The sequence below is a fragment of the Buteo buteo genome, chromosome 26 (assembly GCF_964188355.1).
Source record: "Buteo buteo chromosome 26, bButBut1.hap1.1, whole genome shotgun sequence".
Taxonomy (NCBI): domain Eukaryota; kingdom Metazoa; phylum Chordata; class Aves; order Accipitriformes; family Accipitridae; genus Buteo; species Buteo buteo.
Genome location: NC_134196.1, coordinates 14907650 through 15048543, shown reverse-complemented (window position 1 = coordinate 15048543; position 140894 = coordinate 14907650). Strand labels below are relative to the sequence as shown.

Genomic DNA, 140894 nt, shown 5'->3' with positions numbered 1-140894 from the left:
GGTACACTTGTATGTCCTTGTTCAGTGATGGGCAATATTTAAATGTCTTAGCAAAAAGTGGCACTAATTAAATCTGTCAGATGAGGTTTTGTAAATTTACCTAAAAACAAATTATTGGAGTTCACAGTGAAAGTTGACTTCAAATTTAAGAATTTGTTTTAAATTTCATTAAGCGTGAAATGCAAGTGACTAGAAAGTTCATGTAAGTTGCAAAAACTTAGTTTCTGGCAGCCTTGCACAAAGGCTCACTTTTAGTCTATTGTAAATCCTTATGTAACGGATTTATTCTTGGAGTTTTTGCTTATTCAAATAGCTGCACTTAATGTTTTAAGTTAAGTTTCAAGACCTCAGATGGCTTTAAGAGGCAACTCTTAGACAACTCTTGATTTCTTTTTTTACTGATTTTGAAGATTTTACAGCCGACCTAAAATGTTACCCTGTTCAGGAAAGCACTTAAATCCATTTGGTTTTCCAGAGCATTTAAAGCATGTGCTTACATTCCATAGATTTCAAGGAATGTAAACATACACTTTATGTACCTTATCTGCATACGTAAGTGATTTTTATGCTTTACTGAGTTGGGACCAGTAGCCTGTGCAACTGCAAAAGTTTTGCATAAGTCTGAAATGCTCTAATATTTTTGTCACCTACCACTCAGCCAGGTTTCCTGCAGCCAGGTTGATGCTTGTTGGACTTGGCTACAGCTTCAGGCACTTCCCCCCTGCCCCTTTTTTTTTTTTCCTTAAATTGTGTACCTCAGTTCCTCATGCATGGGATCACTGGTGTTTATTGAACTTTGCTACTGAGAAGATATTTGACATGTTTGTTTAATCCTGTTTGAAAATGAAAACTGCCTTTTAAAATTTTTGTAAAACTGAAAGTTGTATCAAACAAGTCATGACTCATTTCCTGCTTTTTGTGAATAGGTGTTGGTTACAAACAGAACTGTTGTAATTTTTTTTTCTTTACTTAAAAACATTGTTTACTGCTGTGTGTAATAAGTTTAAGGAAGAAATAACCTGCCTGTAGCTGTTACATGGGGAATAGCTAATACTGGAGAGGCAGCAGGTAAGTAATGTTCCATTGCATAGATATATTAAATCTTAAAATAAAAAAGTAAATTTACAAGCATTTTATGCAGGAACTGATATTTTACTCCACATTGAAATAGATTTGAGGAGACTGTTGCTCTTTTTACACAGAGTGTAATTTCTCACTCGCATATAGATTTCCATTGCAGGCAATGGAAATGGCAGGGAGGGAACAGCAGGGGGAAAATAACATAAGTTAAACTGAGCAATCATTGTGACTCGAGAGATGAGATCCCTGTATGTAGCCCCTTTTTTCTGCCTGTTCTCTGAATCCTTAGTTTTAACTGATAAATGTGCTGTGTTGCAATTTAGATAATACTCTCTGGTTATTGTAAGTTTCATTTGTTAGGGTGGTTTTTTTTAATGAAACAAAAAAATGTACAGAAAAAAAAATCCAAAGACCCTGATAGACACCAAAAAGGAATATGCCTAATGCACATCATGTATAACTGGATCTGTGGTAGAATTTTTACCAGGTTTTGGTTTATTAAACATTACTGGCAATTTCCTGTGCACACTCAGGAAGTAGCAGTTTGGTAACTTACAGACTGGTCATGATGCCATGATGGCTATTGCTGTGCTCTTTGATATTCATCCAATTGTATTTCATCTCCTTTTGCTGATGAAAGGACAAAATAGTCTGTGAGGAAATACTTTATTTCTTTCAAATACTGATTTTATAAGTAATGTTGAAAATAATTATCTTAAGGCTGTGTCCTTTATCTTGAAAGATAAAACAAACAAGTAGTGACTTAGGGGGGGTGGTGCTTTAGCAACAGAAGTTGTTTTATTGGAGGTTTGTTTTCTAGAAGTAGAGGTTTTGGTTTTTTTTTAAGTAAAATTTCTACTGGACTATACGTTTTGACCGGTCAAAAATACTTCTTCAGAAGAACATAGCATTTTGGAAACTGTACAGTCTTTTTTTTTTCCTCATTCCCTTTTTGCTTTCTGTGCCAATAATTTCAGTTCTGATTGCATTTTGAAAAATGTTTGTCAGAACTTCTTCGAGTTTTTATTTACAGTGTGGCTTATAATCTTGAATAGCTGTTGGGTTTGTGTTAAACAGGATATCTTATTAAATTTAGCCATTAGTTTATTTTGGGGGGGTTTTGTTGTTTTGTTTTGTTTTTTTTTAAGGAGTGAGTGCTTTCTGGTTTTGTTCCTTTGAAATTGGTGAGGCTTAGTTTTTTAACTGTATTTTTTTACCTGATTGTTTAGTTGCGTACCCAAACCCTTGTATATTTTTTCCTAGTTGTATGTGGATAATCGGAGATTTAAATGTTGTATATACTTGTCATCTGTGTTTCTAGTAAAAATACATGGTATTCTTTATAGAAATACTTAATTCCTGATTTCCTTTTCTTATCCACTTGCTCTCTGTGTACAGGTTAAACAGACTTTGCTCCTATTTTTATTTATAGAATTTTATACATAGCCTCTTAAAGTTATCGTTGGTTCTTGTGTAAACTGAGATACAGCCTTAAATTTCTTAACATAATGCTCATTAATATACTGTTAGTCATGTAGATTCAAATATAAAACATGCATGTTTAAGACTGGTACTCTTCAGAGATCCAAGACACTGAATTGCTTCTGCATTGCAGTATAAACCCTTCAAGATATTAGAGAAGGAAAGTGCAGGTCAGTGTGCATATACTTGAAGAAAATTGAATTCTTTCCAAAATAAGTATTTGACATGGGAAAGAAGCAACACGGTTTTGTTTAGGATTTAAATTATTTTGGTAATTGACTGCACAGGTCTTAAACATAATGGTTGCAGCTTGCTAATTAGTCATGATGTTTATGCAGAAATACTGTCTCTTGTTCACTCAACTGTTCACTATGATGCCTTGCAATTAATATTGCAGACAGGCTTGGGGTGGGTGGGGGTGTTGAGGTGGCTTTCTGTTGTTTCCCTCACCTACCCCACCCCCCTTAAGATCTGACATGCTGTGTACTTTCAGATTCATTTTAGCTTTAGAGGATGAATTACTAAGGAGCAGTTTGGAGCATAGAAGTTCCTCATTTTGATGTTCTCGTGGGATTTTTTTTCCCCCCATGTTGGACAAAATATGATAAAGCGTCTCATTCTATTTGTATATTATGCACTTGTTAGTTCTTGAATCCTTTCTATAGCCCCAGTTATTGCAGTGGGTTCTAGGTTCTGGTATGACCTATGCCTGTGCTTAAATCTTTTAAAGCTTCTTTGGAAATACACTAGTTTTACTGAAGTCTTTTGAAAATAGTAAACAGTATACCTTTGATCCCAATGAAATGGAGCATTTAAGTTGTAAAAATTCCCATCTATTCATACCATGTAATGTGATTTTTACATGATTTCAGTGCTAACACTTTGGAGTGTATTCAAGTGATAGACTTTGGCCTCACCCTCTTGTATACTGTATTTTGTAATAGAAAATATTTTAAACTGTGCATATTATTATTGCATTATGAAACAGACATTCCCTTGATCTTCAAATGTAAGAAAATGAGGAATGTGTGCGCTTTTATAAATACAAGTGATTGCAAATTCAGTTTCCTTACTACTGCAGGTGTCCTTTTTTAAAATATTTTAAAAAAAGGAAAAAAAAAAAAAACCCAAGCGTTTTAAAGGTGAAACACATTCCTATTTGCTAAACCTTAACGTTTTTATGACGATTACCAGCACTGCTGACTTTCTAAACAAAAGGCTGTATTGTCTTCCTGTACCATTCTGTTTCCTGATTCCCATTTTGCACAAGGATGTATGAGTAAACTATTCAAGAAATGGTTTTGAAATACAGGAGGGGGGCTTGTCTAAGTTGGAATGCAGAATTGCAATGCAAAATGTAAGGAAATGGATGCCTGTCAGAATGCCTGACTCCAAAGGATTTTATATATATGTAGTAAACAGTTTCCTGATACTGGCAGGCCAAAGAGTCTGTTGAATACTTGAGTTTCTGGAGACCTATATTTCTCAACAAGGTAAGATGGTATCCTAGCAAATGTGGATTTTAATACATTTTCAGCAGAGGTACTTAGTTAATCTATAAGTTTAGGGATCATTTCATCTTCTTTAGATGTTATACTTGAAATATTGCGTAACTTTTAGCTTTCATGGGTTTCTTTTTTTTCAGCCTTTAGGAGACTGTTAAGCAATTTGCTGTCCAACTTTTGTGTTGGTCTTAAACTGCAATAGTAGTTTGCCTTGTATTGAAGAAATAAAGACCATTTTTGTATTAAAAAATACTTTTGTCTGTCTTCATTTCAGCTTGTCTAATATCTTTGCAGTGCTCATTATTGTCAGTCTTTTCAAATTTTCAGACATTAAAACAGTGTGGTCATTCTAATGTTATTATAGCTAGATTCTGTGCTGTAATTATTTCTGAATCTAGAAACAGTTTTGTTCATACTAGCTCTTGTCCTCAACTGATCTTTAAAGACTTTTTGCAGTTTAAAATTAGTGAGAAATGCAGACATTTTCTTATTTTAAGCCAACTTTTTTTTTTTTTTTGGTCAGGCATTTTTCTGTAAAATGCAGCGATCCATGTGTAATACATCAACTGAAGGAAAAAAGCAAAAGCATGCTGCAATTTCAGTCTCTTAAAATTACATTTTCACAATCAAACATCAGTGTACTAATGTTTGGGAGCTGTGGGCTTGCTAGATAGGAGGCATTAAACCAGTGATGATAAAACTTTAATCTGGCTTCTTGAGTTGACTAAATCTGGCAAATGTTAATCATTACAAAGCCTGTGTGTGTTAAACACAGCGGTGGTAAAACAGCTGTACGGCAGGCTGAACTGTTGTCAGCTCATCTCATGCAGACAGTTGGTCTAGTACCAATGACAGTATCCTTCCTGCAACGATGTAAAACTACTTTTGGCACTGGCGTTTCATCAGCAAATGTTTTACTGTGCTGCTAAATCGGAACATTGTATTACATAAACCACACATCTGTATGTGATATACAAAGTTATTAGTGTTGCCATACTCTGCCATGCTAGTGGTGAACTTCCCATCATTCGTAGTATTCGTTGAAGTTCATTTACTGTAGCACAAAATGAGCTCTATCCGTTGTACCATCTTAGATTGCTGGTACCGTTTTGCAGTGTTGTCGGCTCCAATGTTGGTCTGTGACGAGCCTCCAGCATTTGGCAACGGTAAGATTATGTGAGAATGCTGGCTTTCATTTGGGAAAAAAAAAAAAATTCTAATATTTATAGCTTCAAAAAGAAGACTGAAATGCAATCTGATTGGCTTGGAAAATCACAACATTCATGATTTCATTTAAACCCAATTTTTGAATGAACGAAGGTGGGCAATTGTACAGGTCTGTGTAGAGGAAACAAAACGCTCATTAGAAAATGAACCCGAATTTCTCTGGCTAGTGCTCTAAACCTGTAGTAATGAAAATAACATTCACTTATTCTAAAGGGCTCAGGCATTAATTGTTCAAAATAGCAAGCAATAGGATAGCAAAACTAACTTGGCTGCTGATTATGTACTGCACTGTGTCTGAATTTTGCAGTTAACCCAAGTTTTTAACGTGTTTGTTGTAGCCTGGCTTCATTGACCAAGTGAAGGTTTGGACAGAGGTGGAAGGAGTGTTGGGCTGTGGCTGGTGGGGTTCGGGGGACTCCAGGCTTCCTTCTGGGTGGAGAGCACAGGGGAAAATCATTGCTAACTCTTGATTTTTAAAGTATCCTGTTGCAATTTTCCTCCAGGTTAGGGTGTTCAGCAGTTCCCATTGCTGAATGGGAGAGAATTGTAAAGCATCCTGTCCCCGAAAACATAGGATGTATACTCTAAGATAAACACAGCGAGGATTCAGTAGTACATGGATGAATTCATTGTCTAAGTGTTTGAGCATAGGCCAACTAACCAGGATGCCAGATCACTGAGGTATGATTTGAAACGGTATCAGAAGAATGAGGAAGGTAAGCACTCTGAGTATGGGGTTTTTTCCTTCCACATAAACTCTCTGGGGAAAATACCATCCCTTGAGTTGGAGTCAAGGAAATAATTTGATAATGCTTATTAGGAAGACTGTTTCTTGCGCAATTCTACTTGCAAGAACCTTGCCTCCAACCTTTTTCGGTTGCCTTCTCTGTAGCTGCTGCAGATGGGAAGGCCCAGAGCTTGAGGTGAGCTGGAGGGGAGAGATGTTGCTGGAATCCAGGCTTCAGCAGAAGATTATTATCCTTGCTTGTTCCTCCCTCCAGTGCCTAGCAATGTGGAAACTGGTGTAGAAGCCTCCTCTCTGCCACCTCTTGCTGCAGGCTGACTGGCCTCCCATCTACCTTATCCAAAACCCCAAATGACCCACATCAGGATTAAACCTGTTCCCCTGAGCACAGCTGTACTTGGCTGAGTAACATTCCTGTGTGGCCCTTAATATTGACTGGCAGGTTTTGGGGAGGAGAGGGAGGTGGAAGGCCTTTGTGGGGTTTAGCAGGGGAGCCCAAAATAGTCACTTCTGTGAGCCACGTGTTCTTGCACCAGCTGGAATTGCAGGGAGATTTCTGGGCTGCAGGAACTTGCTGTGAGGTAGCTCCCAAGTTCTTGTGCAGATGTTCTGCTGTGGGTTTCGCAGCCCAGGCAGGGGGACCGCGATGTCCCCAGGATGTCTTTATGCGAAGAGAAAGTCTTCCTTTCTGCTCTTGCACCCGTTCTGACCCAGCCTCCCTGAAGGCACTGCTGAACTTTCTCCTCTTGCAAAGCTCTCACCTTGCTTCATTTCCTGTTATTAAAGGAGTGTTCCTGGTCAGGGGGAGGTTTATAGTTCTTAAAATTTGTCTCGATGGAAATGAAAGATGTCTAAGCACCTGCTGGGAAGCAGACATTGAGTAAGCAGTTGGGAGCGTCCTTTTTGACCCCTGTTACGTTTGGGGTGGGAAGAGATGCTCGGGTTCAGAGTATTAACGCTGTTCTCTACCTTTTTATTCTCCCCTGGTTCGTCTTTCAAACCGTTTCCTAATATTGCAGCTGGTCCAGGGGAGATGGTAAGGTGCAAGAGAGAGGAGGAGCAGAAAGCAAATCGAACGCCAGAATCAGCAAGGCAAAGTCTGTATGAAGCCGTGGAAGGTAAGTTTGTCCGGTGCAGGCTGAGAGGAAGGCAGAGGTATATGTGTACCTTATGCTCACGAAGATACCTTTTTTAGAAACATTGCTACAGGAAAATCAGATCTAGGCACCTGAGTGTCTTTATGCCCAACTTACCCTGAAATGCTAGACTATAACAAATCATGACATGCCAGGCAAGGAAACACTGATTGAATAATTATGGGGCCAGAACCTCTGTTTTGCGTTGGGAATTACCTGAGTCCTCTTGAAGGCCTGTAGCATCACACTTGGAAACAGTCAACTGAGAAGAGATGTTTGCCAGATTAACCTCTGCGTTTTCCCAAAGATAACCACCCAGTAGCATAGCTGTTAGAGGCATGTAGTCTGCACACTCAATGCCTCTGACAGTGGGTTTGGCATATCCTGAAGTAGTTAAAGCATGACACTACTTGATTTTCTGAATGCATCTTGGCTAACAACAGAGATCACTCCAAACATAGTGAAGAATTCAATTTTAAAGAGTTGATGCTCATTCATGTCTGATAAAGGTGAGACCACTGCTGCTCAGGACAGTTTGTTGTGTAAGAGATGGACAGATTAACTGGGACTGCAAGAGGAAGAAAATGTATCAGTCACATTGCATTTTTATCTATTTTACCTCTTCGAAGATAAAGAGGGAAGTGATTGCTTCTGAAAAATGTGAGTAAATGGCTGCAAACGGGGAAGTGGTAAGCCTGCTCCCCATCCAAGAGAAGTAACTTGTTGGGAGATGTCCAAGAGCCTTTAGAGAGGCAACAGGCCAGAGTGAGAGTGAGGTGGGAATACATTTCCTTCCTTAGACTGGAGATGAAACGAGTGGTTTGTGAAAGGTGCAGAAGCAGTTTGATGGAGTGGCAGCTACGGCAGGGCAGCACGTTTGTTTTCAAGGATGTTGCAAGCTGAGCGGTGCGGTGCTGTCCCTGGGCTGAGGGAGGGAGGAGGGCTGGTGCTAAATGAAACAGGTTAAGGTTTTTTGTGCTGGGCAGATTTTTGCTGGTTAAGTTTGAGCTGGAAGTGAGCCAGAGAAGAAACTCTTTTCTTGATGTAACATAATGCATAATATTACAGAAAAAGGTGAGATGTTGGTCAGTTCATGCTCTTAGTGCTGAGACACAAAGTATGTGGTATTCAAGGAGCTGATCAAAAGTTTTCTACCTTTCTTACTCTGCTCTTTTTCTGCTCCTGGAGAGATGGTGTGAAAAACAATTGCAGACCATTTTTATTTGTAGAAATACAGGTCTTTTTGCTGTAGGTAGAAGATTGCTATCCCTTTTAATTATCTGTTTATCCATCTCTTCTGAATGACTTGCAGAAAATTGTTAGCACTCTGCTTCCCATCAGACTGCAGCCACTGTAAGTCTTGTATACCTTGTGGCCTTTGTGTAAGTGGGAAATAGTTAATTGCTTGTCAAACAGTGTTTCCCAATTTTACAGAAATGACCCAGTGTAAACAGGTGGTTTTTAAAAAATAAATAAATTAATTAAAAAATTTGCTGAACATTTTTTCCAAAACACTTTAGTCTACTCAGCACTGGCACTCACTGAGTAGATTTTCTCTTCTTATCCTGCATATTAATGGTGAAATTTGGCCCCTAGGTGTTCTGTCACACACACAAGGAAGGATACGTTCAAAATGGTGCAGATGTGTACAAGTGGTGGAAAAGGGTCTCCTCATGCCATCTAGCGGCGTGAAAAAAACCTCTCCGCTTCACTCATCATCTCATGAATTCTGATATCTGCGACCCTTCTTTGTCTAATTACTGTGATATCCACACATTGGTCATTTATCCCACATACCCACCTCCTTATGAATTCTGAGCTTTGTCAGCAGAACTAGATGTGATAATTTGCAACTGCCCTAAATTTAAGAAGATGGCAGTTGCTTCTTCCCCTTTTTCCACAAAATAACAAGCTGTTTTGGGGTTTTTTGTCTTTGCCTTGACACCTCATGAAAAAGCCCATGTTTCTTGCCTTATTTTCTGCATATTATCTTGAATGCCTTTTGAGTGCACTGCTCTTTAAATTCCTGTGCGTGTTTTCCTATATAATGCACTCAGAGTGAAAGAAATACTTTAATGCTCAGAAGCCTTTCTTTGACGCTGAAAACAGTGGAAGATACGGTCCACACTGGCAAAGAAAATGTTGGCTGTCGTTGAAGGCATCTCCCAAACCCAGCAGAAGACGGGTGGGTTCCTGTGTGGAACAGGCAGCATTTGGCTCTGAAGGACCAGGGAGCTTGACAGAGTTACTGTATTTCAGAATGGTTAAGCTGATGCTTAAAACTGGTTTCTAGAGCTCGCTGGTATCCCATTTTCCTGTTTAGACCTCTCCTTCTTTTTGACAGGCAGGCAGCTACCCTCACCACCTTTTACAATCTGCAGGCTGTGCTTCACTTCAAAAATCTGTGGCTCTGCCTGGATGTGTTACAGCTCTGCACTGGTGGGAGGGGATGAAAACAGTGACCATTCATCCCAAACAGAATCCTCATTCATGGGTCAAGCTGTAAGGGACTTGGGCTCCCACCTCAAAAAGTTAATTGGAGCCTATACATAATTAAAACTGCAGTTCTCACTTTCCTAAATCATTCAGCCTGGAATCTTTGCAAGATGTAGGTCCACAGCCCCCATTTTCTCAAAGACCTGTAGCGTAAAGGTAACTAAAATGTTGAACGGCATAGAATAGGCAACAGAGCCCTGCAGAAGAAACTGTTGGAAATCGTATCTAAATTGTGTGGTGGGTTCTTTTGTTAATACATAAAGTACTTTGAATGAAAAGGGTCAGAGAAGGCCAAAGTTTTATTAGCGGCTGTAAAAACAGATGAGAGTGATTAGCCTTTTTCTCTACAAGCAAAGCTGTATTTTGAACTTCTCTGTGTAAGTATAAATTCTCCATGATGATTAAAGCTATCTGCTGGCTAGCTTCCATCTCAGCTGGAGTCCAGGAAAATTTTCTCAGTGTTTCTTTCACAGTGGTAACAGTATAATACTTCAGAAAAGTAACTTTTTTTTCTGTCATGTGGGATCCCTACTGTGCCCTCCTAATTTTAAGTTATCCCTTGACTGTTCCATTCAGTTATTTATAATATTAAAAAAAGTAATTTTATGCCTTTTACTCAAAATGAATTTAGAAATAAAACTCTTAACCTCTACGTTATAACCTCCTTCAGCATTTTTTTTGTTATAATTACAGCAATAACTAGCTCAGATTTTTAACTGAGGGGCTTGGGTGCATTACTGAAGCAGAAGGGAAAGTTTCTGAAAATTCAAGTCTTTATTTAGAAAACTGGCAAGTTGCCAAAACCAAAAAAGCGTTACCACCAAATTAAGTTAATAGTCTGTTAAAACCATCAGGGCTAGCAAGAGAGGTGGTGGTATAGCATTCATTGCTGGAACCAGGTTTGTGCTGCCTCCAGCTGTGCCTGATCCTTGGAGCAGGCGGCCTCTTCCCCCACTCAGGTTTGTCCTTTCCAGGACTGGAAGAAGTTTGAGGAAAGTCTTACATGACACTTCTGCAAGGTCGAGTCCTGTGAGATTGTATGTAATACCCTTACAAAGAATAAAAATGTTCCCACCTCTTTTTAACGTGAAAAAAATTGGCAAATTTAAAACCACAGTTCTGGAATTAAATCTTGGATTGAGCTAACCTGGGTAAGGATGTTGAGGCACCTGGTAATTTTGCTGAGGGTTGGAAGTTGTTCTTTATTTATCGACTCTGCCGGTATCCATGTGCTGTCTGAAGGAGCTGTGAAATGTAAAGGCGGCTGGCAGGTGGAGGACTCAGCCCAGTGAGGAGCAGCCAGCTTGCCTGTGCACGGCTCACTTCTTTCACAACGGTGGTGTATGGTAAAGCTGCAGCTAAACTGCACGCTTGGGCAGAGGCTGAGCTCGGCAGTTACGTCGTGGTGGCAGAATCAGGTGCAGCAGCCCCTGAAATAGGTTGGTAGAAGCAGGTTCAGCACCTGTGTGCTTCAGGGCACTGCCAGCCCTTTGCTATAGACAGGAACCTGGGTAACACGGTCTAGTTCAAACAATCCCGTCCATTTCCAGCCCTTCCCATGTCATTTTGTTACGCAGATTTTTTTCATTCCACTTGTTACCTAGAAAGGTTTTCTGCCGTAGCTGGCCCTGTGCCACAACCTACTTGTGACTCTGAAAGTGACTGCTTTGAAGACTGCTCCATTTGAGGTGATTTCCTTTATTTCAGTAGGCATAGAGCACGCATCCAGTACCAGTTTCTCTACTTCTGCCACTTTTCTTTCTTTTCTTTTTTTAAATGTGCTTCCATGCTGGTAACAATGCTCAAGCCTGTGAATATTCAGATAGTGAACCCATTAAGTATTCTCTTGGTGATCCAATCTTTGTATGAGGTTTTTAAAAAAATTGACGTTATTTTTTCATTCTCCCATAGCAGTCTTCTCTATGACAAGTCATGCCCAACATGGCAAAGTAAAGGTAAAAGGGGCTGGGAGTGGGGTGGGTGTCTTTTAGCTTTGCATACATCATTGCAAGGCCATAGGAGAAAGCAAAGTGGCAATACAGACTGGAAAATACCACCTAGGATATGAAGTTCAGTCCCGTCCTGGTGCAGTCAACCGTGTCTTACAACCCCTTCTGAGATTTATCTTACAACCTGATAGGATGTAAATTACTACCTGAAGTTCTTCTTGGCTGGATTATATTAATTTGATCTTGTGCTGATACTGTTCTTTCTCTCTAGTTATTTCCCTTCCTGTTGTACTTAACCCCTTAAGGCATTAACAACAACTAGTTAATACTTCCTTTGCCTTTATTTTGGTAAATTTTTTTAAGGAGGCTCTTGCCTTCTTCAGGACAGTGTCGTGGTTTAACCCCAGCCAGCAACTAAGCACCACACAGCCACTCACTCACTCACTCCCCCCCACCCAGTGGGATGGCGGAGAAAATCGGGAACAGAAGCAAAACTTGTGGGTTGAGATAAGAACGGTTTAATAGAACGGAAAAGAAGAAACTAATAATGATAATGATAACACTAATAAAATGACAACAGTAACAATAAAAGGATTGGAATGTACAAATGATGCACAATGCAATTGCTCACCACCCTCTGATCAACGCCCAGTTAGTCCCTGAGCAGTGATCCCCCCACCCCCACTCCCCCCAATTTATATACTGGGTGTGAAGTCACATGGTATGGAATACCCCGTTGGCCAGTTTGGGTCAGGTGCCCTGGTTGTGTCCTGTGCCAACTTCTTGTGCCCCTCCAGCTTTCTTGCTGGCTGGGCATGAGAAGCTGAAAAATCCTTGACTTTAGACTAAATATTACTTGGTGACAACTGAAAACATCAGTGTGTTATCAATGTTCTTCTTATACCTAACTCAAAATCATAGCACTGTACCAGCTACTAGGAAGACAATTAACTCTATCCCAGCTGAAACCAGGACAGACAGACTGTATTACACCCACTTGCCCCATTCTTGCATACTTGCCTTTCAGCTCATTTTTCCTATAATAGGAGAGAATATATATTCCTTTCACAGAAACACGCATGCTTTTCCAGATGGGGTCTTAACAGGGTGTGTATGGTGGCGTTAGCTTTTAGTCCATTGACTGCAATCATCTTCCCTGCTGCAGCCTCCTGGGGATCCTGTCATCAGCTGGGGTACATAGTCTTGTCAGATATTTTCAATAGAGAAGTTTTTGGTGCTCCTAAATCCTCTCCTGTTCCTGCTACGCCATTTTCTAGATCATTCAGTTGTTCCTGTTCCTCGTTGTCCTCTATTAATTCTAAGTTTGTATTTTTAACAAATACTAGCCTATTTTCATCTTGTCTTTAGTGGCCATTTAGTTCTTCGATCTCTTTTCTTCCCATTCTGTTGATACCACTGGAACTGGAGTTGCCACAATTTGGCAGTGAAAGCTGTCTGGCTGAAATCCTCACTCCTCTCGCTGTTCCTGCCGGTCCGTCTTACTGTTTGGAGTCATTCCTTAAACACTAGAGAGGAGCATCCTTGTCACTGAATTTGCATTTTATTGCTCCTGCTATGTAGTTACTTTAAAATAGCCCATAGACACTCTAGTCAATTTTGCTGGTGTTTCCAGCACATCTTTGTCCTTCACAAAGCTTGTTTAAAGTATCATACTTTTTTTTATAATCTTGGCAAACTGTTCAGCTGACCATCACAAACCGAACAGGAACGTTAGGGGCAGGCTGACATCAAGTGTGAGGCAGATGAAGTGGTTATCGAGCCCAACAGAACTAAGAAATAACAAAGCTGCAGCGAACAGTGTTGCGGGATTTGTATAGGCACACCCTAAGCAGTTTGCCAAAGCCACTCCACAGCACTTCACTTATAAGTCATAGTTAACCTTCCCCATGAATGGCGTGCAGAATTGTCACGGCATTTCCTGCTGCTTTACTACGGTGAAATGATAAAATAAGAGATGGCAGAGTAACACTTGTTGCTGTAGGTGCTCTGCCATCCGAGCAGTGCTTGCACTTGCATCTGCACACTTGGAATGAGGGATGCTCTCTGCGGATTGGTAGCACGGGCGGTGATGTTTGGTTACTGTCCTGCCCATTCATTAATGTCACCTAGGAGGGCATCAGCCCATCCAAAGAACATGGCCAAGCTGGAGCAAAGCTGCTTATTTTCTGTACATCATCAAGCTTTTGCTACTGATCTGACTGTTGTCTCCCAGGTACTTACGTGTGGCTCATTAGATCTTTATTTCTCTAGGATTTGGAGTCAGAACTTCCAGATTATAAGGGAACATGTAGTGGGGAATTTATCCAGTAGCTCCAGAACTTCCTTTAATGATGATGCTTCTTGTGAACTTTTCTGTGTGTGTGAACGTAGAATTGCCTTCGCTGTTTTCTCTCTTTCATGCACTCAGGAATGTTTTCAATACCAGAGGAAAAGAGGAGCGATCTTCTCAGCACAGGGGGAGTTGTCACACCTGCAAAATAAAGGATGATAATAGTATCATATAAATAATAAATGAAGGTTCACAGCCTCCAGGTCTGAAAGACAGCCAGAAACTGTTTATTAGGCTTCTTTAAATGCAACCTTTGAAAAAAATGAAGGTGTTCCTGGCCAAGATACTACTAGTTAGTATTCTCATGGTAGGAGAGTGTTATACTGACTGGGTGAGTGACAATTGATGAAGGCAGTTTCTTCTCTTATGCTTTGCTTCCTGCACCCCAAAGAAATGAAGGAGAAAGGGGTGTCTTCCACCCATCATGGAGACTAAGGCTGGAAAATACTCTGCGACTCCAACAGCAGGAGTGCCTCGAGGCATCTGTGGGCTGTGAATGCTGTCACTTAGCCGTGACAAAAGCAAATCCTGAATAACATGTTTCAGGTTTATAGAATCAACCTGAACTGAAAGTAACAGTAACGCTTTCAAGTTTTACTTCCTTTGGGATGTGTGGGTGTTATTTCCCATCTCAAAATGTAAAGTGGAACAACTATACAGAAGACCTAGAAAATTGGTTAGTACCCAGATGACTGTAGTTGGAGATAATTTGGGGAAGATTTGCCCATAAATATTATAATTTTCAGACAATGCTCTGGTGAATAATTTTCCTTCAGCTTTCTGAGCTTTCCTTGGAAGCCAGACAAAACCTCCCTTTGTATCCCCCTCAGAAACTGTAGCTTCCTGAGGAATAAGAATATCCTAAAACAATCAAAGCAGTATTGTTTTCCAGAATTGCCCCACAGCCTGAAAGAACAGATCTGAGGGGCGCAAATGGGATGTTGAATGCCAAAGTTTTAACGTGATGTTTAAAATGTTAGTATTGCTAATTACTTTAAATGCTCATGATTTCAGTGAAGTTTGCAGCCAGTGTGCTTGCCCTGCATTCTCACACTGTGCATATTTATTGAAAATGCCTATAGCTACCCAGACATTCAGTTCTTCCCCTGGCAACTCTTAGGGCAGTTGTGATGAGTAGGACAGGACCTTGCTTAGAGGTAACCTTTCTTAGAGGTAACCTTTCACAAAGGAAAATTTTACTTTCGTTAAATAGAGAAAAAATGGAGAGAATAGATGTATTTCATTTTCCCCAATAGCAAAGCTAATTGCATTAAAAAGTGGTTATAGGAATAGCAAGGAATAAATAGCTGGGTTCATTTCTACAGGAAGAGAGCCTAGGAGCTCTAAATCTATACGGACATGCCATTTTTAAAACAACTCTACAAGTGCTGTTCCTCTCCTCAAAAATACAGCAACCTGTGGCTGGTGTGAGGTGGCTGATGGCCACTTGTGCAGCTGCTGTACTTAAAGCCTTTTTCCACTGCAATGACAACTCTCCCCAGGGGTTGTTGCTCTGGGGGAGCATATCGCTGCAGATGTGCCACCACCAGTCCCTCCTCGCCCGTTCCCTCGTCAGCAGCTGGAGCGTTCCTGCTGGTGCCTTGGGTGGGTGTCCTGAAAAACTCTTCCCAGCCCAGCTCAGAGCAGGGAGGAATGGTCCTGGAGAGGGAACGTGGAGCCCTGCTTCCCACCACTGGTGCTCACTGACCCACCTCCGAGCGTCTCCAGCTGCGGGAGACCCCCGCTCCCTCTCCTGGCTGCAGGCAGAGGCTGAGGGATGTCCAGCTGTGTGAAGAAGCAAGGGGAACGCCGTTCCCCACAAAATACCAACAAAGAAGGGATCAGCAGACAGGCTAGAGGACAAGACCTGCAAGGCTACTCCCTTCCACTGCAGTGCTGTGGGCAACAGCAGGGTAAGACCATGCAGTTGTTTGCAAGTTGGAGGTAGAAGGGTACGAGGCCACGGGCCGTGGAGAAGGTGCGGGTGGTGGTGATAGGCTGGCATGGAGGGAGGGGGGTGAAGGAGGTTTGGGATTTTGTTTCCTTTTAATTTAAGCAGGTGTGGGCAGGGTGATTGGAGGGCATCACCCTTAAGAACACGCTTCATGGGCACCTTGCAAAAATTCCTGCCACGCATCGCTGACAGACAGACTTCATAGGAATTTGCAGCATCGGTTCAAACAGGAGTCAAATTCCTGCTGTGGCTGTGCTTATTCACCTTCGTAACGGGCAAGGTGTTTCCCCCGGTCGTGCTGCAGGCTGTGATTTAAAGGCCTTCATTCCTGTGCACGGCCATAGCTGGAGAGGAGTGAAGCAATCTCTGATTACACAGCTTTGCAGGTTGACAGGACGTGAGGCCGTGGGCACAAACTGAAACGCAGGAGGTTCCCTCTGAACATCAGGAAACACTTTTTCACCGTGAGGGTGACCGAGCACTGGCACAGGTTGCCCAGGGAGGTTGTAGAGTTTCTCTCCACCCTTGAGAGATATTCAAAAGCCATCTGGACATGGTCCTGGGCAGCCCGATCCTGGTGACCCTGCTTGGGCAGGGGGTTGGAGCAGATGACTTCCAGAGGTCCCTCCCCGCCTCAGCCATCCTGTGACACCCTGAAGTTCAACGCGTGGCTTCAAGCACCCCATTTGTTACTCAGCAGTAAAACAGGCAGGTCAGCCGGGTTGGTTCATCTGCGGCTGGCAGGGGAAGGAGGCGGTAACGGTGAATATTTCTGCTCAACCAACGGAAAGCTACGCGTTTCTGCATTGGTATCTAGAAATACTAATTGTGGAGCGCGGGACAGGAGCGTCTCTTCAGATTTTATTTTTTTTTCCCCCTCCCTGTTGGTGACAGCGCAGTTCTGGTTGTGAGAGGACAGAGGATGCGACCCCCTTAGACGAGGATAAGAGTAGCGAGGAAACCGGAGGGGAAGGCTTTGCCCGCCTTTTTCCAGTCAGTCAGTCAGGCGGGGCGGTTCCCGCCCTGCCGCCGGCGCGCGGCCGGAAGCCGGGGGGCGGGGCCTCCCCTCGGGCCTAGCGGCGGGGCCGGGCCGGGCCTGGCGGGGCCTGGCGGCCGCGGCGCCGGAGCGGAGGGCGGGCGGCGCGGCTGCGGCTGCGGGCGGCGGCGGCCCCCCCCCCGCCTCCGTGCGGGGCAATATGTTCAAGAGAATGGCTGAGTTCGGGCCTGACTCCGGGGGCAGGGTGAAGGTGCGGGGCCGGAGGGCGGGAGCCTTCGATTCGGGCTGCGGGCGGCTGAGCCTAGCCGGGCGGCTCTCGAAACGTGACGGTTTGGGGGGTTTTCTTTCTGTTTTGTGTGGTGTTTTTTGGTTTTGAAGGGCGTTACCATCGTGAAGCCGATCGTGTACGGGAACGTGGCGCGGTATTTCGGGAAGAAGAGGGAAGAGGATGGTCACACGCACCAGTGGACGGTTTACGTCAAGCCTTACAGAAACGAGGTGGGACCTTCACCCGCCGGCGGCTTTAAAAACAAAGCCGGGATTTGAGGGAAAGGTGTTGGGGTGGAAGCGGGGGGAAAACGCGCAGGCTGGTGGGGTTCTGAGAAGGAGAAAGAGAGGGAAAGGCGCTTTTCCTGTGAGGTTTTTCCGAGTGATCTTGCAGGCCGGGGAAAACTGGCGAGCGATCGTGGGGACAAAATACTGACAGACCCCCGCGCCGGCGCCAGCTCTGCTATTTACCGCCTTGCTTTCCTGCTGTTTTTAAAGGTAGCTCTGTCAGAAGAAACGCTAGTCACATAGGACGGATGAATAAACGGTGGTTTGGTGTGCTGTGTAAGTAATCAGAAATAACGACGTTTCTATTTTAGGATATGTCTGCCTACGTGAAAAAAATTCAGTTCAAGTTGCACGAAAGCTACGGTAATCCTTTAAGAGGTGGGTTTTGCATTCGGGCATTTGCTCCTAGAATGGGCTTTTTGATTAGTTCCACTGAGGCTTTATCGTCCGTATTAACACCTCTGTTTCCTACTGCAGTTGTTACCAAACCACCGTATGAAATCACCGAAACAGGCTGGGGTGAATTTGAAATAATCATTAAGATATTCTTCATTGATCCAAATGAAAGACCTGTAAGTACATTGAACTTTTAGCAACGCTTAATTAATTATGGCGGCCTAAAGCTGTGCTATAGGGTATTGCTGGTCAAAATAAGGCCCAAGCCAAGGCAGTAATAAAGCTTGTTCTTGTAGGAAATGTGTTTTAATGGTTGGCCACGTTTTCCTGTTCCTGTGCTTTACTGCTGGCTGGGGCGTTCATAATGGCTTTTCCTGCACTTGGCTTCTCGGATGTTTACTAATACGTGACCACGTGTTGTGCTTTACCTGGGCTGAACACGTGCTGAGGATTTCTCTTCTGTGTGGCTTCCTAGTTGTAGAATATTTTAATAGTCTTTTTTTTTTTTTTTTTTTTTTTGTCTATCAGCTTTGCTCAAAATCAGTTAAAAAGCAGCAAAGGTACTATGCTAGCGTTAGTCTCTTTCCCAAGAAAAGCAGGCTAAGACCCTTCTCTAGTTCTATAAAGCACTAGAATGAATTTCTTACCATCCTGTGTTTTAGACATGTCTTGCAGGTTTGTTTATACAGGTTTAGGTAGGAAACTCAATTACCATATTTTAGGGGAAAGGGATGTTTTTTTTCTGGAAGAACTGAGTTCCTTCTGTCGCATGAACTACAGCAGTCCTTTTGCTTTAGCCGGTTTTTTTGCCAAATGAGGGGAAAACTGAATTTTATGTTTTTCTTGAATATGTGAAAATCGATACTAGACTAGAAAAAAGGGCTTCCTGTGCTGCTGTGCTCGGTAGCATCCTGACTTCTATTAGTTCCGTTAACGGCTTGTCCAAGCTGTTGCAAAGTTGGCTGGGTGTTTTTTCTGTACTGCTGTTCTTGGGAGGCCGTTTCGGTGCCTGTCGTGTTCTTCCTTTCCAGGAAGTACCAACCGGAGTAAGGTATCGCGCTCTTCCACCACCCTTGGCGGGTCTGTTTGTGGCAGGGAGGAACTGTGGGCTGTGTGTCCTCTTGCCAGGTCGTGGTCCAAGTGGTCAGTGGTTCCTCAGGGCTGGACAGAGGGCTTCCATCCCTCTCTAGCTCCTGCCGTTTGCAGCGCAGGAGTAACTCCTCAGAGAGAAATTTCAGTGAAAAGCGACTCACAGCCCCCCCCCCTCCCCCCCCCCCCGGTGTTTTTCTTTCACACGAAGGGATGATAAAGGCACAGAAAGCACTTTCTAACTGATCAATTGGCTAAGTCAGCTTGGAACTAAATCATCTGTTTGGAAATGTTTATGAGAAGGTCTTTGTAGTAGTTTTTATACACTAATCCTAAACCACTTGCCCAGATGTTCTTAAAGTATCAAAGAAGCCTTTGGGTAGTTGGTGTGTTTAACACTGAACATTAAAGTTAAGTGATTCTGCTGAAGTTATAAGACGTTTATTTGTGTATTCCTAAAAGATTTTTAAATCACGTGCAATTGTTTGGTAAGAACAAATACTGCTTGTCGATATCTAGAAGAAGGTTTGTATTTCCCTACAGTTGTCAAGCTAATAAAATTCTGTCTTTGTATAGGTAACCTTGTATCACTTGCTGAAGCTTTTCCAGTCCGATACCAATGCCATCCTGGGAAAGAAAACTGTAGTTTCTGAATTCTATGACGAAATGGTATGAAAATTTTTAATGTAATCCTCACTTTATTTTGAAGAGTGTTAGTGATACCATTTATTTTTCTCCTTTGTTAGATATTTCAAGATCCTACTGCAATGATGCAGCAGCTGTTAACGACATCTCGTCAACTAACGCTAGGTGCTTATAAGCATGAAACAGAGTGTAAGTTGAAAATTAAAATATTTTAATTTTAGAAATAGACAATAGTTGGTTTTGCTTTTAGTGTTTTTTTCTGGGCTGTAACAGTTCAATGGATTTGGATGCTGCTAAAAAGTGGTATTTTTGCATTAAATTAGCTTCAACTTTTGCAAAGATATTAATACTTACTTGAAAATGTTTTAAGATTTTCTGATCTGTATGCCTGCTGAAAAAAATAATTATGAATTACTCAGTATGAAGAGTGATGGCATGATCTATGCCTTGTTTAACATCTTTGAAATGAGTTAAACCGGAGAATAAATTAAGGCCACTCTGTTTGTGGTACAGTTCTGTTCAGCTCATCGGGGTGTTAACTGCAAGCAAAGATGGCACGTTAAGCACTGAAGTAATGAGAAGTTAGTACTGTTAAGTCAAAGCAGCAACCCTTTGGCGATAGAGTTGTGCCTGAAAGCTCTTCTTGTCTTTTTCCCTTCTGTCTCAGTCTTTAACTGTAGGTCATTTCATAACATAACTTCTTCAGTATAGCTTAATGTGCTTTGCGTCCTTTTTATCTAATCTCTTTTCAAATATAAAACAGAATATTAAGGGAATTAAAGAAATGACATTAAAACACATTGATTTGTAAAACGTAATGCAGTTAGTGATGATTTCTGATCTTCTGGATTTCATCTCTTTTCTTCTACTCTCAAAAAGCAAATGTTGTATTTATTGAGCCCAAATCCTCCCTCTTTAGTTACCAACTCTAATGCCATCATAGTCCAGCTCACCTGGCCTTTGGCTTGTCTGCGTTTTCCCCTGCCAACAACTGTCAGGTATTTTTAGACGGTGAATACCTAGAGCTGAGAGTGGTTTTGAGTTTGCAGGCCTAAAAAGTTAGGGTTCCAATTTGCCTTACATCTGTTTGGGGGTGCAGACATGTGAGCTACTTGTATTTTCTACCTCAGTTTAGCTAGTCTTGAGGTGGATTTTAGTTATATTGCAAGTTGTTACGGTTTACGTGTAGAAAATGTTTAATAATTTGCATCATAAAAAAGCTGTGCCCAAATTTAAACTTTTCTTGCTTAAAGTTTCTGGATGTTTCTCCTGAGAGTAGAAAGAAACTTTTAGTGGGTCTTTTTTGTGTATATTTCCTTAAAATGTGCTACTGAAGCAGATAAAAATTAAGATTTTTTTTTCTTTAATTTTTTTTTTTGCCACTGCCCATGATTATGTAGGGTATGGGATATGGAGATATACCCATGGCCTCCACAGATTTATTGGCTCTACCAGCTTTGTCCAAAAACTTGTGCATGAACAAGTTAAAAAAAAAAAAATAAAAAAAAAAATTAGGACATCTCAATAAACCAGCTTGAGATGTCCTAATGTCAGATACTTATAAAAGCAAAGGCAGCACCACTACATCTTTTAGATACATGGAATTAAACTCCAGGGAGACAGAGAGTAGAAAGTGGTTACAGTACACAGAAAAGGAAGCACAGGATGGCTGAGGTTGGAAGGGACCTCTGGATGTCGTCTTGTCCAACCCCCTGCCCAAGCAGGGCCACCAGGATCAGGCTGCCCAGGACCGTGTCCAGACGGCTTTTGAATGTCTCCGAGGATGGAGACTCCACAACCTCTCTGGCAACCTGTGCCAGTGCTCGGTCACCCTCACGGTGAAAAAGTGTTTCCTCACGTTCAGAGGGAACCTCCCGTGTTTCAATTTGTGCCCATGGCCTCTGGTCCTGTCGCTGGGCACCACATATAAATTATTTGTAATTCTCTGTAATCTCCCATTTATTTGCTGTCACCATGTCAGGTTCCCCCGTCCCCCCCCCTCCCCCGCTGCCTTTAAAATCTCTGGAAAATTATTTGGTGAATTATGTAACTCCATCCACAAAACTGATGGGCTGAATGAGGCCACAAAACAAGCTTGGTTTTTCTTCTTTTATTTTTAATTTCAGGTTTTTATTTGGATACCATTTTGACTACAATCATTGAATCTCTAAGGCTAACAGTGATAGATTTTTTTCAGGACACACACCATCCAAATTACTGGTGCAATTTAAAAAAAATTGCATAATTACAAATTTCCATGCTACTTACAATATTTATTTTTTCTTTATCATCACCACAGTTGCAGATCTTGAAGTGAAAACCAGGGAAAAGCTGGAGGCTGCCAAAAAGAAAACTAGTTTTGAAATTGCTGAGCTTAAAGAAAGACTAAAAGCAAGTCGTGAAACAATCAACTGTTTAAAGAATGAAATCAGGAAACTTGAAGAAGATGATCAGTCTAAAGATATGTGACGAGTGTTGACTTGAAAAAGAGCCTATACTGAAAACAGAAGGACTTCCTTCAATCATGGAATTCTATGCGTTCAATTCTGTAACTGAGACTACGTGCATTTCACTTGCAAATGATTGACCTATGTGGCAATTGACTGCATAAATGGAAGAAAAAAGAAAGAATGTATCCTTGTTTTATAGTTAAAATCTGTGGGTACTTAATGATTTATTTCAAGTAGAAGCGGTCTTGGAGACCAGACTACTTTTTTTTTTTTTTAACTGCATTTGAGTGGTATATGGAAACTTTGTATTAAGTCTTGTATTAGTTCAATGTGATTTTACAAAATGCTGGTGTTTACTTTTTTTACTTGTTTTTTCTACTGATTGTTTAGACATGCATCTTTAAAGCTGAAAATAAAACATGCTTTTTTAATTTTAATATTTTTTGTCTCTGTCCAGTTGTGGGCTTCAAGAACAATTGTAAATAGCATACCCTGATTTAAGGCAGAGGTTGAAATATAATGGTACACAAGTTGCTTAAGTCTGGTTACAGTGATATATGCATGTCTGTCTGTTAATCAGCACAGTGAAAAAACTTCCTGAGAAAAAGATTTTAGATAACTTGTGGGGCTAGAAACTCTTATCTGTAGATATACATCTGCTTTAACACATATAAATGCGTCAGTTATACAAGTTATGCTCAGAAGTAGGAAATTATTCTGGTCCTGTTTTGTAGAAGTTTAATGTTAGTACTGTACTGTGGTCAGTTCATTGCACGTTGTCTCTGCTGCTCTTTCCTCCTCACTCTCTTCCCCTGCTCCAGTGTGCGGTCCCTCCCATGGGCTACAGTCCTTCAGGAGCAGACTGCTCCAGCGTGGGGGGTCCCAAGTCCTGCCAGCAAACCTGCTCCAGTGTGGGCTCCTCTCTCCACAGATCCACAGGTCCTGCCAGGAGCCTGCTCCAGCACGGGCTTCCCTCGGGGTCACAGCCTCCTTCGCACATCCCCCTCCTCTGGCGTGGGGTCCTCCCCGGGCTGCAGGTGGAGATCTGCTCCATTGTGGACCTCCCTGGGCTGCAGGGGGACAGCTTGCCTCACCATGGTCTTCATCACCACGGGCTGCAGGGGAATCTCTGCTCCGGTGCCTGGAGCACCTCCTCCCCCTCCTTCACTGACCTGGGGGTCTGCAGGGCTGGTTCTCTCACGTGTTCTCACTCCTCTCTCCAGCTGCAGGTGCACAGGGTTTTTTCCCCCCTCTTCTTAAATCCTTTCTCCCAGAGCCACTACCACTGTTGCTGATGGGCTCGGCCTTGGCCAGCGACGGGTCTGTCTTGGAGCTGGCTGGCATGGGCTTTGTCGGATACGGGGGAAGCTTCTAGCAGCTTCTCTCAGAAGCCACCCCTGTAGCCCCCCTGCTACCAAAACCTTGCTACGCAAACCCAATACGTATTCGTATGTAACTAGCAAGTGGTACCCCTGAAAAACCAGTATGTGATCTTTTGCCTGTAACGTGGTTTTTTTTTTTTCCTTTCCTAGAGGTAAAAGAGCCTGATAAAGATGGTGCTACCTCAGGTTTTGAAAAGGCTTGGGCATCTTTTCTACTGCTTCAAGATACTGTGTTGCAGTAAACTCTGCTATAGAGAATCAAACATCCCACTTACACTCTCCCATAGAAAACAGGATTATCGATGATTTGGGAACAAAGGACTCATTTCTTCATATTTGAAACAACTGATGATTGGGTTTTACCATGGCTTGGTAAAGATTTAGAACTGAAACAGTTTCAACACTCAAGACGAAGACTGAAGTTTTTCACTAAGAAAAATAACTGTTAAAACTTGGCATATTTAAGTTTATGTTTAAGTTTATGGTATTATATATACACACAGGTTGAGGAACAGCTTGTGCCAGTAGTGTCCACACAGATCCTTCCTAGCACTGCAGACTACCCCAGTTTTTCTGGCTACCTGTTTTGGTTTATGGATTCAGGAGCCAATTTCCTTTTAAGCAGTAGCTGAAGAAGAATGTGCTAGGCAATTTCAGTACAGTAGAACGTGCCATTTTTCAGAGCTGTGCACTGAAAATAAGGCTTGCATGGGCCACAGTATATTACACATTTTAAGGCTGAAAGAACACTTTTCATGGAAAAGTTAAAAAAATACTCATATAATTTTCTTTTATGATACCTAATTATGCAAAGTGTTTATTTGGTTGCTTCCTTGTCTTTGATATCAGTAGCAGATTTTTAAGGAAAAATATAGTAAGGTTAGCACAAAGCGAGGCCTTCCAAGTATATTCTCTTAGCTTCTTGCAGATTTGTTCCATTTCCTGAGAAGGTTTTTAAGGCACATTTTGTTTGCTGAAACAAAAATGGGAATGGAAAGCATGGTTTTGGTGACACTAGGTTGTATGCAACATTATTATCTTCATATTTGTCAGTTAAAATAATACTAAGGTAGAGTAACTCAGATGGAATATTAAGTAGGTTTTGCAAGAGCTGTGACTAACAAGAATAGGTCTGCTGCAACAGGCTTGAACAGACCAAAAAAGAATGGAACGGTACCTTTTGAATCTGATGTTTTTGTAGGAGCAGAAAGTATTCTTTTTGTTTACATTTTTAATAACATCCAATAAACAGCCTAGTATTCAACTTTATACAGAAGCAATGATCCTGGCTCTACTGTTAGCAGCCATCAACATGCTAGACCAGTGATGTAATTTTTGTTTGTGGTTAGCGTGTTTCTTTTTCCCCAGTTTTTTTTTCAGCTTTTTGTATTTTTTTTTTTCCTTTCCTTTGTGCTCTCTGTAAAGCTCATACAAGAGTCATTAGGTTCCCCCATCAATACTAAGGCAAGAAAATAGTCCTAACTTCTGTCTGTGCTGAGCAGTTACTGTTGACAGAAAGCAAGCAGTGTACCTTCTGCTTTACAAAGTTCCTTATTATGTTCTTCAGATGCTGAGAAAGCAATTGTGCCCTGTATTAGGCAGTAACTAAATTCTGGAAAAAGTTCATGAGAATTAAGCAGGATTTTGGATTGCGAATAAGTATGAAAAAAACCCCGCCTCCCTGCATTTGACAAGTAAACCTATAGCTACCTTCTCTACATGCAACTGCATGGTTCTCAGTTAATAGGTTATGTTTGGATCTTTGTGTTCTGCCGTTAAGAGTTGTTGATGCAAACACCTGAGATAACGTGTACACAGTAAATGTACAGTGTTGGCCTCCTAGTGCATATCATTTTCAAAGTTACTAGGACAAAAATAGAGTGGGGCACCTAAGGACATGGTTGCATTTGACCTCCATTGCCTTGAAGAAAAACCCAAATGCTACACTCCGCTTTATTTTTGGCAGCCCTACGAAGATGCGATTCCAGACAAATAGTTACAGTTTGTGCTTGCCAGGGGTGCTAACTTAAATGCTAGCTATTTACATTGCTGAGACTGACTTCAGACTGTGGTTTCACCCTGAGTTATAACTGTGAAACACAGATGTATTTAAATTAACTTTGCAAAGGTGGGAAAAAAATCCCTCGTGCTATAGGTACAGTTTGGTATCAGTGAATTGCACAGTAATCAGTCCAATTGCCTACACTGAAGCTTTAGGCTCCACTTGAAGTAACGCTTTGGTAGGTAAAGATTAGACGTGATTTATCTCAGTTTATACGCTTACTGTTACCAACTTTACCAATGAGGAATGTTTACTTCAGGCATCAAACATGCAAAAGTGGTAGTTACTGTCATCGCTGCTTCCACTACAAAAACTTGGGGGTTTTAAGTATTTTAGCTAAGACATATTAATAGTCATCACTGTAATTTCAGACACTGACTGCTGACTCACTTACTACCCAGTATTATCTACTGCTAGTCCTTTTTTTTACCTAGCTCCATCTCATATAACGTCCTTCTTTCCTTTGCCTTTGGGTTTGGCACACTGTAGTTCACAGTTAGACTGTGAAGTTGTATAAGGCTGTGCCCAGGGGGTTTCTCAGTAGAAGTGCCATTATCTGACAGGAGATGTGTAAATACATTTAATTCAAAGATTTACTTGAGAATTGTTGTGGTTAGTAGAGATGGCACTGGAAAGAACATTAAGTCACCCTGTTCTTTTTCTTTCTAGACAGATGCTGGTAATAACGCCGACCTAGACACTTCTGCTGCTTATCCATTTATTCCATATTAAATATGTCACTGTTTTTTTGCTTCTTAATGGGAATACAGATTTCAGAGCATTTCAGGTTGTTTTCAGACATAAGGTTGTTTTCCAAACACCAGGTGGCAGGTATGTCCAAAATATTCTCCAGTCTCGACAACATTTTAATTACTGGGATTTTGGCAGACCTGTGCTATTTTTGCTTGATCTCATTTGCTTTGAGACTTGATCACCTGATTAGAGAACTTGTATTTGTTTGACCAAATTATCTCTCGCATGTTATGAAACTGTTCAGCAGCCTTGTAAGCAAATCAAACGTGCTGTGCCACGAAGCAAAAAAAAAGTGTGAATATTTGTTTGCAATTTTTGTTCATTTGGCAAGGGAAGCAGCTTTCAAAACACAAATCTCTGGGGTTGTTTTTAGGGGTTTTTTTTTGCTTTTTCAGGCCGAGATTGTGTGACAATACGACTGAACAAAACATAATTTAGGTATGCTACTGGACTGCATACTTTGCTGGCACTCAATGGCTTGCACTCAATTGCAGGTGCAAAATGGCAGCATATTCCACAAGTAAAAGTAATTACTTTTTTAAACTTAATGTTGATAGAGTTAGTAAGCTGCTTTGACTACTTACTGCTTCATGAATACTATGAATGAACCTTTGGCTTCCAAATATGTTGAAATTTTCAATTTTCCTGAATACAGTAGGGAAGAACAGCTTAACTTAAGTAAAGGGAAAAAAAGAGAATTAGGATGGTAAAAAAGAATAGCAACAATGAGAAATTCTTGTTATATATACATTGTGATATAATTAGTTGGGATTTATTTTAACATTAATTTATGATACATTTATACTATTTCTATTTTTAAATGTTTTAAGCTAGAACATGAAATTATGTAAGCTTCCAGGGAAAGTCTTGCCTATGCAAATAGCTAATACACATCCAAAATTAACATTTACGTTTCAAATTTCATAGGAAAAACTTCTTGAATGCCTAGTGATTAGGCCATAAAAAGAACTCATTAGCAGTGAGGAATATGCTGTATTTGTCCTACTCCCTCCCTACAATATAATTACTATACTTTTTAAGGTGTTCATGTGTTAAATGAGTGCCTAGCACTCCTTAGTCCCACCATTGTGGAGGATTCTGTACCTTAAGACAGAAACAAGTGTCATCTGATCTACTGGCTTCTGCTTTGTGAATACTTTCACCTAAAGTGATCAAAAGCTTTTTTCTTCAATGTCTAATTCTTCAATGTCTGGCAAATCTCACAATTTTTCACAGTCTACAATTCAGCTTTATTTCAAATATTTTTTATTTAACCTCTGATCTCGAATGTTACTAAAATGCATCATTTTTATTTAAACGGGCTTCTAAGTTTCTCAGTGAAACATTCTGGTATCTTTATTCATAGGATCAAGGAATAAGACATATGGCTAAGAAAGGTCTTCTTCACCTGCTGAATTGATCAGACAAAACTGCACCTCAGTTTAATGACTCTGAACAAATGATTTGAAATCATTTCACAGTTAAATCATAGTTTCTAAGCTTGCATTTTTAAATGCTGGGTAAATACAGGTATTAAGAGTTGACAGAAACAACAAGGTTTATGCGTCTATGCATGTAACAAAGGTGCCAGCTTTTGGAATCAAAATTTGGAGAATGAATAGTGCTGCAGCACTTTGGTGTTCCATGCGCTGAGTCTGTTGAAGGTAGCAGGGCCAGCATGTGGCTCCTTTTTCCCATCTATGTTTATGAAAGCAATAATTAATCCAGGTCATTTTTGTTTTAATCACTGTCCACATTAGAGTGATAACTATGTCCCACCTAAAACTTTATTCAGGTCCTAAGCCACCTGAACTCTGACTAGGTAATATGGAGAATGTTGAAAAGTTAGGTTTTGAGGGGCTTGTGGTTAACTTGTGGTGTCATTTCATGGTTTCTGTATGGAAGTCTATGTAGCAGTCCAAGCATTTACTCTGTAAGCTTCCGTAAGGAAGACTGAATCTGCATCTCGCAGTATTAGAAGTTCATAACCATGAGGTCACGCTACTACTCTCCATCGCTGCTATTCACAGTGAGCTTTAGGCAGTCAGTTCTGCAAGACTTCTCTAGGACTGGACAGGGAACAGGCGAAGGAAAACCATAACCTCACCTAGGCATTAGGGCATTGGAGAAAACAAACAGTGCTTTTCTTCGAGCTGAATAAAGCCACCATCTCAGAAAAGGGTTAGATCCTTAGTAAATGAACATGTCTAAATTAGATGGAATTAATTTCCCATTACCTTCAGAAGTTACACACCTTTTTAGTGATTGTAGAAGAAATTTATATATTGGACAAATTAGAACTGATCTTTCCCTTCTTGCTAAAGGTTAGGTGTAGGGTTCGGCATTCGGAAGATCTTGCGATGTCACGGAAAGTTACAGGGTTAGTCGCAGCCTTGTGATGTACCTGTAATCCCGCCTCCCCTTGTTAATATAAAAGGAATTAACTACGCAATAAAAGGGGGAAGTTGGCGCTCACACTGTGTGTGTTATCTGTCTCTTTCCCTGGTCCGGGCCGACCAGTGATCTAAGTGTGGCACCTTGATATGTAGCGAACGCTACAGTTAGGCACATTTGTATGGTGAAGGCAAGACACAGGATAGGCACTTAAACTAGACAGACTGGACTCCACCACCCTCCTACATAGTGTTTGGAAATGATCGAAGCATCTGCTGCTTTGCAAAGCTTTGTGGTTGCTCTGAATCTTCCTTTTTTAGTCCTTACCAGCAACAGCCAGGAACTGCAGTGTTAGATGAACATGGGCATTGCCCTGAATCATGACAGAATGTCGTGGGCGATGTCAGAGGGTAAAACTGATTTGGTATGACTCAACTACCAGGCCTGCAAGTCAGCATGTGGCTGCTCCTCTTGGGTAGCAGCTTGTACTTTTTGAGCATCTCACCACTGATCAGTCTGCTAGTCCTGCTTCCTGCTAGATTCACTCTACAGTATTTAACAGTCATGAGTCTGCAATTGCAAACAGCTAACGCAGTCTAGCTGAATTTAAAATAAACTGTTTTGAGTTTTGCTTACTTTTTATTAATAAACAAGCAATGGGTCCTAGCTCTTCTGTGTTTGCTAAGAATAGAGAAGATACATTTCTAAGGCTGTGAATTCTTCCTAGGTTTTTTTTTTTCCCCTCTAGTATAAAAGGCAGAAACAAAGTCATTACTGTAAAGATGATTAATTTTTATGAGTTTCAGTGTTACTATCTTGGAACAGGCTGACACAGTATGTCTATTTTAAAATGCAAAAGCAGTAAAATGTTTCATGGTTTCATTGTCTGGAAAGTGAAATTTAATTAAAGTTTGTTCATAGTCTAATCTGACCCCGTATGGTACTAAATGCTTTCAAGTGCCCTGCCTCTGCATTTGGAGCTGGAAACACTTAGTGCTTCACTAAATAAACCTGACCTTCAATCCTTGTGAAGGCAGTGGGTTTCAATCAGACCTCTGGTGAATGAAGGTAATAAATCAGCAAATGAAGAAGCCACATTTTCCTAGGAGATGGGCCACTTGAGAAAAGGGCCACTTTAGTAATGTTTTCTATTTCATGATAGTTACACTTTACAGTACTCCTTTACAAGTATTAAGCTAAGGCTTTTGGAAGTCTGATAGATACCTACACATAAATTTAAACAAACTATTTTTTCAATTTGTCACCTAGCCATTACTACTTATGCCCTCCTGTTGATTTTGCAATTAAATTATTTTCTTGTAGCATATTTTGTACATTTGCCCAAAGATTTGCCCTTTATAAGTTCCATCTCTCTCCTCAGTTCTATGCTACAGCTCCTTCACCACTCAACTAAAGAGAAATGATCTGTAAGACAAAAAGGAAAGTATAATTATTTTTTTCTGCTGCTCTTGTTACTTCCAGAGCTTTATCTGACATGATGCTGCAGAGTGCTGGCTTCAGAGTCTTACCTGAACCTAGAGATAGTTTGTGTGACAGTCTGAATACATTTTGTAATCATCTAATAGCTGTCCACACACAAGCATGTTGAACTTGGTTAGCAGCCATTATACCTGTGTCACCTTTCCGTGGCCTTCTGTAAAAATACCCCCAAAAACCAAAACGCTGTGGCTGAACCTCTATTGTAGTGTCCCTGGTGCAAAAAATAAAATTTGCTGATCTACAGTATTTTAATAATAGTAACATTTTGTAAACTGCATCTAATGCTAAATCATTGATGCACTGTCAGATGTTTGTTATCATTACAGCTTTGGGTGGAATTTCTGCCTAAAAAAATCCTACCACCAAATAAATTGACTCAGTTACTTGGGTGCATTCTGATCTCTCTACTGCTCTGTAGTCATACCTGGTTTTTGAGGACTGACTGTGGTTTACTCCACTTGGACTAGAACTGCATCCAAACTAACTTCAGTAAAGACACTTTGTAATTGTGAAGCAGAACTGGATTTGAAATAACATTCTCATGATCAAAGATTCTAAGAAGCTTTTGTAGTAATTGGAGAATAACAACTATATAAAATGTGTTTGCTTCTCATATTTAAATTAAGCATAAAGATAAAATGCATGAGAGGCTTATTAAATGAACATAGAGATAATGCGTCTGATAAGATCAAAGCAATTGAGTGGGATTTTAATTTAGGCATTTGACTGACTTTGTCTAAAAAAAAATGTTTTTGAAGTAATGCTGGCCTTGTTCCATAATATCTGAGACGTTCACTCAGTTGTGGATTGCTCCACTGGGCTATTCCCTCCACTGCTGATATATTATTATTTATATCGTACCCTGAGAATACTGCACATGTAAAACACACAGGCAGAGTTCCAGGCCTGAAGGCCTTCAATCTAAATGGGCAATATAGGATGGGTGGTATAATAAATTGCAGTTCTTTACTTGAACTGTAAGCAATGTCTTTCAGCTCTAAAACTGTACCCTTCATCCACTTTGAACTGAAGAAGCATTTAGTACAGTTCTCATGCTGTGGCAACACAGCTCAGTCTGGCTACAGTGGATAAGTGAAGCGACTGCTGTCTATAGGTTTCAACATCTTTAACAAACTAGGCTTTTAAAAAATCAGTATTCCTGGAAGTCACTTGCATGAAAATTGTTCTTATGGTTTTAAAAAAGGAGAGATGGAAACAAGACTTGAGCCAAAATTCTCTGGAAATCTCCCATTTGTATCAAAAAGGCTTTGATTTGAGTGTTAGAGTGGGCATGCAGTTGTTTGGTACAGAACTAAGTAGCCTTGGGAAGAAAACTTAGGAACAAAATCTCTAAGCATCTCGCTTCATTACTTTGACAAAATAAGCCTGTACCCGCCAACTGTGAATGCAGAACAAAAATCCCGAATACTTCAGGCTGCTTCATAGAGGTTTGCACTGACAAGTGGGTCTTAAAGACTGGGATATGCAGCCTGCCCTGAGCTCTAGCACAAAGAGCAACTATTTGAAAATCTCAGGAAAGGCCAAGAGTATGACAGAGAGAGAAGGAAAAAAACATCAGAGATGATCTATGGCTTGCAGTTACCAGTTTCGTTCTTCTGTCACAGTGAAGCTCTCTTCTGCAGGGGGGCTGAAGCTTTCTTAGCAATGGAATGAACTTCCCCAAAAATCGAAGACTCATAGACTTCAACTTTTCTCACTTCATCTTGAAGATCTATTTCTTTGGGGTTCTTTAATGTAAACACAAGCTATTTTTTTAAATGCTTCATTAAAGCAAAAACTGTTCTGTCATCTTTCTCTCCTCCTGCTAAGAGGCAGTACAGAATAACAAACACAATCAGGACAAATATCTCTCTGTAGTAGAATCAGCTAGTCCCACCTGAATCAAACTGCTTTGGGAAAAATTCCATGAGCAGGATTTCCTTGGTCTCCATCCTTCAGACTCTTCCCCATACTTGTTTCCCCATGAGAGAATAATGTTGGTATATATTTTGATTCTGTCCCTGATTTGGCTTAAAATACATGCTATTATAAGTAATTGAAGGGAAATCTAATTATTTCTGCTTAAAATAATTGTTGCTTAAAATACCATTAAATTAACAAGTCTGCTTTTATTTCCCTTGTTTCAAGTAATTATGTAGTTTGCTTCTACCAGCTTTATGTGTGAATTTAGGCAGTCCTGAAAGTGAGAAATAATATGCTGGCTGCAAAATGAGGCACTGTAAAAGCACCTTTATATTCCATTACCAATAGTTCTGCTTTGCCTAACTTCATCTTTTCTTCTATGCCTCTTCTCAGGGAACATGCCCAAAGTTATCTCATAGACTTTTATGTTGGCTGTCTCAGCTCTAATTTTAAAAGTTATTTTTTCACGGGCTGGAGTGGTTCCTTACCTTGGATGGCCCATTACCCTCACTTAGTGGTTTCTGCCCACATGGTAAGAAGATTCTCGCTTTCCTGAAGAAGCCCACTACTTATATACTGGGGAGAAATAAAAAACCCCTGGCATTTATGTTTTTCTTCTCTTACAACGTTAGGCTATGATCAGTAGTTCAGCAGCAGCTCCACAAACTGAGCCCTCCCCCAAGTGGGGGTAAGACCCTTCAAGGGAAGGGCAGGTGATATCTTTCACAGTCCTCTGATTTTCACCTGTCTGTATAAATCACGATGCTCAGTTATCCATTCACATCTAGATGTGATTTTGGAGTACGTGGGACAAAGGCACATGAACGAAGGAGGGCGAAGCCTGCTGTACCAGTGTTCAGAACTGTTGATCTTGCACTTTCTTTGACCACTGCTTTCACTAACAAATTATGATTAAGAGGCAAGAAAGAAGATTAATCCTGCCACTGTGAGCTTGGGTTCCCTCTGCAGATTTACTGCTGAGCAGGCAGAGTTGTTCTGGAAGACAGAGGGTGTGTTTCACTGTTTTTCAGCATGACAATTTGACTTCTTCAGAGAAGCTTTTATTTCTTGCATAAAGTAATACGTCCACCCCAGAGAAACTGCACAAGGTCACTGTGGGTCCAATTTAGTTTACATCAAAGTTAATTTGAAGTAATGTATTTTACCTTTTCCACTCCAGATAGGAAAAAAACTGGATGAAAACAAACACCATTGTATCTGATTTTGCTAAGTCAACTCTATCACTGCTAGGGCAAAAAATCCAGGTTGCAACTTTAAATGTTCCTTTAAACGTTCTTCCTGAGCACACCAAAAGGCAATTTTCTTGAAAAAGCCACAGTATCTCTCTCATTGCATAGGACACAGTAACTTGTGCGTTAGAGAAAGGAGTTTCAGAAAGGCAGATACCTAACTCTGGTATGTGATGTAGATTAGAATTTGACATTACAGACCATTTCCCAAAGACAATCCAGTCATTCTGCCAACTACAATGTCCCTTAGTTATGCAAATGACCAAGTAGAGCAGCGATTATCTGCCTGTGCCAATGCAGATTTTTCCACCACTGCTAACAATGCATTTTTGCAAGAGCACCTGCTGCCCCTATAGGCATCAGGTCCCCTCAGAGTCATTTTAACAATCTCTGAGCATGAAAAAAAGTTTATTTAAATGTAGTCCCGGAAACTGGAATGATTAATCCATCCATTCATGAAAAGCATCAAAAGATACTCTGAAGGTTTTATAAAAAACATTCTGTAAATCATTCTGTAACCTGATGGCGAAATACATACTACAAAATACATAGCTCTTCTAGTAAAAGTTTACATCATTTTGCCAGTTTTCTTTTCTCACTGTCTCAGATCCTGTATGTTGCCATGCTATGGCCAGCCTTTCTGTTCTTGCAATGCTCTTCCAGACTGGAAACCGTGGCAGGATGTATTCTTGTAAGGATCCAGGCCCAAGGAGAAAGCAGTGTTATTTTTAACGTTTTCTCTCTACTAGTTACCATTCATAACTTACAACATATACTGTGAAAAGACTGAGAAAACCATTTATTGATTTAAATCTGCCCTAATTTTTTACCAAAGGCAAAAACTCCACACACTGATGCTTAATCATACTTTGCATCATGTACAAGCATGCAGTTTTCCATACAAATTCCATAAGGTGTTTAATCTGCTATTGCAAAAATACTTATTTGCATACAATCACACCCTGCTGTGGTTTTAAATGTTTTCTGAGAATACATTTTGAGCCTATTATCTTAACCTCACTGCCTTTCTACCCACATATAGACTAGCAGACATGCAAACCCTTTAATTTTTATTCAGGCCTGACTGTAATTAAGTTGAAGTGCATTTGTTCTTTAAAACTATAGGACTCAGCTTATTCCATAAGTATTGTTGATGAATACACTGTCGTTAAGTTGCTGAGCTGTAGCAGGGTCTGCAGCTTACAAATAGAAATTCTTATTACAGGTGAAAACACTGATGGGCAGTTTGGGGTATTTATGTAGTCTGAATTGTTTGTTCATGCCATGCATGCCAGCTGTTGAACAGAAGCAGTCAGTCTCAAGCAGCACTATCTTATCTTCCAAAAATCTTAACCCAAACACCAACTGACCCTAGTTAGAGAAATCAGGGTGAAGAACATCTTTTTACTGGTTTTCTTGTTGGAGACTTGTTTGATCCAGATGCAGAGAATAGAATATGCAATTACACAATCACATCGTGTGACATGGCAGCACATGCTACACTAGGTATACTCTTCCTCATCATTCAGTGTCTGACAAACTAATTATACATCATTTGTTTAAAGAAGACATTGGAAGTAAAAACCAAAAACTGTAAGCATGGACAACAGTATCATTTACTGACTCCTGCTACAGCTGTACCCTGACAAATGACTCCTCTTCTTAACATATTTTCACAAAGTATTTTAATGACTACTGTCAAGCCCCTAGACAGAAAGGTACTGTAGCTGACTCTTGCTTTCTTTATGGCAAATCCAAAGCGTCTTGTCTCCACTATGTTCCTGCACTGAGTTTTAATACATAGTAGTTAATCCAGACCAAATATATTCCACTTTTGTCAATTAATATACCATATGAAATAATGTATAGTTAGGGCACAAGCACATGGTGAGAATCTATCTTAAGACAGAACCACATAGGTAGCAATGGGCCTCAGGAGGCCACCTAGGACCACCTACTGCTCCAAGCAGGGCTAGTTAGAGCAGAGTGCTCAGGACCATGTCTAGTCAAGTTTTGAGTATCTCCCAAGAAGGAAGTCACACAACCTCTCTGGGCAACTTGTACCAGTATTTGACCACCTTCATGATATAAATGTATACATCTCTGTATCTAAGCAGAATTTCCCAGGTTTCAACATGCGTCCCTCTCGGCCTGTCACTGTGCAACCCTGAGAAGAATCTGGCTTGGTCCTACACACGGACAACAGCAGTAAGATCTTCCCTTTGCCACCTCCTTAAGGCTGCAAAGTATCAGTTCTCTCAGTCTTCTACAATATACCATTTTTCCAGTCTCCTGACCATCTTGGTGTCTCTCTCCTGTACTAGCTGCAAAATGGCCATACTGTATCAGACTATGCAGGTATGCCTAACTCACTTCTGAACTTAACGACCAGGACTAAACAGTCAGGAAGAGAGTATAAAGAACAGGTCAGGTATAGCACAATCCTTCTTGATATATATTCAGAGTTTTCAGTAAATCCTTGATTAGGGAAAACCTGAACCAAAGGCCACTGTATTCCCTTCCCTTTACTAGCTGCCAATGCACTCCTTCCCTTTTGAGTTTAGTCCCTTTTTGAAAGTAATGACAGTTTTAGCTTCCATATTTCTGGAAGCAGTGAGCTCCATACTTTAGTTCTGCAGCATCTGAGAAAAAGACTACCTTTTTGGTTGTTTTAAACCTGCTGTCCATTATTTTGCCTGTGTGCCCACTTACTAGAAAAAGTGAATGAGAGCTTCCTACCTTCTCTCCACAAGCCACCATTTTATATAATTCAGTCCTCTTCCCTCAGTTGCCCAGGTATTGTCACTTCTGTCTTTTTCAAACTGAATAAGTCCAAGTGTTGGTAGTCATGTTTTAAACAGAAACTATTCTCTTATGTTTGGTTGGGTTTTTTTTTCTACCTTTACCTTCTTTCAGACCTGGGAAACGAGAACTTCATTCTGTTCTCTAGATGTGGCCACACCACTGATCACACAAAGAAGTCACAACATTTTCCGCTCTATTCTGTCTTCCTTTTCTAATAATTCCTGGTATTTTTTACTTGGAACTGGAAATGAAGTTTCCAAAGAATTACCTACAGAGACTCTAAGAACTCCTTCTTCAGCAAAAACAGCATATGTAGAACTTAACAGTAAGCACAAATAATTAAGATTGGCTTTGTCTGTATGCATTACTTTACAGTTACTGAGACTGAATTTCAACTTTTAGTTTAACACCCATATTGTTCAGCAGAATGAGATCCTTTTGAAACTCCTTGCTGTCAGCTTCATACTTCACTACTGTAAAGTATTTTGCATCACCAGCAAACTCTGCTGCTTCCTTACTCACTCTCTAAGACCATTTCTGAGTATGCTAACTAGTGCAGGTCCCAGCATGAATCCCTGTGGGAGTCCAATCATAACTCGCCTGCAGTGTAAAAAATGACTATTTATTGCTACTCCATTAACCCTTCTCTTTCAGCTAGTTACTAATTCACAAGACAGGCTTCCTTCCTAACCTATGACAGCTAATGTTCTTTAGCAGCACTGGTGAGGAATTGTGCCAAAAGTTCTTTGAAATCACTACAATGAATGTATCGCCCTGGTTTATCAGTTTGTTGATTTTGTCAAAGAACTTCATAATTATGACGAAGGTTCTCTGTCTACAAAAACCCATGCTGATTTTTCCATAGTCTGGCATATTTACTGAAGCCTCATCCCAACTCTCTCACGGATTCGCTTGTGTGACCTGAGACAAGTCTTGGTGACTACACCATTAAGAGGACTCGGATGCTGAAAATGAACACTTACGATCCAAAATTACTGTCTTCAAAATTCTCATTTAGTTGCTTTCTAGTTATGGAGGTGCTTTCATTCCATAAATTCTTATTTCAGTGAGGTTCCCAAGACATCTCTGACTGCTTTAGCATATACTTGCCAGCAAGCTAATTCTACTCCTAAAGGTCCAGCCCAGACAGTCTAAACTATTTCAGTAGCTAGGATTAAGGAAGCTGTAATAACCATAGGATGGTTATAGCACACCCCAAGTGAAGAAAAATATTAATTTATATATTCACAGGCGGAGGATGAAACCAAACGCAGGTCCCTCACAAGCCGAGTTTCAGGATTTCTAATCACTGAACTATAGGAAAAGGACAGGATCATTTCTTCTATCCTTAAACATTCACATCCTGTATGAAGGGGCCCCCTTAGGCATCTAACATGATAGAGCTTACTGAAGTGAACTCGAAGTAGAGCAAGCAGCTCCTTCCAACTCAGTTTTGAGGATGTTAAGAGACACACTTGCAGCTGTGCTTGCCTGCTTGCTCTGCCTCTGCATTGAAACACCTCTCATGGAGCTGTGTTGGCAAAATGGACTATTTGTCTGTGTTCTGGTTATGAACTTGCAGTGTGGACCTAACTTAACAGTCCTGAACTAGCATTGTAGTGGCTGAGGCAAAGGCACATGGTCCATCTGCCAGTTTTCCAATAGCAGTCATAATACCTGCTTGTGGGACACAACAGACACAAGCCCAGCATCTTACAAGGTTCTTTAGCACTAAGCCCTGGTCACTGTGACTTCAGTCACATAAATGTCATTGGCCTTTCACAGTGAAAAGATTAGTCAGCTTCTTGTTCAGAGTGGATCCCCCGTGATTCCGTTCCTCCACTTCCTTCCGCCACGTACTGTAGCGTTCGCTACATATCAAGGTGCCACACTTAGATCACTGGTCGGCCCGGACCAGGGAAAGAGACAGATAACACACACAGTATGAGCGCCAACTTCCGCCTTTTATTGCGCAGTTAATTCCTTTTCTACTAACAAGGGGAAGCGGGATTACAGGTACATCACAAGGCTGCGACTAACCCTCTAACTTTCCGTGACATCGTGAGATCTTCCGAACGCCGAACCCTACAACGTACCATATAGGAAACCTGGATAGAGAACTAGTTGCAATTGATTTCACCCACTAGCAAGGTTCTTCAATGTTAGCTGCCACAAATCTGAGCAGTGCAGTACCGAGACCCTCTGTAGACCTAATCCACACTGCCTTGTAAGTAAAATGAAACTATACTTATTCTCTTGTAAAGGAAACACAGATATAATTCCACTAATGCTAATGAAGCATCAAGTAACACAATGGCAAATGCCCTAAGAATACCTAAGTGGTTATTCACTGATTGAATAAATAAATAAGACAAAGGGTACTTGCTGCACATAAAGATTTAAAATAACTAGCTGTTTTCTCCTACGAGAGGCATCTATTCTGTGTCCTGAATGAGGAAAGGGCAAAATAGAAACATGGTGTATGATAGGCTATTTAATTCTATCATACTTTGTGCCCACAAGGGAGTCAAAATTACAGTTGCACAAGTTGCCTAATTTTTAAAAGTCTGACATTGTAACAATGCTCTTTGAACGCTGTTTTGTACACAGTACATAGTCAACCATGCACAGTTCTGAGGCCCTGAAAGTCTGAAATACAAAGGGGTGAAGTAAGGACATATCAGCAATCTTCACTTGGAATTTCCTTGCTTTTGTCAGCTGAAGTCAGATCTTGAATGTTATTGCAACACAGTGTAGCTTTTTTGCATTTAATTAGGTTTACATCCCACTTGGTTATCACAGGCTAGTTGGAAACAGACGTGTACATTCTACAGTCAACACATTGATGCTCCTCCCGGGAAACAGCCAGCAAAAAGTTACAGGAACTGCATGTGGCAGCCTTTGTTAGGGGAATGGAAACAGTTCCATTTGGTTAAGCAGAACATTCATTTGTGAGGAGAACTGAATTTAGTATATGTACTTGAGAGGCCCAAAAGGCAGCTTCAGTTGCAATGATGTTTTTCAGGCTTTCAATATTCAAATGGTAGGGGACCAAATAGCTAGTATCTCAAGGAGTAAAATACGTAGCATCTCAGACAGCAAGCTCAGCCTAAAATAAGGTCAGCGAAAATACCTAAGTTTAAAATTATGTTTTTGCAGCTCATTGTATTATCTTTAAAAGCCTACCAACCAGCTGTCACAGCTACAATTATCCTGTCCTTCACAGTACATTACCTAGAGCTCATTGATCCTTTAACCATGTCAGTGGTATATTTGTACAAGAAGAAGACAATTTATACAACTGATGAAAAACAAATTACAATACAGCCACCTGAGGAATTCTGGAATGACCAGGTGTGCTCCACTTTTGCCTGGATACCACAGGAATAAGAGCAGAAGGTCCATCATATTCCAGCAGTCATTTCAGGAAAAGTTTCACTCTATGAATTAAAATGTCCAGCTGCAAGACACCTTTATTTACTATTGGATTTGAACTTTTTTTTTTCCCACTTTTAACTGAAATGATGACAACTTAACTAACGATGACAATACTCAATGAGGTAGTGAACTACTGATCTAAATTACTGGCTCAATGTTGTACTTCCTTGTGGAAAAAAAGAAAAGACTATTAACTTTACTGGGAAGGTGTTCTTTCTTAAGAAGTGCAGGATCAGGCCATAAGTGGCTGCTAAATAGCCCTCACTGTATGCAAGGGCTTTGTTCGATTGTGAAAACCAAAACTTCTTGATTTGATATACAAAGGGTAATTCTTGTCAGCGTGCCACACATGAGGGGAGGCAGAATGTGACATGACTGGCGTTACTCTGTTCAGCTAGCACACGAAGTCCAACTCTCTCTCTTTGTAAATCTGTTTTCCAGCTCCTGAAACGTTGTTACAGACTGCATGTGTGGGTTTTAAAAAAAAAAAAAAGTTTTTGTTACAGTGTCAAATGGATTTTGGAAAGGGGTCAGAATAAAATTACACTTTAGGTAGCCTTTTGCAGCAGAGAAAGAGAGCAAGCTTCTGTACCACATTTCAACCAGAAACATGCTTTCGCTGCTGACTCATAAACCCTGAAAGACAGTGTTTATAATAGAGCCCTCACCTATAGCTGGGTTACGTCGTGCCTTTAGCAATATAGAAGGCCTTCTTTATTACAAAACAAAGTGACTGCAAAGTTCTATGATCTGTCATGAGGCTGTTGCTATGGTTTTATTTTTAAAATGAACTGTTTACTCTCCTATGTTTACTTCAGGAGTAGAATTTATAGTTGAAACATTAAGGATCTGAATCAGCATCCATCTCCAAAAATACATCCAGGCTTCATGCTGTGGTGTACACATCTCATACTGATCAGAAAAGACTTCCCCGATGAGAAGACAAACTATACATGAAATGGGATATGTTCCGAAGTTCTTGGGAAGAAGAAATATAACTCCTTCACTTCATACCCCTGCGAGGTTTGTTGCCATGAATCTCTGAACAACATATGAAAGGAAACGGCAGAAACACAATGTAGAACTTGACATTCTATTCCCCAAGAGTCCCCTCTTTGTCAGGCCCAGGCATTAAGAAAGAATACAAGATAAATAAGGGAGCACTTTATTAATCAGATACATCTGCTGTTAAAATGTTGTATGCGACTGGACTGCTCTCTTGCTCACAGAATTGAATACTGCCTAAATCAACATAGGTCACAGGCAAAAGCACTTGACCTGCAGAGTCCAAATTGATAAAACCCACCACAAAATGTTGAATACCATCTTGTAAGAATTCAGGAACTAGAACAAGAGGGGACTATGAACCGACACTGAAATACATTAGGACAGTGAAATGAGAACTTCTGGAAATACAAGCTACAGTATATCTGACGCAGTTCAATTTTATTTCCTCTTCAAAGACTAAGAATCTTTCCAAAATATTTATATGACCTTCTAATTTTTAAATAAAAAGGCAGTGTTAACCTGAAATTTTTCATTTGAGGTGAAAGTTTCATTATTAATAAAGGTGTTAATTCTAAATAGTACTAAAATTTAACACCTTTAAAATGAACATTTAATTGCGTAAACCAGTTATGAATCAGAGAACGATGAAATGTTATGATTACGTTTGTTGCCTCAGAAAAGCCATGCATTTGGCACACCCAGTAGCCACTGTATAAGACCATGTAAGAAATGCCCAAGCAAACAAATGGAAATGTTTAGCTACTAAAATAATAATTTTGCAAATTTTAGCTATGAGCTAACCACTTATGGAAAAGCTTTAAAGGTGGTAGCAGCATCCAATTTTAAAAGGAGAGAATATGAGCTATAGTGAAATAACAGAGGAGGTCTCTGACTTCAAAGTTGATCTAAAGAAAGTTTAGGAAGATCTAACAGAACCGAAAATACCATTAGAGGACTTAAAGCAATGTAAATTCATAATTTGCAGAAGTCTGCAAGCAGCTATGCAATCTTTGAAAGACTAGTAATCGATACAGCATCTGGACAGAGCTGCAATGATCTCAGTTTGGGATGACAAAAATGATTGTAGCTATGACCAGCAACCAATATGTCATGGATCCAAAATATCTATGAAGTGAGAAAGAGAAGGAACAACAATGTGACCAATTTTAAATTCTCAGCAGGAATGAGACAGAGCAAGGTCTTAGGAAGCCAGAAAACCACCTGGAGAAAGATATATAACAGCCACGGAGCACAGCAAAGTTCCAGTATCTAAATACAGAATTGGTCTTTCAGTAAATCTGGGTGAGCTGGGTAAGATAACAACCAGGTAAACGGTGAAGATGACCAATTTCACAGGTGAACAAAAACAGCACTTCGCCTCTGATGAAGACATTGAACTTGACTGTCGAAGAGACACTATGCTATCCAAATTTAATACAAATCCTGACATACAGTTTAAATGCAGCCATTCACATGTGCCGGTGGAGGAATGGTGAGAGCTAGAGGGAGTAGAAAAAAGAAAGAAATGACCCAGCAGCAGAGATGTGTGGAGACTTTGTTCCTTGCTCATCCAGACACTGCCGAGGCAGCTATATAAAAATTGCAAGGTACAAATATTTAGTTGAATGTGGACTCACAGGTGGAGATCAACAACTGAAGCCAAGCAGACTTTATGGCAAGTCTCCATAACAGAGGACCTGAAGGTCACGAGGAATCCTGCAGATGTTTGTCTTAAGAGCAGCTCATTGCTTTGTAGCCCGTTGATATATTACATTTACGGGATATGGGCATATACTGTATGTTAGATGACAGTTTGCTACGTGCCTTCACATATTACGTGACTCAGCTACAGGAAAATCCCATTCTCTGCTTTATCCATCCAGCTCTCTGAGCACTGACTCACACACGCTGAAGCCAACAGCTGCAATGGTACAAATGTTAAACTGCAGTTGTGCTCTCTCTCCTCATTTCCTTCTAGATATTATCACCTTTCTAGCATGTACATGTGAAGAAAATCTCTGCATGGACTTCAGCTTCTCTAGCTCTCATACAACCTACAGATTAAATGAATATTGGGGTAGTGGAGTAATGTCATCCATTTGCTTCTGCCACTTCTGCTACGAAGCAGTAACTGTCAAGGGAAGGGAGGAAAGGCGAGCAACTGTCAGAGCATGATTCTTCATTCTCCCTGTCAGAGACTTAGGATAACTGAAGCACAGTCAAAACATGAGTTGCACAACCCCTGATAAGGTAAGATACATTGACAGACCAGTTCTGTGAAGTAACTTGGTGCTAGGCATTGTTTGGTGGAGAGGTCAGAAGTTAGAGCAAGGCCAAAGAAGCTAGACAACAAGAGGGAAACCTATGTAGCACGATCTGAGACAAAGCTGAGAGTTTTGTGCAGGCTGCTGGCTGCTCTAACTGCGAGCAATGTGTTTGATTTGTGTGTGTGTGTTGGGACAATAATCACACATTCATGATTAATTGTAGATTACAAGGTCTTCTGGCCCAAGACCTGTCACACGTACTGTCTGTAAACAGGCAACAGACAAAATGATGTATGGGTAGTGTCAGTAAGAACAAACGTGAGGTGTCTTTTTGCACCAGCTAGCAGGAGTGTTCAGTGTTCCACAAATCTGCACAACGCGCAGGCGTGGCACCTTCTCTCATTCTTCGTTTCCCACAGTACTTTTTGCTGTATCTTTGTTTTTAACATATACACTGTCTACCTTTCCTTTCAGTTGCCCATAGTGTACTTCATGAAAACAGAGCAACTTCAACGGCTGTAGACGAGTCACCACGGCAGCGTCTAAAACAACACCGTGACACCGTGTACAACACAACTGACGGAGGCTGCCTCTCAAGAAAATTAAACCAAACCCAACCAACCAAACCAATCCTTTCCAAACCTGTGCGCGCTATCACAGCTTTAATTCTTTTTTTCTTTTTTTTTTTTTTTTACCTGAGAAACCAGTAAGACCCGCTTCGTGGCCGCCTCCCTCACAGCTGGCCCCTGCACCGCTTTGAGGCGTGTTCTTCACTGCGTGCCGCTTCCCGGGAGAAGCCCTGCCGGCTCCGTGACAGGACCGGGGCCGGCTGACGGGGCCGGGTGACCGGTCTTGGACCGGGGACGGCTGACAGGGCCGGGGCCGGGTGGCTGACAGGACCGGGGCGGGGGGCGGGCTGACAGGGCCGGGGCCGGGTGACTGACAGGACCGGGGCGGGCTGACAGGGCCGGGGCCGTGTGATTGACAGGGCCGGCTGACAGAACGGCTCCGCCCCCGCCCCGCCCCGTTCAGCCCCGCCCTCGCGCGCCCCCAACGGCTCCCCGCGGCGCCCCCGCCACCCGCCCCTCCCGCTGCCCCCGCCCCGGTTGGCCGCTGCTCCCGGAAGGCGTTCGCGCCGTGCCCCGGAAGTTGTCGCGAGGCAGAGTCCGGCCCAGAGCGAGGCCCTGTTGCTGCCGCTATCGGGAGGCGCAGCCGTTACCCGCGGGGGCCGCCGTCTCTCCCGTCACAGGCGGCCCGGCCGGCTCGGCTCGGCTCGGCGGCCAGCGCGGGGCTCATGGCGGAGGTGGGTGCTGGTCCTTGTGTGTCGTCGTCCCCCCTCCTTCTCGCGGGGGTGCCCAGCCGGCTCCGCTGGGAGGGGGCGGCAGCGGAGGCTCCCGGGGCCGGGCCCGGCTCGGCTCGCCCGTGGGCGGGAGCGGCCCCGCGTCTCGCCTTCTCCCGTGGGAGCCGGGCTGGGACGTGCCCTGCGGTAGGACCTTGGTCTCTTTTCCCTGGCGGGGCTCGCTGTGGGGGTGGCACTGAGGGGCTGCGGGCGGGGGTGGAAGGCCGCTGGGGAGGGGGGGGGGGGATCGCCGCCTTGGTCCGGGGAGGGGGGGAGCGGGAGTGGGCGAGCGGAGCGTGAGTTTAAAAAAAACCACGAAAGACGAGCCCTTAAAAGTTGTGCTGGCGGTGGGGTCGCTGGGGGGGCAGGTCTGGTGCGGGGTGGGGATGCCGGCGGCCTGACCGCCTGCCTCTTCGGGGCTTGGTGTGTCTGGTAGTTCGGTCTCGTCTTGTGTGACCTGTCAAGCGCTTGCCCCTTCCTCCAGGTCGGCTGCTTCTGCCACACGCCTCTCCAGACAAGTGCGTGTTCTGCTCCTCGTCGCCGAGCGAGTCCAGGGGCTCTCGAGGTGCGAGCCCTGAGACTAATGGAGAGCTCTGTCGGGTCGGTGGGTTAGGGCTGGCGGACAAGAGCTTTCCGAGGGGAAGGGGGTCCTCTGGGCTTTCCACAGTGGTGCTGTGTGTATGAATGAAAGGGATGCCTAGCCCGCTTGCTTGTCATTTTAAACTCCCCTTCCTCGGACATACCCGTAGATGCGAACATAGGAGGGTAGATCTGAAGAGTCGCAAAGGTCAAAAGGTGTCTCGGTACTCGTTTAACTCGGTTCTTCATCTAAACTTGATTTTCTGGAAAGTGAAAGCACGTTTTCTCATCTTTCTGGTCACTGCATCTTGTGCAATGTTAATGCATAAGAAGTGATAATCATGAGTAGAAATCTCTAGGAATGTTGTTGGACTGTGAGTTGAAAATAATACTGTTATTGCAATGAATACATACTGTAGAAGTCAGGGTTGATTTTAGTAAGTGTTGAAAAAGTTGCCAACTGTGGTTTGGTATTAATATTTTTAACAAGGCTTTTATTTGTGACTTTTTTGAATAGTATTCGATTTTTTTTTAGCTTTTTTTTTACTTAAAGTGCTAGTGACAAAGTAACATATAGTGTAATGAGCAAAATAGTTTTACGAATAAATATTTTTTAGCTTTCTTTAAGGGTGTTAATGTTAGCAGCAATTCTACATTATGAATCTGTCATTTAATCTGCTCTGCTAGCTCTACAACATATTTGCATTTAGGGGAATTAAAACCTAATTTTTTTTAGATTTCTTGCTGTGTTAAAAGTGATTCGGTATTAAGATATGTGGGTTCAGATCCAATAAGCATCCTGTTTTCTTGTTAAAGTCAGCAGAACTGCCAGGGAAGTTCGTTGTCTGTTTTCCTCGGTTAGCAAGTGCATTTGAAAAAGCACACCTGTCTACCCTTGCTTAAAAAGAAACCTGTATCAGTATAAATCACCAGTTCAAGTCCAAAACCTGTTAACTCCATTCCAAATGGAAAGTGATTAAGAATATTATTCCTTGACTGAGATTCCCTGAGTTTATTTGCCTCTGTGTCAAGAACGCTTTGAAAATGCTTTTTGAAACAATGCGCCAGCAGTGGTATGTGTATCTGGTTAAATGGCTTTCCAGGGTTTTGCTCACTTTCCAGTTCAGCGTCTTGTCTTAAATGTTCATGGTGAGTTGCAGTCAAAACAAACTGTTCTCATTTCTGTATAATTCTTATAGGCAGAGTAGTTTGGAACACTTTTTCATCATACAGGAAATTTCTGTTAAGAAAGGTTGTCTTAAATTGTTGCAACGGGCAGGTGGTAGTTTGTGAAAGAATCTGTCTTTGTAAGATGAGAGTTTCATAGACTGTAAAAATATAATATATGGCACTTGGGAAGACTGGTTTGTGGGTACATGAATCTGATTCTGCACTTGGTTACCCAGTTTTTGAACTGTAATCTTGATATGTTTTGTCTTTTGAATTGACAGGGTTATGTTTCTTTTCTTTGTTAACTGAATGAACATAAACAAATATATTTACTTGCCATGGAAATAATTCCCTGCTAAATCTAACAATCCAGAAATAAATCCTATTGTTTGGAAGTTAGCAAGATCATTGCTAACAGTCTGTCTGTGCTCCTAGTTACGATACTTTACTGTTCAAAAATTAGCTTGAAAGTCGCTATATCCATGTTTATTAAGGATATCATTCTGATCTCACTGAAATGAATTTAGTTCACTTCTGCGATCATTGGGTCTTGTAGTTTAAGCAAAACAACTTTTTGAATAGTGGATGAAATTCACTCCTGAGCAGAGGGGTTTGTAAGACCACTTTAATCACCTAAACCCTTGTTTAAATTCCCTGTAAATACTAAACTACAGTTAAGATAATACTTAACATGACTGCATTGGTTTTATTACGTGTATGTTCTTCCTGTGGAAATATCTGAGGTGATTTAATCAGTGATATTTAAAAGAATATCTGCTGAAAGTATCAAGATAGAGTAACTAGTACTCTATGTTCATTTTGTTAAACACGAAGAGCGAAATTGGTTAATGCAGTGAACTGGCCTTGCTTCCTGCTGCTTGTGCCCCGGTAGACTATGGCTTCTTAGGTTTCTGAAAAAAGTTTGGACAAGGTTTACTCTTAGGAACAAATTAATTAAAATGATGGTGTTCAGCCGCTCTGGCGAGATTAAATTTAAAATGTGGCGGTGTACGAGTGTGTTTCCACAGCATCACAAGCTGATCAAAATTGGACCTTCTGCCTTCCCAGCCTCCTTCCTCCTCTTGCTTCCTTGTGCCGGTAAGGATTGCACCGGGAGCTGGTTCAGGAAGCTGAACTGGCTGAAAACTAGCAACTTTTTTTTTCTTTTTTTTTTTTTGGTAGAGTTAGTTTTTAATTGACTCGGCGCCCTGAGCCGACTCACCCTACAGTTGCGTACCTGTCAGTGGCTGTGTGAGCAGAGAGGTGGATCTGGGAGAGGGAGGGGAAGAGTGGCACTGCAGAAGCCTGAAGGTGTGAGCCTGATGTTACGGGACTCCAGCTTGCAACCTACTGCTTTGCATAGGCGTACAGCTGGCATAGACCAGCTCCACCATTGAAAAACATGGTCCTGTTTGTTTCCACCCCGCTCTGCTGCTTCCTCCTTTGTGCAGGCAAATACTTGTATGGTTATGTGGTGAACTGGGTTGAGGTTTGAACTAACTTGGAGGAGGGGCAGGGAGGGGAAGGTTAGGTTTAAGCTGGATCAGTTTGCTGCACAAACATTTGTGCTGGCGCAAAGATGGGGGTGGAAGCAAGCAGTAAGGGGAGCAGGGTGTGTCTGTTTCTTTTGGTGACAGTGACACATTATGCCAGTTTAAAGTATATTCGATACTGGCCTCATTCAGTGAGGTTAAGCTTGTATGGCATTGAGGGTTTGAAGACATTGTTCAGTTATGGTTCATGGGCATATTTTACATCTAAGACCCCTTAATCCGTGGCAGTGTGTCTCTGATTTCATAATGTACTTTGAAGGGATTTTAAGGGAAGAATCTGGCCTTTTGTATAGTAACTAACTTTTTTTAGTATTTTTATTTGGTACCTATTGTTTCATTTAGTGGTACTTAATGGGAAAAATACACTCCTGTTTGTAACTGCTCTTCATCCATCAAATTCTTGAAACGATGAATTTGTTCAGCCTGTATATTGAGTTTTTAAATTTAAAAGACTAAAATCAGAAATAATGGTGATCAGAGTGTCCACTGAGAAAACTGCAAGGTATTTTGCAGTAATAAGTAGATTAAAAAAACCCAAATGAACAAACCTATGGAAATTATGAGGCTGACCTAAGACACATATTATAACTTCAGACAGTTTCCTAGGAGGCAGTGTGTGACTTTTCTTCTTAAGTAACCATTTAATCCATTTAATGGTTAGTGGTTTTCAAAATCTGTCTTAAGGCTTTCAGGCTATCACAGAAGTTGTACTTAATGTTTCAGGATATGGATAGGCATTGATTTTTTTTTTTTTTTTTTTTTGGCAAACATCTGGGAAAATTGTAGATACTGTGTCCCCCAGTCATTTGTCTCTACTGCTCTGCCATAGATTACCATGCATAGTGATCTTTTCCACCAAAGAAGCTGTATGCAGTGTTACATGCTTTAGGCATGATCAGCAGTTAAATGGACAGTATTAGCTCAGTCTACCTTCACTGGTCAGTTACCTTGATTCATTTTTCCTGAAGTGGATTAGTGTGCTCTTACACGGTACGCTGTCTTGCAAGTCTGTATGGGTGGTACCCTCTCTTTGCTGGGTGGCAATGAGTAACTCTGGGCAGTAGCTACTGCTGGAAGAGATGACCTATCCACAGCTTTTCAGTGATGTTTTCTGAAACAAATGTAATGAGTGTTATTTTTGTCTGCTACTGAATGACATCATCTTTATCAAAGCTATTTGAGGAGCTTTTGGCCGAAAACTGCTGTCCAGAGATGTGTAATTTCACGCAGCATATGCAGATGATATTTTAGTTATGTATAAGTTGTAGAACAGCAGTCCTAATATAACAGACTTTGAAATTTTCTGCTCTTAAGCATCATCTTTTCTTGTTGGCCCTTCTGTGTAATCAGTGTTAGATGTGAACGTTCTTTTTGAGCTTGAACTGGTGATAAATTGGTGTGTGGTGTTTTCTCATGTAAGTATGTATGCCTATAAATATGTGTGTATATGTCGTGTTCTCCAAGTATAGTGTACTCTTCAAAGTTTCCTCTTCACTGCTTCCGGCAGGGTGGCAACAATCACGACAACCAATTTAGTTCAATCTTTATTGAGGCCCATCTTCCTGCAGCCATGTGATTCTCCAGAATTTCAGTCTTTCCCTCAAGCTTGAAATGACAACAGAAATAATTATCCCTTGGGTTTAATAAAAAGAACTAATAACTTATTTCTGATGTTTATACAATAAAATTTCATGATTATTGTGTGTTTGGGACTGACTATATGCATTCTTTTCTAATTAGTGGAAATGGTGTTGTGATTACTGACTGTTTCCTTCTCTTGTCTTAGAGTAATTTCATGTCTTATTTGTTCTTCTTCTAAAATGCTTCCATGTCCATATGTGGGGTAGTGAGATGAGAAACTTCTTGTCACATGAGCTGTACTTAATCTGTCACTGTCTTCTCAGGTGGTCCAGGATAACACCTAAACTTTTTGCCTGAATCTCAGTTGACAAACAGATAATACTAATATCTGTGTTAGGCAATGTGTTCCTCTGAATTACTGCAAAAGTAAAATTGCTGTGTTTTGTGTCGTTGCTATAATAACTGCCCATGCTGGATGGCCACCTTTATTTACTTCAGCTTCCAGGATCAGCCACAGTTACTAGACCTGCCACTTCTTCTCACAGAACTGTGGGGTTTTTTTGGGGTTTGTTTTTTTTTTTTCTTTGATGTAAAGGTTGAAGTTCAGTGTTGGCTGTTGGTAGAAACACCTCTGTGTTGGTATGTTTTTGAACTGAGATTTTTTAAAAAAGATTCTAAATGTAGGTTTTAGCTCATCCTTTTTTCCTTTATTTAAGATAAACATGTATCTTACAGAAAAATTTCCTGCTATTCAGCTTTTCCTTGTACATGTGACTGTTAACTTTTCTGTTGAGGAAAATTCGATTCCGAAATACTGTATGAATTGTCTATGCTTGTAATAAAAGCTGAGAATTATAGGGTAGTGGGCATATCTGAGATAGTGATAGTTATCCTGGACTGTACTCCAAACTCAGGGGAGACTGGGACACTGTGTTTTTAGTCTGAAGAACTGACTTCTTTCCCTTGGCTTTTCTTCATAGTGATTTTGGTCCTGGCAGGGATGAGATGCTACTGCTGTCGTTCATACAGTGGTGACGGTTACTGTAAACCACTGATCCGTTTCTGTGTGCTGACTCAATGGTGAAAAGTTGCTTTAATTTCCTGCCTTTTCAAGGGTAAAATAGACTCTCTATCCCATATGCCGGTACCTGGATTCCTGTGTTTCTAATGGGAGATGCAGAACTTTGATCCATCTCTCACTGGAGCTGCAGTTTAAACTGGTGTGTTGATATTTCCACTGTTTTCCTGTGGCTGCTGCCAAAGAAGTTAAACTGCGTAGTAGTTCTTATCTGCTGGGATTACTCACCTTGACAACAAATGAAGCATTTGTCTTTCAAGCAAATTTTTTTAAATGCTTTGCACAGGGATATTACCTTCTTCTGCGTTAGTAATGACACCTGGCACAATATACAGGTGGGAACGTTTCATTCTTACCATAATCCAGTCAGTAAAAGTGATTATAGTAACACTGCTTGTTTAGAATCCGAGAATATCGCGAGTTGGAAGGAACCCATTATGTGAACATTGGAAAGATATTAATCTGCACAATATTCAATGTGTTTCTGAGGTGGAATGTCTTTATTTCATGACTTGCAAGATGTTTGACAGGGTGGAGAGTTGACTGGTTTTGCCATGCCTTAGGACAGTGTGACATCTTTTTCCCAAATGGAGATGTTGAAGCAGTAGCTTTAAAGGGGAAACTCCCACTAATTTTTTTTATCCCTGCAGAAATGCAAACTTCGGTTTATACATAAACTTAAAGCAAAAAATGAACGATCCAGTGCTGTGTTCGATCTTTGTAGCGATGTATGTAATGCTGAGCTTTTCTGAAGGGACAGCAGTAGCTTTTTGCTTAGCCGCACAGCAGAGCAAAACAGAGCTGACTGTGCAGCAGTTATCCTTCAGACATGTCTAAATTTTTCAGTCTATTTATGAGTATCAACAAACACTTTGTGCATACTTTTGCCATGCGTTGAATGCTTCTATTTTCCTTTAATTTAGCTTAAAACTAGTAATGGAATTCCTGAGGTTTTGAAAGGAATAGCTCTTGGCAAGCCTAGAGTTTTGAAACCAAAGGCAAATTAAGATACCAAGCAAACACAGGGAGGGCTACTTCTTCAGGGAAGTATGTTAAGATTCTTCCGACATCTTAGAGTTTGTTGTATATATGTTTTTAAAAAGCATGTATCTCTTTTAAATTACTCCTTTAAAGCACAGTTGTTGTTATTTTTCTTTAAAAAAAAAATCTTACTGGAATACAAGGGGACTTTTTTTTTCCTTTGATGTCACTCAACAAGTTTAGCCTTTCCAGCCAACCATTAGAAGTAGAGGGTGTACTACTGCTTTCTTTGTAGCTGTCTGTATTTGTCAGTAACTCAAACACTGATTGAAGCATGTAATTAGATTACAAATTTTAGTTTAAATAAAATATGCTCTTGCTTTTAAATCACCACAATAATTGTAATTGAAAGTAGTTGTTATTATGCATCTGTCAGGTGGTACAATAATACAATAAAAACTATTTACATTTTTGAAGTGTAGCTGTGTTTTTTTATAAAGTGTATAGCTAAGGCGCTTGAGCTTTGTGGGAATAAGAGGAGATAGGATGTAGGGAAACTTGCTTGGCTGTCACAGCCTTGTCCCTCTCCGGCACCTGCGGTACTGCTTGCTGCAAGCATCTTCCCTCTTTTGTACCCTCTTCCCACTAATCCCAAGGTGTACGGCGTTCATAGAAATTTTGCATGCTATCTACTTTATTTAGTTTACTGCATTTCTTTGTAGAGTTTTGTGGCTCTATGTGCCTTCATTCAGTCCTGCATTTCCTTGCAGTGTTTCTTATTATCATAAACATTTTGAATGTCCCAGAGCTCATTATCATCTCTCTCAAATTTAACTCATTTGCTTGCCATTTGCAATGCTGCTGACAGCAGTATAATCCTCTCTTGCCCAGGGCAGTTGTTGGGGAGTAGCCCTCTTTTTTTCCTCTTCTCCCTGAATCCACAGTCATGTTTTATTCATATCCTTCTTCTTCCTTGTCCAAACAACATTTTCAAGAGCACGTTTTCTTATTCTGTCTCTGCATGAAGTTTAGGCCTGCATCTGTCATCTGGAGTACTCCAAGTACCTCCTCCCTCTTCTCCTGATACTCCTATCTTTGCAATCTGTTTAAAATACAGCTGGTATGATTTTTCAGTATTCTGACTGCTAGCTTTCCTCATCAAGCTAAAGCTCATTGTCTTTGAATTTGAAGACCTGCATCTCATATTTCTGTATCATATTCTTCTTTTCCCCTGCTACTTCTGGCACTCAAATCTGTCTTTATTTCTTCCCCTCCCCCCTTTCAATGTCTTTATTTATGTTTCATGTCATATTCTTCACTTTGATTTAGGAAACTTTTGAGTATAATTGTATGTTACATATGTTAATGCTACTACAAGAGAAAATTATTGCACCTCTGACTTTTCTTCATGGCTATTAGAATATCCTGTTTTCTCTCTGCTTATATAGATAAACTACGTTTTTATCTACCAAAGCTGACAGGGATGCATGTTACCTTTGGATCTTTTCCTGTAGAGACCTGTGAAATGTGTGTTGCTGAATATCTTCCAAATCTGGTTTGCTTGTCTGATCACTATACTTTCTACTTCTGGAGTAAGCAAAGAGGACCGGTGGCATGCTTTAAACTGTGTTGTGCAAGTACAGTGTCAGATTTTGTGGACTTTTATTATCGTATGTGATTTCAGTTAGTATTTTTTTGCACTTGGCAGGTTTCTTTGGTGAGTCAAATCAGATGTAATCTGCAGCTTTAATTTAAATGACATACAAATTGAATTAAACTGTCAATAAAAGTAGTATTTAAGTGCCATGTCCTATACTTGACTTATTGCAGAACTAAAGCTAATATTAACAGAGGTAATGTCGTGTCCCGTCCTGTCCCCCCCCCCATAAGGAAAGCCAAATGACTCTTAAATATTTTTTTCGTGTCTCATGAAACTTTGGGACACAAGGATTTTGTGGCTTGTGTTTTGGGTTTTGTTTGTGGTGGTGTTTGTTTGGTTTTGGTTTGGTTTTTTTGAGAAAGTTGAACTTTTGGGGCTCGTTATTTGAATGTTTTTGGCTGGTAATACAATGAAAAAGTAAAACAATTATAATAGTTAAAATAATACATTTTAACACATAGCTTGCTGTACCTGTCTTAGAAATGTTTTAGGATAGCAGAGTTAAATCATCGTGAATCTCTTCTGGGTCATGGCAGCTGCCTTGTGTTTCATTCACTTAAAATCTACTGAGTAAACTTTCATGCCTTGAAATTGAGAGTGCAGTGTATGTGTAACTCACCAATTTGTATTGCCATAAATGTAAAAAGACTAGGGCAGTGATGGTTTTAGTGATAATTCTCTCAGGTGTACAAATGTTAATGCTAAAGTAAGATGGATGTTTCCTATCAGTCTATACAGTATTTGTGCAGCTAGACTGGAAGTAGTCTTAAATTCTTAAATAATTGGTCCCTCCTTGAAGATTCCTAAAAGCATTTAATTGGCAAGTGTTTGGATGCTCTGTGAACGTGAATGCCTATTTTCTTAGCTGTCTCTTTCTTCATTTACTGTGTAAGTTTTAGGCAATGGTATTCAGTTCCTGAGAGAGCTTCCTCTGCACTAGCAATTTTGCTAGGAAGGGTACCATTATGTTAATCTTTATTATTAAAAGGCATTTGGTTAAGACATTTTAGATCTTAAAAAGTAATGAACAGACTAATATTAAATACAATATTATCCAATAAATTGTTCTATAAACTTGAACTTTGTGGTATTTATTTAGTATTATTACAATAACATTGTTGTGCCTATACTTAGAGACATTCTGAGGAATACATGCCAATCGGTCAGTCCTGCAACTCCAGAAGGTGCTCCATTCCTAAAAATTGCTGGACTAGAAAAGAATGTATACAGGAAGGGAAAAAGGGAATGTGCTACACAGGCTTCAGGCAAACTTTTCTTTTATTATTTTTTTCTGCCCTTCTCCTCCTTTTTTTGGTAAACAGGTAGATGGGTGAACCTTTCTTAGCGAGTGCGTGCGTAATCCCTCCCCAAGTTCCAGAACTTTTTCTGATAACAGAGGTGGGGAGAGGATTTCTAGCTTGTCCTCTGGGTCTTTAGTTCTAGAGCAATGTGTGTTTTGTCTCAGAGGTACAACATATACCAGAAACTTAGATAAGCTTCTAGTTTCTGTAAGACTCTTTGGGTTTAAGTGTATATTATGACTGTTATTTTAAGATACTTCTGGCCACTTAGAGTCTTGAAATATTTCTACTAGTGAAGGGCAACAAAGTGCCCTTCAAAACCTAAAGTTCAAGTTATTTGTCTTGGATTTTCTGTGCCAACACTGAATGTGGATCATCTGACCTTCACAAATGTGTTTTCTTTTACTGTGACTTTAGTCCATAAGTGTCAGTACGTTTGCTTAATAAATATGTATTTCTTTCTGCTTCAGGGTTCCTTGTTCTGTTAAGTCCCTATAAACTGGCCCCTAGAGCACAACTTTATGTGTGTCTGCTAAATTTAAGTTTACTTCCCTTGAAGAGTTTGTATTTCTTATGTCAGCTGTAATATAGAATTCTATTTGTTAAATGGATGTAACTTACTAATTTTAAATGGTGTGGGTTTTAAATAGTTTCATATCAAAGTGAAGAGTAGTTTAACATTGTCAGTAGTGTGAAATGAAAAACAAAACTACCTTTCTGAAGGTTTGATTGTGCCAACACCATATCAGTTTAGCATTTTTCTGTGAATTCATCACTGCTGATGGTAAAATAAATCAATAACATTTATTTATACTACAGCCTGTCCCCTATCGTGTCTCCCCCCTCCAAGGACACAAGCACCTCCGATTTACCGTGGGACTCAGCCTAAGGCAAGCTGTGAATGTTTGTGTCCAGGTTTAAATATTTGTGAAATGTTAAGGTTCACAGGTACAAGTGTGTAAAAAATTAATTGGCAAGCAGTTAAATTTTTATGTTCACATCTCACCTCTGATAGCTTCCTATGCTCTTATCTATTGATAAGTAAATTGGAGCACAATTTTGAGTGCGTCTATTTAGATTCTGATTCATGTAACATTTTGCTTAGTGTTTTGGCTTCTCATTGAACTGTAGGTGACAAAACTTAGATATGTAGCAAGAATAAGGTTCAACTTAAGCATATGCTGGTCATTTTGGAATTTACTGGTCTCCTTTACTAAGCTGTCCTTAGGAAGGATGATTTCTTTGGAGTTCAGAGTAGGAAGATGTCTGAAGAGGAGGAAACCTCCTCTGTTCAGCTGAGGCTTTGAGGACTGACTGAAGTACTTAATGATAAATAGTGTACTCTAGGGAAAGCTCTTAATAAAGTGATTAAATGTTGACTACCATGAGATACTTTATCCTAATAAGTAGAGTGATATTAACTGGTTATGTGATATGTCAAACTGCTCTTGCATTGATTATAAGGTGACTGGTTACAGTGGTACTATTGGGTTGATTGGCTCTAGTGCTGACTTATAAAGTGAGCAGTGCATTAAGGATGGTGCATTGGGTTCTTGTAAAGTGTTCTATCATAAGTGTAAGTTTTCATATTGTACATGAAATATGTAGTTCTAGGATTTTGCACTGAAAAAGTTAAGTATTTGTTTCAACATGCTCTGCATTTAGTAGCTAATTATTTTGAAATTGTCTGACAGCTTTTTATGAACCACTGTAGGGCCTGATTGCATATAGTTCTAGATTTTTTTCGAGAAAATAAACATATTTGAAATCAGATGAGTTTTCTAATCCTGCTGTCAGACGTCAAAATGTCTAGAATAGGCAGACTGTATTTCTTCACGTTGCTTTCCAATGCCCCACATAAAAGTGTGTGACCTGGATGTGTGTGGGTTTTGTTTTTTGTTTTAGTGGAGTTATGCAAGTTAACATAGCTTTTATTGTTGCTTAATAGCTAAAATTATTGGCGGGGGTTAGGATGGGGAAGGGACGGCTAGTGTTCATTCTTTTATAGAAGGATAATCTTCAGCTCTCTTCCATTGCTTGGGTCCTTTCAGCTTTATGTTCTGCTCCATCATTAGTCTGTAGAAATGCTAGCATTCAGATTGTCAAGAATTGGACATAACCCAGGAGCTGAAAAGAATGTAAACTCTTGTATAATGAAATATATAAAACTTCCTTGTCAGCTAAGGAGGAATAAGTGAAATACTGTATTAATGAGGTTTTGAAGTAGTTAGATTTTAGGTTTGTTCTGTATGAAATGTTATTTCTCAAGTGTGCTATACCAAGGAAATGTAGCTTCAGAAAGCATTCTATATTCTTGACTTCAGAACAAACAAGGAAATAGCACAGAAGAATGCTTGAGATGATGGAATAATAAAGCCTAGCAGTGTATGGTGAACAGTAGAAGTATTTTACATATTACTTCAAAAAGTAAATATTGTGGGCTGACTCTTAGTGATTTGAGAGAGGTCTTGGTTTATATTCATTGTAAAGGCTTTCTATGAATTAATTCTGATACCAAACACAACTTAGTGAAGTCACATCATTGATTACCTTTCATTAGGAATGGACTACTTGGAGGTGGGTAGTTATAGGAAATTTTGTAACTACATAGGGGCATGTAAAAAGAACATGAAACTAGAAAGCATGAGGGGATGTTGTCCTTGAAATGCAAGTCTAGACTTTTGCATAAAATGTAACTAAAACTGTCAACAAAATGTTTGATGTTAAATTTTGTATGTTAAAAGCTACTTGTAGAGTTACTCATAGACTAACCCTAATAACAAACTTTATTTTAAACTTTCTTTGGGTTTCACTTCTGTGTGTGTGAATATATTGCTTTTATGCTACTGGTGAGAATAAACCCATTGTTAAATGGAAATTTGGTAAAGATCTCAGAAACCTAGAAGCTGAGTTTCTTTTACTCTGTGGTAAAATCCCATTGCATTTTCTTTCCAAATCGAGATATGGAGAAGGAGAAAGTTCCACTTTTTTTGTGTGTGTTAAATAATGTGTAATTTGGAACTAGGGACACTTGCTTTTTTTAAAAAAATATTTTTATAGAAATGCATTATTACTGAGACTTCAAATTTTTATGCTGGTGCAAATACACAGTGGGTAGATCATTCCTACTTGCTCTAAAAATATTTTTAAGTTGTTTAATTGGCAGTTTTGCCCAGCTGCTGTACAGTTGGGTGAAGTGTTAACAGTTAAATTGGATTACAGTAGGTTTTGTTTTTTTAATTTTAACTCAAAAATAGCAACAGCATAGCTTGGAGCAGGCAGTGCACTTTTTCCTACAGTCTGCGTTGCACAATCACCTTGCACATCCATGATTAAACTATTTGTAAATCAGTTTACAGTATGCCTTACAGTATTTTTTTGTTTGTTTGCTTTAAGAGGCCATGATGTGAACTGCAGCAATTTAGCAGCTGATTCGTGAGTGGTTCAGTGTTTGCCTCCTGAATGAGGTAGGGATTTTGTTGGGGGACTGGCACCTTGTGAGGGTGGTGAATTTATCCGCTGGCTCCTTGGTGATGGTGGTTGCTACTTCCCAGAACTTAATTTTATTTCCAAGAAAACTGTAAACGCTTCCCTATGAAGCATGTGCATTCATAGGCACACATTAGGCCTGTGTCTAATGTAATGAATTGTACCAATGGGTTATGTGGTGCCCTGTGATTTTTTTTTTCATACAGATTTTATGCATTCTTTATACATCTATTCTAGTACTTTTTTTTACTAAGCTACTAGATGTACTTCATCTAAGGTTATACTTCACTATTGATGGCATAAATCTATAGCAGTGACTTAGCAGAGATTTTAAACACTTGCAAATGTAATTAAATTTTTCAGAAGTGTCAACTATAGGTGATTCTCTAGAGAAACTCTCAAATGAGTCATGTACAGTACCACACAAGTAGTAGACTCAGTTCTGAGGATCTTATGATTACTTCTTGTTCCCTAGGCTATCTGATGGCCAGTGAGGAAGCCTAGATGTACTAGAGATTAAAGAACTTGGCTATCGCTTCAGTGCATAGTGAGTTATCAAAAATGGCTAAAATTAACAAACCCATACACATTTGTTCTCTCTAGTTTGGCCCTAGTTCAGTGACTATAATAGGCAGAATGTATCACCTCAGCAGCCAAGAATTAATGCATTTTTAGATGTAAAAATGTAAAAATTACACCACTGGGGCTAACTGATCCATGTTGCTGCTGTGTAGGGCTGTTAGAATGGGGACAGTTAACATGCTCATAATCCTGTCTGAAGTAGGCTAGTGTGATAGGACTGCCTGCAAAAGTCACTATCTCTGCTGCAATAGAAGAATTTGTATCAGTCTGCAGCACTAGTCAGGTTTTAGAATTTGACAGCAGCCCTCCTTGCAGCATACAACAGGCTTTCAGCTGCTGGCACAGCAGAAGCAAGGGTTGAATATAATCTGGCTGTGGTTCCATCATGTATTATTTAAAAGTTTTCCAACTGTTTGTTTTCCCTTCTGCATTATGGTTTGCTGCCCTCTCACTTGTGATGTTATAGATGTATATAGGGTGACTGAAATAATGTAAATTATAAGTCCTCTTTCCTTCCCGAGGAAGGTAACATCAGTACATGTGCTTTGCATAACGTTCTTGCTTCTCTAGTTATTTTCCAGAACACTTGTTAAGCAGTATTGACTTCTGATGAAAACCAACAATTTTCTCCTACTGTAATGTAGGACGTAATGTACAGAAATTGATCTGCATATTCAGATGTACAGAAATTGATCTGCATATTCAGATAGTCAACATAAATGGGTTGGAATTTATGAAGGAGTGTAGAGATGTTAGGTTAATAATCTTTGACATATTCAGAGTTAAATAATTTACTTGAAGTTGTACAACAGTATCAAAGCACATATCATGTTTAGAGTAAGCAAATTACTAGTATGTTTTAATGATCAGCTATTATAGAGAATACATCTGATTCAGATGTAGAACTGGACCTGTGGAAAGCTGGGGTGTTTCACGTAGGTGAGCAGCCTGAAGGTTGCTGGGACTAAACAAAAGTTGTGGGAGCTGGGCAAGGTAAGATGAGGTAGTGGATTAGCATAGGCAATTGAAGGGGAACTGATAAAGAAAGGGGACTAGGAATCAGTTAGGAAGAAGTCTGATTTTTGGAATATTTTTAATTTTGGGTGCTTGTCTTAATTTATCCTAGTATCACCTATTACATACATAATTTGAATTACAGTGTTTTACTGTCTTAGCAGTAGCTCATTATCATGTCTCTTAGTTTTAAATTACTTCCAAAATATCTGCAGCATTGTTAGGCAGGGATAAGTGGCTTCTCTGCTTTTGTTTTGAGGTGTCTTCCAGCGTAGACAAAGGGGTTGCAATAAACGGATAGAGTATGTGGGATTAAAGTGCGCTGTAACTAGCATAATGATTATCTCACACTGCTTCTGTAACTGTCTAAATTTTCTTCATTTCTTTCTATTTCTGTTCTAGAAAATAATGTAGCTTTTGCAGATCTTGTTGGATTGCTGTTTCTGTAACATACTCTTGTTGACTAATTCAGTTATTGCTGGATGTAGTGTGTTGCTTTGACAGAAGCTTGTGTTTTGTTTGCTTTTACAGTCTGAGACACACCATTTTCATTCGCTTTTGAATTTTTTATATTAACTGCAAAAGTACAGAGAGAAGGAATAGGAGTCATGGTTTATCTTGGATTATCCAAACTTGCTTTGGAACATTATTGCCAAAGGCTATTACGCTTAGTGATTATTATGTTTATGAAGCTGTTGTATTTTCTCAAACCACAATTCTTGTAAAAGGATAATTAAGTTAAAGCTTGGGCTATTCTTTGCAGATTCTGTGCCAGCGCCAAAATATTTTCAAACAATATGTAGTTATCATTTCAAAGATATCCTTTCAACTTGAAATACTAAGTAGTGTAATAACTCTTTAATACATACTACTGTCCTTCTAATTTACTGAATATTATTTTTAAGGTGAAATCAAGCTATTTATGTTGCGTTGTCATTAGAAATCAGTTGTGAAATGTGCTACTTCATATGAAGGCTTAAAGTTTATGTTCTTGCTCTAAATTAATCTTTATGCTTTTGATCTTTTGCGGGGGAGGTGGGACAGGACGGGACAGGATGGACAGGATGGACAGGACAAAAACCTTGCTGTTTGTAGCTATTGTTGCTGAACACTTTAATAATCAGGTTTAGCAAATCACAAACGTCCAAAGGTTTCATGCTGCATGGTTATGTAAAGGAGCTGGAGTTTGCAAGGATGCTTCACATCTGTAGTTGACTTTTTGAAAGATGATGGGAATGACTTCCATCAGTCAGGTGAAACAGCTTAAAAGTCAGGAGCTTAATCTTAATTGGTACTCTTAAGTGAAGTTTTATCTTCTTATGTTAAAGAAAATGCAAAAGTAAGTGGACTTTTTTTTGTAAACAAAATCTGTACTGGCTAAATGGTCACTAATCCTGTTCCTAAACATTCAGGAACTTTTGAAGCTGTATTTATGCAGAATTTTGATGCACTTACTGCAGTGTAAATAGAAGTTAGAAATAGCACTGTTAGAAGTTGTAGACTGCTGACAAGCTGCTTGTGTAAGTCTAAGTTTAATAAGCCTTATCAATACCATTCTTGATGTTGCAACTGAAATACTATGCTTTTTATAAAAATCTTACTTTTCCCAAACTTTAAACAGATTTTAGTATTTGCTTGAAATTATACTTTGCACATGTAAATGCAGCTTTATATTAACTTACCTTTACATAAAATACATTGAAAGAAAGCAGTTTCAGAGGCTACAGCCTGTTTTCTTTTCCCTTGGGTGTTCTATAGGTTTGTGTAGAAATGATATACAGGTTGATCTATTTTAGCAGATCCCTGTAATATCTCTTTACATTGTAATGAAGCTGTATTTTCATGACCACTTTAAAATTGCCAGAGTAAGACCTTGTTGTGGTTTAACCCCAGCCAGCAACTAAGCACCACGCAGCCACTCACTCGCTCCCCCCCACCCAGTGGGATGGAGGAGAGAATCAGAAGGAAAAAGGTAAAACTCATGGGTTGAGATAAGAGCAATCTTATCTCAAACAAGTAATAGAACAGAAAGGAAGAAACTAATAATGATAATAACAACAATAATAAAATGACAATAATAATAAAAGGATTGGAATATACAGAACAAGTGATGCACAATGCAATTGCTCACCACTCACTGACCAATGCCCAGTTAGTTCCCGAGCAGTGATCCACCCCCCAGGCCAACCCCCCCAGTTTATATACTGGACATGACGTCACATGGTATGGAATACCCCTGTGGCCAGTTGGGGTCAGCTGCCCTGGCTGTGTCCCCTCCCAACTCCTTGTGCCCCTCCAGCCGTCTTGCTGGCTGGGCATGAGAAGCTGAAAAACCCTTGACTTGGTATAAACACCACTGAGCAACAACTGAAAACATCAGTGTGTTATCAACATTCTCCTCCTACTGAACCCAAAACATAACACTATACAAGCTACTAGAAAGAAAATTAACTCTATCCCAGCTGAAACCAGAACATGCATCTTGCCAAAAAAGAAGAGTATGATTTCTCCTTAGGCTTCATGGTCCAGCCTCCCTTTTGTTGGCGCTAGTAACAGTGTGGCCTTCTGATCAGCAGCATCGGTGCAGTGGTTTGGATTGAATCTTGTCTGGCTAATTAGAAGATAGGCAGAACGGGACAAACCATGTCTTTCAGCTGTAGTCACCTTTAGAATTCTGAGAAGGAAGAGCACAGCAGTTAATTTAAAATATCCCATCTCACAATGACTGTTTAATTCACAAAAGGAAAACTTCAAACTACTTGATAGCTGTGCACCTATTTTCTATACATGGGTGGAAACAATATGACCTTCTAAGTTGAATTTGTATTATCTCAGAAATGTAGGCTTGGTTTTGAAAGAGGTGGTTTTGTTATCTCTTACCTCCTGTCAGTTCTAGTAGACATAATTCTAGTAGAGAATTAAAAATTTTTAAAATAGTGATTTATTTTTGGCATTTTTCTGGGCTTCAGTGTCAACATACAAAGAAGAACAAGTTGAGTGGGACATAGATACGTAAATATTAGTCATTTGGACTTCTCTCTGATTTCACAAGAGTAGTAAGAAATTTTTTTTTTTCTTTTTTCAGGAAGGCAAGCAGGGGTTAGCAATGTATAAAAGTTTATGGGGTAGCCCACTATTTAATCTGCAATATTTAGAGTGGCCTTTAGTGAGTGTTACACAACTGTTTTGATTATCAATATTCACCGTTTTGATTTTTTTCTTTAAAGGTGTATAGTTATCTTAATTATTCCCTGTATGTAACTAATGTAAAATGCTCTGCTTAAAGTACATAGGTGCTACTCATAATGGAAATGATAAATGAATAGAATACAACTGAATTTCTTCTGTAAACGGGATTTTTTACATCATTCTCCTGACCTCCCAGTCATTCCTGTGCCACACATACTTAAATACGGCTACTGGGACACAATGTAGCGTGGTGTTTAAATTGTGATAGAGAATATTTAAGAGAAACTCAAAACTTCTAAAAGTTTAGCTTTAATCTTGAGTGTATGGTTAAAAGAACTTTCACAATTCCAACTTTTGGAAGTGTCTGCCTGTAATGTTACAATCTTTGACATAAAACGTGACACTTATTAAGATGAGCATCTGCTTATAAGGGTAGGAAAGGCACCCGTTTTCTTTAACCTTAGTCTTAATATCTCCTTTTCATTATAAATACTTGTTGCTACCTATAAAATAATTGTTCTTTTGGTTATGTTCTGCCAAGATTAATGCTTTTCCTTTGAAGTGCATAATAAATGAAGGTGCAAAATTGTTTGGGATTTCTCCTCAATGTTCAGTTCAGAATGATGAAAAGATTATTACATTAAACTTAAAATCTTAATGCTAACTTCTAGCTTTACTGACTGCGAGGGGTGGTCTTTGACGCAGCTGCTCACCGGAATTTTTTTCTCTCTTCTCCTCAGAAATGTCCTATCTGTCCCTATTGCTTGAAGACAACAGAAATTCTAGGTTTCTGGAGTTGCACTGAATCAGTAGGAAGCTTGTGATATTAATTAAATATTATTAATAACATCTGGTTTTGCTATTCATACTGCTGTCTTTTTCTGGATAGACTAAATAAGCAAGAACACTTAAATATTTTGAATTTGAAAGCTTCAGTTTCTGGTAATTGAAGATGTGGCTTTTAAGGAATGACTTGGAAAATACATATAATGGCATCCTTTAATGGTTTATATTTATCTTGATATTTATTAAAGTATTATTGTATAGTGTATATAGGAAAATTTCTATGGGAAAACGTGCACAGAGTATGATATACATGCCTATGCTATCGTTAATTTGTTTGACCCCTTTTGGTGGTGGTTTGAGGAGGGGTGTTTGTTAACTCATTGTGAAATGATAATCTTTGTGTTAATCCTCACAGATCTGTTACAGCTTTTTGAGAATCCGTGTTTATTTTTACAAGTAGCATGATTTCTCTAGCTAGCACAGGCAGCAATAGCAGTGAAGGGATGGAGGCACAGATGGGCAGTTGGTGCCTTAAAGTTTCTGGAAAGCTGAAAGAGACTATTCCTTTTTATGAAATGAAGACTGGCAACCTATTTCAGAGTTAGTGGAGCAAATACTGTATTTGTGTGTTGTGAGACCACATGTAAAATCTGTCCTGGTTAAAACCAGTCACACTGAGTAACTGGGGTGTTCTTTGTGTGTAGTAAAGCTTTGGAAAGGAGAAACGACATGCTCAGGAACTAGCTGTGTCTGTATTACCATGCCAGTGGGTACAAATGATTGTGTCCTTCTGCCTGTTCATTGTGTAGCTTGGGTAAAGATTGAACTTTTTGCATTAGAGACCGTTAACTTGGATAATTCTGTGTATTTTGGGACTAGGTAATTAATGGCTGTTTCAATCCAACTAATCACCAAAGTTCTTTGAACCAGTCAAGCATACTTACCGATGTGTTTCCAAAACATGCCAATATCCAAAATTACAAGCTTGTTGGGCCACTTGGGCAGGTTGATGAGATAATTTTTGTGCATTTGGTAGAATAAGTTGCAGCATCCTAGTGACTATTTATTCATTGAAGTTCTCACTGGTTGTTTTTGGTGTAATCCATGCTGATATATGCTCAACTTCATTTACTATGCAGTAACAGTTTTTTTTGAAATGTTTGATGGGTATGTGTTCACCTGACCCATCTTCTTTCCTTGCCACAGACTTTCCCTTGTATAGCCTTCAGATTGTAAGGGAATGGTGGGAGACTTTTTGACAAGGTGCCCTTTTGGCCTTAGTATATATGAGCAAAGCTCTAAAAATGGTTATGTATGGAAAAGATTTTAATCTCACATGATTGAGCCTCCTATATATGGACCTTTGGACTCACTAGTTGTATTATCTCTAAGAATACAGTTCCTTTAGGAAAAGTAAACTAATTCTGGCACAGCGTGTCTTGTGAATGTCTTTATTTCAAGGTCTTCACCACTAGTTTTTCTTCCCTTGTCTCTTGTACTATTGCAGACAAAGGTTTTAAACATAATAAAAAATTGGATTTGTCAGCACTGTATGCTGACTGTAAGGTATAGCTGGAGTTCCTTAGGAAGCTTTTGTCTAAGTCAAGTTTACTGACAAGTTGTATACTTTCCCCTTTCCAAGTCTGTACCCATCAGCTGTATGTTTGATGTCTTTACAGTTGTGGGTTTGAAGAGTTGTAAGCAGTACAATATCAAATAACAACTCTGTAAGTATAGAATTGCACGTAAAAACTCATGACTTGTACTCAAATTAAGGGTGAAGTGCAAGGCACTTAAATTGTATGATAAGCATAACACTGTTTTAAAATAGTTGAAATGAGTCTCCTTATTGTCAGTTCTTGGACGGAGAGTATTTTCATTGCATGGGAACACACAAAAGCAACAAGATAGCTGTGCCATAAAACGGGGATGCCAGTTTAGACTGGTAGAGGTGTTTCTGCCAGGGAATTATGGCTGAACTTACAGTTTCCATGTCTCTTACAGTGTGTGTAATGGTCAGCGGAAATTACATCTCTCTTGTGGTAGCTGCAGTAGAAATATTAGGGCAGGAATTACCAACTGTTTTTTAGAGTTTATAGTCTAAATGGATAAGACAGGCATGCAAAATAAGAAAAATACATGTATTATGTGAGTGGTTGTAGATTGACAGCAATGGTGGTAGCAAGGTCCTGGATAGGGACTAGGGATGAGCCGAACAAAGAAAATAGAATGAGATGCAGATAGCTGAGATGAGGTGTGGTGAGAGGAGGAAGAGCAAGAAAGTGAGATGAAGACTGTAACAGAAAGAAAAGGTCAAGCCAATGTAGGAAAGACAGTCAGCGAGATGTACAGAGAATCTTCTAAGTGTCCTGGAAACCAAAGGTCCTGGCCTTAGTTGCCTCTGGTCCTGTCACCTGGGGTACTTGTCTGGCTTCATCTGACTGGCCATCTCCACTGGACAGAACAATTGGCAGCATGGTGACTGATACTCATCACCCAACTGATTCACTAAGCCCCGAAGTTGGTATAAAAGGGCCAGTTGTTATTTTCAGGGTATTTCCCAGCAGAAGTCTCTGTGGCAGGAGATGGAATGCTATAGGAAAGACAGGAAAGAAAAATAAAATTGAGGTAGAGAGAAAAAGAAGGAACACTATGTTCAGAAATCATGCTTTACAAATCAATTGTTATATAAAATTATTACCTGAACTATGTGCTTCTGGAAAACCTTTTCTTATACAGTACAGCAAGGGTTTTTTTCTTTATTGAATAGGTGAAACTCATCATCAAAGATACTAGATCAAAAGTACCCCTTATGTTAATGAAGCCTTAAAGTTTACACTTCAGACCTTGTAGCTTTGTTACATGTTAAGTGTTTTGATTTTTCTATCCAAAGATGCACGTACTTTCAAACTGTGTGTGTTCGTTGATGTTATTTCCTCTGTTCATGTTTTAAGATACTCAGTAATCATTTCTGTAATTTGTCAGTTGTGTATGTAATGCGGTGATATGCCAAAATGTAGTCCTTGGCAGGAATATATTTTAACACCAAGTTCAAATGTAGTTTTTATTCTAAAACTGCTGTTGAAAATCTTTAATTATTGAAGAAAGGGGTTGTTTTTTGGTTGGTTGGTTCTTTTTAATGCCAACATTTATTCTTAGTCATAAGCTTAAGGCTAGAATGGAGGAACCTAGTCTGACTCCTTTGTATTCTGATAAGTTACTACATCTTACCCATTTACTCTTGAATTGAAAGCAGTTAACTTTCTACCTAAATAATGTATTCCAGAGAGTTTTCTGACCTTGATTTCAGAGCTACTCAAGACATCAAAGCTCCACCAGTTTTCTTGTCAGCTTATTACAGACATTAATTACCATGTATTTACTATGTGTTTAATTATTTGGTGGTTTTTGTACTTAATGTTTTTTAAAAACTATTTTTTTAATACTCAAAGGTTCTATCAACTTATCTCATCTTGAAGTGTAAACTTTTTTTTTCCCATTTGACCGATGATTTTTGGGTGTAAATATTTGTGTAAATATTTATTTAACTGTAACTTCTAAACCTAGAAGTCCCATCTTAATCCATTTATAATGAACTTTCTTGCTTAGGATAAAACAGCTCATATATCTGGCAGTACTCCACATCTTTTGAACATAAGAGAGCACCTCAAAAATCATTACAGCATTTCTTCACAGAATAAAACACCATATAGGGGTCTCGGGTGACAGGGTGTTCAGCTTATAAAATATTTATGAAATAGCTCATCAGAAATTACTTTTAAATTGCTGTATTTTGTTATGATAACCAGTAAAAACAAATCCTCTCTGTGGACAGTGGTGGTTCAGTTTAGCTGATTTAGACTTTTTGTATATCATTCCCTGGCCTTTCCTGAGCAGTTGAAATGTGTTGTAGGAGGTGAGAAGCTCCTTTAACTCCTTTACAGGAGTTTGAATATTAACAATGGTAACAAGCAATTTCCCTTACTTAAAAAAAAATAATAATCGTTAAAATATATAGTTCACTACAGAAATGCTAGTAAGCTGGAGGAGAGAAACTTAACAAGGAAAGTCAGTACTTACTATATAGGTATTTTACTGCTTTGAGTTTTCACCTAGAGAGTAAATCTAGAAGGGACTTAAGTCAAATATCTGTTGGGATTTGTTTTAAACTTGCATTCGTCTGTACTTGAAGTCTAGTTTAAGATGTTGAATCATATAAATTAATACTAAATTTGAAATACAAATCTAGTTCTTAGAATTGAGTGAATTAGAGTAGATTTTTGTTTTCTTTCCATTCTTGTCTAAGTGCATGCCAGCAGGCTTTATGGGCTTGTTGTTTAAATGGGTTTTATGCCAAAACATTTTACAACCCATGTTTTTAAACAAATTCTGCTGTTTTGCTAAAGACCACCGAGTTTTCACTCACAAAATGCTGTAGTTGTGGAATCTGTGAATGATTAGGTTTTTTATCATCTTTGAGCAGACTTCTAATACTCAGAAGCAGCAAATTGGCTGTTTAAACTATGTAACTAAAGTTATCTGTCCTCTTCTAGAAAATTGTTGGATTGGGATGGTATCCATTTTGCTTGTTGCACCTGCTTTAAAATTAAGCTGCAAGTCCCATGGATGGGTCAGAATTGTATCTTTTAAAATGTTTCTGTTAAAAAAACCCAACAAACAAAACAAACCACAAACTGCCTAAATCTGAATTCTTTTGTGTTCTGTCCTTTCCTCCAGGTTTTCTGTGACTTTTCATTGACAATAAGGTGTGATTGATTATTTAACTGCAGCACAGAGGAGAGTAACTACAAAGGTGTATCTGTGGGCTTAGTTTCAAAGAGCATTTCTCTTTGTGGTGCCGTTGGTATAAACAGTGCCACCCCCTTACTTGTGATGGGGTGAACCTGATCAGGAAGCTGGTCCAGATTAAAAAATAGCTAGGCAAGGAAAATAATGATTATTTTTAACCCAGATATTTTTAGCCCCAGTTATGAGCGACATACTGACTTTGGAAGTGATGGGTAACTGAAGAAACATTTCAAGAAAATAAAACCTGAGGTAGCTGAAATTCAGGTGGGTATGGGGTTTTCTTATTATTTTTTTGTTTGTGTTTTATTTCTCAGTAGCAATAAATGATATTTTGCATACATTTAGGCGGAGATGTACATATTAGCTGGAGGGAGGAACGTAAGTGAATTTATCTGTGGTCAAGTTGTGCTAACGAAGCTGTGATCTGCGTATGGCTTGGAGTCCCAGGTGAGCCAAGCACACAGCTAGCTGTGGTCCTGCTCCCCTGCACATTCCTGCCTTCTCTCAGTTGTGCCAGCTCTGTCACTAGGCCAGCAGGGAGGCAGCTCAGGAAGCTAAACTGGCTGAAACGTAACCTTCCACAAATATATTTTCTGCTGGCCTTGCTCCATGAAGCAGCTCACCATGGAGACCGATGAGAGCCAGGGCTCACCTGTGGTCAGGAGCAGCAGGAGAGCCCGTGGCTGTACCTCCAACCTGTGTTATTGTGTAGGCTCTGGACAGCAGGAGTGTGACCTCCTGAAAGGTGGCTGCGTGTATTTCTAAGCAGCCTTGCCATCCTGCTCTCTGCACTGCCTGCTTGTCCCCCCACACTACGTTACCCCTGCCTGGTTTCGGCAATCCCTTCCTCCCCTCTGCTCCCCTGGCACCCTTGCAATTCCCCATCGCCTCCTGCAAAATGCTGCTCGAACTGGAGGGGAGAGTAGGAGGGTTGGGAAGGTGAAATGAGCCTTGAGCTTGTGGACTTCAGTTTGAGGAATGCTGGTTTAGGAGATGCGGTGGCTGGTATATGAATAGGGACTCTTCATAAAGGAGACAACTTGTCTGCGTTAGCCAATAAACCAGTTAACGTCAAGCGTACTTCAGAATTGGCAACTCCGGTGGAGGTCTGCAGGGCTTTCAGAGCATCAGTAGTACGTTTATTTCGGTTTCTTGTTTGCAAGGCCTTTCTGAAGTTTAATAATAAAAAATGTAACAGAAAAGCTACTGTTTGTACCTAGTGAGCTAACGTACTCTACCAAGTGGTGGTACTTAAATATCCATTAAAAAGCACAGCTGGCACAGCATAATGAGAGTGTGATCTGTTTGGGTGGTGTTACTGATGAAAGAGAGTATAATATAATTATGAAGAATTAATGTAATGTACCCTAGGAGCATGCATGTTGGTTAGTGTCCCCCTCACACCTTCAATGTATGTTTTCCACTGTGGAATTCATCAGAAAAAAATAAATTGTGTGGCTGTGGAGGGTAAATTTTGGAGGCTTTCATCCCAAATAAAGATGAGACCCTGTTGTGGAATTGATATAATTTCTAAAGGGTGCTGTGGGTGCTGCTTTGACGTAGTCATGGCTAGTAATGGTAATAAAGTCTTGGCATCTTCAGCAGTCTCTAGAATTAATCCTTTATGAGAGAAAATAGGCATTCAATATAGCCATCAGATGCTAGCAGAATGGATGGGCAAGGACAAGCTTGTCCATGCTAGCTATAAACCAAATCAGCTTGTTTTCCATATGCAAGAGTGTTTGAAGTTTTAGTGTGGTATTTTAAACTACATCAACCTCATTCTTAATATCTAGAAGTTGCAGAAGTTTGCAGCACAAAAGATTCTCTCACAAAATACAGAAACATAAAACCAGTGTGCACTCGTCTGTAGAGACTACTACTGAATGCAGCTGGTAGAGAAACAAAAAATCTATGGGAAGGCTTTGAGGGCTACAGTATTTCAGGTAATATTTGACACTGTACAGCACTCAGAATTCTCCGTAGCCACGGTGGGGTGAAGGTGTGTGAGGTTTGTCTGAGGCTGAAACTTAAGGCTACTGTCCCAGTACCAGGAAAGTTCAGTGCACTTCTTAAGCTTTTAATTTTTTGGTTTTTAAACTGAGTTGTGTCACACTTATGCTTGTTCAGAGGGGATTATAGCCGAGTCTTCATATGTACTTAGGAATCCCAATCTTGGATATGACTGCTGTGTGAGAGCGTGTCCTGCACATATTCAGGCATCGTAGTTGTTGATTAGAAAACATGCATCTGTTATCAAGACGAGAATCCAGAAAGATTATTTCTGTATCCTTAAAGATTATTTGCCATTTAAGATTAACAGGTGATAATTTCAGTACAATAAGGTGAACGTGACTTTTCTGTGTAGTTGAAGGTACCCATGCTTATGTCACATGACACGCAGTCAACAGTTTAATCCTAAAAACCTTCCACCGAAATTATTTTCTAAATGACACCTAGTCAAACTTGTTAATGGAAGGAATCTTTTGGAAGGACTTGTTTAAATAAAAGTATATGTGACTTTTTTGGTGAGGGAAGCTTCATTTTATTGTAAACTTCTGTTCTTCAAAATGGGCACTGTCACTGTACAAACAGTCTTTCAAACTACAAATTTGGGACAATAAAATGCCTGAAGAAGAGGTTTCAGTAATGTCTTGGGAAGAGGTGAGTCTTACAAAGAGAAGAATCAAGTGGGATTTTTTTCATTTCCCACCATCTCAAATCATCTCACCCCAGGCCATACTCTTCCAGGTAATGAAGATATAGTTGGCAACAGAGATTTAGAAAGGTGTCCTGGGGGGGCGGGGGGGGAATACATAAATAATAGCAAACATGAGGTGCACAACTGTTGGTATTGAGGAATTTGAAAATGTGGCTGGGTTTGCAAGCCATGTGTGCATTCTTAGGTACAATCCATTATTTTGAAAAGTGAAAGAGAGATAATGGTTACTCAAGCTAACTTTGTAATGAAACCAGTGGTTCTGTGACAATTATTTTACAGTACTAATAAAAAATAAAATCAGTTTCTCTCTTTAGGTAGAATGGTATAACAAAACTCAGCAGAAGATCCTACCGTGGGGCAAGTGGTATTTGTTTCTCTGAGCTCTCAGTTACTTGACACTCATTCTCTGACAGATTTCATTTGCTTGCACTCTTGTGTCCACTTGCTCAACAAGCAGCAAGACTTGTGCCCAAATGATTTAGCCAGGATCCCTTGTGAGTGACACAGGACAAGAAAAAAAATCTGTCAAATCCTCATGACATCTTGGGCCCTTATTGACTGGTGATGCCAACCTGATTTCTGGATGATCTTTTAACCATCTTCAGGTGGCGTGGTGTGGTTTTTCTCAATCTTCAGCTCCCATAAATCTTAGGAGAGGCAGCTGATTATTGTCCGATTTTCCTTTTTTTTTTTTTTATATACATGTTTTAAATACATGTCAGTAGTCTGTTTTGAGAATGCGCTAACAGGAAAAGGAATGATATATGCAGTGTGATGCAACCTCAGTGCTATCCTTCTGGCGTTAGGCTGCAGGCTCTTCTGCTGGCAAGTGGTCTGTGCTGTGGTCTGGTCGGAGAACCGGCCTTACTGCTGGGAGCGCTGTTGTGGGAACGGTGCCCTTCCTTATCAGGACAAGCTAAGCTTTAATCTTCGTTCTGCTGCTTGTTCTGGTGTGTAGACACCGACACACACGTGCACACACAAAAACCCACCTTTTCATTCATGTTGAATATCCTTCTAATATTTTAGAGATCTTTACAATATTAGGAAGAGATTTATACAAAGCAGACCATTCACTACAGGTTCTGTAGAAAGGTATGTTTAATCGTTCCTAAAAGAAAATGCTACGTGTTGTTAACATTGGACAGCAGTTGTCTAATGTGGTATAATAGTTATCCAACAGAATAAAGCTTTGTAGGGCTCTATATTGAGAGATCTAGGCCACTACAGAAATTTCTGTAGTGTTTCAGCAATGTTCAAGAAGGAAACAATTTATAAGACCCAAAAAGGAGCTTTTTAAAAAAAATGAAAATATAATACAAGGAAATAGACCTTTTAGCTGTGTTAGATGTAAAGTACTAAGAAGAAAGATTTTTTTAATTTAATGGAACTTTGCTCTCCACTGTACAGGTAGCTCAAACTACAGTTTTTGGTAACTTCCATCTCAAACAGGAAAATAATTTTTAGGGATCAGCTAGACTAATGAGGAGTGTGTTAAGTCACTAACGAAGGAGTACTCAAAACTATAGAAGATGTTGTAGTTACTTAGTTGCATAGAAGTTGACTTAAGAGATTCAGCAGTGGAAAGTGCTAAGAACTTGCTGATAGCAAAAGGGGAACCAATGGATGGATGATGAAAGGCACATCTTGAGAATACATACTGACACTCTGTCTATTTATTTTTATAAAACACAGTGGCATGGTCTTAGTTTTGATAACATTTTACTGAATTAGCTTAACATTTTTGTAAGAAAGACCTTGCAGGCTTTTCATTGTTGTTTCTATTAATATATTAGAAGACTATGTAAAACACGTCAAAAAACATAAAAGCAAAACTTAACCTTTCCTGAAATGTTTGAATGAATGATGTTTCAGAGATTAAAATATTACAAAATATAAACTCAATGCCATTTACTTAATTACAAAATTTGGCACTTTGCTGGCTTTGAAGACCTGGCAAGAGCTGTGGGCCTCAAGTTTTAGGAGGCATTTGTGGTTAAATATTGGAGAGCTGACTCACTATTTAAACAGTTTCAAGCCAGGCATCCTTTTCAAGAATCAAGCTAGATTCTCTCTTCCTCTTAGGCCCCATTACTCAACTTAATTGTTGTAGCCTTCTACTTTATTTTCCCATCTCCTTGCCTTTCGCCTTGATCCTATATCCAAAAAGCTTTTCCATAGCACTGATGCTTAAAACTTCTGTCCCGTTTCTGCTGTTTTATTGTTGTATAAAAATGATGCTTTTTGTATATGCTGTTCCTCAGAGGACATTTTTAGGAGATTCAGAATTTCCAAGAATAAAAGAATGTAGTAGTGCTTGCTTGTTTAACCTAATGTCGCGGTTTGGAGTTTGATGTTCTGGCTGTTTCTTTTAAAAGGATGTAGTTAATCTGGCAGACATTCACAGAAAACAATATGGTGGTGTGGATCTGGAGAAATTGTTTTAGTAAGAAAATGAAAAATATTTGCATGTGTGTAAGTTGTTTTAAAAATGATACCAAGTAAAATACAAGTCTTGTTTCTCTGGAAGTTTAGAGTAAGAGGATCGTTTTTTGGAGAGTGATTAAAGAATAGAGCAAGGAACGTTGTCGCACATCCTCAGAAGGATTAATGGGGATGGTGGAGCAAACAGCTTGTATGCTCCACAAGATACGTGTTCATTAAAGACCTAGAGTTTTCAAAATGTGCTGAGGTGAAGATTTGAAACTCCATTTAACGCTGCGTATATATATACGTATGCACCTATTGAATAGAATGGCTGTGTCAACCTAGTACCTGGATGAAATGTGTGATTGCCTTTTATATCGCGTTAGGATAGGCCAAAATACGGGGTGCCGCACCTCAGGGTAAGGGAATGTGGGTCTTAAAATGTCATGCTGGAGCGAAGTGGAGAGGCATAGAATCAGTGTCACATGAATCAGTCTTAAACGTCATGAAGTATTTAAGTGTTGGCACAGCATTGCTGCCTGCTGCAGTTCTCTCTGCTCGTCTAACTCGGCTGTTACAGTTGGTCTTTAATCTTCAGTTCTACTGTAATTGTGGTGAATATAAGAGCTTTTCTGTCAGAACGAGCATGGTTTTTTAAGGAATTACCGATGAACAGTGTTCCAACAAATATTTAACTAACTTACCTAAATATGAGCATTTTGATAAAATGATCACTTTTAAGAACTGTAGAGAATTAATTTAATACTAACATGCCATTTCAAAGTTTTACATAATGACTCTTCAAGATCAGTTGGCAGTCCTGAATTTAAACAAACCAACAAGGCTCCTAATTTGCTTTTCTTTATGTTTTTTTTTGTTGTATTTTTTGTTTGTTTTTTTTTTAAATGCTTTTGGGTATTTTTATATAGCACCAAGGCAGGGTGGGGTGAGGGGGAAGAAGTAAAAAGTTGCTGATCACTTTGAATCCAAATACACTGAAACACACATAGCAAAACAGATCCGAGTCGTGAGGCTTTGCGTGTTAAAAAGGAGTAAGAAAAGAAAAGAAAGCCTCCTGTGAGTTTGAGGAGCAGGCGGTTGGCAGCAGCAGGAGGTGCCGATGGAGGAATGCTGCTGAAAGGGCGAGTTCCCGGTGCGATCCTGCATCAGCCTCCTCGCCGCCTGTTCAAAGAGGACTCTGAGGGCGGCGCGCCGAAACGGCAACCTTGTGTGCTGAAGCTTGTGTGTGGTTGCAATAATTTTGTTTTCATAGGAGCCAGAAGGCTTTACAGTTTAGCTTGGGTTTTGCCAGTTTTGTTTTTTGGGTTTTTTGGGGGTTTTTGTTTTTTTTCCTTTGGAAAGGGCTAAAGAGAGAAAAGGAGCGTGCATTTATTACTGTATTTTAACCATAAGTCTGACAACATGCTCATTTAATAAAAATCTTGAGGTAAAACTCCACCTGTTAGCATAAGCAAAGTTATAAACTAGATTCTGCAACTTCACCTCTACCATTCATAGTTTGTTTTCCATAATTGCAGCCAGCGGCACCAAACTCTTTCTCAGCATGTTTAGTTTCTTCTTGGATCTCCTTCATTGTCGTCTTTAACTCTGTTATGGTTTCTTAGCACTGCTGCTTTTTCATCCTTCTAGTACTTAGACACCTTCAATATTAATTTTCTTAATAATCATTGCCAAGTGGATGAAGGGCAGGGATTATGTCTGACCTTAGTTCAGCTTGCTTTACTATTAAAATGCCTTTTCCCCAAAATGTATTCACTGTTTGGGGGTGAATTGTTCTTACGTCATCGTTTGTCAGACTGTGCAAGGCAAGAGTCTTCCAGGACACCTGAGAGAAGAGGAGTTGATCTGAAGGATGGTGGCATGTGTGTGCAGGCAAGGAGAGCGTTTTGTGCCCTTTTTGCTGTATTTCTCAGGGGTTTCTTCCTGTTCTGCTGAACACTCGTTTCCCTTTAAACTGCTGTGTTTCCACGGGAGAACATTCCAGCTTTGGCACCTCTTACATCTGTTCTGTCTCCAAACATTAAAGTGAATTAGTCAGTCTTTGCTGATGTACAGAAATCTTTTATTTTTTTTCCAAATAATTATAAAGTGAAGAGGTCCTTTTTGTGACCATTGGGGGAACGAGGCTCTTGGAGCTGACCACACTCAGTAATTACTAGTTCAGGGCAAATGCTTTATTTTGGTGCTACATCTCTTATGTGCATGTGAGGTCTGGTACGTGGGAGTCCCGTGTTCCAGAAACCTAAGTTTTGTTTTCCAATTGCAAGAACTTGGCTTCATGGTAGTGAAGATATGCTAGCCAAAGTAAATAGAAGGTCAAAGTATGGGCTATTTTAAGTCCTAAGTAGGATACCAGGATTCTTAAATCATATAGAATTTGCCACCATGAATTACATCATGACGCTGAAGACGCAGGATTTGCCACATCAGATAAATTGGTTATCCATTTAATCCGTTGTATTAGCCAGTTACGGGATGGGCAGTATTCGGCTACCAGCAAAACTCAAAGGACTGGTTGCAGTACCATTTCAGCCTTCTTCACCTATCTTCTGGAAGGAATAAAGTGGCAATAAAACAATCATTATTTTACTCAGTAACATTTTTCCTATGTGGTAAGTTGGTTCCTCTGTTTGTTGGTCTGTTTGCTGTCTCGAGTGCCTGTAGGACTTCCACTTTAATACAAAATTGTTTTGTGCGGAAAAATTAAAGCTGCCTTGCTGTAGTGACAAGTCAGGTTAATGAGCAGAGGATGTAATGAGTTACTTAGAAATTGTCTATGTATAACCTGAAATGCTCAGATTTAAACTCTCGGTTTGTACTTAATCTCTGGGGTGACAGTATCCAGGTGAAATTATTCCATGCTGTAGAATAACCATTAGTATCAACAGTGCTTAAAAACTCTGAGCTAAGAAAACTGCTTATCATAATGTATCCGTAGGGATTTGGCTGTGCTTTCTTCAAGCATTTCCAGTTGTGAGAGTTTAAAAGAGGAGAAAGATGTACTGGAATGAGCTTCAGGGAGGGGCAGGTTCTGTGCTGTGTGGCTCATCACAGGGCAAACAGAAAAACAGAAGACAAGTTGAGTGGAGTTACTTGATTTCTTCAAAAGCTAGCATCTAAGCTTCAGGTTCTGTCATAAGAAGATTTTGGGCTGGTAAAGGTAATGCAAATTTTCCATCATTTGGGGTGAATTTTTAAATAGAGGATTTAATCCACAGCTCCTGCAGTATCTGTTAAAGCATGTTTTCCTTTGACATATTATGTCCTCAGTATTCTTCATGAAAGATCTAGAAAAATAGGCTGCTTTATAAATTGCATCCCATCCTTGCTGCTTATATTTTTGCAGGGTGAAAATTCACTGTTAAACAAATATAAATACACCAGTTGTAATCAAATACCAAGCAATATTTAACATGGTATGCAAGGGTGGAAATGATGAAACATGCAGGATGTCAAATCTGAAATAAATCAATTTCTATTTAGTATCATCCTGTAAAAAGTTTATAAGGAAAAATAGGTCCTTAAGGGAAACATGAGGGACAGGGAAAGAGATAAAAAGTTGCAGAGAGTGGTTTGTATCTGTAAATGTTTGACAGTGATTTTGTTTCCGTATAGTGAAAGCCATAAAAAAAGATTAAAAATAACTTCTGTTTCAAAAGAAATCAGTGTTAAGACATCTGTAACATTCCTATAAGAAACCACTCATCCAACTGTAATGAAATTAGATTGCTTGTTTTGAATAGGTCAGCTCTCTCACCAAGTTACCTGTCATGCGAGATTAGTCTTGCAGCACGTGCCAGGTAGGTGCACTGATGGTCGCTGTAATAGCTGCTCTGAATTAGGGATGCTTCTTGTCTGAATCCCTGTATAAATGTAAACATCCAAACACTTGGGGCCCACGGATTTTGAACTTTGAGAGGAAATTGTCAAAGTTAGTTTTTCATATTTCAGTGTGTTCAGTTGCCTAGCAAATAATTTGTGATGTCTACTAGTGTCTAGTTTAGATGCTGTTTAGACAACCAAAATTTGGACTCTGTTTCTTACACACTAAATGGAAAGAGGTAAGTCTCTGTGGGGTGAAGGCACTGATTGACAGTGTTCAGGTTAGTGACCTAAAACACAGGATGAATCTGGTGTCATACTTAAATAATAAACAACTTTCCTCCATGCTCCCTAGGTTTTCCTTTGCACCTTTCCACTTGAAGTAAAGAATTTACTTTTTTTAACCCCAAGTGAGGTAGAAGAAAAATGTATCTGTAAGAGGCAAAATCTAGAAATGTGATGGGTCAGTTCCTGCACAAAGTATTTTAAGTGTTAGCTATTTTAAGTTATAGGTTTGAGGAGAATAGGATTTTTTTTGAAGAAGTTTTATAAGAGGTGACAACATTAACATGCTTGGAGAAAGGAGAAGAGGGAGTTTTACTTAATACTGAACAATTTGTGCATATTTTTATATAGATACAAATAATTTGCCATTGCCATCAGTTCTGATAATTCCTGAACTCCAAGGCATCAGGAGAAAGAGTCCTTTCTGGGCTTGGGATGATCCTTTGTGGAGAGCTGTTTCTACCTTTAAGCTGCAGTGACAACAGACTTCATGTCTCTTAGTGGAGACTTTATGGGTTTTCAGAAAAAAAGTCATTTTGTTGTCTCCCACCTGCTTTTGTAGTTTGAGGCTACATCCTCTTACCGGAGAGGAGGCTAAGGCAGGGGACACCCTCAAGTTCTCCCATTTCAAATGCGCTCACACAACAGGCATCAAGGAAAAAAACGCGCTCACAGCTTGCCTGTGACGCAGTTTATATAGGGAGATTCAACTGTGTCACAGGAAAACGTGGCTCTGATCTGGCATATAGTTTAGGTCCACAACAAGGCAATTGTAGAGGCTTTAGGAAAGCTTCCCAGGGGCCTCCGGATTTTCCTGGAAGGTCTGGACCCTACCGCTGTTACGGCCATCAAACAGAACAAAGAAATTTGGCTCTCAACTGTGTTCCACCTTACACAGGTTATTTTGTCTGCAAAGTTGCAGTTTCTGTGAAAGATACCATTTTTGTAGGTCTTCAAGTAAACTTGAGGTGTGGTCTCGAGATGAGAATGCTTCATGATGAAATGTGCCCAGCATTGATGACCCTAGGATGGAAACTTATGTGTGAGTTAAAAATGTTTCCTTTGGTGGTAGTGTCTTTTACGTGGCACACTTAAATTGAAACATGGCACAATTTGAGTTTGCAATAGGTTGTAGAGTCTGTTCTTTCAAAGTTTTAAGAACTTAGGAAGAAAATGTGCTAGCCACTGTCAGATTTTCTTACTCCCACAAACATTGGTTTCAGCAGAATACTTATGGTTTTTTTTTAGTACCAGTTGTCCTTTTCTACATGTATCTCATGTTCCCAAATAACTTTTAACTTTCAAAGGCCAAAGAGAACCCAAAATGGGGAGAAAAAAAGGTTAATCTCCTGCTTTTTCACTATTGTGATCAGGTAATATGAAATTGAAAAGAGCTAGCAAACAAAACTCTGCAGCTAAAAGAACAATTTGAAAAAGTGATTTTGAAAATATCCGAGAACTTGGTTTTTTAAAAATAAATAAATGTTTGTCATTCTCACTGTCCCCTACACAATAACTTGAATTTATTTCACAGAAGGCAGCGATGATACTGAAACCTTCCTAGGTGCTGTACAGATGACAACCATTACATTGTCTGTTCACTCCACTCCCCTCCCAAGTACTGGACTTCTCCCTTCCAAAAACTTAAGGATTTCTCCTGAAGCTATCAAGTACAACTAACTTCCTTGGTGGTTTTTTTTTTTTGTTTATGTCATTGATCTGAGCATTAATTATGAAGTTAAGAAAGAAGCAGGTGTTGAAACCATTCATATAACTTCTATTTTAAGAGCATGTTAATAAAACTTTGGTTTTAATGTAATTTTTTTGTTCTTTCTTTGCTAGTGAACAACTGTGAGAACCCAGTTCTATAGTTCTGAAATACTTAAGTATTACAGTGGTGGTGCAGCTGAAAAAACCAAACTTAAATGGGCTTAATTTTTGAGCTTTCTGAATTGTAATGATTGATTTCAGTGTTGGTCTAAAGCATGGTTGGCTACCTTGTTTCAAGCTTAGGTAAACCATGGTTAATGCTTGGCAATGGTTAGGGAACACATTTTGAGAAATGTATTTTAGGAAGTGGCAGAGTTTAACCATGAGGGTTACATACTTGCATTGTTATTAAAGACAAAAGAAATATGAAGTGCCAGGCAGTTTCAACTTTTAAAAATAATTAACAATTTGAAAAATATTATTCCACTGACTATGCTAAATAGAATTGTTTAAAGAAATGAATGAAAAAGTTAAATACTCCTGATTTTGATTTATCTATCTGTCAATGAGTTTGCAATTTTAATATACCTTCAAAACTCAACAGCATTTCTGTTGGTTTGGTTTTTATCATAATGACTTTATTTCCACAGAGCTTGATGTTAAGTGTAGAGTGTTTGATAGTACTTCTTTTTACTCTAGCTGTTTAAGAAATTATTTTAAATAAGAGTAGGAAATAAAAGTGCAGAGGAGTTTGGTGTTCTAGTGGTTGGGATTATATCCTTTTATTTTTATTTTTTTAAAATAGCATAAAAACCAAGAATCAGCCTCTGAAAATGGCTGATGTTGACACTTTAAAAATAGTTGTAGTCTTCTAAATTGGGTGATTTAGAATGTTATAGAGAAAAATGACAGCATAAGTGTGTGTTTATATCGCTTAGCTGTGATCAAAATGCTATCAAGTGCTTGATAATAAGTGAATGAATAGGTTCAAGTGGTTGTCAGCCTGAGTGCTAACAACCTTTACACAGGCACCTTTCTCCAGTTACTCCGCTGTATTCATTGGGCTTTCTAGATATCAAAATTTCTGAAGGAGGAAAAGGCCCTAGTCATCTTTTGGGGGTTGTTTGGTTTTCTTTATTTGAACTACAATGTTGTGGTATAAAATGCCTTAAAATTATGTTAATGCACTTTAGTTATGTTTTCTGCTCTCTACTTGTAGGTCTGAGAGCAAGACATACAGAGGATCTAGCACTGTGGCAGCTAGTGGTTTGAAAGGCCACTTTTTCATTTGAAAAGAATATGTGCAAAAAAAAAGATCGGTTTACAGACAAAGCACCTTTGCTTGTCCCTACCTCTTCTGAGGCGTGCTATGGTTTGGGGTTTTTCTTTCCCTGATTTTTAAAAGGGGTGTGCTAGGAATTAATGCGTACAGAAAATAACCCCCAAAGTTAATGTTTGATTCTGCAACCAGAGCATGCAGAACTAAGTTAATGCCAGTTTTTAGATGGGCTTTGCAACCGTGAGCTGACTTTAATGGGGCAACCAGTTATTGTGAGTGAAAGGAAGAGTACGATGGCAGCTGGTCCATGTGGCCTGTCTTACACAAGGGGAACGCACACGTTGTTCAGACCATTCCCAACCTGGGGAGATTGCAGAATTATTGCAAATGTTAGAATTTCTACAAGCTTTTGAATGTGACTTTAAAAAAAAAAAAAAAAAAAAAAGTATCTACTCTGTGTACACTGATGCCTTGTCTTCCTTGACTTTTGAGAGATTAGCATAACTTGTTGCCACTGCTTAGTCTATGAGGGAAAGAGATATGTTTTACTTTACAAAGCCAAGTAATAAATCTTTCGGAGGTTATGGCAATTCCTAACTTTCACTCCGGTTAAGAAGGTTTAGATAAGTGCTGGTCCTGATTTGTCTTGCCTGGAATTTTTACCTTGCAGTGCAGTAATTAATGTGTTGGGGAGAAGCAGAAAATACCCCTTCCCCCTCCTTGCATGACTGCACCCAACCACCACTGATGCTTCATGAACGGGAAATTACAGCTCCTAAATTTGACATTATAGACATAACTGAAAAGATTAACTTTTAGGGTTGTGACTGTGAAAATATCTACTTCTCCTTGTATGTTTAAGTTTGGGTAAATATTTTGCAATCTGGGAAGATTTAAGAAAATCCCAAATGGAGTAAATGGCCAACTTGTAATTGGAAACAACTGGTTGGAGAATTTTGTTACTGCTTTCCATTTAAAAGAAGTTAGGTGCTGTAAATTTGTGTGCTTTCTTTTATCCATTAAAAACTCCATTTAGATCATTTAAGAATCATTCTTAGGTAACTGAAACAGACTACTCTGCTATAGATAGCCAAACCATGTGAAGGCTTTAAAACTTTGTTAGAAAAAGGTCAGGGTAAATACTAGTGCAAACACACTTGCATTAGTGTAGCTTGCCTGTGAAAATTTTTAATTTTATTATTTTTCTAATGACTACCTGTAAGATTCTACCAGAGTGGGTGGGTGGATGGGTCAAGCTTTCTGCTCCCTCTTTCCTTTCTTCTGTCCTGAAGATTTTAGCAGGGAAATTGGTAAACTAAGTAAATCCCAGTAATTAGTTAAGGGGCTAAATTTTCTGAAAACTGGGCAGAGGTGACTAAGGCTGTGATTCTGTCCCCAGCTGGCTCTGGCACTTGCTAGACTCTCTGCTGAGCTGGTTTGGTGTGCTAAGCCAACAAAAATCTAACTTGACCAAAAAACATAGTTAAATAATACCAGCTGGATTGGGTAGGGCCATCACAGAACCAGAGCCTGTGTGTGTTGCAGAGGGATTGGTCTTGAGTACAACTGTGTATAATTTTGTCCAAGATCAAGAAAGCTTATGGTTAAAGGGCAGATAAATTATAGGAAGGGTGTGTGACTTGCTGCAAGTTCCTGATACTAAATAGCACTTAGGCACAGCAGAGAATCTTTATGTTTACTATGTGTATGCAAATACACATATGTATCAAGTAGTTCAATAAGTTTATCGTTCTGTACCTTTGTGAAATCTAGGGTTTGGTTTCAAGTTAAATGCAAGTTGTTAATTATTTCTTTTTTTAATGTCTTATGACAGTGCACTCAAAAATTTATGCTTAGCTCATGTCAGCCTTTTATGTTAACTAGAATGGCTTTACTGGGTCAGACTTGAAGTATTGGTTCGTTCAGTATCCTGTTTCTGACAGTAAATAGTAAATTCTGACAGCCAACAGTAAATATATAGGGAAGGGAATAGTAAGAAGGAGCATTTTATGATCATTCCCTAAGATCCTTCTAAATATTTGCAGCTTAGAGACTTTTTGAGCCAGATGTGACATCCTTGAGTTTAAAAGCTATTCATGGAGCTTGCATTTGTCCAGTTACTTTCTGAATCCTTAAGTTTTTGGAACTCATTCCCACAAGACATTGTGGATCACAAAGTTTAACTACATACCATGTGCAAAAAGTACTTTTGTGTAGTTGTTTTGCTTAATAATGTCAACTGCGGCTCCCTAATGCTTCCATTTGGAAAATAGTTGTGCTTTATTTATCTTCTCCATGTCACCTATAATGCTGTACTCACCTTTTCTGTCCTGTGTGGTCCTTTTTTCCAGGCTGAGCCATCCAAGTAGCATACTTCTGGTTTTACTCTGTCTTTTTTTGAGAGGGTTAGACACGATTGCATACATTACTACATCTGTGGGTGCACTGTGGATTCATTAGTGAGAATTGTATTTTTGTTTTGGCTCTTTTCGTTCTTTCTGAACAATTCTGTGTCATTTGCTTTATGATAGCTATTGAGCTAGCGTTTTCATTGAACTGCGCAACTACATGACTGATCCTTCCTAACAGAGCTCCTTTGCTAGGTGTGTTATTTTGCATTTAACAGTATTGAATTTCTGCTTTTCTCTTGCACAATCCCTCCACAGTAAGAGTGTTCTGCAACTGTTACCATGATTCCTAGGATCTGGGATAAGTTTGGGACTGTATCACACTTGATACTATGCAAAAAAGCAGTGCTTTGGGTTCCGAAAATGCTTGTAATCCAGATGCAAGGCAGAGGACAGCATATACAAAGAATTGTGGCAGTATTGATAAGCAGAGCTGCAATGGTCTTAAACAAGTTTGCACAGACATCCTGAAAGTCTGATAAGAAAGGCTAATAATAAAGTAGTTTTCTGAGAATTTAGCCCTTCTCTCGAGTTCAAGAAGCAGTGTCAAAGGAAACATCAAGTGCACATTTGACAATTTTACAAACAGAGAATAGAGGCTGCCAATTGTTAGCCTGATGGAAGCAGCATTTGAGTTTTTGGTGTTAAATGTGAGTGGAAAGCTAGTATGAGAGTAGTTGGGGGCAGGGAGTGAAAGGAAGCAATATATGGTTAATGTCACGGAGCAAGAATCGTGAAGAAAGCAGAGAAAGGGTGATGTGTTAGCCATACAGGTCAGCATTTGTACATGTGCAGTAGCATAAGCAAGAGGGAGTTAAGCAGAGTAAGTGGTATGTGTTCTTCTGTTTGCTGTGGTTTGGTTCGGTATGTGCTAAGGATAACGGGAGCTTCACATCTGTCGTTTCCACACACTAAATTGGGTAAGGAGTGAGTGGAGAATGAGTGAAGTCCCCAGTGTGACAGGCTACGCTGCAGAAAGGGGACACCAGGTTATTTTCTTCCAAGACCCAACTAAGCATGGAAATGCTGGGGAAGCTCTAAGCAATCAGTCTCTTGTCTAGAACTCCGCTTAAGATGCCCCCTAGCCATCATTATCTTACTTGACATAATACTGCCAAAATCATAATTTAAAAAGTATGTATTTTTCTTAGTTTACTAACTGGCATCTTAAAAGCAAGAAAAATTACATTTTTATATACTCTTCTAGTTCTAGGTCAAATGATTAGTTCTGTGACAAGACAGCATGATACTTTGAGTATGACAGAAGCCCTGATGCTGCAGCAGAGGCTGGGAATATTAATGGCCAAATCTAGGTGAGTGGTTTTTAATTCTGCCAGTTCCCTAGCTGTTTCATTTCTTCCTCATAGCCTTGGTTCACACCTCTCCTTTGAAGCAGCATTGCAGTTCTTGGTTTTCTGAAGTATTAATATTAGAATATATTGGAGGCAAAATAACAAGCTTGTATGATTATTCATTACATATCATTTCTTTGTCATTCTTGAGATACAGTGGCTATACTTCATGCAGCTTCATATACTACAGCTTCCTACTTGCAACTCTAGTGATTTTTTTCCAAACTACTTTGCAGTTAAGGATTTTTTTAAATTGTTTTTTGAGTTTGCAGGCACCTGCCTCCAACAGATTTGATCAGTTATTTAATGCTGAATGCAAAGAAAGTCATTATCTGTAACAGCATGCTGCTATATAGTTCTGTTTCCACTTGGTCAAAATGTTTGGGGAGGTCAAATACTGGGTTTTATTAATAAAGAGTAAGCATCTGTGCCTGAAGGCTGCTACAAGACTCTGCAACTGACTGCTGTGTGGACCAGAGCTTGAAAGCCCTTGCTGAAAATTTATATATTCATTGTTAATCTGCATTGCAGCTATTGTCACCTGTTGCTCTTTTTAGCTATTGTCACCTGTTGCTCTTTTTAGCTATTGTCACCTGTTGCTCCTTTTATTCTCAGAATAAGTAGAGTAGCATCAGTATGCGAACAAGACCAACATCTGAATGTTACTGCAGTGAGGCATTGTGGGGTGCCAGGGTAGGAAATCAGTAATGGGTGTTATCACCTGTGTCTCCCTTTCTAAACAAAACAGGCAGAATTCATAAGCAAAAAAATGGAATAGTTAAAATAACAATGGGATATATGTGTGAAGACTATTAAAAGTAGTCTGTAATTGAGAGTGATTGGACTGATTAATAAAATTCAGGACATCTCTTCACTATGCAAAAAACCAGTTGTGTGTAGCATAGCTTCTCTCTGTGACAGTAGAAGCAACCAACCCTCTGGTTTCATGTTGAGTTGGGAAAAAAGCTCTGTCAAATTAATGCATGTTTTCATGTTATGGCCAGAAATTACATTAGAGAATCCGTGATTTTGACTTATGCATCTGGCGCTCTGCCTCTTTCTTACTGGATTAATCCAAACCATGTTGTTACCCTTTCTGCTAGGTTCTCCATTTCACCTCTGCAGGGGTTTGGTGGCAGATTTATGCAGATTTATACAGTCTCTAGGGTAGCAGCATCTCTTTTGAGTGGCTTTTCTGGTCAAAAAGAGGGGAAGAGTTAGCTGCTCTTCATTGTATTCCTTGCACCTTATTTCTCAGCAGACTACAGTGCTACTTGGATACTACTACTGCATGCTAATACAAATGCCTGTCTGGAAAGCAAGTTCTGGTTTTCTTAAGGTGACATCAGATTTTTTTTCCCCTTTAGTCAGGAAAAGTTATCAACCACTTCTGTCTTCCTTCTTCTTGGTTTCTAGTGTCGTATCTCTTGTTGACTTACTAGCTCTCTTCCAGGATTTTGCCCCACTTTTCATTTTGTAGTGGAAATATCAGTTCTTATCCAATATAAAGATGATGTAAATAGATTAAGTTTTCTTTTGTCTGACTTTCTCTTATTTAAGAAATACAAGACATACCACACCCTGCAAGGTGGTAAGGGAGGAGAAGCAAGTTTTGAGACTTGGTTCTATGAACGTTTTATCCTACTGTTTTATGAAAGTTTTACCATACCTACAAAAATCCTTAAATGAAAATATAAAAAAATCAAATATTTATTTTTGGTTTCTTTAATTTAGCCATGCTGTTCTGTGTTAGTTGAACATTTTACTGTTTTATAGCAAATGAAGCAGACTGTGTAACACAAGTTAATCCAAACAGAACTTAACAGAAATAAAAAACCCAAGTTTTAAAATATTTGTGTTGAATGTGGGGTTTCTTCCTTCCCTTGACTTCGATTACATAGTTTTATGTACGTTGCTACGTGGGAAGTATTTAAAAGTGGAAGCACAGAGCCTCACTGCAGGGCTGCCTGCAGCCCTGGAAGACCTCCACCCTCCGTTGCACAGGGGCTTGCGTGGCCGTCACTAGGGCTGCGCTCGGCAGTCGACGCCGGGGAGTGCTCCTTATAGACGGAGCTGGAATCCAGGGAGTTTCCTCGTGTAAAGGCCCTGGTTTAGGAGATGAGAATCGCACCCAGTAAGTTGTTGGGTTTTGTTTTCCCCCAAGCTGCTGCCATGGGAATTGAGGTGACAAATTGGATGCGTCTGTTTGGTAGTAACCTCCAGCTGACTTATTGGTAGGACTTTAACGGCTCGGTGTTACCACTCCGTAATGCCAAATCTAACTTAACTACTTTAAAAAATTTGTAATATTTACGTTGATTTTTTAATTACTTATGACTGCAGAATTCATCATGAATTGTAATTTCCGAGAGCAGTTTGTGTTGAGTTGTTTTATTGATGATACTCTATTTTTACTTCAACTAAATGATTGCTTTGCGGTGTTCTTCTTTTTAATTTTCTTTTTCCCCCTTTAGAGATCACATGGTCTTCTAAAGAAGTCATGGGTAGCTGTTGTAGCTGTCCAGATAAAGAAACTGTCCCAGATAACCATCGAAACAAGTTTAAGGTAAGCAACTGAAGTGGTATGCTGTGAATTATTTTGTTGCTTTCTTGCATGGTAGGTCTGTGATGGAAAAAAAATTAAATGAAAATAGGGTGAGAATTACTGAACAGTTAAAACATTGGAGAACTGTAGGTGTCTGTGGCTACAGGTTTCTCTTGCCCGTTTGAGAAATCGTCTCTTACCAGCAGTGACAGGAATTCTTTAGACCAGGTAAGTTTTTTTATGACAGTTTTGATCTTCAGGAATCAGAAGCAGCCCTGTGCTTTTGGTCCATCTCCATTTCAGTTGGTAGGGTCCAAGTAAGTGGTCTTGCCTCCGGGAGATTCTGAAAGTTAGGAGGGGAGTCATAAGCATAAGGGAAGAGCTATTGGAGAAGTGTGATTATGAACCTGGATGCGGGGTCAGCAATGGAAAATTTTACTTGAAGGTCACTACTGATTATAGGCTTTTGAGAACTTTTGTCCTTTACTTGAAGAAATTTTATTTATAAAAGTGCTTCTGTCCCTTATATCCCTGGAATTTATAAGCTTGTGAACACTTGTTTCTTTGCTTAGCATGCCTAACATGAACCTGCTGAAGTCAGTGACTTTAAGTAAACATACCTTTGCATAGTCACACAAGTTAGATTTGCTTCTGTGCTCCAAACTGTCTCTGTGAGTTGGCAAAGGAATGTAATGCTTCCATAGTGAAAAATTATTCATGCGTTGCCTTAAGGCAACACTGAAATGAGCTTTAAAGCCATGGGAATTTCTGGAAATGTTTAATATTATCAGTACAAAAAGCTGAAGGATAAAATATTTTTCTGTTTTCTTGCTTTTTATGCATTTGACATCACTTTGTGTCACTAGTTCCTATTTTTCTCATTGTAGAATTTCTCTATTGTTTGTGTGGGTCGCTGATTTAGCAGCAGGGGGGAGAAGATGAAAGACTGTAATTTGCAAAATGAAGAAAGTTGGCATAACCCTTAGTGGCAGACGAAACTATTCCTAATTCTTTTCAATTGACTAGATTTCAAGTTGAAAATGTCTCTTTAAGGGATGACATTAATTGATACCATAGGGAAGATTTTTTGGTAGCCTTTTTATTGAGTAAGAAAGAATCCCACTAAAAGCAGTATTGTGAGGTGAAATACATGCGGAGGAAAATATACATTGTCTGAATTCCATTAAGGATGCAGGTGACCTCCAACTGGTTTAAAAGCAGAAAGAAAAGAGTTTAAACTTTATACACGTGTTTTCACGCAAGACCGTAGGGTATTTGAATTATTTGTTAACTTCAAAAAGGCAGAAAAAACCCCCTAAAACAGTCTGGTAGTTCAGCACAGTGCAAGGCTATACAGGTATGTGAAGGAAGCTTTATCTTGGAGCCCCTTATCCTTTTTCATTCCTTTTCCCAACTGTAAGTGGAGTTATATGACAAAGCAAATATTTTTTTTTAAATTTTTTTTTAGAAACAGGGCTCTGAAAGATTCCATTAGCTGAGGTATGCCTTATCTGTGTGTGGAAATACAGAATATGTACATAAAGCTAGTTTAAAAAAAAAACAAAAAAAAAAACGTATGAATCTCTTCTATTTTAAATTTCTCCTCAGATTTTACAATAATGTTATGCAGTCTTATTCATATTGCTTTTAAATATGTATTATTTTAATCCTGGGTTGGGGGAGCAAAGGAACTGGTTTGGTGAGGTTGTTTTCTTTTAAACTTAAGGATCATAACTCATGACAGAGCAGATGGAGTGCATCAGTGAAACATTAAGATTATTAGTAGTGCTATTGGTCCTCAAAAAAGTACTTAACCTAATGCTATTTAACTTACTTTTTATAGGTTATTAATGTGGATGATGATGGTAATGAACTGGGTTCTGGCATAATGGAACTTACAGATACAGAACTAATTTTGTACACCCGTAAAAGGGACTCTGTAAAATGGCACTACCTCTGTCTCCGTCGCTATGGCTATGACTCAAATCTTTTCTCTTTTGAAAGTGGCCGAAGGTGTCAAACTGGACAAGGTATGTGGAATTTTGTTTGTATATAAAGCTTTTTTTAAATTTATTTCATGTTAGAAGACAATTTTGTTTAAAAAAAGTATATTTGCTTGTCCTTTCACAATTGTTATAAAGGCTATAGTTTTATATGTGAATGTGGTTTCTGGAAAAAAAGTAAGTTACCTTGTGAAGAATGGTCTTATGGTAAAATGAGGATTTGAGTTGCACATGGTTTTTGGCATTGTAGGTCTGGAACACTTCATGCTTGTGTGTGTGGATACTTCTGGTCAACTTAGAAGGTGGTTTTGACAAGGAAATTCTCCTACCTCAGAGGTTGACTTGACTTTCAGGGAGGGACAGTGAAACCTGGAACTGTGGAGGAATCTCCTCAGAATACAAAGAATTCTCTATTTTTAGATTTTTAAAAGACTGGATCACTGGTATGAACTGGATATTCCTACCCTATTATTGTCTTCAGTAACACACTTGTGTTTCATCCTCTTTCTAAAACAAATAATACTTCCATTTATGTCAGTGACATCATTCTCAAATTTTGACACATTTTTGTATGAAGTGTGTAAACTCAGCTATGCGCAGTTATTTTCTGTGTGGCTTTAATTGGAAAAAGATGGTTACCTTTCCAGTTCCCAGATCATGCCTACCTTAGTCAAGGTTGGCTCGCAGTGAGAAGACTTAGGCTTTTCTCTCTTCACCTGGAGCAGTCCCTGAGGGAATAGCTGTTTTGGTTGAGGTCTCAGCCTCGTTTTGCATCTTTCTACTGTGATGTAGCTGTGTGTAGGTGGAATTCTTATGTATTTGTATGTTGTGAAATTGAGTTGCAGTTTAATTTTTCTTATAGATTTTTAGCATTTAATAATGTTTTTATCAATAATGAATTTTAGCAATTGCAATTTTTGTTTTTTGCTTTTTGATTTTTTTTTTTTTTTAATTTCACTGTAAAAAATCAGGAATATGAAAGAACTTGATCATAAACAAAGCTAGTCATTCTTCATTGTCCAAGCAGAGGTAAGGGCAGACAGTTTTGGTTTGGTGTTTGTTTGTTTGTTTGTTTTTTTTTGATAAAAGTTTAGAAGTCATTCTCAGCTCATCTCCTAATGAGAAATAGAGATATTTTCAAATGTTACAGTATATTCCATACTAAACTAAATTTTCAGACTTCTAAGAAGAAAGTAATAAACTTTGTTTTGAAGAAAATAACTTTGATTATTTTGCAGGTTTGATTTACTGCTTCTTCTAAACATGTAAAATAGATTGAAAATACTATTTTGAAGGTTCTTTTCCACGGCCTATTAGCAAGTCTGCAAAATTTTCCACCGAGTCTAATTGACTTCTCTGCTTCATTCCTAATTTTTTTTTTTTTTTTTTTTTTTTTAGAGAAGCTTAAGTAGGCTGTGTGAGCAGCAACCCCTTCCTCCCTCTTTTGTTTCTTGCCTTCCTTACGTAATAGTAAAATACTGCAAATATTGAGAAAAAAGAAATCTGGCAGAATATGTTCTCTCTGCTGCCATTTTGCAATGGAGCATTGTTCCTGAGACCTATGCTGGGTTTTGTGGCCACAGTTGCAAAACTTCATCTTCATTTGGTGAGATGACCAAGGAGTTTCTCATTTGAGAATACCCTGAATACTGCCCAGCAACTTTTACTGATTACATTAGTCAATATTCTTGTTTGTGTTTTCTATTTAATCTCAAATTACATCTACTGATAATTTGGCAGAATGCAATGATGGTGAAACAATGAGTTTGTGCTAGGTATTAAAAACTCTGAAGACACATTTTGAGAGCAAAGCTAATAGATAATTCACAATAGAAAACTTGAAGGAGCTGGTATGTCACCATATTGTGTAAGTGACAGACCACACTGTGTTTAATAAAAATCAAGGTTTCATCAAGTTGTTTTTGCTTGTAGTTTCAGTGCCAATTTAGTTCACCTCATCTTTTAAGGAATCAGCAATTTGGAAGCACTTTTTTTAAGCAAAGGGGCAAAGGCAGTTGAATTTCTCAGAAATGTACTGGGAAATTTTTAAAGCTTGTGAACCTAGATCTTTTTATTTTATTTTATTTTTTGTCCATTAAGATTTAAGTATCCAGTGTGAATTTTCAGAAATACACAAAAAATTAAACATGGGCTATTGTACTTCAGATGGATCATGGGTTGAAGAAATATAGTAGAAACAGCTCTATAGCTGCTGTGTTGCAAGCATGAAGCTTATTCAGTGCACCAGCTGAGTATTAATTGTTGAGCATCATTCCTCTTAGCCCATTTACTATATTCCCACCTGGGTTTTTGTGAACTTCTGTCATGCAGAGCATTTCTGGTAGTTCTGATCTGTCACAGTTCTGCGTCCTTAAATAAACATATGATTGTAGTAATTGCCAGCATATAACATAATTGCACTTACAGAACTAGCTATATAGGCAGGTAGTTTTTAGTAAAGATTGTTTTAAGATTGTAATACTCACTTTAAAAAATGAGCACCTGCACCCACGTTTAACAAGCATGTCAACTTTAACTTCATGCTTTCAATGGAAGAATAATCCAAAGCTGCGACTTTGCTGGTGAGGGTAAGTTGGGGCGCTCCCTGCTGTTTAAAGGCAAAGTGGCACAATACACACGCAAAACTCATGGTATTGCTGCTAACTTTGTGTTCTGTGTCTATCCTTTAGCCTAAAGCAATTGGTTTGTTACTGTCCGTTTCACACAGTTTGTCTTACTAGATTTTCATTTTAATCTTCTTAAAGAAACTAAACTTTTACCTAGTGTTTAAATCCTTCTTTCCTGTTCTGCAGGTATCTTATTTTTATGGTAATTTAATAGAAATCTGGTTTAAAAAAATATGACCTAGTAGCACCACAGTAGTTTCGTTTAGTGATTTATTTATTTATTTGTTTAACAGGTATGCTTTTTATCAGCTTAAAAAAAGGAAAAAAATCTTGCCCTGTTTTGTGGTTTGTTTTGGGTTTTTTTACCCCTCATTTAGCACTCAAAACTTAGTTTTGCTCTTAACTGAATCAGTTTTCTGTTCTAAGTTAACTTTTGGTGCATGGGAATCTTATTCTTCTATTAGATAAACACTTTGAAGGTTCTCACAGTAATTTTGTGTGTTTTGGCACAATAAAAATTTCTTAACATTTTTGCTTCTTTAACAGGTATTCATTACATCGATTCCAGTTCTATTTTTTGAAAGTTATGTACGTTGTAAGGCATGTTTCTTACGTTAAAGGATTTTGATTTTTTTCTTGTGTATTTGTAGGAATCTTTGCCTTTAAATGTGCCCGTGCAGAAGAGCTATTTAATATGTTGCAAGAGATAATGCAGAATAATAGCATAAATGTGGTAGAAGAACCAGTAGTAGAAAGGAATAATCATCAAACTGAGTTGGAAGCTCCAAGAACCCCTCGAACACCTACCAGTAAGTATGGTTATACTGTCAGATGACATACCTGAATGTAATGTGGTACTTAGCTGAAAATAGCATTTAATTTGCATTAAAACTTTAATTAAAAAGAAAACTAATTTAAAGCTAAGAGACTGATTACCAGTAATGCATTTTCTTGAGGTACTTGCTGAGGAAGAGAATCCTAAGTCTTGGGAGCAAAACTGCCATAGTCAAGTTCTTCAGCTGTAAGACATAAGTTTTGGGAACTTAGTTGTTGCATAGGAACACTGCTTCAGTGAAGCAGTGTTCTTGTGAACACTTAGGAACACACCTGTTGAATTGCTTTGTAGTAAATCACCATATTTTACTTGTAGCATTTCTGAGAAATGTTAATGTTGAGCAATGTTCCAGCCTCTTTATTAGGGAAAAAAGTAATGGTAATATCCCATCTACAGTGGGTTTGGAATCTTTCTTTTGCTGTTGAGTAGATGGATGGGTAAAGTGAAGTCCTTGTAAAAATACCAGAGGATTTTAGGTAATCTCAGGCAGATGGCTTGGTATTTGCAAATAGGAATTCCAGGTTATTGATGATTTCAGAGAAGGGGAAGCTTAAGTGAATAACTCCCTGTTTGGTAGGGAGGCATGTTGTTAATGGTAGAAAGAGAAGTTGGATAGGGAGTTTACTGTGAGGACTGCAGTGTGTAATACACCTAGACTTCAGTGGTTGCTTCAGACATGTTTCCCAGTAAATACTGGGATGCTATATTCTGCAATTTGCTTTCCCTTTCCTTCCCCCCCAGCAAAATTGAGTCTTGTGAATATTTAATATTGTTTTACATACTTAAATTTATCTTTTGAAAATTGAAAATGAAGATATAAAGCATCTTACTCATATACAGTAAAATGTTCCATTTTAATATGGTTTTGCTTGTTTTCTAATTGAATCAGCTCCTGGGTTCAATGCACAAAGTTTACCTAACGGCTATCCCAGATATCCATCTTTTGGAGATGCTTCATCACATCCTTCAAGCAGACATCCTTCTGTCGGAAGCGCACGCCTCCCCTCTGTTGGTGAAGAATCAACACATCCTTTACTTGTAGCAGAGGAGCAAGTGGGTATTTTTTTCCTCTCCTATAACTTAGGTGCTACATCAATTCAGATTTTTTTAATGCTTGTTCTGTAGGCTTTCATTTGTGTTTTTCAGTATCAAGTGTAATGTATTTCTACTGTATGTTAACTACATCAGAAGAGTATTTGCTTTGCCTCTTTAAAATGATACTTTGTAGGATAGCTTGCTGAGAAAAAGTAACTATTTTAAGTTGCTCTTCATATTTATATACAAATAGAGATATAGAAAGTATGTATTTGCATATACACGTTTCAAAAATTTCAGTAATTATTTTTAAATACGTAAGTTGTACTCTATAATGAGAGATCCTGGTCAAAATGCTTCTTTACATTTAAGTCTTCTATTTGGCAAATAGAAATCATGGAATAATTCAGACTAGAAGGGACCTCTAGAGTCCCCTAGGTCAAATTTTAGTTAGAGGCAGCTGCACAGAGCCTTGTCCTGTCATGCTTTGAATAACCCCAAACAAGGGGATTCCACAGTGTCTCTGTGCCATGTGTTCCAGTGCTTCACCACCTTTATTGTGAAAGCATTTCTCCCTAATAAGTAATCAGATTTTTTTTTCTGTTACAGCTATTGTCCGTTGCCCCTTAGCCTTTTGCTAAACATCTCCAAAAAGAGTCTGGCTCTATCTTTTCTTTATCTGCGAGGTAGTTGAAAACAGCTGTTAGGTGGTTTCCTGGCCTTGTCTTAAGACTGAAGAAGCTTCTCCCTGTATGCTACATGCTCCAGACTCTCTAATCATGGCCCTCCACTGGACTTGCTCCAGTATGGTGATGTCTGTCTTGTACTGGGGAGCCCAGATTCAGTCTCACAAGTACTGAATTGATGGTATCAATCACTTTCCTTAACCTACTGGCTGTGCTTTTGCTAACACAAATCAATGCACATTTGGTTTTCATTGCTGCAACGGCACACTGCTGACTCACATTCAGCTTGCCATCCACCTGGACCCCTGGTGCTTTTTTGCAAGGCTGTTTTTAAGTCAGTTGGTGCCTGTACTGTAGGTGTTGTTCCATATCAGGCACTGGACTTTGCATTTGCTGTTGCTGAACTTCCTGGGGTTTCTATGAGGTCAGTTCTCCGGACTGCTGAGATCCCTCTCTGTGGAAACCCTACCAATCTGGGATAGATTGAAGACTTTCAGAGGGTGTGTTCTATCTCATCGTTCAGGTTGCTGATGAAAATGTTGGTCAAGTTTAATACAATGTAATGTGGTTTACGAAGATTCTTGTGTGTGACAAGAAGCAGTGTTGGAAACCAGAGAAGGTAACCAGAGCAAAGTGCAGTGAACTGGCTTGTGGGAAAGGATTTGTTTGGAGCCCCCCTGGAAGAGTCCAAGTGTTATTGTTGGAGTTATTGAAGAGTAAATGAGTTTAAAGGATCAGTGTAGGAGTCAAGTGAGCTGTAAATAACACTTCAGCTTGTAGAGCCTGACAGAGAAGTTGGGAAGGGTAGATGACTGCTGCTGTAAAATACTACTTGTGCTGTTTGGATATCCAGACACAGAATTAAAATTTAGAGAAGGAATCCATTATTCCAGCCTTTCCCATGCAGTCTTGTGTTGATCCACTGTGGGAACTTGGAGGGATAACCTAGTGGTGTATTTCTGCGTTTCTTAGTGGTATCTGGTGCCAACTCCTGCTCCTTTTCAATTCTGAGTGCCACAGTTCATATGGAATTGTGTATTTTCCTACTTCACTTTCTGGTGTTAGGAGGCTGTTGGCTCTTGATGAAAGAATGGACTGTTCCAGCAGAGAGCCAACCTCTCTTCTCATTGCTTGAGTAGTACACAAGGCGAGATCCTGGGGTTTTTTTAGGTCTTTTTTTTTTTTTTTTTAAATGGACAGTAAGTTTCCTTTGCAGTGTGGAAATTACAAAGATAAATTTAGCCAAAGCAACTGTTGAACTGTTGGTCACTGTCGTGTTAAGGGACAGCAAAGTAGAGCTCTGCTTCACTGATTTGTCTAAGTGAACTAATCAGCTAAGTTGGAGCAACCCAAGGTTGCCCTGACCACAGCAGAGCTGGAATAGAACCTGAAAAGCTGTAACTAGAGCACTACTGAGATAAACATCAAATCAAAATAATTATTAATGTAGGATGTAAATTCTGTTCTTTTATTAGAGTAACATTAACAAAACCAACAACAAAATTTCAGGGAAAAAAACCAAAACTGAGCACAGTTCAGCAAAATGTGAGAGAGATGATCTTCGCTCTTAAACAGCTGCTTTCAAGAGATTTGGTTTTCAGGTATTTTGATTTGGAAAGTGGGGAGCTAAGAAGGAAAGAAAGTTGGGGGGAGGGGGAAAAACACAAATAGCATTTGAATTTCCTTTTTTTTCTTCCTCTTTTAGGTGCATACTTATGTCAACACTACGGGGGTACAAGAGGAAAGAAAAAATCGATCAAGTGTGCATGCGCCACTGGAATCAAAGCTTTCAAACACTGAAACAACTAAAGTGAAAGAAGATCACATGTGTACTGATGACAGAGATGCTCAGGTTCTCCTGGAGCCTGAAGGAGTCAAGTTTGTTTTAGGACCAACACCTGTTCAAAGGCAGTTAATGGAAAGAGAGAAACTGGAGCAACTTGGGAGAGACCAAGTTAGCGGCAGCAGCACAAACAACACTGAATGGGACACTGGGTACGACAGTGATGAACGTAGAGAAACACCATCTGGTAATAAATTGGTGTATGAAAATATAAATAGGTTATCAATCCCTAGTGCCTCAGGGGTCAGGAGAGGTCGTTTGACATCAACCAGTACCTCAGACACCCAGAACATTAACAACTCTGCTCAGAGGAGAACTGCGCTGTTGAACTATGAGAACTTGCCATCCTTGCCTCCTGTTTGGGAAGCCCGCAAGCTGAGTAGAGATGAAGATGACAGTTTAGGACCAAAGACCCCATCTCTGAATGGCTACCACAATAACCTAGATCCAATGCATAATTATGTCAATACAGAGAATGTAACAGTACCAGCAAGTGCTCATAAAGTAGAATTTACACGACGTCGGGACTGTACCCCAACAGTCTTTAACTTTGACATTAGGCGTCCAAGTTTAGAACACAGGCAGCTCAACTATATACAGGTTGACTTGGAAGGTGGTAGTGACTCCGACAACCCTCAGACTCCAAAAACCCCCACCACTCCACTTCCGCAAACTCCAACCAGGCGCACAGAGCTGTATGCTGTGATAGACATTGAAAGAACTGCTGCTATGTCAAGCTTGCAAAAAGCACTGCCCCGAGATGATGGTACTTCTAGGAAAACTAGACATAACAGTACTGACCTGCCTATGTGAGCCTGGGAAGCATTAAATCATTTGCACCTTTTGTGAAGTTTATAAAATTGAAGATGCAAATACTTTGCATTTCTTAACACTAACGCCTTTTATAGACTAATAGAACTTTTTCTGCATACTTCATGTACTTGTCTAACTAAAGGGAATTAATGTAGAGCAAGTATTCATTTAGGTAACACTCTTGCATTCTACAGTAGTAGTAATTACTGCATAGCAGCATCACCACCTTTCACAGTGCCTCTTTAAATTGATTAGAGTCTGAGTGACGTGCCAGTTTTGAATTTATAAATATTCTGGTCTGGTGCCTATACTTGTTAATGGCATTTATAACACTTTTTAAAGCCTCTTGATATGTGCATTATTAGCAGGTAAACCTAATCTTTCAAGATACCCATCTTACGTTCATTCCTCATTGAAGTGGGTCCTCTGGAATGAAATGTATGTAATGCATTAATTCACTCCGTTTGATATACACGAGATATATTGGTTCATCTCAAGGGATATAAACACCACACCTTTTTTGTCTGTTGTTTTGTTTGTGGTTTGTTTTTTTTTTTATGACCACATGGGCAAGAAGGCCTCTAATTCCCAATAGTTTTTTCTTAACTTGTGTGATATTTGAGAGGTCACATCAAAGTTCATTGATCAGAGCTATGAACACATCTAAACCCAGCCTTAAGCTCCTTCTGCTAGAAGAGAATTCTGAGTGGCGTATCAAGTTCCCTGTGAAATCTGACAGAATTTTAATCTCATTAGAGTTTTGTTTGGTTTTTTTTTTGTTTGTTTGTAAAGGAATTCACAGGTTGGCTGTATGAATTAAGGCTCTCTTGTCATTTCTTAGTTCGGTGTCCTTCCTTTCTTTGTATTTGTGTGTTTCTTTTTTACCTGTTCCATAACGTCTTGTTTTAAAAGTCAAAATTTTGTACATAGCTTTAATTATTGTTCAGGGTCATTTATGTGTTTGTCTTACTCTTTGCATTTGACAAAGAAAGACTCTTGAAGGTCAAATGGTTGTCTTTGTCCAGTGTTCTACTTTTTTATGCCTGACAGAAATATCCCAGCTCTCCAGCAGTGTGCATTATTGCACAACTGGAAGGGTTTATTATGCAGTTATTGTCTTCCTCTAAAGCGTCAGACACAGGTTACACGGGAGGCAGGGTACTGGACTTAGTTCTTTCTAGAAAACTGTACATTCTAGCAGTGTGCATCCATAGTTGATCATATAATTTAGAAAGATTCATAGTAAATTATCTGAAGGTAGCATTATCTACAAGCATACTTCTTTTCCTTTTGCAGTTGGTGAACTTGGTTATAATGATGGCTGCTCAGTGTTACAGGTACATCCAGGTAGAATGTTGTTTGTTGAATATGCCAGACGCACCCTTAGCAGAAGTTTTGGGTTTGGTTTTTTTTTTGTTGGTTTTTTTTTTAATACTCTGAATAATTTTAGAATTCTGGCAGTATTGCAGGTGCACCTTGGTACTAGCAGCAGAAGAGATTATTTTTGAGCCTGTGATTGCAAAGGAACTGACACTTGTGTGAACTGGTGTGATGCAAAATAACCCTTGAACTGTGAGTGAGGAAAAACATGCAAGAAAAGCCATTTGGAGATCTGAAAAAGAATTAAGGGTCTTCATGCAATATTTGAATTGAAGTTTTATATAAAACAAACTACAAATATTTTCAGTCTCTTAAATTGGAGTGTGTTCCTGTTCCTTTGTTAACTTTTTCTTTGGTCTTCTCTCAGTTTAGTAGTGGCAGCAGTGGTAGCACCTGAAATACATGCATCTTGCCACACCATTAGGGGATATCAGGCAACCTTTTCACTCTGACTTTCATTATTCTTTACAGACTGCATGGTACTAAAATACTAGATGCACAAAGAACATAATTTGCAGAAGTAAAAGATGGGAGTCATTGAGACCATTATGAGGAATTTAAATTAGATTAAAAAAACCCCTCATTAATGATTTCACAGTCAACCTATGCATACTCTTGTGATAGACCCGTTGACTTGTGGGGAGACCTTGGTACTCAAGAAGGGAATGACTACCTAGAGCTAAACATTTTACAGGTCTGCAGTGTTCGTGCTCCTTCACACCTTTGCCATTGCCTCACCTTACGCTATGGACGGGTCTTGGTCTGCACTGAAGAGAAATTGCCAGGTATTGCAAAATAATTACTGGGTTCATGATTCTGGTGTGATTCTTGTTCTTAGCTTATAGCTTACTTAAATTTGTGAGCTGAACTAATGCTTCAGCATGTGTTTTGAGGCAAACGTGTTTGATCTAGCTAGCTGCCTAGAAATATTTGGTCCTCATCTGTATAGTATGGGTGTTTCAGAAATACTAATTAACTGGACCCTTAAAACACACCTGTGAGGCAGGGAAGTAATATTCTTAATTGACAAATAGGGAAACAGAGGCTTCAGGTAGATCCTAAGTGACCTGCTGAAATTACAGCAACCAACCATATCCCTCCTTAGTTCTGGTGCACTGTTCTACGCGTTTATCGTGAATAGTCTCAGATACAAGGGATGGTCTGAGTAATTTTTTTTATGTTGTTGCAAGTTTCACAGTACTCCACAGTGGGTGTTTTCTTAGCTCTGGTCCCCAGAATTGAGAACATATTGAAATTTCAACTTTCTGTAGCCTTAATTATATTAAGTCTGACATATTTTCCAGGACTACTTTTTACCCTCTTAGATTTTACAGGTGGGATAATGCTTTCTTGTTTTGTGTACGCTGCAAACATACCAGGTAGTCCCTGTTACCTGTGCTACTCATCTTCAGCATTCCTTATTTTCTGCCCCTTGAAGTAGGTGTAGTAGCAATGCACTTTACCCTTTGAGACTTGGTAAATATTTTTTCAATTCAGTCTCTTTTAAAGGCTGTGATGTTAGGTTTAGTGTCTGTAATCTAGGATTCAGTTTTCAGCTGAAATCCCTCCATGGTATTTAGGTCGTATTTATTTTGGGCCCACAGGTTTATAGACTGAGAAACTACAAATACATAACCATTTTCTTTAGTAACTGAGACATGCAAAGTTTACATAAACTAGGTCCTGCAAAAATGGCAGCATCTCCATCAGTTCTGCTTTTTGTCCACAGCATGCAGTTGGCTGCTACCCTTCAAGCACATTTGACATGGGAGAGCCTTTAACTGTAGGTATTCCTTTAATGCAATGATTTGGGAAAAACAAAGATTAGTGTATCTTTTAAACAAGGAAACTGAGTTGATAAAAAAGATGAAACAGTGACCAAAAGTACATAATAAAGATTGTACTAGAAGTACAGTTAGTGAGAATTTAATCCATTGGTTATATCAGGAATATTTATTTTTTCTCAGATTGATGTCAAGAGGAGGACCAATTTTTTTAATTTTGTGGTGTTTCTTGGTGACTCCATAAAACAATATTAAAAAGACCATTCTGAAAACCTTAACTCTCATTAGAACATTTTTTGTTTCCCCTGGTAAGTATGTTTTGCATATGACAGGGGTTGAATGTAATGGTGTGCATAGAAGCACTATTCTGGCTCCTTTTAAAGTCTACAGAACTCTTATAGAAATCTTAAGTGTTCAAATAAACATTTCATATCATAAACTGCTTAATTCCCCCCCATCCCCAGATGTTTGGATATTTGTGTGTGCCTTTACACCTCTGACTAGGTGCTTGGGTGTAAAAGGACCACAGAAAGGTGTAAGCTGTACAAAGCCCAAACCAATGTCAAAACAGGGCTGCTCTTTTGCAGGTGACAGACCAGCAGTTGATTTCACAGGTTTTTATAACAGTGTGTATTGGCTCAAAATCTAGCTGTCCTTGTTTTTGTTTTATATTTAACCACTTCTCAGTGAGACAGAGTCAGGAGAGAGCAGATTGTCTTTATTCACTGTCAGTGAAGTAAAAATGCAAGTTCTGATTAGTGTCAGTTACTACTTTGAGCATATAATGATGTATCTGATTGGGACCTCTATTTCTAAGCAGTATTCTCCTCTTTGTGTAAGGTGGGATCAATGGTGAAATTCCATTTCTGCACTGTACTAATTTATTTAATGGCTGCAAATAAGATGAAGCTGATTTAGTAGGAACTAATAGTAGACTTAAATATGAAATTCTCTTATTTCCCCTAAAGAAGTTTGGTCCTTGAGTTTAATAGATAGAATTAGGTATTTTTGGAATTTAATGATAAGATCTTTCCCATCTTTTCCTTGAGGTAGCAATTCAGGCATTTATATTTGACAGTATTTACTTAATATAAACATAAGTTCATTTATGATATCTTTATTTTAAATTCATATACACTCCAAAAAAAAAAAATCCAGAAGAAATTCCACCACAAAAAACTGCGTTAAAATGGAGTCAAGGTTGCTGATGTCCTTCTTACAGAGCATATATGAAAAAGACAGGAAGCCATGAGTTAAGGTTCTTTTGCAATCTTTAGGAATTACTTCCTCTTTTGGACAAGATAAGTGAATAAGAAAAAAAGAAAAAAACCCCAACAACTTAGTAGCTGTAACTCTGACCGTGTGTACACTATTCCCTGTGGTACTGTGCTGTAAGGTATGTGACTAAGTTTGTTAGATGTCTTATGAGGATATTATCCTAACATGGTGTTTACTCCAGATTAACGCAGTATTTTGTTTGGAAATATGTAGGTGTACAGATAGAAATAGAATATGAGAGATAAAGTTACCTTTAAAGCTGATGAAACAAGTGTTGGACATTTCTATATTTTTATATATTACAAAGGGCATTTTGAAATTTTCTTGCAGTTTTAGTAATTATTTAGTGTGGTAATATACATATATTGTGACAACGTTTTCTGCTATATCCATTACTTTGGTGTAATTCTATTTTATGTAGCAAATATGTGTATATACAAAGGAGATTATGTAAAAAATACGATTAAGAAATAGGCTTGAGCCCTTCAGAACAGGGACCGTCTTCCTCTGTGTCTGCAAAGTACTTAATGCCTTGGGGTCCCAGCCACAGCTCACGTCTGAGACCCGTGGTGACCGAATTGCCAAGCGATGAGCATGGAGGAGCAGCTCCTCTGCTTTCCACAAGAAGCCTTAGTACAAAAGGTGCCATGAAGCTCACCTTGCCCCTCCCTGGTGCTGGGGCTGTGCTCTACACGGTCATTCCCAACGCCGCCTGCCAACAACCCAGAGAGCCCGTGTGTCCTCTGCTCCAGTCCTTCCCCTTGGCAGTAGGAAAGGAAGTCCGAGGTAGGAGCTTTGATGTCATCAGGGAATCTTCCTTGTTAGCAGGGTGATCCTTCCGGAGCTTGTGCGGGCCTCATGCAGCGTCCTTTGAAGCCAAATGAATGATTTGTGTTGACTTCAAGGGCCCCTGGATGTGCTCCTACAAGATCAAGTTCTGCTGATGTAACAGCTCTGTTACACCTGAGGACCTGGTTGGTCAAGTTCTTCAGGAATGGTCTAAAAATACTGTAAAAATATAAATATATTTAATTACATGTACTGAAAAAAAAATCCTATTTGTTGTGGTCAGAGTTGAGATTATTATGTGAATTTTGTTTTCTTAGTCATACTTGCATATATATTGCTTTAACTATTATGTATGAAAGAGGAAGTGATTCTAAAGTGTGTGAAAGATCAGGATTACACCTGTTTTTTAATGGTTATGTTATTTAGGAATGGATGTCAGCAAATTTAACTCCATATTAATGCAGTTTTTTTGCATTAGAATATGTGTGTATATCATACACCAACATTTTATATATAATATATTATATATTTGGTACTAACTTTGTATTTTCCCTGAAATTTTGCCAAATCTCGAACACAGATGTTCTCACTTGTAAGACTTTGGTACTTAATAACTGAATGTATAAGAAATGCTCTGGTATGAAAGGAAAGAGTGTTGTATGGTGTCCCACAATACAGACGTCTCAACCAGCAGGCACGTTGCCTTTTTCACATCTTGCTTCATTGCAGCATCGCCTTTTGTCTCCTGAAAAACAGTCTGTGTTTTAACTCAACTGCAGACCTGCCATTACAGTACAGCTGAATACTGCGCTAGCATGAAAGCTGACTGGTAGTAGTAAGAATACAATAGTCACCAGTGTGCCACAAATGCATTTATTAAATGCAGAAATAGACATTTCTACAAAGGCCAAAATCTTATGTTGTATGTTCCTTTCTTGTCATTACATTGTATGATACTGTAAGATTATTGTATGTCCTAATTTGCATTATAAAATGTTTTTTCCTACTTAAAGGCATAAATATAGCAACTTTGTATAAAGGTAGCTTTCTAGATTTTTATTTCTTTTATATAAAAAAGTCTAAACAGTGGGAGTACCATTGCCAAATTGTTTATAAAATTTCAATTAATTTGCCCTGTTCAATGAATTTGTTTTTACAAGCATTCCGTATTTCTTTTATGAAAAAAGTGATATTATACTATGCAGAGTGTATTTTTATGCCATTCCACATTAATCTCTTTTAAAAAAAATTAATTTCACTTGTTTTAAGCTGTCATTATTGAGAAAGCTTACCAAATGTGCATTTTTTAAAAATGTATTATGTATTATGACAACATTTTTCCCCTTTAACAGTGCCAACTTCATTTGGAAAAAAAAAATTGTAGCATGGCAATAAACTATTGATTTTACATTGAAAATCGTCTGTGGGTTACTTCAGTATTTCCCAGTGTTAGTGTCGCTGTATTGTATTTCATTAGTAAAACCTTTTTTTGCTTTTCTTTAAATCATTGCTTCAGGTACCTATCTATTTCCATCCCTACCCTTCCCCTTGTATTCCACTCAACATTACTCAGTAGTAAAAAAACCACCAAACCTAGAAAATGATGACCTGGAGTCTGTACATTTTTCTCCAAGCTTGTGTTTCATTTCTACTAGTGTTCTGTCACATCTTTCTCATGTAGGTAGACTTAGAAGTACTGCTGCTATTAACTACTGACTAGTGAATCACATGCCAGCAATTTGAATGTGCTCCCTTCTCAGTTATTAAATGACTAAGATTTCACAAAATCCAAATGGACTTTGTTAGCATAGTACTGGTAAGTTCAGAAAGAAAGTAATAAGAAAATACAAGTTTGAAGTCCTGCACAGATGGCCTTTTTGCTTTCTTCTGGAGACTATAAAATAGGGTAGTGATTTATCAAAATTCAGTATTTCCTCTCTTCTCCCTCCCAAGTCACTATTTTAAGGCATAATTTAAATAATGATGTTACTAGCCAACAAATGAACAAACCAAGCCCCTAGAAATGTCAGGAGATGTTTCGTTTTCAGAATCTCTTAAGAAACAACATTAAGCGGTCCTTGGGCTATGTTGATTAGATAGCTTAGATGTCTGAAAACTCAGTTCTCAGGAAGCTTTTCATATCCCTGGCCAACAGCTTTGCAGCTTTCCTAACCAGAATGGCTGCTTGGCAGTCTGTCACACTTCATGTTTCCATACTAACATGATGCAGTGTTCCGTAGAAACTTTGGTTTTTTTGTACATTCATTTCAAAGAGAAAGCTTTCCTCTCATGGTTGTGGAGATGTTTGAGTGCACCGGTTCTGACATGACAGTAGGTAAAATCTATGCAGTTAGAGAATTAATTGCTAGCAATATTATAACTAAAACATCATGCAACTGATACAAGTGATTGCAATTAAAATATGCCTATGCCTCGTATTCTTGACGTAATGATGCTTTGTGCTGAAATAAAATTTTGAAGCCAGATCCAAGTAGGTGGCATTAAACAGCCAAGCGTTAAAGAGCCGACCTTCCAGCCATATGTGCTGAGTACTAGCATTTCCAGTCATTATATAAACTGGCTTTGGTAAAATCCCAGTACATAACTCACAACAATACATCTGTTAGTGTTCAGTTGGGAGCACCCGGCGAGCTGGGTTTTGTGAAGAGTTTCTGTTTTCCTTCCTTCCTCAAATTCCTATCTGCTCAGAGGCGTAAGTGACTGGTTTGACTGAAGTGAAGCCTCAAACTAGATACTGTGATCGGTGCCTGAACTACTCGTCCTGGAGAAACCAGGGAATAGTTGCTGCTTTATTATTCCTACATCATTAATAGCTCAGCTATAAGCAGAAGGTCTTGATCTGAATTAAAACACTACCAGTGCTTCGCTCTGAGCTGTCTGAGGGGTCAAATGGTGTTTGGGACTCAAACACGCTCAAGAGATGACGGGATTTACAAAGCATATGTGTTTATGAAAATGCTTAAATAATGCACTTCTTTTTTCCTTCCCTTATTCATAGTGTGACCTTACAGACTGCTGTCAGCACAACAGTGGCAAGGGCACCGTGCTGCTGGAAGTGAGAACTAGTGCTGGGCTCTTCCTATTCAGGTGCTGCTACTTTTACACATTATAAATCATAGCTTAGCAATAGTCAAAAGCCCCTTAAAGCAAATTTACAAATTGTCTCTAGTAAGTTATTCTATGAGCATTCGATCTTCCAAAGGCTGTAACTTGCTTAATTGTCTGAGGCACTTTAAAATCACGCCCCCCCCAGCTCACACCACAGTAGCAGCAAATGTGAATTTATGCTCTAAGATAAAAATAGTTAATGTTGTTTCAGTTGGGTTATTAGCCCTAGCCAAAACTTAAGATAACTTTTCTACATAACTATGAGGAAAACTGAAGATGCTAAAATTCAGTCAGTACTCTAGTTTTCAGAACAAGGTAAGGGGGGGGAAAACATATCTAACTGAAGAAAACAAAGCAAAAAGCCCAAAGAACTCAAGAAAAATACTTAGAAGGTACTAACATGCTTAAAACCAGAGAGATATGTGAAAGTTGGCAGAGTTTTAGTCATGTTCTTTTTTGCTGTCTCCATTGGGATAGATACCTGTCCTTGGCCAGTTTGAGTCTAGAACAGACAGCTTTGCATGTATCCCAAGAGATTTGTGTCTGGCAGCAGGAAGAGGAATACCAGCTGGAATTAATCCTTGAGGAACAAGTCATACAAACCCCAATTCACTTTTTTTTTTTTTTTTTTAAATATGACCAGGTAACTAACAGGCTTTTTGCATGGAGGAAAAGCAGCAACAGAACGAGGCTCGGATGTGGTCTCACATGTCCGCAAAGCTGCCAAGAGACGAGTTAACCAGACTTTTAATACTGAAAAGCGTTTTGAGTGGGATTGTGCTGGGGTTATCTCCTCTTCCCAGCTTTTCATTGGCGACGTGGATGGTGCAATAGCAGGTATCCGGGACGGTCTGGCAAGCGCGCTGGAGGCCAGGAGCGGTAATTTTAAATGCTTCTGACCGGTTTGAGAACTGACCTCCAGGAATACCACGAAATTAACCTGGGGCAACGACCCTCTCCTTTGCTGAGGCGGAAACAACTCCGCACAGCGGGGCCGGCCGCCTCCCCCTGACGAGACGGGCGGTGGCTCCCACAAGGCCGTGCGCGCCGCCGGAAGTCGGCGGCTCCTCTGACGCCACTTCCGCCGAGGAGCTCGTGGAGGGGCCGCGGAGCCGCGCGCGCGGGTTCTCTGGCTGAGGAGGAGGAGGAAGAGAAGAGGAAGAGGAGGAGGAAGAGGAGAAGGAGGAGGAAGAGGCACCGGCAGCATGGTGAGCGGCGGAGGGTGGGCACGGCAGGGCCGGGCGGCGGCTCCCTTTCCCTCAGGCCTGCGAGGGCCCGGCGGCCGCGCCCCTCCTCCCGCGCTTTGTCCCGCGGGGGTGGGGGGGAAGGAGGAGGAGGAGGAGGAGGAGGAGTGTTGGGCCTGGAAAGTTCTAGAACGCGGGCGAGGAGGGACCGCCGTGGGCCGGGGTGCGGGACCGGCCCGGCCCGGCCCGGCCTGGCCTGGCCTGGCCTGCAGCGGCGGAGCAGGCGCCGGGCGGTTCCCGGTCCCGCGGTGGTGGGACCTCGCCCCGGCCCCCAGCGCGGCTGACGGGATGGAGGCGGGCGGGAGGCCTCCTCTCCTTTCCCTCTCCCTTTCCTCTCCCTCTCCCTCTCCCTTTCCTCTCCCTCTCCCTCTCCCTTTCCTCTCCCTCTCCCTTTCCCTTTCCTCTCCCTCTCCCTCTCCCTTTCCTCTCCCTCTCCCTCTCCCTTTCCTCTCCCTCTCCCTCTCCCTTTCCTCTCCCTCTCCCTTTCCCTTTCCTCTCCCTCTCCCTTTCCCTTTCCTCTCCCTCTCCCTTTCCCTTTCCTCTCCCTCTCCCTTTCCCTTTCCTCTCCCTCTCCCTTTCCCTTTCCTCTCCCTCTCCTCAGAGGGTTGACGCATCTGTACTTTTGGGATTTGATCCTTATTAGTTTAAGGCCTTGAGTTCTTTGCAGATATTAGTCTCTGACGGCACGTGTTTGTTACTGGTACAATCAATTTACATGGGAATGCAAATAAAAAAGAATTAGGGTTCAACACAAAATGTCAAAATATTACAGCCCCAGCGTGCTCAGTAACTGGATTCTTTAGGTTCTGCTGGTTGTACCTGTCTTTGGGTTGTCTGGACTTGATGATTAGCTGCACAGAACAGCAACGCAAACGTTGCCCCAAAGCAAGGTACTGGTAACGGCCTTTCAGGCTCATTGATCTTACCAGAGAATGTGGTGTGCAGTCCCTTGGAGTACGTTGCATTCTGTCTTGTAATCCCTTCGTGTGATGAAGAGATTGCAAGATAGATTTTTTAAGAAAGAGTCAAGGTGAATTTGTCCTGAATATACTTTTTATTGAAACCAAATGGGGTCTAGAAAGAAATAATTTTAATAATAAAAACATTGTTTAGGTTGTTAGCATCAGGGGTTTATTTTTAAAATGCATTGTTTTATTAAAGCTAAGGGAATATGCTTATGTTAACTCTGTTTTAGGCATCCATTTCCCTTGCTCCTGTGAACATTTTCAAGGCAGGTGCAGATGAAGAAAAGGCCGAAACCGCTCGGTTGGTAAGTTTAATTCTCTAAGAAACTGGTAATGCTTGGGGTAATTGAACTTAGTCTTTTCTACTGTTAAATGTACTTCCAGTTTATGGTGATGTGGAACTTCATCTGTCTCATTGGGTTTTTTTTGTTGCACATCTGTGAACAGAAGGTAGGAGGAGTGTTGTTTATACTAACAATTAGAGAAGCTCCTCGTAAGTGTTCAAAAACTAAGTACCTAAGCTCAGAAAACTTACATTCATTGGAGGGCATTTCTCTTGGCTGCAAGACAGGCTTTTATGGTTTCTGTGAGAATTAAGTATATTTGATCTTGTTATCAAAATGTAGCAGTTAAGAAACTTGTACCCAGACTGCTGAAAGGAGCGTGGCTGCAGAAGGGTTGTGTTAAGGTGTCCCCTTGGAAGTTATGGGCTAGCATCTACTTCTTGTATTAAAGTAGAAATAAATCCTTTTCTAAGGTATATTTGCTTTCATTTCAGTCATCCTTTGTTGGTGCCATTGCTATTGGTGACCTGGTTAAGAGCACTCTGGGGCCTAAAGGCATGGTAAGACAGCTGCAAGTTCTCAGCAGTCATACCTGATAATTTAGTTTTAATAGTTAAGGTGTGTTTTCAAGCAATATTCTGCATCTCGTATCTTGTAGGACAAGATTCTTTTAAGTACTGGAAGAGATAGCACGGTAACAGTTACCAACGATGGTGCAACCATCCTCAAAGCTATTGGAGTTGACAACCCAGCTGCCAAGGTCTTGGTTGGTGAGTTTTAACAGCTTGTCATTGGATTCTTGGCGTTTCTTCAGCTGTAACTTTATTGTGTAGTTTTTATTTGTTCTTAGAAAAGTAGTCTTCAAATAATGTGAAAAATTGAAAGGAGGGGGAGCAGAATTCCAGAAGTAAGGAGGCCAAGGTGTTGCAGGAGTTATGGAACTCTGCCAAAGTAAAATTGAGGTATATGCTGCTCTTGCAAAACCGTTCCGATGTCTCCTCGTTTCCCTCAACCCTGTTTTGTCCTAGGAGTCAAAAGGGACAAAAAAGACAGCTATGCGCCCTTCTTCTTTCACTGGGAAAATTCGGAACAGAAATCTGCTGGGGTAGAGAGGTTCTCTCTGGTTCTCCCTGATTTAAATCTCTTTTTATCACTTAGTCAACATTGTACTCTGGACAGAGTTTACTTTTGCGATCAACTATCTTAGTGTGGAAATGGCCTGGTTCTAGTGACAAGCAGGACCCTCAACAATTTGGTGTCAAGGTTCTTGATGATTTCATGTTTGCTGGGTCCTTGTTTATCAACAGTTCATGGGACGTACTTCGTTATTATATTTTGTGATCCTGTGTGTATAGCTTAGAGCTTCTATCTGGCCCTATTTCCTTTTGATGGCCATCTTCAGGAATGAGGAGAGAGAGGAGTAGCTTTTGACCATCTCCAGACTGGAACTGGTGTCTAGGTTGCAAATGAAGAGCAGGAATTTGAAGGATGCTGAATTTGATTTGCATCTCAGGTTTTTCTGTGACTTAAAGAGTGATCTCTTTAAAGTATTGAGGAGTAAGATTCTTTTTTTCTTCTCCAGAGAGAAGAATACTTGTATGTAAAACTGGTACTGGTGAGCATGGTATTTTGAATCAAAACATTAATGCAGTGGCTTCTTTTTTTAGATATGTCAAAGGTTCAAGATGATGAAGTTGGTGATGGAACTACATCTGTCACAGTGTTGGCCGCTGAATTACTGAGGGTGACGTATTACAGATTTTCAGATGTGTTTTTATTTGGCAATGTACTCCTGTGATATCAACAGGGGATGTGTTCTTTGATGTTTATGAAGAGGGGTCCCAAAATATAGGGATACCTAGCTCCCTTGCTGTTGAAATTGATAGGGGAAAAACTCCAAACCCTTAGAATACTGTGTCATTGTCCTAGTTTCGGCTGGGATAGAGTTAATTGTCTTCCTAGTAGCTTGTATAGTGTTATGTTTTGGGTTCAGTAGGAGGAGAATGTTGATAACACACTGATGTTTTCAGTTGTTGCTCAGTGGTGTTTATACCAAGTCAAGGGTTTTTCAGCTTCTCATGTCCAGCCAGCAAGACGGCTGGAGGGGCACAAGGAGTTGGGAGGGGACACAGCCAGGACAGCTGACCCCAACTGGCCACAGGGGTATTCCATACCGTGTGATGTCATGTCCAGTATATAAACTGGGGGGGTTGGTCTCGGGGGGGATTGCTGCTCAGGAACTAACTGGGCATTGGTCAGTGAGTGGTGAGCAATTGCATTGTGCATCACTGGTTTTGTATATTCCAATCCTTTTATTATTATTGTAATTTTATTATTGTTATTATCATCATTATTAGTTTCTTCCTTTCTGTTCTATTACATCGTTCTTATCTCAACCCATGAGTTTTACCTTTTTCCTTCCAACTCTCTCCCCCATCCCACTGGGTGGGGGGGAGTGAGTGAGCAGCTGCGTGGTGCTTAGTTGCTAGCTGGGGTTAAACTGCAACAGGCATCAATTTTTCTTTTTTCTTTTTCTTTTTTTTTTTTTAATTTTAAGTTATCTTCCTTATTTTATTATTATAAATTCACAAGTGTTTTAATGAGAAAAAAACCCAAGGCATGTTAAATTCTCTTCTTATGTGCACAAGACCTGAATTCATACTGTTCATTTAAACTCTGTATACAGAGTTTACACTGCCAAACTCTAAATCTGAAATTACTATAAAAGAGACTTCAGAAGTGAGGAACTCTTCTTAGCCGAGCTGTGCCAGTAAATCTAATCATCTCAGGTCCAGGAACTGTGATCAAGAGTATCTGAGAAATGATCCAGCAGCTTGCCAAGTTCCTTGCAAAAAGGGAATTTGGAGATTTTTTTTTGTTCCAGCTACACTTTAAGTTGCAGCTATAAGTGAACAGAAACAGCAAATGAAAGATTGCTATTTTGAAGTATATGTCTGGTTGCTATTCCTGTTAGAGTTAGGTTTGGTTTGTTTTTTTTTTTAATTAATCAAAATTTCCTGACAATATTCCAAGGGCAAATCATATTTGCCTAGATTTGGAAGAAAAAGCTGCCAGTAGGGTGACTTTCATTTCATTGTCAGAGCTTTCTGGCTTTTACCGCCATTCAGAATTTTCTGATTACTTGGAAGTGTCTTTCCTAGTTAGTGTAAAATACCTTGGGGAAAAAACTAATCATTAATTTCATTTAAATAGGAGGCAGAGTTACTGATTTCAAAGAAGATTCATCCTCAGACCATCATTGCAGGCTGGAGAGCAGCCACAAAAGCTTCAAGAGAGGCACTTTTGAAAGCGGCTGTGGATCATGGGTTAGTAATGTACATGTGCTGTAACTCATTATAAACCAGTCAAGATTAAAACATCAGTGAAAATTATATACCATTGGGAAATTCTTCGCTCTCTTTTAAGTAGTGTAAAGGCTGAATATATGAATTTTAACAGTTAAGAAAAAAAAGACTTCATTTTCTTTAGATGAACTGCAGAAGCTTTATGAAATTATTTAAAATTACTTATGATGTGCAGAAACAAAATATGAGCAATAAGTTGCTCCCTAGAACAAAAATCTGAGGTATTATTTCATATTTCATACTCTGATTTTAAATGTGACTATTTTCTTTACCTGACGCTTTGAGAGCACAGGCTTTCTAAAGCTGAACGCAAAGGTTCTCCTAATTGAGCTTGTATTTAAAATATAAGGTTGTATTCTGGGATGCTGGAGGGATTTTGTGTAGCTAGCATTCCTCAAAATGGAACATGGTACACACAGATAAAGGCTAGAAGAAGAGACTCACAGTGGTAGGTTAATGATAGTTAAGGATTTCAGACCTTCCACTTTAACTGTACTGACTTTATTTTAGTGATGATGAAGTGAAGTTCCGTGAAGACTTGATGAACATTGCGGGAACGACTCTTTCATCAAAATTACTTACTCATCATAAAGATCACTTTGTCAAACTGGCTGTAGAAGCTGTTCTTAGGCTGAAAGGCTCTGGCAATTTGGAGGCTATCCATGTCATTAAGAAACTGGGTGGAAGTTTGGCTGATTCCTACTTAGATGAAGGTAAGTCTTTGTACATTGGCTGTAAGTGCACTTGAGAAACAAAACTGTTAAAAGTTACACATCTCTGTACAAATTTGTCCTAGGAAACATTGCTATGTTATTATGAAATTGAATATAAATAGGAGTTTTTGTAATAATGGAAATGGATTGTTCTCCTTTTTTAATATGAAGTCTTACAAGACCATTCTGTTACTGCAGGCTTTTTACTCGACAAGAAGATTGGTGTAAATCAGCCAAAAAGAATTGAAAATGCAAAGATTCTTATTGCAAATACTGGTATGGATACAGACAAGATTAAGGTATGTGACAGAACTACTGTTGTGAAATGATATTTTTGTAAATGGAATTCCTTTTTAGACTGAGCTCTTCATTTTCTTTGATTTAGATATTTGGCTCTCGGGTTAGAGTGGACTCTACAGCAAAAGTAGCAGAAATAGAACAGGCAGAAAAAGAAAAAATGAAGGAGAAGGTAGACCGTATTCTTAAGCATGGAATAAACTGCTTTATTAACAGGTATGTATTTTCTGGGAAAAAGGGGTAGAGTTTATAGTGCAGTTAGAAAATAGCAAGATGTGAATACTGTGAGTGTGAAGAACATAATTTATGCTTGTATCTGTAAAGTTAGATGATCCTTCTTAATGCTTGATTTATTCACTTCAGTGTGGCTGATGTTTTTTTCTGTGCTTCCCCTTGTGCACCATGCCCCCTTCGCTGCGCTGTTTTGGTTTTTTATTTTAAAGAGGAAGAAGTGATGTTACTTAATCAGGAATCCATGTTTCAGTCCAGTTGAAGCAATGTCACTGTGCTTTTATACTAACGGGTTTATTTAGTTATGAATACCAGCAGCATTGTCCATATCCATATTCCTGCTTTTGGGAGGAAATCAGTGCTGAAAGAGTCTGTGCTGCTTAATGCATTTAGTTCAGATAGAACCAGCTATGCTTTTTCCTGCATTAAAAAGCTGGTGCTGGAGTACTGCTCCAAATTCAAGAGTGTTCTGCCTTTCAGTAATTCTCATTGGAGTGAAACTGCCATACGTACGAGCAGCTTGACGCCTGGTGGTTCAGCGCGTCATGTAGCCTACTGGGAAGCTGATTAGCTAGTACTACACCAAAGCATAGGAGTTGTAAGAGTAGCACTGTTTGCCGCAGTAGCAAAGATTTACTCTTTCAGGACATAGTCCATCTTAGAACTCACCTTCAAAATTTGTGTTAAACATCTGTAAGAACCGGTGACAGACTGATGAATCTTGTAGTCCCTCCATCTATATCATGTTTCACATAGGTTATGTTCTAGTGTAGGCAGAATGAGTACTTTGTCCAGTGGACGTGGTACAAATAGAGTCAGGAATCCTTTTGGCAAATCGATGGAAGAATCCTTTGAAGTATGCAAAAAAATATCCTTAACTCCATCACTGCTATCCAGTGTGCTTGTAACACAGGTAGTTGCCCTAAGGAAGCTCAGGTAGCAGTCAGTCACATAGCCAGGCTAGTGGTATTCCAGTTAGGTTGACTCTTGACTTTCAGACTTATTGCCTGATAAAATTGCCTGATAAAATTGACTTCTGCTTATAGGTATACTGTAGATCTGCTTCATATCTGATAGTAATTGTTAGCCAGTTAAATACCATTGAGGAGATGCTTGACAGGGGTCAAGGTTATACGGATCCAGAGTAGGAAGAATCTCCTCTGCGCATACCCAGCAGTGCCAATTGTCTCTTCTGAAGATAGATTAGAAACATCTTTTTTGACAGAGATGGCATCTCCCAGCTCCTGCTGAATCTCTACAACGCTCAGTCTCTAGTTTGGAAGGGAAAATTAGTTTGGCATAGCACTCCTGAATGACCATTTACTGACCATTTAGCTTTAGGTGACTACTTCATTCTAGAGAGAGTGGCTTACATATTAACAAGGGAGCACGTACACTCATCTCTGTGGTCTGCTGTTTGTATACGTTCCGAGACTGGCCATTGATTGTTCCCATAGAGTTGTCTGCTGTTTGGATTTTGTATTGGTGAAGGAATTAGAGATGTTCTTTCACATGTTGTTTTAGTGCACTCTGCTGGACTAGGCAGTTAAGTGTCCAGCAGGTGCTTAGAATCAAAGGACTTAGAATTTAAAGCATATGAGTCCTTGTGTGTTGATAGTGTGCCTTCAGGGGAAGGGTATTGCAAAGAGCTATAGTAGTTTGAGTTTTTTATGTTTTTTCAGCTTTGTATGTTTTCCTGTCACTGCATTTGCTTCCGTGTGGTGTAACATTCCGTGTGTGGCAGGGGCCTCACGTATTGACTGCTTTTGTAGCTTTCAGAAATCTTGTTGCATATCCATGCTACTGAGAATTAGGTGTCCTTTGTTACTCTGGTATTTTAAAAGGTTTGTTCTGTGTGTAATGGGAAGATGTGCCTGTGTTTTAATTGTAGACAGTTGATCTACAACTACCCTGAACAGCTCTTTGGAGCTGCTGGCGTCATGGCTATTGAACATGCTGACTTTGCTGGTGTAGAACGTCTGGCTCTTGTTACAGGTATGTAGAATACCTTGTTATATGAAACTTGGAGAGTCGCATTATTTGATCTTCAGTAAATGTTAATGCTTGATCACCTAGTTTTTACTTTTTACTATTAAGCAGATCTGTGAATGTGAAAAGTACTCCAAATAAAGTTTATTTTACAGTACTTAAATACAAAAGTATATGGAGGACCTTATGAAATTGGCCATAAGAAACTTTGAAATTACTTTGTTGATTTATCAACTGCTATATAACTGTCAGTATTTTTTCAGAAGCAGGTAACTCAGTTTCTATCTTCATTGTCTTATACTTTGCATGTAAAATGTCTGTTCTGATTCTGAATCCTGCCTGCATAATGATTTAAACATACTTTATTTTCTCTAGCAACTGTGAATAAAGGATCATAATGTTAACTGTGGAATATAATTTAGCCAGTTAGTGCCAGTTAGTGATTTTCTTTCATGTTTCAAAAATATTTTCGGTTAAGTCCCTGCTTGATAAACTTTTGAAGTGTTTGTTTTCTAGGGAAAGGATGAAACTTAGCAATAGCAAGAATAAGTTGATGAATCCACAAGTTAGTTAATACCATCTTGTTATAAATGGATGTTGTTTGATTGTAATAGAGAAGACTTAGAGAGTTATCCTTTGTTAAAAATGTGGGCCTGAGTCATCGACTTGAGGTGGATCTCAGATGACATGAACAACCTGGATATTTTCAGTGGTCAGTGTAAATGTGACTCTAGTAACTAAGGAAAATGAAACATCTGGAATGCCACAGATGATTCTCATTGCTGAAGTTAGAGATAGTTAACTGGAACATCATAAAAAGTTAATTGTGAAATTGATCAGGAGAATGGAGAATTTGCTTTGAGGGAGAGAGGAAGAGATACTGATGTGTTTAGCTTAGTAAAACCGAAGTAGCAATTGTGTATAACTGTCTGTAGGCACATTGACACGGGTAAATGCTTGATTGAGAGCAATGCTGCTTATGTTCTGGAACAAATTAAAAGCAAATTTTGTAGGCAGAGCAAGTGAACCATATCAGAGCACACTGGATCAAATAGTATAGCTGAAAAAAATAGACAAGCTTTTAGTAAGCACAAACTCTTTACAACAAATCTTGTCTTTTCTTGTACCCCTACAACTAGACCAGTGCTGCAAGCTAATGTGGAATAATTGAGCATACACTGGGAGTGAATGTAAATGGTTTTCTAATGGGAATATCAAATTATTAGAACAATATTCCATTCAGAGACATTTTGGTCTTTGTAATATCTGTTTTGTTTACAATATGGGAGTTTACAATAAATGCACAATATTGCCACTGTGACATGGCATGAGACTTGCGATTCAGGAGAGTGGTGGCCAGTGGTTCTCAGCCATCATTGGGCAGGCAAAATGAATACTGGCACAAGCTCAACTTTAAAAATATAGCAAACTTGATATAGTACTTTATAAATACTTCATCAGTAAATACTATTGAAATTTTAAACAGATTGACATTTTAATTTTGGCAAAGATCGACATTTAGTCTCTTACCCAGACAGAGCTCAAAAGCATTACAGCTATTGTAGTTCTTGTGATGTGAAACAAAATATTAGTGTTTGAAGGACTTGTCAACATCAGTGGAAGGTTTCTGGTGCCATATGCTGACAGTGGAAAAATTTGGCTTATCAGTATTGTTAATTTAAATTCATTTTTGGGCAATCATGAAGGTTTTTTTTTTTTTTTTTAATCCCCCCCCCCCCCCCCTTGGTTAGACCTTGCCTGAATGGATGCTTTCATTGTGAGCTCTTTGCCTTTTGTGTGATCTTACATTTATAGGTGGTGAAATTGCATCAACCTTTGATCACCCTGAGCTAGTAAAACTAGGAAGCTGCAAGCTTATTGAAGAAGTCATGATTGGAGAAGATAAACTTATTCATTTCTCTGGAGTGGCAATGGGTAAGTGTTTTACCACTAATGGCATCTTGTAACATTTGTGTTAATCCCCTGCTAATGCTGTTGAGTTACCAGGGTGGTGTAGGAATTTTGTAACAATTCATGTAACCATTTTTATTAAAACCTTGCTCTTCAGTAAAAATCCGGCAAAGATGTACATTCATGGTTGAAGTTGCATGTGTTTAATGTTAAGTAAATGAACATAAACATTTGTAAGGGTAGGAACCAAAATTTCTCCTTTGGGAGGCTGAATTGACAAGAATAGTAGCAACATGTCATACTTAAAGAACTTGAGTGCTTGTTCTAGTAAATGCCAATACTATAAATTTCCGAGGGGTAGTTTTGAGATAACAATCTTTTTTAATAAAATTAAGGTGGTGTGGAACAGTTCACTAATAAAAGCAATAGTATAGTGTACATCATTTCATTCTACCTGTGAAATGTCATCATGCTTTCTTCCCGCCACCCCCCCAATTGATCTATGTAAAACTCGACTGCAGTGATAGCAAAACCATTACAAATGCTTTGTTATAGCCTTTTTTTGTCTTTGGTTTGTTTTTTAAATCTGTTCATATTTGCGCTTTGTAGGTGAAGCTTGCACCATAGTTTTGCGTGGAGCAACACAGCAGATTCTAGATGAAGCAGAGAGGTCTTTGCATGATGCTCTTTGTGTTCTTGCCCAGACTGTGAAGGACACTAGAACTGTGTATGGTGGAGGTGAATATTAGATTCTTTGTACCTTGTACATGATACACATTTTGTATTACTGTTCAAGTCAGATATAAAACATCTGTGTGTCTCCAATGAATAGGTTGTTCAGAGATGCTGATGGCTAACGCTGTTGCAGAACTTGCCATCAGAACACCTGGCAAAGAGTCTGTTGCAATGGAGTCCTTTGCTAAGGCTTTACGAATGGTAAGTTTGTTTAATCAGATTGCTGGATTAATAGACATGATGTTTCACTAAGTTTACTAGCTTCCGGCATCAGATAGTTGCTTCTCTTTCAAAGGTTTGGTTTTCTAAAAGTAAAAAAGTAAAATTTAGCAACACATCTTGGATGAACAAAGGGGAAGAAGTTACTGTTTTCTCTCTTAGGAAGAAAGTAGTGGTGTTTTTAATAATTCTGCATGTTACAGAACTCTGATGTTCATATGCTAGCCCTCTTCTAACTGGTTCTTGCTCCTGTTACCTGCAAGGTTAAAAGTGCAGCAGAAATAGCCCATAAAAATCTTGCCTTATTCAGCTGACAACTGATTTAGAAGAGAGCAACTGTTCTGTTCAGTTGATACTCTAGTGCTATTTGATTGTATTTGTGCTCTAGTACTGTCTAGAAGTTTCTAGACTTGCATTGGAGATTGCAACTTAGTATCACAAGAAACATTTATAGAGTAGTATTGTGGTAACAGACTGTCAATTTGAGAAGAATTGCCTTCCTGTAATTTAAATTAGGGAAAACCTTTCTTAGGAAATGAAAGACCATAGTAAAACATTTCTCCCAAGAAAATTAAATTAAAGAGCATGGTAAGACTTGGCATTACCTCTTCAGTCAGCACAAGCAGTTTGCACTGCTGTCACTTAAATAAGTGAACAGAATGATCTGGTGGTTAATGCTTACCAGCACGCTTATGTTCTTAAAATGAAACTGTTTCTCCAATTGTAGTCTGAAATGCTAAGAAAGAGACAGATTTCTTTCTGCCCGTGTAAAATGAACCGACAAATCAGTTAACACACTTCTGTCCTCTCAGCTACTCTCTTAGAACAGGGTCTTAAACAAAATCCTTATAAAGGTAGTTAGATTTTTTCTTTTTCCCATGTGTTTGAAACTTCCTCTTCTTGAAACTGAATAGTAAACTAGTAATACCAAAGTATGTTCCATGTTTACTAGGGATCAATCCCTGCATTAATTAAAGACAACCTGTGTTTATCCCCTTAGATCCCAACAATAATAGCTGATAATGCTGGCTATGACAGTGCAGATTTGGTTGCTCAGCTGAGAGCTGCTCACAGTGAAGGGAAGACTACTTATGGACTTGGTAAGGGGCTTGATATTACTTCTGTTGTTGGATTGCTGTTTGGGAGGGTGATTAGGCTTATTAAACTTGGTCACATCTGTTTGTCACTGGTAGCTGGAAGAACTGAGTACGTTGATTTCTGTTTGCTTTGCATGTAACACTGTATGCCTACGTTCTATTTCCTTTATCATTCTACCAGGATTTTCACAACAGAGTGAAAAGCTTTGTTTTTGAAGGGGATGGTTTCCACCTGTAAAAAACACTTCCCCTACTTACATTGAGTCTAGTTATATGAAGCTTAAAAAGAAAGGCATTGATTTAAAAGCAAACAAAACCACAACCCAACCAAACACCGCCCCCCCCCCCCGGCCCCCCCCCCCCCCCAAAAAAAAAACCAAACCCCAACCCTTAAAAAAAAGTTGTGGAGAAAAAATCTGAAGTTGATATACCTAAGGAAATAGTACTGAGAGTCCTGTTGGGATCTTGTCTCCTCTTCCCAGTGTATAAAGTTTTCATCATTAATTTTTTGTATGTAATTGCAACATGTTAGGCTTAAATCGGGAGCCTTGAGGTGAAAGACTTTATTTAATACTTCCCTTACTATCAATATGGTTCATTCGAGCAGCTAAGTTACCATACAGCCAGCTTCTTGTAATTTCTTTAAACCACCACCCCCTTGCCCCCCAATTTAAAAAAAACCAAACAACCTCTTAATGTATCTCTTCTTACAGATATGAAAGAGGGTATCATTGGAGACATGGCAGTCTTGGGAGTAACAGAAAGTTTCCAAGTCAAGAGACAAGTTTTGCTGAGTGCAGCTGAAGCAGCAGAAATGATTCTTCGTGTAGATGACATCATTAAAGCAGCACCAAGGTATGTTCTGAGTATCTGTGGTCAGTTACAGTGGTACAAAGTAACCTCCTTCTGTGGAAGAGTAACTGTAGAAAAGTCTTGTTCTAAAAATATTTATTTGAAATGAAGACTGACATATGACATGCTAATGTTCATGTTACGTGATTTTTTTGCATTAGCAGTATGAACAGGCCTTTAGAGCTGTCAGTGTGCTTAAATTAGTGCATCTGAGCAATGCCGAGTTAATCTTAGGTCACCAGCTACTCATGTGCCATATCTAGTACTAAAGCATCTGCAGAAGTGGCTGACCAAAATGTAGGGGATCACGCTGCTTTTTTTTTTTCTTTTGGCAAGAATTGTAGTGAAATGCCCAGCTGCTTCTGAAGTAGAATCTACAGTTAAAAGAAAAACATGTTTGTTTAAAAAGTTTGAGAAGAAATGCCACTTGTAGGCAGGTTATTTCATGTGTGCCTGCTACCAGGTAGTTTGCACTGTTTTGTGAATCACAGGGTTTTTTTAACTGTGGTCAAAGGTCGTGTATTAGCTTTGGGATGATACCGCTTTTTGTGCTGTGAGATAAAGCTAGCACTGAACACAAAATACCAGCTAAAAATTAAAAATAAGGGCAGGTGGGGAGACTGGTGGACATCAGCATGGGGGGAAATTTTCTCATTTTTCTTTTTCTTCCCAGAAAACGTGTACCAGACCATCGCCCATGTTAAATTTTCTACAGTACCTGAGGATGTGTGGACCAGATCTCGCCTAGTAATTTTCTTCAATGATCTAGTTCTTGTGAGGTTATGGAATAGAAGCTTGAGACGAGCAGATCTCCATCAGTGGCATGAAATAACTGTCTTCAGTTGGTTTTAACTTATTTCAGTTTATATGTGTTGTGGGGAAGAATTCACTTTCAAGTAAAACGGGTTTTATACAACCCTATTCCTTCTGTTCCTCTCCAGGTTCCACTTAAAATACATAGAAATAAAAAAAAATAAGTTCACATTCATCAGAGTTCTATTTGTTTTTGTGTAGAACCAGTTTCATTAGAAAAGCTGCGGTGCACATCCTCAGTCCTCAGATGCTTCCAGCCGTGCCCCGGCAGTCAGTGTGAAGGATAACCTTTCAAGCCTTTGTAGCTTGCTGGTTCAGATTGACGTGGTGTGTTTAGTGTGAGTGGTTTATTCCAGTCCTGGCTGTATAGGTTTTGAGTTGGGATCCTAGAAATAGGCTCTGAAGTTACATGTTAGCCTTTCCTAGTGATACAGGAGGATTACTAATTTTTTTCTGATGATGAAAGGAAAAGGAAAAAGCTGAAGAGGAACCTTAGTCAGTGCCTAGAACTACCACCGAAGGGATTTTACAGCTTTTTACACCACAAATTTTATGTAGATAGGAGTTCTGCTGAGGGGAGTTGAGAGGAAGGTGCAGTTTGGGAGAGATGCCAACATCCTGGACCAAACAGTCTGTGTGTTTGGCTGTAAAGGACTGGACTCAGGCTGACTTTACAAACACTTACAATAGAGGGCAGTTAGTGGAAAAAGTGCCAGGCTGCATCATGTTCCCTTTATTCCTTTTTTCCCCCTTTCATGTCTATTGTAGCCTATCTTTATATTCTCTTTCCTATTCCAGTAGTTGCTGCAAAGGCAACATCTTTCTTAATTGGACCAGTTTCTTTATGCTCAGGTCGTAAGGAAGTCTGTGATGCCTGCAGCAGTGTTCACGCAGATTCTTGATGACTGTAAGCAGAGACAAGCAGAGGCACTGTCTCTGTGGGAGCCTGAAGAGAGGTGCCAGCTGGGTGTTGTGACCCTTCGGGCCCTTGCAAGTATAATGCAGCACCTTGGCAAACACTGGGGGAAGTCTGCCAAAGCAGGAAGATTAATGTGAAATCAAGAAAGTATCTGTGCAAACGTTTTTCTCCCTTAGGTTTCCTGAAATGAAGAGAATCTGCTTACAGAGCGCTCCTCCAAACTCTCAAAGCAGACTCTTCAGATCTCCAAAAGTGACAATGCTGTGTAAAGAGTGCTGTGTTAAATCCAAACCATTGGCAAGCAGGTGAAAGCACCTTCTTCCCCACCCCCTCAAGTAAATAAAGTACCAGGTCAGTTCCATAGGAAATAAAACATTGAACTTGGATGTTAAAAAAAGCCCTGAACTCTTGTCCTGCTGAATAATTTTCTTCTATAGGAAGAAATAGTTTGTTGAAACAAGGTTTGACAAAGAATTTGGAAAGAGAATTCAGTTAATTCCAAAGCAGGATGATTTAACTCAGCAAGATGCTAGTATACTTTATTTAATGACTAGTAAGGACACTACATGGGTGCCAGCCAGATCCAAATTCAGACTTCATTTAACAAGACAGCAAGTGCTAGCAGAGTCTATGTATTTCCAGATAATTTTTCAAGCATGTAAATGACACTAAGCAGTCACGAACTGGCATTGAATCAAACCTTTTCTGGGAAGTCAACTGCCGCTTCTGCAGGCTGCGCTGGTGAGACAGTTCCACTTGACAAGTGAGGCAGAGAGGGAAGTGGCTGTTCTGCACCACCAAGGGCTCCCCACCCTTTTTAAAAAAAGCTGTCTTTTACCAAACTCAACGATCTGTGCTATGGAATCAAAAGCTAAAACTGTCATTTTGAGCCAGATTTCTGTGTTACACAATTATAAAGCAAAACATACTTTATAAAAAGAGTTCAGTGCATTTTGAAGGGGATCTGAACCGGTCCGAGTTGCAAGCTGGAGAAATACCCAGCTGAAGTCAACAGAGTAAAGTTTGCCTCGGCTTCAAATTCTGTGCAAGCCTGTAGCAGGAGGCTCCCAGCCCTGGGTTTTATTCATGCAGGTTTACCTTTGCAGCTCTCATGGTTTTTCCCTTTTAGACCGGCTTTGATTTTCTTCTTTGCTACTGCGTGAAAACTCGGCGTGTACAGCTGCCCTTACAGGCAGCGTTGTCGCTCACATCAAAGCTAGCAGCAAAGCCTCTAGCCTTCCTCGCCATCATTTAAAATGGTGCTTGGCAATAACAAGACAAGAGTGGTCGCGAATTGTCCAGGAGGAAGGCAGCAGCGGTAAGAGGAGAGCTCGTTGGTATGTACGCACTGTTTCCTTGATAGAGCAGCCGGGGTTCTGCTACTGCTTCCCACTCAGCAGGCAGGGGAACTTTCATGCTCTTGCTGCGTTTCGGAGAAGTCATTTGAGACAAATGGTGTGGGTTACTTTAGAGCTGAGACTCAGCAGTGATCACCTTGAACAGCGGCTTCCAGCTGAGTTCGGACACCTCAGCAAGGTGGAAGGGAGAAGGGAGACCATGGGTGAAGAGCAGCGAGTCCGTACGTGCTCTGTGCAATCCACCCACGGAAAACGTCTTAACTGTGTCTTCATCTCTGCTGTGAATTGTGAGTCGTCCTCACATGGGAGGAGAAGGAAAGGGAAGAAGTCTTTCCTCTAGAGAGAGTGTTGGCTGCTGTGCAAAAGGGGGTGTCTGTACACAAGAATTTCGCCGTCTCCTAGCTCTAAGCTGGTGCACCTACTCCTGAAGACTAGCCGGGCGATGTGGTGCTCCCTGGACACCAGCAAGGAAGGGAGAAGTAGAGGTTGGGCGGTGGGGTGAGTGTGCCGCTGCCTTTGCCGGAGCGGGCAGCTGAGCATCAGCAGGGCTCGGCTTCTGGCTCGGGCTTGGCAGCAGGAGGTGGCGACGGTTTCTCATCGAGCGTGATTTCTATCACTGCCCCGGACCGCTTGCGGGGTTCGGGGGTCTCCTCTGACCATCTCCCCACCCTGCGCACCCCTTTGGCCACTTTGGGTGCGTTCCTGCAGGGGTTGTGATCGTAGATCACCAGCTTCAGGCCGGGGAGGTGAGCCAGGCTGGGAAAGAACCGGATGGAATTACGATCCACGTCGATCACCTCCAGAAAAGGCATGTCCAGCAGGACAGGGGGGAACTCGGACAGCAGGTTGCCCGACAGCCAGATGGTGCGCAGCTCCTGCAGGCACCGCAGCTGGGCAGGGAGCGCGCGCAGCGCGTTGGAGCCGGCGTGCAGGGTCTTGAGCAGGCTGAGCTCGCACACCACCTCGGGCAGGCGCTGCAGGCAGTTGGACTCGATCCAGAGGGTCTTGAGGTTCTGCAGGAGCCGGAGCTCGAGGGGCAGGCTGCAGAGCTTGTTGTTGCCCAGGTAGAGGATGCAGAGCTGCTTCAGGGTGCACACGACCAGGGGCAGCGCTTTGAAGTTGTTGAAGTCCAGCGCCAGGATCTGCAGGTTTTGCAGCTGCTCCAGCTCGGGGGGCAGATGGTTCAGGTTGTTGTCGCTCAGGTACAGCTTGACCAGTTCCCGAAAAGAGCAAATGTGCAGAGGCAGCCGCCTCAGCTGCCTGCTGCTCAGATCCACCGTTTTGTCCACTGGCATCTCTTCTAGGTCTTCCAGGAGGTACTTCTGGCACTCGTTGGAGGGCACAAAAGCAACTACGGCTTTCAGACTGTTGCCCATCCTGGGACTTTCTTTGTCCGGGGATCGCCGGGACTGCGAGGGACAGGGGCCCGCCTTGGTCTCCTGCTGTGCACTGGCCTGCCGGTAACTCTGTCTTCCCAATATAAGGCTCTGTTTACATGGCACCAGCCATTAATCTCAAGGGCTCTGAAATGTTTCTGATAACCAAGTGAGTGTTTAGTGACGGGGATTACGGACAGGACGACCCAGAGTGCAGGTCTCCTTCTCTCGCCCACAGTCCCACTCGCCCCTCCCCGAAAACATTCCTTCTTGCCTCTTCTCGCACACTGTAAATGTTCTCTGAGTTTGCCCCAAACCATCGCCCCGATGCTCCAGCCCCTCACCTCTTGCTCCAGCTGTGCTGGCTGCGGGGATTCGCTCGGGAAAGTAAACACCGCAGAAGACCAAAGTTTTAAACTCCGATGTTTAGCTTTCATGAAACTTTCATCGGAAATGTCGGTTGTAATTGAATTGTTGTTTAAAATACCTGTCAAGACTTGACTGACTTTCCAGACAAGTGGCACTTTTAGGGATTTACTTTGCAACGTGCCAAATACATAATTTCAGAGTGTAACTTGCCACCCAGTACTTATCTTAAAGCTTTAACACAAATACTTGGCAAACTGCTATCTTGAGCTGTTCTACTATTTATGTTTCTAATTTAATGGTGTTTACTATAGCCTCTGGCACTCTTGACTGTGTAGGGCCTTTTTCATTACATTATGTTTTGCTGCTTGTCTGAATCCCCATTTAATATGCTCACTATCACAACCTGCCACGGCCGTTCTCCAGCCACCTTCCAACCGTGCTACTGCAGTTCCCATGTCTGTACCAAAACCTGTCAAGAAACTGCCATGGATTTAGTTCCATTAAGATTCTCACTTGTTATGAGTGAGATAAATACGATGTTAAAAATTATGACTATTTAGATGTGACAGTATAAACTGTTCCCCTCCTCCTCTCAGCAAGGTCCCTTGCTATTGAGGTCAGGAGTGCCTCATTTCTAGAAGCCTTCCCATGTGTAGGCACCTCTGCATACTTTGACTTCTTGCTGCTGTTTTAAGCTTTTTTGGAGATTGTCCTACCTGTGTGTTGGCCATGGCTCTACCTTGATCTTTGGGTGTGAAAGCTGGCAGAGTGTTTTAAGGTGAAATAGCCTCTCTGGCAGCTGGCTCTCTACTTTGGTATCTACAGCTCACTGCTGTCCTTTTCCACACTTACCATAATTTAGGGAGGATACTTTCTTCAGACAATCTGCAGTCGGTTTCAGGGCATTAGGTTCTACACAACCAAAATACGTGGTTGCTGAGAGCCACGTATTCTTGGGAAAACAAAAGGCAGAGCAAACAGAAGATTGAGAAAAAGGCGGTATCGAGCAGTTAAGGTGGCCCCTGGATCTCTGGTCAAATCTGGTATTAGAGAGCTCTCTACCATCACTTGCTTTCAAACGTAAAGCAGCTCTTAGCTATCAGTTGTGTATCAGCTATAGGATGTTTACTAGCCTTTTCCCTGCAAGACGAGTGGCTGTGCCATGCTGCAGTGATGCTATGAAAAGTATAGAGGGTTTCCCAGGGAAGGAGAACAACAGAGAGGGCGTCTGGGAACCGGTATCACAGCAGGACGGAGAACAGCAAGTGCCGCGACCTGAGTGCCCTGAAACAAGTTTTGGATGGAGAAGCTGGGCAGAGTATCAAGCCTGGAGAACAAAGATACGTCGCAGTCATCTGTGGCCGTGCTGTGGAAGAGAGGTGCTGAAAATACTCTCTCTGGTGACAGAAGACGGGACGTGCTGGGTGTAGCATCCCAGCAGCAAGAGCCGGTTCGCCCTGGACGAGCATCTCGGAGTTTCCACTTCTTTACTGCTTTAACGCTACGTGTCCTGTCAGAGGGCCACTGTGGGGAATGTGTCATTCCTGGATTTCACAGGGCATCCTTCTCCAAGCAGTTACCCTGGAATGTGATCTGACTTTTAAGAAATTATTCCTATAGCCCTCAGCAGGTGTTTGTATTTGTTCCTGTTTCTAAGCAGCTGTGGCATCTTGGAAAGGCAAGGCTCCCTGCCCCGTTAAGGCACTGTAGGCTACAGGTGTGGAAAAACAAATGCATTTGGCATAAACAGTAATGAATTTACGTCCATGGCAAAGACATGTCCCTTAGACAAATCTGTTCAGATATCCTGCTGATGAGAACAACATAAAAGCCTAGGTGAGAGTATAAACTAATATAGTTTAGGCATGTTTTTCTTAATAATCCATATGGAGAGAAATAATTTTGCAATAGACCTTACATCTGTAGACACAGATATGTATGTATTTTTTCTACTTGAATTATTTCTATTTAATGAAACTTTTAAGTTGCAGACAACTATTTCTTAGGGATCCTCTGCATTGTAGTTTAATCATTATTCCAGCTTATCGAAAAAAGTCACGATGACCTTTTGTTGCTGCATTTTGTACCTCTGTTGGCTAAATGAATGCCTGCCTGGAACACGCTGTGAGATCAGTGTATTTGGGAAAAAAATAACCTTTGTGTGGTGGGATAATAAAAAGAGCTACATTTGCAATAAAATGAACAATCTTGATCTTTCTGAGAATCAGCGACTCAGTGGAGGCTCTAAGGCAAAGGCAGTCCCCTCAGTAGACCCAGGGCAGTGTTTTGAAAGCCGCTTCACGTCTTCAAAGTTATCCCGATGCCCTCCAGCCTGAACATTAATGACTTCCCAGAAGCATTTGTGGCATTTGAGGAAAAGTTCAAGCGATAAAGGCGCTCAGCACAGATATTGTCTTGCTCTTGTCAAAGCGACAATGCCCTACCAGAGGGCACGACATCTGCTCTGCGGCGTATCGGGTGGCGCGTGTGGGCTCCTTGAGAGATGGCTTTGCTTTCTGAAAGTTCACAAACGACCGCGTCTATTGCTCACCCTTCTCACTTCCAGCACCCGACTCCTGCAGATCGGTGGCTGGGACGGCTGCGGGACAGAAAACGTGGTGGTTTGCTGAGAATTTGCGTAAAACCTCTGAGTCCAGAAGAAACGGGGAACACTGCTTAGAGCTAGATAATTTAAAAAAAAAAAACACAATAAAATGGAAATCAATATAAAAGTTACATTTTGGAGATTTTATTGTTTTTTGAAACAAAATATTAGAACAGTGATGCTGGGGCTTTTTCAGCTCCAAAGCTCTGCAGAGAGCTGTGTGATGACACCAGGCTCAGCCTTTGCTGAGTTTGTGTAGCCCTCACAATTTTGGAGGTAAGTTTGAAAAAGCAAAACATGTATTTCAAAATCCAGGGGACTAATGAATAGAGCTCTAAATTTGTTGATCTTAAGACACTCATGCCCCTCCTCAATCAGCCTGACAGAGCAAGGGAAGAGACTTAAAAGAACAATTTTTAAGAATTTCTTTAGTATATGCTGATAATAATTTGCTTCACATTTATTTAAAGTCCGTGGCAGGCAATTATACCCCTTCTTCGCTCTCAGATGCTGTGTGTTTGTTTTTTTCTGCTGTTTTTTCTTGACTGGAATATTGTTGCTGGAGTGGACGATGACTCCTGCCTCCTCCATGTTCTTGACGTTCAGTCTTTGCTACGCACTGTCACACATCTGCTCTCTTTTGGGGGGTTACGTAGTTCCAGGTCACCTTCATGTGGTGAGCGGTTTATTTTAAATAAGTGGTGTATTGCAGGGGAAAAGTTGTCATTGCTCTTTTCGCAACATCCTAGCATAGACTTTTGAACAAAAATGTCTGATTATTCAAATTTAGCTTTAATGTATGCTAGGCTGCAGTATGTAATTACTCACCGCATTTCCTCGTGCAAGGATTCAAAAAGTCTCGTAAGTAAATTGCAGCCTCAGTGCTGAGATTCCTCCCAGGCAGCTAATGGCTTTGGGGTTGCTCTCTGTCAGATCAGAGCCTCTTTCTGACACCATTATTTTTCTGCCGGCTCGACTTGCACCTAAGTGTCAGGCAGGGGTGGGAACCACTAACCTCAGAAAACTTGCAGGAAAATAAACCCAAGCAAGCGCTTCCACACGTCTTGCTGAAATGTGTACAAAACCACTGGCTGTTTATTGCTGTACGTTGCAGCCTGTCATCTTTTTTTTACTTTTAAGAGCCATTTTTTGGGGTGGTAATCACACTTATGTTTAGACCAGAGCTCTCCCGCAAATAGGGAATTAAACTTCAGTTGTTAGGAGATGACTCGTCACAACCTTATCAAATGTCTTGTCTGCTCAGCCCTGCTGAAATGTGTCCATATAAAAGGGAAATGGTTATGTATTATGTCCTCTTTCTCTGCGTTGGACACCTCTGGGCCACTTGTCACTAAAGTGAGTTTGAAAAGCAGATTACTCGGAGCAAACCAGGCAAGTCCTTGGACCGCCTCCTCTTTCCCGTGCTAACGGGAGCCAAGCTCACCCCATGTATTATATTTCTGTAAATGACATTAAGGATTGTTAGTAAAATGTCTGTTTGGTCTAGCCTGTGCCCTGGTTATCTGTGCCTTCGTAGCTCGGCTGGACACCGCTATTTGCACAATCCAGTGGTTACTCTGAGAGCAAATTAATCAGTTTTCTGCCAAAGCGCTGACCTCCTGTGATTGATTGACCTGGCGAACAGCCCTCTGCTGACAACGGGGTATAAAAAAGGGACTTCTGAGTACATGAGTGTCATTAGACTCCGAACCGCTTGGAGCCATGAGGGTGATACTGTTGGCTGTGGTTTACATCCCGTTCACCGTGGCCGTGGAACGGTAAGAAAACATCCAGCATTGCTGGCGCGTCTCAGCTGGCTTCCCAGGGTGACCCATGCTTCTTGCTACCTGGGGTCTCAAGAAAGAAACACATTTAAAAAAAGAAAGAGTATATGAGAGCTCTAGAAAGGAGAAACAGTTAATTTTTGTGTGTTTATTTTATTTGCGTAGAATCCCCCTCGTTAGATTCAAATCTATCAAGAAACAGCTGAAGGAAAAGGGAGAATTAGAGGAATTTTGGAGGAATCACCACCCTGACGTTTTTGCCAGGAGGTACCTGCATTGCTTCCCTGCAGATATTGCTTTATCAGCAGGAACCACTTCAGAAAGACTGTATGATTACATGAATGTAAGTACAGTTTTGGTAATGCAATCATAAGGACTCGTTGTTCTCTTGAAGGCAGATTTTTTTCCCCAGCACATTTCAGGTCTAGTCTCTCAATGAAATTATAGGGCTTGAGATGGCTCGTTGCTCTGTGCTGTAAATATTGGATCATAAAAAAATCAGTTTACCAGTCTGCAAAATAAAGCACGTATAGATCTAGGTTAGCATGGGACTTGGGTAGAAAGCTGATGTAGTCCGGTAGTGATAGTCCTGTGACAAGTTTTATTTTTGTATAGACCTGTATTGGACTTGGTAGGTCTCCAAACAAATGTGGAAGGTTTGCCAGTATCAGTCTTGGCTCAGGATTGGGTTTTTAGAAGCAGAATCTGATTACTTCATTTAGATATTGTCCTGGTTTTGGCTGGGATAGAGTTAATTTTCTTCCTAGTAGCTGGTATAGTAGTGAGCAGCTGTGCAGTGCTTAGCTGCTGGCTGGTGTTAAATCGTGACAGCTGTATTCTGTTTATCAGAAACTTACATGTTTGCATGTTATAAAAAAATCGCCCATATTTGATCACATGGATTTATAAATTAGTGATAACAAAGACCAGAGTAGAGTATTTTTCTGCTTTTACCTCCTGAGCTTAACGTGTATTAAATATTGGAGACTGACCTGGGTCTCACACTAACCTGGCTGAATTTACCAACTAAACTGAAAAAGGAAAAATATGAGTTTCATTGGATCTCAGACAGGCAAGTCAGCTGGTCAACCATTTTGTAAACTGTCCTTCCTTTCATTTTGTCGATTTGGATGGTCTCTGTTTTCTGTTTTAATTGGTTCTTCTGTTATGCTCATGTAAAGGAAAGCTAAGTTCTAGAAATGTTGTGGAGGGTGCAACTGAACAGGGAAGGAAAGGGAAAGCCAAATTAATTCAGCAAGAACTTCCTGACACTTGAGGGGCATAAAGAAATATGTCAAGATGAGCTAGAGATGTGTGTGAAGAACAAAGGAGACTGAAACATTTTGGCCTGCTTTAAAGCTTGTCAAAAAGGGATAAATCTCAAAACAACAAAAGAAAACTCACTTCCCCAGTACATCCAGCTAGCACCAGGAACGGATTTGTGGAGGTTTCAGTGCAGTGTGTGTGTGTGGTTTTCCTGGTTTTTTTTTGTGTGGAAGAATACATCTTAGAGCTGCCTCACTTTACAGATTAATCGATAAAGGTTTGTTTAATACAGGAAGGAATAAAATCCTGCTGAATAGCTGGATATTCTCTTAAATGGCACACTTGCTTGCCTTTTCATGATTATCTCATTCAGACCTTAAACTCCGGGGTCAGAAACTATATTCAGTGTATTAACAAGTGTGCACTTGAAGATGCATATTCAAGTATTTGTATTGCTACAAAAGGCTTGGCACTGGCTATTGCTTTTCTATCTGCATTTGAATTCCAGAAATGCCTCTTCCTAAAAATAGGTCTCTTAATGCTGAAGTGCTCTTCCAGGGCCAGATAGGGGCACTTAGACACTTGCATTCGGGATGTGGATAAGCTCTTCACTCCAGCATTCCCGTGTTCACAGATTATCTCCAGCATCTGTTGGTATCCAGGAATGATGGTCAGTGGTTTCTTTATCCGCTGGATGAACTTTGTTCAGTACATCAGATACAGTCTGTGCAACCGAATTCATTTTTTGACTTGCTAATAGCTGCTAATTATGAAGGAAAAAGCCCAGCCACACATGACAGCATTTGTGCCACCGGCTGGAGCCCTCTGAGGCCGGCGGAGGCGGGTCGTGCTCCCTTTGCATCACTGATTTCTTACTGACATCAGCAGGGAGCTGCCTGAAAGCCTGCGTGGTGGTGCGAGAGCTTATTCTTGGGGCTGACCTTGCCGCCGCTGAAGCTGGTGCAAGAGGGCTTGTTGACTTCACGGGGAACCCAACTGCACGTTTGCTTAAAAGGCTTTAAAAATGCTGCGCTGTTACGCACGCAGCTGGAGTGAAATCAGCTGCCCGCAGCCACTCGTGGAGCCAGACGCACTTCCCCGTGGCGTGCATTTACGTTTAAGTGAAATTGCACCGAATCCCCTGAGAAAGCCTTGCGGGATGCTCCCAAGTCTGCTTTTTTCCTTAGGAATAGCTGACCGGGAGGCAGCCCGGGGCTGACCAGGTTGTTCCTCCCCCAGGCACAGTACTACGGTGTCGTGAGCGTCGGCACGCCGCCCCAGCGGTTCACCGTCGTCTTCGACACCGGCTCCTCCAATTTTTGGGTCCCTTCCGCTTATTGCATCAGCGAAGCATGCAGTAAGAACCGTCGCCCTCCCTTACGCTCCTCGTGCCTTCGGGTACCTTGGCCACCTCTCCTTTCCCAAGGGGCTCGCCCGCATCTCGGCCGGTTGTGCATCGAGGAGGGGGCGCGTGGCCGAGACCTCCCCTCGGTGCGCAGGTGTCGTTTGTTTTGCGTAGGGGTGCACCAGAAATTTAAGTCCTTTCTGTCGGATTCGTACGAGCACGGAGGGGAAGCCTTCTCCTTGCAGTACGGCACGGGACAGCTTCTGGGCATTGCTGGCAAAGACACGCTGCAGGTGAGCGTCCACCTAAAAGGGGGGTCCGGCTCCAGTTCAGCCAGGTTTTCAGGGGAGTTTAGATACTGGCCTTGCCCTGGAAAACCTTGCCTGGCTTAGGCAAGGGCAGGGTGAGGTCTTACCAAGCCAGGTATTGAGAAGTGTGGGTGCCGCTCTGGCTTTGGGCTAACCCAGACAAATCCTTAAGGTTTTATTTTGCATTTCTGCTTCTCTTCTTGGGTCCTGTCCCGGGTTTCTGAAGAAACATCCACAGAATTAAGGTATTAAAGGGAATCGGTGCAGCCTAACCACCAAATGGGCACCTGCTATGTTGATGCAAGTCACACAAGGTTACCCAGGCTTTATAAACGGAATGAATCCATTGATACGGATCTGAAACATGGCTAATTTCTTGTAATTGATGGTGTCTTTGCTTTCAATTGCATTTTTTTTTGTACCAAACAGATAAGTAACATCTCCATCAAGGGACAGGACTTTGGCGAGTCGGTGTTTGAGCCGGGAATAACCTTTGCACTTGCCCACTTTGATGGTGTCCTGGGCTTGGGCTACCCCTCCTTAGCAGTGGGCAATGCTCTGCCCGTGTTTGACAGCATCATGAACCAGCAGCTGGTAGAGGAGCCGGTCTTCTCTTTCTATCTGAAAAGGTCAGCCTTTAAGGGGACACTGCCAAAAAAAGAAGTAAATCTATTTTAATTGTTGGTAGAGACAACCATGCATCTGTATAAAGCTTTAACTCTAGAAAGCAATTTCCCCCATTTCTTGCTTTTTGGTGTTTTTTTGTTTTTATTTTTTTTTCCAATTTGACACTGAAAGATATGGAGTGAAAAGGAAAATTGTTATGGGGAGGACCATGAATTTTTGGACGGGGAGTTATTCTTGTTGGAGCTGTTCATAAACAAAAGAAAAGCTCCCAGCTCAGACTCACCATGTCTGAGGTGCCAGAGGTTTCCTTCTGGCCCATGGAGATGAACAGAAATGCCGAGCTACACCCAAGTAGCCACATTTAAGAAAAAATGTTGTTCCCTAATCTGGACCTAGCTGTAACTCCACCAATTTATCCAGTGTTTGTTCTGAGGTGAGAGTAGCAACTGGCTCAACCTGCTCCTGATGCCTATCTTAGCCCTTGGCAGCCTACAGTAAGTCTTCTCAGAGGTTATTGGAGGCTCTGAGCTGGGACATATGCAGTTATAATTTAGAAATAATCCCTTTCAGCCATCCATATCTGAATTTAGAAAGGGCTGTGGTTTGTCTTTTGCTTTTTAAGTGTAATCTCATGGGTGCATGCTGGCACGCTCCCGTGTCTGTGTTAACCTGTCTTCTGCTTTCAGAGGAGATGACACCGAGAATGGTGGTGAGTTGATTCTGGGGGGGATAGACGATTCTCTCTACAAAGGTTCAATCCACTGGGTCCCGGTCACCGAGAAAAGCTACTGGCAAATACACCTGAACAAGTATGTATGTATGAAATACCTGGTGGAATTTACCTCCCCGGGTAAAACCCGCAGAGACAGAAACACCCGGTGATACAGATGCAGGAGGACTCAGCTGCAGCGTTTTACCCTTGTGCCTCTCAAAGAGGGGGTTCACCAGGATGAGACCGGGGTTTATCAGCTCTCTAAATCTGCTCTGACATGGGTAGCTGGTTTCTGGGGGAGCATGTTAATATGTTTTGATATGATACACCAGTGGTCAAGCTGACTCTTGGTGGACTATTCAGTTAAGAGGTTAAGGGACCCAGGAACTGAATCCAGCTCCGGGTCCTGCTCTCATCCTTCCCGTTAACCTTGGTCAAAGTAGTCAGAGTCCCTTCGTTCCTCCTCCAGCTGCGTAAATCGATGAGGACACATCCCTGTGTGTGGGGACAAATTCATCAGCAGGTGGCAAATGATGAGGGCTGTAGGAGGCCCAAGAGAGAAAAGTGGGTCCACAGACAAGACATCTTCCTCATGCAGTTTCCTTTGATGTATTTCTTGTCTTCTAAAGACATTCTTATCTTTTAAGACTGGCAAAGCTCGGCAGTTAGTTTTAACTTCAGTCTGTACTCCGGTACTTTAGCTAGCAATAGTATGCTGCTTCAGTCACAGTGTATATGCCATTTCCTTAAAGGTGCTTTGTTTTTCACTTGCAGTATAAAGATCCAGGGTCGGGTGGCATTTTGCTCCCACGGCTGCGAAGCCATCGTTGACTCGGGCACTTCTCTTATCACCGGCCCCTCTTCACAAATCCGGCGATTACAGGAATATATTGGGGCAAGTCCGTCGCATACTGGAGAGGTAAAAACTATAGAACCAGAAAACAGCCAGAGAGGAAGAGAAACTGGTATTTGGTGCAACGAGCTTATAGGGTGGGAAAACAACGGAAATAACTGTTCAGAAAGGTCTCAGGGAAAGCCTGGATTCCAGGAGAGCACTGGGTTCAGAGCCATGCTGGTTTTGACCCATCTGCCCCAGCCCTCGTCCCTGATGTCCACCCCTCTCCTGTACTCGTCAGTGCTGGTGTGTAAGGAAATAACAGGGGTGTCAGTTTGAGGAATCGATCTCCACATCAGAGAGAATTTTCTTTTCCAAAATCAGAGGAGCGCTTCCTTTCAAAGTCCCTGGCGAGAGCCGTCGGCTGGCTCGAGCCAGGAGGGGTTTGGTGCTGACGGCCAGCCCCGTCAGCAGCAAATGGCAAGGGAAAGGTGTCGTAATTACAGCCCGATAATGGCTCCGCTGACAGCACCTCTGTCAGCTTGCAGCGGAGCGGACGGTGGTGTGCCGGGGGCTCCCGGGAGGGATGCTCGGCTCTGACGCTCGCGACGCTGGCTCCTGCCAGATGAGCCACGGGGTGTGGGACAGACCTTGCCGTCCCTCCTTCTCCCTCCTGAACCTTATTCCTCTGTCTCCTCGCTGGTTTCCCTCTCCTCCCCGCCGCTCTCTTCTGCATCCCCTTCGCTGATGCTCCCCACCGCTCCTCCTCGTCCCTGCCTGCCCTCCGAGGAGCACCTCCACCTCCTCCAGCAGGGCAGAACGGCCTCGATTTATCGCTTCACGCTCTCCCTGGCCCCACACCTGCAGTCCCCAGCTCCCCACGCCTCGCGTGAGCCGAGGTTGCTCGAGGTAGGTGAGGCTGTCCCGCTGCCCTTCCCACGGGGCAGGCAGGGATGGCTCTGCCACCCTCCGCATCTTCCCACCGTGGCACGACCGAACCCTCGTAACATCTAACAGGGTTGAGATAACAAGCCTGAGACGGCTAAACCCACCCGCCTCCAGGGAAAGAGCAGTTTATTTTTACCGTCCCTTATTGCTGGCCCTTGGCTGACTCCCGCGGGTAATTACTGCATCGCCACAGCTCCGCTGCCCCAAGTACAGCTGCCACGTACGGCTTCTGTTAACGTCGTAGTTTTCTTGATCCTGACACAAAACGGCACTTGGAAGAAAATTCTTTGCACTGGGCAAGGATCAAAGACAAAGTGGACCTTTAATCTGCCTCCTTTTGTAAGAGGAGGACCTGGAGCGTGGCATCTGTGTAACTCCCGAGGCTTCTGATTCTTCCTCAATTAACCCTTAAATTTTGTTTTCATTCCAATTTTCAGATACATGTCAAACAGTATGCTTTAGTAAAAACTTGGTTTTGTAATGGTACATACTAATGGATGTAGATAAAATATGTATTTCCAATGCATTTATATTAGTGTAATGTAAACAAGAAACAGGCCGTTGCAGTATATGTTTATAGACTCCAGTGCTGACGTAAGAGCACTCAGCCAGCATCTCAGAGTCTGCAAAAAAGCATCCTGAAAACAAGACTTTCTATGACTGTTTTTGTAGAAGCCCCAGACAGGCTGAGTATATTGGCTCAAATTTATTCCAGTATAAGTGGATGCATCCATCAGTGATTTTATCAGAACTTTTATCTCTTTCCAGCAAAGATTAATTTGTTCTGGACATACTAGCTATGTAAATGAATTACATCTTGCTTCTCGTATCCTACAAACCATTATACTGGCTTTTTTACCCTTGTCCTCTGTATACCACAGTTTATTTTTTCTAATGGTATGATACCTGATAAGTATACACAAGATTTAGAGCTATGTTTTCATAGAGCAGATTTAACAACAACAAAAAGTAGATTCTTCCTTCTAGGAAGCCTCTAAAACAATGACTTTAAACACTACAGTTTACAGCAAAGATCCCTCTGGGGCTTGGAGCATTCTGCAGTGCCATTTAACACACCAGTTGTTTCATGAAATAACTAGAAAGGCCAGGAAATGATCTTCTGTGTTACTGTAAGGGAATGTATTATTTATGGAAATTAATGACCATGCCAGAGTTTAGTCTTCCTTCTGCTCTTTCCACTGCAGGGCAGAGTATAAGCATAAAGTGCTGTATTCCTCACTGGCTTTTTTCCCCTAAAACAACGACGTTATGGGAGGGAGTGGGGTGAAGCCGCAGCCATAGGACCCTCCTCACATGGGCTGGGGGCATCGGAGGACTTTCACTCAGCAGACCTTGCTAATATGGGTTCCCTGGGGCTCACGCACTCAGTTTTGCTTCCGAGTTGTACGGGGGGGATGTCGGAGTCCCCGTTTGCCTCGTTCCTTTTGGGTCTCGCAAGGGTTTTCAACAGCCCCGGGTCCGTAGGGGCTTTGGTGTGGTGGTCCGGGCTGCTGGGCTGGTTTGACCCAGCGCAGGAGCTGGAAAGCCGGAGGGCAGTGTTGGGCCATAAGTCAGCCTGATGCTGCTTCTCTGTAGTAAATTCACTATTACCTGCCACAAAAGTCTCGAATTCAAAGGGCAATACTTTAAAAAAAAAAAGACAAACTGGTCCCGTCTCAAGCAGTGCATCGCATACAGTTTCTCGTAGACTGCAGAAGACTCTCCAGCTTGCCTCACATAAGCTTCACCATCGGACACCACGAGTACAAGCTGACAGCGGATCAATACATCGTGAAGGTTCGTATCCGTGGCCTCCCGGTTCCCCGCTCCCCGAGCTGGGCTGGAGCAGGCGGCCGCAAGGACACGTGCTTTCCCTTCCAGGAGTCTATCGAAGACCAAACCTTCTGCATGAGCGGCTTTCAGGCTCTCGATATCACCACTCGCGCCGGCCCGCTCTGGATTTTAGGAGATGTCTTTATGTCCGCTTTTTACTGCATTTTTGACCGCGGGAATGACAGAGTGGGATTTGCAAAAGCTGTTCATAGGAAGGATTACTACTGAGTTGTAATAGCATTTATTCTGCCTTAACCCAAATGTTAATGTAATGATCTTCAACGCATATGTGAAGACAGGCTTTAACTGAAACTCTGGACCTAAATGCAGTCATGTTGTCTCCCTCCAGGTTGCAAGGGCTTTGGGGTGATCCTTGTCCCAAATTATATAGTTTGGTTCAATCTCTGTATGTTTACAACTGAGAAACAATTTTTTCCTGAACAACTGATGGACGCCACAGCTCTCAGGATGAAGTGAAAACAGCTCAGCACTCAGATTTGCAAAAGAGCAGGAAGGATAAAAATGCTGAACAGTGCCAGGCTGACAAGATAGCACTTACAAGTGGGGGAAACTAATCCCTGTCTGGTCTGGGTATCCTTTTTTCTTCTCGTGTGCTAGTTTCCACTTCATTTCCTACTGAATTCCTTTTCCTCATTATTTTCCATGGCTGGGATTTGTCGAACCTGGCTTCCTTAGTGCGTGTAAATTCTCTTTATATGGGCTTGCTCCAACCAGCTTCTATAAAGAAGAATTCGACCGATGCCCGTGTGACCACTACGCTTTCCACTACTGTCCCTTGCACGCAATTCCCTGCTCCTTACACCATCTCTCAAACCTGCATTCTCCCTTGGGTTCATTCTCACCTGACACATTTTCCTCTTTTGGGTCTTGGTGTTTAATGTCCATGTCTTAGGTCAGGCGCCGCTTTTAGCCTCTGACACCTCTGCCCGTCGGCCGTGCGGGCGGGGGGGAGCAGCGTCTATTCGCGTTACAAAACCCAGACCGCAGCCCCGTGCGAAGGGAGCTGCAAAGGGATACCGCAGCGTCCCTCCACCTCACGTGAGTTATGAGACCGACCCACCAGCACTAAACATCTGCTGCCGCTTGCTCAGCCAATTCTTGCCAGCAACGGCAGCAGCGCCGGCAGGGAAAGAACCGCAGGTCGCCGCGCTGATTTGGCAAAAGAAGATTCACCTAAATTATACTCGTTAGAGTACTTGGATTGCTAAAGCTGTCACTGCCCCCCGTACGTGGGAATAAAACTGGACCAAGCAAAATCTGCTTTGGGCTTAGCGCTGTTTCAGTGTCATTTTCTGTTTTCTTACGGCAGTTTCTGTGCGGCGAGGCCAGAGAGCAGGGGAGGAGAGGGTGCAACAGCAATTGAAAACTCAGGTTGCTCTGTGGCTTGGAAGGGAGAGATGGGGCATGTTGGGGCTGCTTATATCTCCCTAAAGCTGAAAAATATCTGCAGCCCCAGCCCCGGGCAGCTCCCAGGCGGGAGCTGGAGACCGGCCCCACCGCGGCATCGCTGGGGCAGGGGCTGGTGGTCCCGGGGGACTCGCTGCTGCCGCCTGTCTGGACGTGCCTGGCACGGACCAAACGCAACGTCCATTAGTGGCCTTGGCAGCGTTACGATCACGGCCCTTTACATTTCAAGGCTTCCGTTGTAGGACGCAGTATTACTAAAGTGAGACGGTTTGTGTGTAGGTAGCTCTGAAATAGTATTTCAGATCTTGCCTTCCAGTATGAAATACTCCCTCTCTCCGGCGCACGCTTTCATGACTCTCTATTTCCAGCCGCATTGTGTTATACATTTGGCATCCAGGCTGTCAACCTCCAGCAACGGGGCCTCCGCCGCCAGTTGTCTCTTTTTGCAGACAAGATTGAGCTGTACGAAGTTACCGTGTGTGTTCAGGCCAATCTCGACTTGTTTCCCCTTTGTCCATATCACTCTTTAAAGAACTGAGTGACCATGAGCTAGCATATTTGTCTAGAAAATGTCATTTGTTTGGTCGTAAACCAAGACAAACAAACATCTATAAAGCCCTACCACCTGTTTGACAGCAGTGGGGTATTTTTTTCTCTACTATGCAGCAGACTTAACACTCTGGCACATGTCCACTATTTCTAAAATATGTATATATTCCTCAAACATGAGCTTGCAGTCAGAGTTAGAGATCTGTTATTTATGATGGAGGATTTTAAGGGTGGTGGGACATGTCCCTACACCAGGTTGGTCCCTGCACCGACATCTCACCTCTATGAATTCCAGTGCAGAGCGTGAACACATCCTAGAAATATGTGGAAAGTCAGGCAGTGCGTGCAGGGAGCGGCCCTCTCTTTGTTCTGATATATCTCATCCTGCTCAAGGTTTAACGCCGTTTGATGGGAGCAAGCTGCTGCTCTGGCCTATTTGTCTATCCTGGCTCTGTTCTCTCCTCAGTCTTTTCCAGCTTTGCCAACTTCTGTAGGTCTGCCTCGCTGTTCGTGGTAGACATCAAGCTGGCTTGCGTGGTAGGTCGAACCTTTGCCAGAAGTGCTTCTTGACAGTTCAGTACAGTCAAGACAACTGTTTTTCTCAAAGTGCCTTTATTCATGCAATAATTCAACCTTGTTTATACCAGTGAACATGAATTGTAAATTGTTGGGTTTGCTAAAATAGTCCATTTACCATGCTAAGGCAAATAGTTTACCGAGAGAAGTGCCCAAAAGAGCACATAATCCCAAAGATAATTTAATACAAATCAGAGCCTGCAGATGTTTGCTAAAGTGAGATAACTGATTAAATGAGGAGAAGAAATTTTTCTGATAACTCATCCCAGCACTAGCTTCTTTACGAGCAACCAACAGAATATTATAGCTAACCTGGAGCTGGCCCGCTCTGTGTGCGATGCTATTTGTGTATTGCAGATTACATTGTGGGACTTCAGAGCTGTCATTGCTAATTTAACGTGCATCTCCATGTCTAACAGACACCTCCGTGGGACTTAACTGAAGCTTTATCTACCCAATGGCTACTGTGTGGCCACCCTGAGCCTCCATCGAAGAACGAACACAGTTGCTGGGCCAGGGAGTGCTGGCAGAGTGAGTGGGAGAGGTCGCAAAATCGTCACTCCTGAGATGCGTAACGTCCTGGTGGAAAGCAGCAGCGTGTGTCCTAGGGAGCGGCCAGGCTGAGAGGATGATGGAGGATGAGCAGAGCTGGACGATGAGAAGTTAGGAAGGCTTCTTCAGGCTTAGCAGTGCTGGGATGAAGGATGCTGGTGTCTGGGTTGGGGAGGACGACCGCTCTGCTCCAACACCTTAAGCCCTGGTAGAAGCTGCATGAAGGAGGAGAGTGAGGAGGTGTGGTGGGACTGGACCCGCACTGCAGATTTGTAGTGGGCACATTACAGTCATCTCTAATTTCTGGCTTAAATTCCCTTACGCAGTTCCTCAAGCTTACATACTGCAAGGAGAGAGCTAGATAACAGGCCAGACTTTCTCCACAGCTGCTGAAAACCCTTCCTATACATGCACGGCTGGGAGGGGTATGGCCAAACTCCCCCCAAACCTGTATTGCTCTCCTGACTTTAACAAAGTGCTATAGAGGAGTGTTTCAGGCTCCCAAGGAGAGCAGCAGTTTAACTTCATGTCTAGCTGTGTGACTGGAGCTGTCTGGGGATCCTTAAAATGTATCATTTATACTTAAAATTTACCATTTATTAAAGTTAAGCTCACTGGTAAATGGAGTTCCTTGGCAGTTGCAGAGGCAACTAAATTGAGAAAATATTGAATTGAAAAGTGTGGCTTCAGCTAAAAGAAGAAATAGGGAAGAAAGAGGATATGCTGGAGGAACATCTTTTTTTCTCTGCTGATGTAGGGAAGGGAAAACTATGTGTTTCCACCATTGTCACAGGCCAATAGAGTCCTCTTCCCCAGGGAGAGTCAGCAGCCTGGGGCTCTGATGACTGAAAAGCTAGAGGATGCTGCCAGAAGCTGGGTATTGCCTAGTAAAGGCCAGCCAGAAAATAGGACTGCTAGGCTAAGGTGCTGTTTATTTCAATATAATTTCACTTTGTTGAGGTTCTCGTTTTGTTGGTCAAACCCGAACATTGCAACCTGATTTGCCTGAGGACTTGTTGCGGGGTGGCAAGGGTGAGGTTGCACCAGAACACCTTACTCCAAAACTGTGATCAAACCTCTCCGCTCAGCTGCTGTCAGACACCGGCGTCACCTCATCTCATGGTGCGAAGAATTGCCTCCGTAGGTGCCTGGGAAATCTGCGCTTGGCTTTTCTGCCTGCCTGAAATTCCTATGATATGAGTTTAAACAGCTCTTCCTCGGGCTAAGTGTCCTCTGCTTCCTAAAGCGATGGGGATACGTGTGCTTTTGTCCAGTGTCTTTGAGGGATTTGGAAGGGTGGCACTGCTCAGACCGTGTCTAACGCACACCAACGGGAGCCGGTTCCCAGACCAAAACAAAGCTGGATGAAGCAGAAGTGGGGAGGGTGGTTGATTTGTTTTCAAAGTCCCCCCCAGATGAGATAGCAGAGTCCTGCTCTATGGGATAGCCAACTGGAAGGGCTCCTCACCTACGCTGTTGGCCGGAGGAGCAGGAGCAGGCAGGTCCATTCATTCCCTTCCCAGCTTCAGGGGGTCCTGAAGACTCCCAGGAGCCACTGGTGCTACCAGTTACCCTGGTAGTGATGCTGGTTTGTTGTCTGAAGTGCAACCTTCAGAACTGGGTGGCCTTGCTGTCCAGACCACTTGCTGCCAGTTGCAGCCCCATAATTTTCTGCGTCTCCCCTCTCTCTGTTCTTCCCAGCCCCTGAGGTACCTGGTCACCCCCTTGTCCAGGGAGACCACCTACTCAGATACTCACTTGTAGGGGAGTCGCACCCTGGACTGTGTTTGTGTAGATGTGGGTGAGAGCTAAAAACAAAGAGCTGCCGCTGCTTTCGGGGTCTGCTTTGAGACTTCTGGCAGGAGCAGCAGAAGAAAGGCCAGGCTGATACTGGCAGGTGTAGGGAGGTGGCCTGGCCACCCCTGGAGCAGCAGGAGCCACCGAATGCTGGCTCGGGTTTGGGTTCAAGGAGAGCGTGTGTGGTACGTCTGGGCAGCACGGGAACAGGGGAGGAAGGAAGCAGGGAGCAATTTTTGCTAGTGGTCCTGGGCCATTTGGTTGTCTCCC

General features: G+C 40.6%; 6 protein-coding genes across 9 annotated transcripts in view; 4 read left to right on the top strand and 2 right to left on the bottom strand.

Moving 5' to 3' along the window:
- The first annotated feature begins 16980 nt into the window (after positions 1-16980).
- On the top strand, positions 16981-22493 carry YEATS4 (YEATS domain containing 4). The gene is made up of 7 exons (XM_075057965.1): positions 16981-17171; positions 17300-17419; positions 17788-17854; positions 17954-18048; positions 19538-19630; positions 19708-19795; positions 21906-22493. Exons 1-7 carry the CDS (start codon positions 17121-17123, stop codon positions 22073-22075), a joined length of 684 nt encoding a protein of 227 aa, XP_074914066.1. The 5' UTR covers positions 16981-17120; the 3' UTR covers positions 22076-22493.
- A 21521-nt stretch (positions 22494-44014) lies between these two features.
- On the top strand, positions 44015-103010 carry FRS2 (fibroblast growth factor receptor substrate 2). Of its 2 annotated transcripts, none has more exons than XM_075057797.1 (7): positions 44015-44141; positions 83831-83936; positions 86450-86541; positions 88364-88550; positions 91801-91959; positions 92875-93038; positions 95412-103010. In XM_075057797.1, exons 3-7 carry the CDS (start codon positions 86476-86478, stop codon positions 96360-96362), a joined length of 1527 nt encoding a protein of 508 aa, XP_074913898.1. In that variant the 5' UTR covers positions 44015-44141; positions 83831-83936; positions 86450-86475; the 3' UTR covers positions 96363-103010. The 2 variants fall into 2 exon arrangements, with proteins under 2 accessions (XP_074913898.1, XP_074913900.1); XM_075057799.1 differs by lacking the exon at positions 44015-44141 and adding an exon at positions 68339-68396.
- Positions 103011-105764: 2754 nt separating this feature from the next.
- CCT2 (chaperonin containing TCP1 subunit 2) lies at positions 105765-119612 on the top strand. Its single transcript, XM_075057886.1, has 16 exons — positions 105765-105930; positions 107162-107236; positions 107710-107775; positions 107874-107985; positions 108883-108959; positions 110429-110541; positions 111091-111293; positions 111492-111592; positions 111679-111806; positions 113713-113816; positions 115626-115745; positions 116331-116459; positions 116554-116657; positions 117676-117775; positions 118486-118627; positions 119298-119612. Exons 1-16 carry the CDS (start codon positions 105928-105930, stop codon positions 119326-119328), a joined length of 1608 nt encoding a protein of 535 aa, XP_074913987.1. The 5' UTR covers positions 105765-105927; the 3' UTR covers positions 119329-119612.
- A 625-nt stretch (positions 119613-120237) lies between these two features.
- On the bottom strand, positions 120238-123159 carry LRRC10 (leucine rich repeat containing 10). The gene has a single exon (XM_075057887.1). The coding sequence runs from the start codon at positions 123088-123090 to the stop codon at positions 122254-122256; it is 837 nt and encodes a 278-aa protein (XP_074913988.1). The 5' UTR covers positions 123091-123159; the 3' UTR covers positions 120238-122253.
- Positions 123160-127786: 4627 nt separating this feature from the next.
- On the top strand, positions 127787-135950 carry LOC142044882 (cathepsin E-A-like). Its single transcript, XM_075057833.1, has 9 exons — positions 127787-127842; positions 128014-128191; positions 130354-130471; positions 130634-130752; positions 131197-131396; positions 132081-132203; positions 132881-133025; positions 135588-135686; positions 135771-135950. The coding sequence occupies exons 1-9, from the start codon at positions 127787-127789 to the stop codon at positions 135948-135950; spliced, it is 1218 nt and encodes a 405-aa protein (XP_074913934.1).
- A 2361-nt stretch (positions 135951-138311) lies between these two features.
- The window catches only part of BEST3 (bestrophin 3), a 25420-nt gene continuing 22837 nt past the window's right edge, over positions 138312-140894 (bottom strand). For all 3 annotated transcript variants that reach the window (XM_075058243.1, XM_075058245.1, XM_075058244.1), the window contains one exon: positions 138312-140894. This exon is cut by the window's right edge and continues 1787 nt beyond it. The gene's annotated coding sequence lies outside the window, so the exon portion shown is untranslated.

Bases quoted from the DNA above. Each gene is read 5' to 3' on its own strand.
- YEATS4 (XM_075057965.1), top strand. From the start codon at position 17,121: ATGTTCAAGAGAATGGCTGAGTTCGGGCCTGACTCCGGGGGCAGGGTG. The intron at 17,420-17,787 runs GTGGGACCTTCA...TTTCTATTTTAG, and splicing joins TCAAGCCTTACAGAAACGAG to GATATGTCTGCCTACGTGAA. The intron at 19,631-19,707 runs GTATGAAAATTT...CTCCTTTGTTAG, and splicing joins CTGAATTCTATGACGAAATG to ATATTTCAAGATCCTACTGC.
- LOC142044882 (XM_075057833.1), top strand. From the start codon at position 127,787: ATGAGGGTGATACTGTTGGCTGTGGTTTACATCCCGTTCACCGTGGCC. The intron at 130,472-130,633 runs GTAAGAACCGTC...TGTTTTGCGTAG, and splicing joins TTGCATCAGCGAAGCATGCA to GGGTGCACCAGAAATTTAAG. The intron at 132,204-132,880 runs GTATGTATGTAT...TTTCACTTGCAG, and splicing joins TGGCAAATACACCTGAACAA to TATAAAGATCCAGGGTCGGG.
- FRS2 (XM_075057797.1), top strand. From the start codon at position 86,476: ATGGGTAGCTGTTGTAGCTGTCCAGATAAAGAAACTGTCCCAGATAAC. The intron at 88,551-91,800 runs GTATGTGGAATT...GTGTATTTGTAG, and splicing joins AAGGTGTCAAACTGGACAAG to GAATCTTTGCCTTTAAATGT. The intron at 91,960-92,874 runs GTAAGTATGGTT...TAATTGAATCAG, and splicing joins AACCCCTCGAACACCTACCA to CTCCTGGGTTCAATGCACAA.
- LRRC10 (XM_075057887.1), bottom strand. From the start codon at position 123,090: ATGGGCAACAGTCTGAAAGCCGTAGTTGCTTTTGTGCCCTCCAACGAG.
- CCT2 (XM_075057886.1), top strand. The intron at 107,986-108,882 runs GTGAGTTTTAAC...TTCTTTTTTTAG, and splicing joins AGCTGCCAAGGTCTTGGTTG to ATATGTCAAAGGTTCAAGAT. The intron at 115,746-116,330 runs GTAAGTGTTTTA...TGCGCTTTGTAG, and splicing joins TTTCTCTGGAGTGGCAATGG to GTGAAGCTTGCACCATAGTT.